The following is a 144179-nucleotide window of genomic DNA, read 5'->3' as shown; positions in this document are numbered from 1 at the left end:
ATGGTTACCTTGTAAATCTCAGTTAGGCAGATTAATTGATTATGGGTTTCGAAAATTAATAAATAAATAGAAAATAAAAAGGGATAGAAATACTTATGTAAAGCATTGGTGGGAATTTCAGATAAGTGTGTGAAGATGCTGTGCTCCTCTCGTATCTCTATTTTCTTATTACATTCATCCAATCCTTCCTACTCCTTTCCATGGCAAGCTGTATGTAGGGCATCACCGTTGTCAATGGCTACATCCCATCCTCTCAGTGAAAACGTTCCTATGCTCTGTCACAGCACGACTAATCATCTGTCGGTTCTCAATCAGGTTGGAATAGAATCCCTTGATTCTTTTGCGTTTGTCATCATGCCCAGCCTTCAGGAGTTTGAAGCTCGTCACAGTCATTCAATCCCAGAATCCTACTCGGAATACCATAGACAAGGTTTAGACTTTCCGGATCCTCATGAATGCTGCCATCTATCTAACTTATACCACGAAGATTCTGTTGGGGAATCTAAGAGATATGCACCCGGCCTAAAGTAGAACGGAAGTGGTTGTCAATCACGCGCGTTCATAGGTGAGAATAATGATGAGTGTCACGGATCATCACATTCATCAAAGTTAAGTATAACGTATATCTTGGAATAAGAATAGAAGAGAATTGAATAGAAAGTAATAATAATTGTATTGAAACTTGAGGTACAGCAGAGCTCCACACCCTTAATCTATGGTGTGTAGAAACTCTACCGTTGAAAATACATAAGTAAAAGGTTCAGGCATGGCCGAATGGCCAGCCCCCTGAATGTGATCAATAGCCTCCTAAGATGAAGAATAAAACAAAACTGAGACCAAAGATGTTACGTGGTCAAAAGACGACTAATACACTAGTAAAAAGTCTTATTTATACTAAACTAGCTACTAGGGTTTACATGAGTAAGTAATTGATGCATAAATCCACTTCCGGGGCCCACTTGGTGTATGTTTGGGCTGAGCTTGATCTATCCACGAGCTGAGACTTTTCTTGGAGTTGAACGCCAAGTTATAACGTGTTTTGGGCGTTCAACTCCGGATCATGACGTGTTTCTGGCGTTTAACTCCAGACAGCAGCATGTACTTGGCGTTCAACGCCAAGTTACGTCGTCAATTTCCGAATAAAGTATGGACTATTATATATTGCTGGAAAGCTCTGAATGTCTACCTTTCAACTCCATTGAGAGCGCGCCATTTGGAGTTCTGTATCTCCAGAAAATTCATTTCGAGTGCAGGGAGGTCAGATTCCAACAGCATCAGCAGTCCTTTTGTCAGCCTTTTGCAGAGTTTTGCTCAAGTCCCTCAATTTCTGCCAGAAATTACCTGAAATCACAGAAAAACACACAAACTCATAGTAAAGTCCAGAAATGTGAATTTAACATAAAAACTAATGAAAACATCCCTAAAAGTAGCTTGAACTTACTAAAAACTACCTAAAAACAATGCCAAAAAGCGTATAAATTATCCGCTCATCACAACACCAAACTTAAATTGTTGCTTGTCCCCAAGCAATTGAAAATCAAATAGGATAAAAAGAAGAGAATATACTATAAATTTCAAAATATCAATGAATATTAATTATAATTAGATGTGTGGGACGTAACTTTTTGCTTCTGAACAGTTTTGGCATTTCACTTTTTCCCTTGAAATTTAGAATGATTGGCTTCTCTAGGAACTTAGAATTTTGGATAGTGTTATTGATTCTCCTAGTTAAGTATGTTGATTCTTGAACACAGCTACTTATGAGTCTTGGCCGTGGCCCTAAGCACTTTGTCTTCCAGTATTACCACCGGATACATAAATGCCACAGACACATGACTGGGTGAACCTTTTCAGATTGTGACTCAGCTTTGCTAGAGTCCCCAGTTAGTGGTGTCTACAGCTCTTAAGCACACTCTTTTTGCCTTGGATGACGACTTTAACCACTCAGTCTCAAGCTTTTCACTTGGACCTTCATGACACAAGCACATGGTTAGGGACAGCTTGATTTAGCCGCTTAGGCCTGGATTTTATTTCCTTGGGCCCTCCTATCCATTGATGCTCAAAGCCTTGGATCCTTTTTACCCTTGCCTTTTAGTTTTAAGGGCTATTGGCTTTTTCTGCTTGCTTTTTCTTTTTCTTTCTATTTTTTTCCCTTTTTTTCACTGCTTTTTCTTGCTTCAAGAATCAATTTTATGATTTTTCAGATTATCAATAACATTTCTCTTTGTTCATAACTCTTTCAAGAGCCAACAATTTTAACATTCATAAATAACAATATCAAAAGACATATGCACTGTTCAATCATTCATTCAGAAAACAAAAAGTATTGTCACCACATCAATATAATTAGACTAAATTCAAGGATAATTTCGAAATTCATGTACTTCTTGTTCTTTTGACTTAAAACATTTTTCATTTAAGAGAGGTGAAGGACTAATGTAATTATTCATAACTTTAAGACATAGTTACTAACTACTAATGATCATGAAGTAGAGACACAAAACATAAATGAACATAACATAAAAACCGAAAAGCAGAAAGAAATAAGAACAAGGAATGAATCCACCTTAGTGGCGTCTTCTTCTTGAAGGACCAACAATGTCCTTAAGCTTTTCTATGTCCCTTCCTTGCCTCTGTTGCTCCTCCCTCGTTGCTCTTTGATCTTCTCTTATTTCATGGAGAATGATGGAGTGCTCATGATGTTCCACCCTTAATTGTTCCACATTGTAGCTCAAATCTTCTAAGGAAGTGTTGAGTTGTTCCCAATAGTTTTTGAGAGGAAAGTGCATCCCTTGAGGCATCTCAGGGATTTCTTGATGATGAGCTTCCTCATGCATCTCTTGAGATCCGTGAAGGGTCTCTCTTGCTTGCTCCATCCTCTTCTTGGTGATGAGCTTATCCTCTTCAATGGAGATGTCTCCTTCTATGATAACTCCAGCTGAGTAACATAGATGGCAAATGAGGTGAGGAAAAGCTAGCCTTGCCATGGTGGAGGGCTTGTCGACTATTTTGTAGATTTCATTGGAGATGACCTCATGAACTTCTACTTCCTCACCAATCATGATGCTATGAATCATGATGGCCCGATCCACAGTAACTTCAGATCGGTTGCTAGTGGGAATGATGGAGCGTTGAATGAACTCCAACCATCCTCTAGCTACAGGCTTGAGGTCCAGTCTTCTTAGTTGAACTGGCTTGCCTTTGGAGTCTCTTTTCCATTGAGCTCCTTCCACACATATGTCCATTAGGACTTAGTCCAACCTTTGATTAAAGTTGACCCTTCTAGTGTAGGGGCGTTCATCTCCTTGCATCATGGGCAAGTGGAATGCCAACCTCACATTTTCTGGACTAAAATCTAAGTATTTCCCCCGAACCATTGTGAGATAATTCTTTGGACTCGGGTTCATACTTTGATCATGGTTCCTAGTGATCCATGCATTGGCATAGAACTCTTGAACCATTAAGATTCCGACTTGTTGCATGGGGTTGGTTAGGACTTCCCAACTTCTTCTTCGGATCTCATGTCGGATCTCCGGATACTCATTTTTCTTGAGCTTGAAAGGGACCTCAGGGATCGCCTTCTTCTTTGCCACAACATTATAGAAGTGGTCTTGATGGCTTTTGGAGATGAATCTTTCCATCTCCCATGACTCGGAGGTGGAAGCTTTTGTCTTCCCTTTTCCTTTTCTAGAGGATTCTCCGGCCTTAGGTGCCATTGATGGTAATGGAAAAACAAAAAGCTTATGCTTTTACCACACCAAACTTAAAATATTGCTCGCCCTCGAGCAAGAGAAGAAAGAAGAGAAGAAGAAGAAGAAGAAAATGGAGGAGAGTGATGGGAGATGGATTCGGCCAAGGTATAGTAGAGGGGATAGTGTTGTGTGAAAATGGAGTGGAATGGAGGGGTTTATATAGGGAGAGGGGAGAGGGTAGGTTCAGCCATTTAGGGTGGGATCGGGGGAGAAATGTTTTTGAATTTTGAAGGTAGGTGGGGTTTATGGGGAAGAGTGGATGGATGTGAGTGGTGAATATGTGATTGGGAAGAGATATTGATGTGATTGGTGAAGGGTTTTTGGGAAGTGTGACATGGGAAAGAGTAAAATAGGATTAGGAGGTAAGGTGGGAATATGTTAGGTGGGGATCCTGTGGGGTCCACAGATCCTGAGGTGATCCTATGGGGTCCACAGATCCAGAGGTGTCAAGGAATTCCATCCCTGCACCAAATAGGCATGTAAAATGCCTTTGCACACCATTCTGGCATTTAAACGCCGAGTGGTGCACGTTCTGGGCGTTCAACGCCCATGTAAAGCATGTTTCTGGCGTTGAACGCCAGTTTCATGCTTGTTACTGGCGTTCAGCGCCAGCTTTTCCTCTAGGCACATTCCTGGTGTTCAGCGCCAGAATGTTGCTTGTTTCTGGCGTTCAGCGCCAGTTTCATGCTCTGTTCTGGCGTTGAACGCCAGCCAGATGCTCCTTACTGGCGTTGAACGCCAGTTTGTGCTTCCTCCATGGTGTGATTTTTCTTCTTCTATTTTTTTGATTTTGTTTTTAATTTTTATATTTTTTTTCGTGACTCCACATGATCATGTACCTAAAAAAAACATAAAATAACAATAGAATAAAATAAAATAAAAATTAGATAAATAAAATTGGGTTGCCTCCCAACAAGCGCTTCTTTAATGTCAATAGCTTGACAGTGGCTCTCATGGAGCCACAAAGGTGATCAGGTCAATGTTGTATAGTCCCAACACCAAACTTAGAGTTTGGATATGGGGTCTTAACACCAACCTTAGAGTTTGGTTGTGGCCTCCCAACACCAAACTTAGAGTTTGACTGTGGGGGGCTCTTCTTGACTCTGAACTGAGAGAAGTTCTTCATGCTTACTCTCTTTTGTCACAGGGGGATGGCCATGTGCTTTAAACACAAGGTAGTCCCCATTCAATTGAAGGAATATTTTTCCTCTGTTGACATCTATCACAGCTCCTGCTGTAGCTAGGAAAGGTGTTCCAAGGATGATGCATTCATCCTCTTCCTTCCTAGTGTCTAAGATTATGAAATCAACAGGGATGTAAAGGCCTTCAACCTTTACTAACACATCCTCTACTATTCCATAAGCTTGTCTCATTGACTTGTCTGCCAATTGTAATGAGAACAAGGCAGGTTGTACCTCAATGATTCCCAGCTTCTCCATTACAGAGAGTGGCATAAGATTTATCCCTGACCCCAGATCACATAGAGCTTTTTCAAAGGTCATGGTGCCTATGGTACAAGGTATTATAAACTTGCCAGGATCTTGTTTCTTTTGAGGTAGAGTTTGCTGAATCCAGGTATCTAGTTCATTAATAAGCAAGGGAGGTTCACTTTCCCAAGTCTCATTACCAAACAACTTGGCATTCAGCTTCATGATAGCTCCTAAATATTGAGCAACTTGCTCTCCAGTCACATCTTCCTCCTCTTCAGAGGAAGAATAGTCTTCAGAGCTCATGAATGGCAGAAGGAGATTTAATGGAATCTCTATGGTCTCTATTTGAGCCTCAGATTCCTTTGGATCCTTAATAGGAAACTCCCTCTTGCTTGAGAGACGTCCCAGGAGGTCCTCCTCACTAGGATTTTTGTCCTCCTCCTCCCTTGTGCATTCGGCTATATTGATTAAATCAATGGCCTTGCACTCTCCTTTTGGATTCTCTTATGTATTGCTTGGGAGAATACTGGGAGGAGTTTCAATGACTTTCTTACTCAGCTGGCCCACTTGTGCCTCCAGATTTCTGATGGAGGATCTTGTTTCACTCATGAAACTAAAAGTGGCCTTTGACAGATCAGAGACTAAATTGGCTAAATTAGAAGTGTTTTGTTCAGAATTCTCTATCTGTTGCTGAGAAGATGATGGAAAAGGCTTGCTATTGCTTAGCCTATTGCGTCCACCATTGTTAAAGCCTTGTTGAGGCTTTTGGTGATCCTTCCATGAGAAATTTGGATGATTTCTCCATGATGAGTTATAGGTGTTTCCATAAGGTTCACTCATGTAATTAACCTCTGCCATGGCAGGGTTCTCAGGATCATAAGCTTCTTTAGAAGCTGCCTCTTTAGTACTGTTGGATGCATGTTGCCATCCATTCAGATTTTGAGAGATCATGTTGACCTGTTGAGTCAACACTTTGTTCTGAGCCAATATGGCATTCAGAGCATCAATTTCAAGAACTCCTTTCTTCTGAGGTATCCCATTATTCACGGAATTCCTCTCAGAAGTGTACATGAATTGGTTGTTTGCAACCATGTCAATAAGTTCTTGAGCCTCTTCAGGCGTTTTCTTTAGGTGAATAGATCCACCTGCAGAATGGTCCAATGATATTTTCGAAAATTCAGATAGACCATAATAGAATATATCTAATATGGTCCATTCTGAAAACATGTCAGATGGGCACCTTTTGGTCAGCTGCTTGTATCTTTCCCAAGCTTCATAGAGGGATTCACCATCTTTTTGTTTGAAGGTCTGAACATCCACTCTAAGCTTGCTCAGCTTTTGAGGAGGAAAGATTTATCTAAGAAGGCAGTGACCAGCTTATCCCATGAATCCAGGCTATCCTTGGGTTGTGAATCCAACCATATTCTAGCTCTGTCTCTTACAGCAAAAGGGAAAAGCATGAGTCTGTAGATTTCAGGATCAACTCCATTCGTCTTTACAGTCTCACAGATCTGCAAGAACTCAGTTAAAAATTGATAAGGATCTTCAGATTGAAGTCCATAAAACTTGCAGTTTTGTTGCATTAAGGCAACTAGCTGAGGTTTCAGCTCAAAGTTATTGGCTCCAATGGCAGGAATGGAGATGCTTCTTCTATCAAATTTGGACGTTGGCTTTGTGAAGTCACCAAGCATTCTCCTTGCATTATTATTATTTTCGGCTGCCATCTCCTTCTCTTGTTCGAAAATTTCTGAAAGGTTGTTTCTGGATTGTTGTAATTTAGTTTCTCTTAGTTTTCTTTTCAGAGTCCTTTCAGGTTTAGGATCAATTTCAACAAGAGTGCCTTTTTCCCTGTTCCTGCTCATATGAAAGAGAAGAAAACAAGAAAAGAAGAGGAATCCTCTATGTCACAGTATAGAGATTCCTTTATGTTAGTAGAAGAAGAAAGGAGATAAGAGTGAAGAAGAATGGGTTCGGATTTTTAGATGAAGAGAGGTGAAGAGAAGTGTTAGTAAATAAATAATTAAATAGAATAAGAAAAGAGATGGAGAATTTCGAAAATAATTTTGAAAAAGTGGTTAGTGATTTTCGAAAATCAGAGATAAGATATAATTAAAATTAAAATTTAAAACAATTAAAAAGAATTTTTGAAAAAGAGAGAAGTATTTTCGAAAGTTAGAGAGGGATAGGTAGTTAGTTGGTTTTGAAAAAGATAGGAAACAAACAAAAAGTTAGTTAGTTGATTGAAAAAGATTTGAAGTTTTTAATTTTAAAAAGATAAGAAGATAGGAAGATAGAAAAGATATTTTAAAATCAAATTTTGAAAAGATAAAATTTTGAAAACGATATGATAAAAGATAAAAAGATTTAATTCAAAAATTTGAAATTACTTACTTCACTAACAAGAAACTACAAGATAAGATTCTAGAACTTAAAGATTGAACCTTTCTTAACAAGAAAGTAACAAACTTCAAATTTTTGAATTAATCACATTAATTGTTAGTGAATTTTTGAAAATATGATATAAAGATAAGAAAAAGATTTTGAAAAAGAATTTTGAAATTTTTGAGAAATAGAAAAAAAATGAAAAAGATATAATTTTTGAAAAAGATTTTGAAAAGATAAGATTTTTAAAATTGAAATTTTGACTTGACTTGTAAGAAACAACTAATTTTTAAAATTTTTGACAAAGTCAACTCAAATTTTCGAAAATTTGGAGAAAAATAAGGAAAAGATATTTTTTATTTTTGAATATTTTAATTATGAGAGAGAAAAACACAAACATGACCCAAAACATGAAAATTTTGGATCAAATCACATGATGCATGCAAGAACACTATGAATGTCAAGATGAACACCAAGAACACTTTGAAGATCATGATGAACATCAAGAACATATTTTTGAAAAATTTTGTATGCAAAGAAAACATGCAAGACACCAAACTTAGAAAACTTTAATGCATGGACTCTAACAAACGAAAAATGCACATGAAAAACAACAAACAACACAAAACAAGAAATCATCAAGATCAAACAAGAAGACTTGTCAAGAACAACTTGAAGATCATGAAGAACACTATGAATGCATGAGATTTTCGAAAAATGCAAGAAAAATTTTTTAAAGCATGCAATTGACACCAAACTTAAAAATTGACTCAAGACTCAAACAAGAAATACAAAATATTTTTGGTTTTTATGATTTTATGAATTTTTTTGTATTTTCTTTAATTTTTTTCGAAAAACATTATTAGAAAAACGAAAAAGAAAAGAAAAATTTTGAAAAAGATTTTTTGAAAAGAAAATTACCTAATCTGAGCAACAAGATGAACCGTCAGTTGTCCATACTCGAACAATTCCCCAGCAACGGCGCCAAAAACTTGGTGGACAAAATTGTGATTCCTTTGTTATTGTATTTTGTAAAATTCATTGCTTTTTCAACTATGTGTGGACACAACTCCGTTCAACTTAACCAGCAAGTGTACTGGGTCATCCAAGTAATACCTTACGTGAGTAAGGGTCGATCCAACAGAGATTGTTGGTATGAAGCAAGCTATGGTCACCTTGTAAATCTCAGTTAGGCAGATTAATTGATTATGGGTTTCAAAAATTAATAAATAAATAGAAAATAAAAAGGGATAGAAATACTTATGTAAAGCAATGGTGGGAATTTCAGATAAGTGTGTGAAGATGCTGTGCTCCTCTCGTATCTCTATTTTCTTTTTACATTCATCCAATCCTTCCTACTCCTTTCCATGGCAAGCTGTATGTAGGGCATCACCGTTGTCAATGGCTACATCCCATCCTCTCAGTGAAAACGTTCCTATGCTCTGTCACAGCACGGCTAATCATCTGTCGGTTCTCAATCAGGTTGGAATAGAATCCCTTGATTCTTTTGTGTTTGTCATCACGCCCAGCCTTCAGGAGTTTGAAGCTCGTCACAGTCATTCAATCCCAGAATCCTACTCGGAATACCATAGACAAGGTTTAGACTTTCCGGATCCTCATGAATGCCGCCATCTATCTAACTTATACCACAAAGATTCTGTTGGGGAATCTAAGAGATATGCACCCGGCCTAAAGTAGAACGGAAGTGGTTGTCAATCACGCGCGTTCATAGGTGAGAATAATGATGAGTGTCACGGATCATCACATTCATCAAAGTTAAGTATAACGTATATCTTGGAATAAGAATAGAAGAGAATTGAATAGAAAGTAATAATAATTGTATTGAAACTTGAGGTACAGCAGAGCTCCACACCCTTAATCTATGGTGTGTAGAAACTCTACCGTTGAAAATACATAAGTAAAAGGTTCAGGCATGGCCGAATGGCCAGCCCCCTGAATGTGATCAATAGCCTCCTAAGATGAAGAATAAAACAAAACTGAGACCAAAGATGTTACGTGGTCAAAAGACGACTAATACACTAGTAAAAAGTCTTATTTATACTAAACTAGCTACTAGGGTTTACATGAGTAAGTAATTGATGCATAAATCCACTTCCGGGGCCCACTTGGTGTATGTTTGGGCTGAGCTTGATCTATCCACGAGCTGAGACTTTTCTTGGAGTTGAACGCCAAGTTATAACGTGTTTTGGGCGTTCAACTCCGGATCATGACGTGTTTCTGGCGTTTAACTCCAGACAGCAGCATGTACTTGGCGTTCAACGCCAAGTTACGTCGTCAATTTCCGAATAAAGTATGGACTATTATATATTGCTGGAAAGCTCTGAATGTCTACCTTTCAACTCCGTTGAGAGCGCGCCATTTGGAGTTCTGTATCTCCAGAAAATTCATTTCGAGTGCAGGGAGGTCAGATTCCAACAGCATCAGCAGTCCTTTTGTCAGCCTTTTGCAGAGTTTTGCTCAAGTCCCTCAATTTCAGCCAAAAATTACCTGAAATCACAGAAAAACACACAAACTCATAGTAAAGTCCAGAAATGTAAATTTAACATAAAAACTAATGAAAACATCCCTAAAAGTAGCTTGAACTTACTAAAAACTACCTAAAAACAATGCCAAAAAGCGTATAAATTATCCGCTCATCATCGTCCCTAAGAAGGGTGGCATGACAGTGGTTCATAATGAAAAAAATGAACTGGTTCCTACAAGAACAGTTACAGGGTGGCGTATGTGTATTGATTATAGAAGGCTCAATACAACTACCAGAAAGGATCATTTTCCTTTACCATTCATAGACCAGATGCTAGAAAGACTAGCAGGTCATGAATACTACTGCTTCCTGGATGGATATTCACATGTCCATCCAGAGTATTTGCATACAGAAGGATGCCATTTGGTATGTGCAATGCACCTGTAACCTTTCAAAGGTGCATGCTCTCTATTTTCTCTGATATGGTGGAAAAATTTCTGGAAGTCTTCATGGATGACTTTTCAGTATTTGGAGACTCATTCAGCTCCTGTCTTGACCATCTAGCACTTGTTCTAAAGAGGTGCCAAGAGACTAACCTAGTTTTAAATTGGGAAAAATGTCACTTTATGGTGACTGAAAGAATTGTCCTTGGGCACAAAATTTCAAACAAGGGAATAGAGGCGGATCAAGCTAAGGTAGAGGTAATTGAAAAATTACCACCACTTGCCAATGTTAAGGCAATCAGAAGCTTTCTAGGGCATGCAGGATTCTATAGGAGGTTTATAAAAGATTTTTCAAAAATTGCCAAACCTCTTAGTAATCTGCTAGCTGCTGACACACCATTTATCTTTGATAAGGAGTGTCTGCAGGCATTTGAGACTCTGAAAGCTAAGCTGGTCACAGCACCAGTCATCTCTGCACCAAACTGGGCATTATCATTTGAACTAATGTGTAATTCCAATGACCATGCCATTGGTGCAGTGTTGGGACAAAGGCATGACAAGCTTCTGCACGTCATTTATTATGCCAGTCGTGTTTTAAATGACGCACAGAAGAACTACACAACTACAGAAAAAGAGTTACTTGCAGTGGTTTACGCCATTGATAAGTTCAGATCTTATCTAGTAGGATCAAAAGTGATTGTGTACACTGACCATGCTGCTCTTAAATATCTACTCACAAAGCAAGATTCAAAACCCAGACTCATAAGATGGGTGTTGCTTCTGCAAGAGTTTGATATAGAAATAAGAGACAGAAAAGGGACAGAGAACCAAGTAGCAGATCACCTGTCCCGAATAGAACTAGTAGAAGGGACGTCCCTCCCTCTTACTGAGATCTCTGAAAACTTTTCAGATGAGTAACTCTTTGCCATCCAGGAAATACCATAGTTTGCAGACATTGCAAATTACAAGGCTGTGAGATTCATACCCAAAGAGTATAGTAGGCAGCAATCAAAGAAATTGATCACGGATGCAAAGTACTATCTTTGGAATGAACCATATCTATTCAAGAGATGTGCAGACGAGGTAATCCGTAGATGTGTGCCTATAGAAGAAGCACAGAAGATCCTCTGGCATTGCCATGAATCACAATATGGAGGACATTTTGGAAGTGAGCGAACAGCCACAAGAGTCCTCTAATGTGGCTTCTATTGGCCTACTCTCTATAAAAACTCCCGAGAGTTTGTACTTAATTGTGACAGTTGCCAAAGATCTGGCAATCTGCCTCACATTTATGCCATGCCTCAACAGGGGATCTTGGAGATTGAGTTGTTTGATGTATGGGGTATTGACTTCATGGGGCCTTTCCCACCATCATACTCAAACACTTATATTCTGTTGGCAGTGGATTATGTATCCAAATGGGTGGAAGCTATTGCAACACCCACTAATGATACTAAGACAGTGCTGAAATTCCTCCAGAAATATATCTTCAGTAGATTTGGTGTCCCTAGAGTATTAATCAGTGATGGAGGCGCCCATTTCTGCAATAAACAGCTTTACTCTGCTATGGTTCGATATGGAGTTAGCCACAGGGTGGCAACTCCATATCATCCACAGACAAATGGGCAAGCTGAAGTCTCTAATAGAGAACTTAAAAGAATCCTGGAATGGACTGTGATTAACCGTAGAAGGGATTAGGCAAGAAGCTTGGATGATACTCTGTGGGCATACAGAACAGCATTCAAGACTCCTATAGGGACCTCTCCATACCAGCTTGTGTATGGAAAAGCCTGTCACTTGCCAGTGAAACTGGAACATAAGGCCTACTGGGCAACCAGATTCTTAAACCTTGATGCCAAGTTAGCTGGAGAAAAACGATTGCTCCAGTTAAATGAGCTAGAGGAATTCAGACTCAATGCTTTCGAAAATACAAAAATTTACAAAGAGAAAGCAAAAAGATGGCATGATAAGAAGCTGTCATCCAGAGTCTTTGAGCCAGGGTAGAAAGTTTTGCTGTTTAATTCTAGGCTCAGATTATTTCCTGGGAAATTGAAATCCCGGTGGAGAGGTCCATATGTGATTACAAGTGTGTCACCATATAGATATGTAGAGCTTCAGGATAATGATTCCAACAAAAAGTTCATTGTTAATGGACAGAGAGTCACATATTATCTTGAAAGCAATTTTGAGCAAGAATGCTCAAAACTGAGACTTGATTAAAGTTCAGTAATAGTCCAGCTAAAGACAATAAAGAAGCGCTTGCTGGGAGGCAACCCAGCCATTAACAAAGCTTATTTGTTAATTAATTGAATTTTACAAGTTTATATTAATTATCTTCAAGGTAAAATAGCAATTGCATGAGTTCACAGAGTTACAGAAGGATTCAGAGGATAAAATAGCAAAAAAGAAGCTCACTGGTGCGAAAACGCCAGTAAGAGCTGTTTTGGGCGTTAAACGTCCAACAGAAGCATCTACTGGGCGTTTAACGCCAGATTTACAGCGTCCTGGGCATTCAGAAAAATGCCCAGTGATAAGGGAGTTTCTGGCGTTTAACGCCAGCCAGAAGCAACAGCTGGGCGTTAAACGCCCATACCAAGCACCAATTGGGCGTTAAACGCCCAAAACATGCAACAGTTGGGCGTTTAACGCCAGGATTGTGGAGGGGAGGAAGTTTTTGTTCCCAACTTGATTTTTTTTCAAATTTTCATGTTTCCATCCATAATTTCTTGCATAAACACATTACAAATCCTAATTTTTCAAATCCTTTTTCAAAGATATCAAATGTATCTTAATTCTTAAACATAAATCCTTTTCAAATCCTCTCCAACTTCTTTTCAAATCTTTTTCAAAACTCAATTATCTTTTTAAATTCTTCTCAAATCTTTTTAAACTCATCATATCTTCTTTTCAAAATTCAGATTTATCTTTTTCAAATATCTTTCATAACTTTCTAATTTTAAATTACATCTTTTTTCTATCATACTTATCTTTTACAAATCATATCTTCTATCTTATCTTTTTCAAAATTTTTGAAAACCCACCCCCTTCCCTTTAAATCCATGTTCGGCCTCCCTCCTCTCCTCCACAATTTGAAATTGGCTCTCCTTCTCTCCCTCTCCTTTCCTTTATTTTGCTTGAGGACAAGCAAACCTCTAAGTTTGGTGTGTTTATCCTGATCACTAAACCAATACCCACTAAGATCATGGCTCCTAAGGGAAAACAAACCACTCCAAGAGGCAAGAAAGAGAATATTCCAAAACCACTTTGGAATCAAGGGAAGTTCTTAACCAAAGAACATTCAGACCATTACTACAAAATAATGGGTCTAAGGTCAGTGATCCCGGAAGTTAAATTTGATCTGAAAGAAGATGAATATCCGGAGATCCAAGAGCAAATTCGAAACATGAGCTGGAAAATCCTAGCTAATCTTGAAACAAAGGTGGGAAGAAACATGGTTCAGGAATTCTACTCTAATCTGTGGCAAACAGACAGGCAGAGAATAGCTGGAACCGCCTTCTATGACTATCGGACTTTGGTCAGAGGGAAGATTGTTCACCTCCGCCCTGACAAAATCAAGGAGATCTTTAAGCTACCTCAGCTGAAAGATCTCCCAGACTCCTTTAATAGGAGAATGATGAGAACAAATAAGGGCTTGGACGAAATTCTAGAGGATATATGCCTCCCTGGAACCAAGTGGACCAACTAAAGGAAGAACAGAAAAATCAAAATAGCATGCTTTGCAAACTGCTTGGGGAACAAGAAGAGCAAAGGCGTGAACTGAGGGAACTGAAGCATCAGAAGCTGTCTCTTGAAGGACCACGCACTCCACAGACTAAGGGAGCATCCACCTCCCAAAATAAAGGTTGTTGAGTCTTAATCTTAGCCTTAACTCTGTGATAATTGTTCTTATTAGGAATTTACCTTAGAAGTTATATATGAGTAGTAGTAATTAGTATATCTATTTTGATTTTATCTCCAATTAAGCTATAATTTATTTTTCTCATCATCATCAAACATAAATAAAATAGCAGATTTTTAGAATAAGGAGGCAATATTTTTTTCGAGTTTTTAATAAGGAAAATTTTAATTATTTATATGTGGTGGCAATACTTTTTATCTTATGAATGAATGTTTGAACAGTGCATATTTTTATATTGAGTTTTATGAATGTTAAAATTGTTGGCTCCTGAAAGAATGATGAACAAGAGAAATGTTATTGATGATCTGAAAAATCATGAAATTGATTCTTGAAGCAAGAAAAAGCAGTGAAAAAAAAAAGCAGAAAAAGCCAATAGCCCTTTAAACCAAAAGGCAAGGGTAAAAAGGATCCAAGGCTTGAGCATCAATGGATAGGAGGGCCAAAGGAAATAAATCCAAGACTAAGCGGCTAAATCAAGCTGTCCCTAACCATGTGCTTGTGGCATGCAGGTCCAAGTGAAAAGCTTGAGACTGAGTGGTTAAAGTCGTGATCCAAAAAAAAAGAGTGTGCTTAAGAACTCTGGACACCTCTAATTGGGGACTTTAGCAAAGCTAAGTCACAATCTGAAAGGGTTCACCCAGTTATGTGTCTGTCGCATTTATGTATCTGGTGGTAAGACTGGAAAACAAAGTGCTTAAGGCCACGACCAAGACTCATAAAATAGCTGTGTTCAAGAATCAACATACTAAACTAGGAGAATCAATAATACTATCTAAATTCTGAGTTCCTATGGATGCCAATCATTCTGAATCTCAAAGGATAACGTGAGATGCCAAAACTGTTCGGAAGCAAAAAGCTACTAGCCCCGCTCATCTAATTAGAATCTGAGCTTCACTTGAAACTCTGAGATATTATTGCTTCTTGATTTCTTTTTATCCTATTTTATTTATCTAGTTGCTTGGGGACAAGCAACAGTTTAAGTTTGGTGTTATGATGAGCGGATACTTTATACGCTTTTTGGGGGTAATTTCATGTAGTTTTTAGTATGTTTTAGTTAGTTTTTAGTATATTTTTATTAGTTTTTAGGCAAAATTCATATTTTTAGACTTTAATATGAGTTTGTGTTTTTTCTGTGATTTCAGGTATTTCTGGATGAAATTGAGGGAGCTGAGCAAAAATCTGATTCAGGCTGAAAAAGGACTACTGATGCTGTTATATTCTGACTTCCCTGCACTCAGAATGGATTTTTTGGAGCTATAAGAGTCCAATTGGCACGCTCTCAATTGGGTTGGAAAGTAGATATCCAGGGCTTTCCAGCAATATATAATAGTCCATACCTTTCTCGAAGATAAATGATGTAAACTAGCGTTTAATGCCAATTCCATGTTGCATTATGGCGTTGAACGCCAGAAACAGGTTGCAAGTTGGAGTTAAACGCCAGAAACAGGTTACAACCTGATGTTTAACTCCAGAAACAGCCCAAACACATGAAAAGCTCAAGCCTCAGCCCCAGCACACACCAAGTGGGCCCCAGAAGTAGATTTCTGCACTATCTATCTTAGTTTACTCATTTTCTGTAAACCTAGGTTACTAGTTTAGTATTTAAACAACTTTTAGAGACTTATTTTGTATCACATGACATTTTTAGATCTGAACTTTGTACTATTTGACAGCATGAGTCTCTAAACTCCATTGTTGGGGGTGAGGAGCTCTGCAGCGTCTCGATGAATTAATGCAACTATTTATGTTTTCTATTCAAGCACGCTTGTTTCTATCTATGATGTTCATTCGCACTTCAATATGAAGAAGGTGATGATCCGTGACACTTATCACCATTCTCAACCTATGAACGCATGCTTGACAACCACCTCCGTTCTACATTAGATTGAATGAGTATCTCTTAGATTCCTTAATCAGAGTCTTCGTGGTATAAGCTAGAATCTATTGGCAGCATTCTTGAGAATCCGGAAAGTCTAAACCTTGTCTGTGGTATTCCGAGTAGGATTCAGGGATTGAATGACTGTGACGAGCTTCAAACTCGCGAGTGTTGGGCGTAGTGACAGACGCAAAAGGATCAATGGATCCTATTCTGACATGATCAAGAACCGACAGATGATTAGTCGTGCGGTGACAGTGCATTTGGACCATTTTCACTGAGAGGATAGATGGTAGCCATTGACAACGGTGATCCACCAACACACAGCTTGCCATAGAAGGAACCTTGCGTGCGTGAAGAAGAAGACAGGGGGAAAACAAAGATTCAGAAGACAAAACATCTCCAAAACTCTAACACATTCTCCATTACTGCGTAACAATTACTCGTTTCATGCTCTTTCACTTTTTACAATTGAAACTAAAGAATCCTATTGGTATCCTGACTAAGAATAATAAGATAACCATAGCTTGCTTCAAGCTGGCAATCTCCGTGGGATCGATCCTTACTCACGTAAGGTATTACTTGGATGACCCAGTGCACTTGCTGGTTAGTTGTGTGGAATTACATAGTGTGAGTGTAATTTTCGTGCACCAGCTACTTGGTTGGACTTGGTTGGTTAAATGACTTGGATGTAGAGATTAATTGGTTTCTAAAAAGCTCCTCCAAAAAACTTCCATAAATAAGTAAAAATTTTGTAGTAAAAAATTTATAAAATATGAATAGATAGATAAATAGATAGATGATGTTTATGCATAAAGGATAAGTATAAATTTTATCCTACCTTCTCTTAGTAAAATTTTATTATCTATCTTGAAATAAAGAAAAATATTACAAATTACTTTGAACTAATAAATCTGTCATCGTTGTGACAAGATATTGTGTATTTAATTGTATATTCATTTTATTTTTAACAATTTTAGTAGGTGTTTAAACTAACAAAAAATTGTGAAGTTATTTATACGTACAAATACAACTATTTTAACTCAAATAGATAAAATATGTTGGTAAGTTTCAATAAGTAACAAAGTTAGTCATATTACTTTTATTTTAAAATTAATATGATACTAATTTAAGGATAAATTTTATCTCATATTAAATTGTATTTGTTTAAATTAGTTTTAATATAAGAGAGTCTATGTCCTATTCAAGAGAGTGTATATTATTTCTTTAGGAATTGAGAGAAAAATCAAATAATAGTAATGTCACTACGAAAAAAAAAAGGTTAAAATGGCATTTTTTTTTGGAAATTATGGCGGTTACAACCGCCATTATTACCAAAAACGACACCTCCCAAAAATGCCGGCATTTTAGGCGTCATTCTGGTTATTACGGCGGTTTTTAAAAAAGCGTTACAATTACCTGTGGATAATACGGCGGTTTGTTGTTGTTTAAAATGACAATTTTTAACCGTTTTTACCAGGATTTAATAGCATCATTCTTGTTTAAAATGGCAGTTTCTAACCGCTATTTTTACTTGGGTTTAATGGCATTCTTTTTGTTTAAAATGGTGTTTCTAACCACCGTTTTTACCTGGGTTTAATGGCACCCTTTTTGTTTAAAATGACATTTTCAACCGCCGTTTTTACCAGGTTTAATGGCATCCCTTTTGTTTAAAATGACATTTTCTAACCGCCGTTTTTATTAGGATATAATGACACCATTTTTGTTTAAAATAGCGATTTTTAACCATCATTTTTACTTAAGTATGATGACAATTTTATACTTTTTAAAATGAGATTGAAACTACCTATTTAAAGTGACATTTTTAAAACTCAAACTTTAAAATCTCATAATGACCAAAAGGTATAACCTTAAATCAAACATCATAACAAGATTTTTAATTCATACATGGTCTCCAAAAATCAAAAGTCATAATCCAAAAACAAAGTATCAAAAATAAACATTTTTCAGTAATTCATCTTAACATATATATATCATCCTTAATACATAAAATCTTTATCATGCAAGATCATGCTTCTTTATTGCTCGCTCCAGAAGACCTACTTTCTAAATCTCTAGTGATGGAATCTCACTTTCTTGATCCAATCCCTACAACAAAAATATAATTATGATCACAATAAAAAAGGATAGAAAACTGAATCTAAAACTATTAATATGAAATTATTCAATCATCAAAGTTTTATATATGCAGATATCAAATATGTATATACATTATCGCTGTAGAAGATAAAACCTATGATATGTTTTGAGTCTGTTTTGGCTAAAAGGTTATGTTGCATAAAAGGTGAAGCAGACAACTTCGTACAAGTATACAACACCTGCACAATATCCTTTATGATTCTTATCAAACTACTTCTTGGAAAGGAATTTCATTAGAAATAAATTTCAAGCACAAAACTAATGAAAGTAGAATGGAAATACTAAGAACATTAATGTCTACAGTACAAAACTATAGATAATACAGATGATAAATATTCGAGATAGATGGAGACTAAGTTGGACATAACATAATAGAAGTTATTACATCTAAATCAATTACAGAAAATAAAGATGCAATAAGGATACAAATGGTGAAATAAAACATGATGCAATAAATTACACACAAAAAAATAGGACCTGAAGTCCTGAACAGCAATCAAAGATATATATTAGACATGAGATGGAGTAAAATGATGTTCAGACAAAATAAAGCGTGGGAACAAGACTAAAGAAAAGAGGAGCTTACTTACAGAACCTTCCTTTAGGCAGAGTTGGAATGAGATACTAAATATTTAACAAATATATATATATATATATAAAGGAAGGAACAGGGTGCACACCCAACATGAATGTAGCACAAAATGAAAATTCCATTATCATGAAATGTACAATGATACCCAATGGGATATAACAGAAGCATGAGTAAATAAAATGACTCTTCTGGGATATGTAAGGAGACATAAAATTAGAGGCTGAAGCTAATGGACTTTCTCTCTTATTTGGAACAAGTATCTGATTTTTCCTAAGGCTATTCTCATCCCAGCAACATTGGTGTAGAGTAGGTCAAGAATGGAAGTCTCATAGATGGCACTCTTAGAACATTGAAATCAATTACCTTGTTAAGCTCAGAATTATTAGAGCCAAGTAATTTTTCCTTCCACTTTTTGACATCAAATTCTCCTAATACAGCACAACATATGCAAAAATTAATGTGTGAAAGGGAGAAGATTCACAAACCAAAATAGTTCACTAAATAATTGGATTAGAAAGATGTATTTCTTAAGGGTTAAAAGTCATAAATTTGAATTTTTGAGTACTAAATATGGAATCAAGATCTGTGTTTAATTACCCAGTTCAATCTTAATCAAATTAATTAAATTGTATTTCATACGAGAATATATGAGAATAATCTAAGTCAAAAATGATGTCCAAACAACATGAGAATTGCCAAAGAAGTGATAGAAACATAATTAAGAGTTGTTAGTTTCACCAGATTATATCCAATTGGAAGACTAAGCACTTTAACTAATTTGGTAATTCCAGTTGTAACATAATGGTAGCTTTCAATACAAACTCATAAAGTAATAATAATTAATAAAGCATGATTCTTACAACCGTCCCCTGATTTTTCAATTTATTTCCAAAAAGGGTGACGTGGCTTTCAAATAATGAAACAATTTGGGGAGAAAAAATAAAAAATAAAAAATACTTAAAAGAATAAAAACTAAAAGAATAAATTATTCTTTGTAACCATGAAAGATACAGACGCTGACAAATGTACCCATATAAGAATAAAACGACAATTGTAACCACGAAAGATGGCTTCCATGTGCCAAGAGTACCCTAACGAATCAATTATGTAACCAACGTCTAGGTACTCTTGGCACACGGAAGTCATTTTTCGTGGTTACAATTGTCGTTTTATTCTTATATGGGTACATTTGTCAGCATCTGTATCTTTTATGGGTATAAATGGTAATTTATTCAAACTAAAAAGGAAAAATGGATGTGGATGCATGGGAAGAATATGAACTACTTCAAGAAAAGTATTAATATTTTTATTTTTGAATATGATTAAGTTATTATTTGAAACGTTGAAAATATATTTAAGAGTTAAGACATTTATTAAATTGTATTTCATGCGCTAAAATATAAAAATTAATCAAAGATTAATAAGTTCATGTATAAAGTACATTGAGGTCATTAACAAAATCTTTCTAGCACCAAATTCAATACTTAGAAGGTGGAACCTACTTAGAAGGTGGTCCGCAGCAACCAGCTTCAATTGGGATCAATTTAGTTAATTTATATTGTTTAAGAGACTGCAAAATATCAACAAAATTATAATACATACGAGATAAGATCCACATGACAAGTACATAATTATTGGAACACAAATACTGTGACCTTTCAGCCCAAGTATAGGCATTGCACGATCAGCTAAGAATGAAACAAGTCCACATACAAAAAGCCAATTCAATACCCAACGAGTGGTAAGTACATAGAATGTGTGGCATGACATTTTTTAATAATTATGCTATTTATATGCACTGTTAAATAGAAACTCAATTCAATAACTGAACCACTGATGATTAAAGAGCACAAAACTAACCAGTTGATCAAATTATGAAACCAAACTTACAAAGAGAATCATTATGAAGAAATACATAATTCATAGAAAAGATAGTTAATTACTCAAAAGGGGAGAACATGAATAGTGTTATTATATATTAGGCTTTAGCCATTAATTAACTACATGCATTTACTATCTCCCTAACTTCCCTTTATATTGGAGCTTGCGTGACATTAACATACTTAGTTACATACACACACATATATTGAAATGAAAATCAAAGTCCATCTCATGAAAACGATATGTGACTGGGGCAAAGTCAAATCACTACGAATATTTCCAAATTTTATTCAAGAGTTGAAACCGAGAGACCGAATTTAACTATGTATCTTGGTTGAAGCTCTCTTGGTTGAACTTCAAAGTGGGGATTGCATCAAGCATAACAGAATGATGTTCTGGCTATCATAAACAATGAAAAAATAAAATCTAAATCACCCACCCTGAACAGATAAACAAGTAAAATAAACAAAACTACCACTTAGGTATAAACTAAACTACTAATTAGGCAAAGAATAATCTCATCAACTTGAATTATATGATATATGCAAATAAAAATTTAATAATAATCAAGATCCTTAGAAACAAACTTTTTGCTTTCTTGTCCTGAAGTGCATTACTCTCAGCCCTTTTTTACCATCTCAAAATAGGTAAAACTATTTTGCCAATGAGATTTTGACACAAGTAAAATACTTCTGATACAAAAATTAATAGCAGAGCATATCCTTCAAGGTGAAATGGACTACATGGATTAGATAATGATATGAAATACGGCTAATAGGCTCCAAATACAATTTATATACAAGGAAAGTGTAATTGGAAGACTAAATTAATGCAATAAGCATTACAAGATATAAGCCCTAATAAATATAAATTTACTCTTCCACGTGTTTCATAAATCATGATTCAGCTACAACAAATAGATTCCATTATAGCATGTAACATACTTTCGAATGGGAAATCAAAGCTAATCACAACATACCTAACATTCATAAGATACTAGAAGAACCATACTTTAAAGTGCTGAATGTCTCGATACCTCTGAATATGATATAAATGATGTTCATAAATAATAAACAAATAATTGAACGTATACCAAGCTCCTTTATTCATGATACAGAACACTATCATCTAAACAATTTAAGTAAGTTTCTCACCAAAGGATGCAGCGGCAGCACATGACAATAGAGCCAAGTTTATATTCAGAACAATAATCTAGGAACCATGAACAAATAATACATAGTATAAAACGGATGAAACTCAAACTCATGTTCACAAATGGATGAAAACTGAAACGGAAAATACAATCCCTAACATAACATAAATGAGACCTTTGGAAGAGCGAGGGACGACGGCAAAGGCACGAAGTAGAAGAATGGATGAACATTGGTGACGACAGCACAACGAGAGCAGCAGAACACAAATTGCAGAGGAACGTTGTCGGTGGCGCAAACTGCGAAACTGACTTATCCACTCGCGATGAATCCTCGCAAACGGCCTAAAAAGAGAGACTCGTCACAGAGGAAGGAAAGGAGAGGAAAGGAAGGAACGAAAGCTGACGTAGATCATCAGAAAGGAAGGCGTTGACGATTTTGGCGAAGAAGACACAAAGGACGGTAATGAGAGGAAGCTGGAGGAGACGTCACCAGAGAAAATCACCGCTGTAGGAGATGTCACCGAAGGAGATCGATGCTGGAGGACGGAGATGTCATTGGAGAAGATTATCGGAGAACGCAAGAGGATCGGAGATCGTCGCACAGGCCATCCAGGAGCAACAGCATCACGACGTAGTGTTTCAAAGAAGTAAGGGTTTCTGAAATTAGGGATTGATAATTCTTCTTTTATTCCTAGGTGATAATGGCGGTTCAAAACCGCCATAATTATCAAAACCGCCACAAATCCAAAAATCAATTATGGCAGCAATGGAAACAGCGTAATATAAATGTCATTTTAACCTTTTTTTTGTAGTGTGTGTTTACTTAAAAAGAAAAAAATAGAAAAGATTGAGAAAAGAACATGTAGCATAAAAGAAAAAAGAGAGAGAAAAAAACTAACATAATAAATGACATAAAAATTCTATAAATATGCTTATTGAAAGCTTCTCTTAGAAATTTAATAATAAAATCAAATCTACAGTTAAAAATAATAATAAATTTATTCTATTTATTTATTATAATTTAAATTATAAATGATTCAAATTCAAATTAAAAGAAGTAATTTTGAAACAACCAATACCTAATATATGTACTCATATTCCTCTTCTTTTTGAAATTTTTAAATACATAAAAATATATAAAATATTTTTTTTAAATGAAATTTTTAAATAAAGATATGTATAGCAATTTTTGTTATAAAATTTTTATAAAGTTAATTAAATTAAATTTTTTTTTATTTTTAATATTAAAATAATAAAAATAAAAAATAATAATTTTATTTATTTTTAAAATATAAAATTATTCATTAATAATAATATATAATTTATAATTAAATTAAAATATTTATATTAAATTTAACTTGGTTAACATGTGGCCATTTGCTAATTTTTTTAATGCACTATCCTAGACATATTTCATAAAAAACAACGATTAATTTTCACTTGCCTTTCAAATGATGTTTTCTTTTTATTAGATACAAGAGTAGCAATAACATCAACAACAATAACAATTGTCCAAGGAAGAAGCTTGGAGCAAAAATTGCAATCATAATTTTTTTAGAGGAATTTTTGAACCAATTAATCATGTTTTTATAGACTAACAAGAAGCCTCATCTTTATTTATAGTAAAGTTTTTCAATTGAGACATGATATTGGAGATGTAGCCATTATAATATAAGATTGCTAGTATGTGGTCATCTTCCTAAAGTTGATATCCTATTCCAAGAAGAGAATTACTAGTTGGCGTATATTTTTTGTTAAATATTCTATGACACTCTTAGTCTTCTTTACGGATCTCAATTGAGATTTTAAATTTTGAGCGCGTGTCTTCGAAGTCACAGCGAAGTAATTGATGATAGTGAACCATGCTTCTGAGAATCTTGAGCAGTGAACAACCTTATTCTTAAAGGTATTGCTCATTGATGCAACTAACCGTGTGGTGAGAGCAAAATCATTTTGATGTCACTCTTTATAATCCTCTGATTCTTGTTGTGAAATCTGAAGCAACGGTGGTCTTTTGAGTTGTTATGATCGTTGTAGGTGAAGGTGTAGGGATAGCAACAATATTTTCTGATAAAGTAGTAGAAGTAATACTTTCAACTGTAGTAGGAGATTTTCATTGCTCTGATTTAACAAATTTTGGTGAAATTTTGGAATCATCAAGCTGATATTCTATTATAATTGTTTGAATTGTAAGCCATGTTCGATGCTGCCACGTATTGAAGTTCTTGTCATCAAGTTTCTCTAAGATTGGAACAAGTGGAGGCTTCGGGGTAGATGATGCATCAACTAAGAATGCCATGATTGAAAGATTGAAGACAGGAATAAAAAAATCAAGAACAAAAACTTGTGACTCTGATACCATATTAGATACAAGGATAGCACAAGAAGCAGAGAACATGACTGTAATTTGCTATTGAAGGAATGAAAGCATATATTAGTATATCAGCATGAGGTGAGGTGCTATAGTTATATGTACTAGTTAGCAAAAACCACCACACTTTAGCAAATAACAAACTCTCTAACAACCTATAACTACCTATTCTCACTATTTATAACATTACCCTTTATAGTTTTCATGCCTGCCTTCATCATCTTCGATACCAAATCCCTTACTTTCAATAATTTTAGTATAAGTCGCTTAGGCAGTTCAACAATGTTCTCACCTATGGTTCATCACAATACTCATGCGGCTACCTATAATTCTACTACTATGTCAAAGTCGATTTTTACAATCCAATCTATCATTGTTACTATTAAGCAACAGATCATATACTCTTCTTAGATACCAAAACATACTCACATTGTAACACTTTAGTATAGATATTATCTTGCTAAGCTTAACATTCCACGCAGAAACTCATTGTTCTCTTTTCTTACCTCCTTAAATATTTTTCTTGTGTAAGCTTTATATGTTGTGTTCTTAATTGCTTCCAAACCTGTTGATAGAATAAGATCCCAATATGTGGAATAACATTCAACTACTATCTCATTGTTTCCTATATTCATGAACTCCATGTCAAGCTTTTGCATATGGCATAGCAAATTAAACCTAGACTTGATAAATCTCTTGATAAAGGAGTTGATGCCTTCGCTCCGTGAAATGGTTCTAAAATCGCACTAAATTTATCTCTCAAACAAGTTTTTTCACTTGTCTTTTTTTTCATAGGTAAATTTTGTACCCAATAATTATCTTAGCTAAAATATCTCAACGATCTTTGCCTAATATTGTTCAAAGTTATCAATATCAAAGTTTTTCATAAATGCATTAACGAAAGCGCTTCAAGAACTCACTATTCTTTATGTTTGTTACAACATGCTTTTGCAAATACCAAGCACAAATAAAGCTGATGGGTGACTCCAAAAATTTCAATCTTGAAAGCCTCCTTCAAAGAATCATTACCATCCATCACCACAAACATTGAGCACCTTCTTCTCCGTTACATCCAAAAAATTCTTTAATATCAAGAATCAATCTTCTCATCAACAGGTAAAACCAAATCCAAAGATATAAATTTGTCAATGATGATTATAGCATCGCTTTTTCATGACACCAAAACCATTATACCTCCCATACATGACATAAAACTTGTATGGCTTCACCTCACAATTAAACTCCAATTTCATAATATCTTCCTTAGTCAATTAAGATATGAGTAACGGATGTGGAAGGGCATCTCCCATCAAAGGTTTCAACCTCATTATCAACTTTTGGTATCAACTTTTGCAACCTTGTCTTCTTCATTCTCTTCTCTTAAACTTTCAATGACAACCTTGTCCACGAAATACTTGATTATATTGTTAATAATGTCATATGTGTTTATTGAGGGCTAAGGTTTGGTTTAGTAAAACTTTTTAAAAAAGTGTTTGTATTTTCGAAATCATAAGCTATTTATTTTGTGTCTGGTAAATAAAAAGGACTATGTGTATTTGTTCTTGAAACTTTTAAAAGATAGGATACTTTTAGGGGTACCTTTGAAAATATCTAAGGTAAAACTGGTGCACGAAATTGTAATCTCAAATAATGGCATTCAACTTGGTATGTGCATTTACTAACTCAGCACTTTCTTCACAACTTCGCACAACTAACCAGTAAGTGTACTGGGTCGTCCAAGTAATAAACCTTACGTGAGTAAGGGTCGATCCCACGGAGATTGTTGGTATGAAGCAAGCTATGGTCATCTTGTAAATCTCAGTTAGGCAGATAATAAATGGTTACGGAGTTTTTGAATAATAATAATAAATAAAGAGAAAATAAAAATAGAAATACTCATGTAAATCATTGGTAAGAATTTCAGATAAGTGTATGGAGATGCTGTGTTCCTTTTGGATCTCTGCAACATACTGCTTTCATACTTTCAATCCTTCTTACACCTTTCCATGGCAAGTTGTATATAGGTCAGCACCGTTGTCAATGGCTACATCCCATCCTCTCAGTGAAAAAGGTCCAAATGCTCTATCACGGCACGGCTAATCATCTGTCGATTCTTGATCATGTCGGAATAGAATCCATTGATTCTTTTGCGTTTGTCATCACGCCCAACAATCGCGAGTTTGAAGCTCGTCACAATCATTCAATACCTGAATCCTACTCGGAATACCACAGACAAGGTTTAGACTTTCCAGATTCTCATGAATGCTGGTGCACGAAATTGTGATCAATACTTTTCACAACTTCAAATAATCCCCGGTGATGAATCCAAAAACTTGGTGTTCAATACCATGGCATAAACACAACTTCGCACAACTAACTAGCAAGTGTACTGGGTCGTCCAAGTAATAAACCTTACGCGAGTAAGGGTCGATCCCACAGAGATTGTTGGTATGAAGCAAGCTATGGTCACCTTGTAAATCTTAGTCAGGCAAACTCAAAGGGTTATGAATGATGAATAAAACATAAAGATAAAGATAGAGATACTTATGTAATTCATTGGTGGGAATTTCAGATAAGCATATGAAGATGCTTGGTCCCTTCCGTCTCTCTGCTTTCCTACTGTCTTCATCCAATCCTTCTTACTCCTTTCCATGGCAAGCTGTATGCAAGGGTTTCACCGTTGTCAGTGGCTACCTCCCATCCTCTCAGTGGAAATGTTCAACGCACCCTGTCACGGCACGGCTATCCAGCTGTCGGTTCTCGATCATGTCATAATAGAATCCAGTGATTCTTTTGCGTCTGTCACCAACGCCCCACAATCGCGAGTTTGAAGCTCGTCACAGTCATTCAATCATTAAATCCTACTCAGAATACCACAGACAAGGTTTAGACCTTCCGGATTCTCTTGAATGCCGCCATCAGTTCTAGCTTATACCACGAAGATTCCGGTTAAAGAATCCAAGAGATATCTACCCAATCTAAGGTAGAATGGAGGTGGTTGTCAGGCACACGTTCATAGGTGAGAATGATGATGAGTGTCACGGATCATCACATTCATCAAGTTGAAGAACAAGTGATATCTTAGAACAAGAACAAGCGGAATTGAATAGAAGAACAATAGTAATTGCATTAATACTCGAGGTACAGCAGAGCTCCACACCTTAATCTATGGTGTGTAGAAACTCCACCGTTGAAAATACATAAGAACAAGGTCTAGGCATGGCCGAATGGCCAGCCTCCCAATGATCTAAGAACTAGATGTCCAAAGATGATCTAGAGATCTAAAGTGATCAAAAGATTCCAAAGATCAAAAGATGAAAATACAATAGTAAAAGGTCCTACTTATAGAGAACTAGTAGCCTAGGGTTTACAGAGATGAGTAAATGACATAAAAATCCACTTCCGAGCCCACTTGGTGTGTGCTTGGGCTGAGCATTGAAGCATTTTTGTGTAGAGACTCTTCTTGGAGTTAAACGCTAGCTTTTGTGCCAGTTTGAGCGTTTAACTCCCACTTTGGTGCCAGTTCCGGCGTTTAACGCTGGGAATTCTGAGGGTGACTTTGAACGCCGGTTTGGGCCATCAAATCTTGGGCAAAGTATGGACTATCATATATTGCCGGAAAGCCCAGGATGTCTACTTTCCAACGCCGTTGAGAGCGCGCCAATTGGACTTTTGTAGCTCCAGAAAATCCACTTCGAGTGCAGGGAGGTCAGAATCCAACAGCATCTGCAGTCCTTTTTAGTCTCTGAATCAGATTTTTGCTCAAGTCCCTCAATTTCAGCCAGAAAATACCTGAAATCACAGAAAAATACACAAACTCATAGTAAAGTCCAGAAAAGTGAATTTTAACTAAAAACTAATAAAAATATACTAAAAACTAACTAGATCATACTAAAAACATACTAAAAACAATGCCAAAAAGCGTACAAATTATCCGCTCATCACAACACCAAACTTAAATTGTTGCTTGTCCTCAAGCAACTGAAAATCAAATAAGATAAAAAGAAGAGAATATGCAATGAATTCCAAGAACATCTATGAAGATCAGTATTAATTAGATGAGCGGGACTTTTAGCTTTTTGCTTCTGAATAGTTTTGGCATCTCACTCTATCCTTTGAAATTCAGAATGATTGGCTTCTTTAGGAACTCAGAATCCAGATAGTGTCATTGATTCTCCTAGTTAAGTATGATGATTCTTGAACACAGCTACTTATTGAGTCTTGGCCGTGGCCCAAAGCACTATGTCTTCCAGTATTACCACCGGATACATACATGCCACAGACACATAATTGGGTGAACCTTTTCAGATTGTGACTCAGCTTTGCTAGAGTCCCCAACTAGAGGTGTCCAGGGTTCTTAAGCACACTCTTTTTGCCTTGGATCTCACTTTTATTTCTTTCTTTTTCTTTCTTTTTCTTTCTTTTTCTCTTTCTTTTTCTTTCTTTTTTTTCGAATTTTTTTTTGTATTCACTGCTTTTTCTTGCTTCAAGAATCATTTTTATGATTTTTTAGATCCTCAGTAACATGTCTCCTTTTTCATCATTCTTTCAAGAGCCAACATTCATGAACCACAAATTCAAAAGACATATGCACTGTTTAAGCATACATTCAGAGAACAAAAGTATTGCCACCACATCAAAATAATTAAACTGTTATAAAATTCAAAATTCATGCAATTCTTCTCTTTTTCAATTAAGAACATTTTTCATTTAAGAAAGGTGATGGATTCATAGGACATTCATAACTTTAAGGCATAGACACTAAGACACTAATGATCACAAGACACAAACATAGATAAACACAAGCATAATTTTCGAAAAACAGAAAATAAAGAACAAGGAAATTAAAGAACGGGTCCACCTTAGTGATGGCGGCTTGTTCTTCCTCTTGAAGATCCTATGGAGTGCTTGAGCTCCTCAATGTCTCTTCCTTGTCTTTGTTGCTCCTCTCTCATGATTCTTTGATCTTCTCTAATTTCATGGAGGAGAATGGAATGTTCTTGGTGCTCCACCCTTAGTTGTCCCATGTTGGAACTCAACTCTCCTAGGGGGGTGTTTAGTTGCTCCCAATAGTTTTGTGGAGGAAAGTGCATCCCTTGAGGCATCTCAGGGATTTGATGATGAGAGGGGTCTCTTGTTTGCTCCATCCTCTTCTTAGTGATGGGCTTGTCCTCATCAATGGGGATGTCTCCCTCTATGTCAACTCCAACTGAATAACAGAGGTGACAAATGAGATGAGGAAAGGCTAACCTTGCCAAGGTAGAGGACTTGTCCGCCACCTTATAAAGTTCTTGGGATATAACCTCATGAACTTCCATTTCTTCTCCAATCATGATGCTATGAATCATGAGAACCCGGTCTATAGTAACTTCGGACCGGTTGCTAGTGGGAATGATTGAGCGTTGGATAAACTCCAACCATCCCCTAGCCACGGGCTTGAGGTCATGCCTTCTCAATTAAACCGGCTTTCCTCTTGAATCTCTCTTCCATTGGGCGCCCTCTTCACAAATGTCTATGAGGACTTGGTCCAACCTTTGATCAAAGTTGACCTTTCTAGTGTAAGGGTGTTCATCTCTTTGCATCATGGGCAAGTTGAATGCCAACCTTACATTTTCCGGACTAAAATCCAAGTATTTCCCCCGAACCATAGTAAGCCAATTCTTTGGATCCGGGTTCACACTTTGATCATGGTTCTTGGTGATCCATGCATTGGCATAGAACTCTTGAACCATTAAGATTCTGACTTGTTGAATGGGGTTGGTAAGAACTTCCCAACCTCTCTTTCGGATCTCATGTCGGATCTCCGGATATTCACTCTTTTTGAGTTTGAAAGGGACCTCGGGGATCACCTTCTTCAAGGCCACAACTTCATAGAAGTGGTCTTGATGCACCCTTGAGATGAATCTTTCCATCTCCCATGACTCAGAGGTGGAGGCTTTTGCCTCCCCTTTCCTCTTTCTAGAGGTTTCTCCAGCCTTAGATGCCATAAATGGTTATGGAAAAACAAAAAGCAATGCTTTTACCACACCAAACTTAAAAGGTTTGCTCGTCCTCGAGCAAAAGAAGAAAGAAGAGAGTAGAAGAAGAAGAAATGAAGGAGATGGAGGAGGCTTTGTGGTTCGGCCAAAAAGGGGAGAAGTAGTGTTTAGGTTGTGTGAAAATGAAGGAGTGAAGATGGGTTTATATAGGGGTGGGGGGAGGGGTAGGGTTTGGTCATGTATGGGTGGGTTTGGGAGGGAAAGTGGTTTGAATTTGAATGGTGGGGTAGGTGGAGTTTTATGAAGGATGGATGTGAGGGGTGAAGAGAAAGATGGGATTTGATAGGAGAAGGGTTTTTGGGAAAGAGGTGTTGAGGTGATTGGTGAATGGGTGAAGAAGAGAGAGAGTGGTAGGGTCGGTAGGGATCATGTGGGGTCCACAGATCCTGAGGTGTCAAGGAAAAGTCATCCCTGCACCAAGTGGCGAGCAAAATTGCTTTTCATGCCAATTCTGGCGTTAAACGCCGGGCTGGTGCCCATTTCTGGCGTTTAACGCCAAGTTCTTGCCCTTTACTGGCGTTTAACACCAGTCTGGTGCCCCTTTCTGGCGTCAAACGCCCAGAATGGTGCCAGACTGGGCGTTAAACGCCCATCTGCTAGCCTTACTGGCGTTTAAACGCCAGCAGGTTCTTCCTCCAGGGTGTGCTATTTTTCTTTCTATTTTTCATTCTGTTTTTGCTTTTTCATTTGATTTTGTGCCTTCTCATGATCATCAACCTACAGAAAACATAAAATAACAAGGAAAAATAGATAAAATATAACATTGGGTTGCCTCCCAACAAGCGCTTCTTTAATGTCAGTAGCTTGACAGAGGGCTCTCATGGAGCCTCACAGATGCTCAGAGCAATGTTGGAACCTCCCAACACCAAACTTAGAGTTTGAATGTGGGGGTTCAACACCAAACTTAGAAGTTGGTTGTGGCCTCCAAACACCAAACTTAGAGTTTGACTGTGGGGGCTCTGTTTGGCTCTGTTTTGAGAGAAGCTCTTCATGCTTCCTCTCCATGGTGACAGAGGGATATCCTTGAGCCTTAAACACAAAGGATTCTTCATTCACTTGAATGATCAATTCTCCTCTATCAACATCAATCACAGCCTTTGCTGTGGCTAGGAAGGGTCTGCCAAGGATGATAGATTCATCCATGCACTTCCCAGTCTCTAGGACTATGAAATCAGCAGGGATGTAATGGTCTTCAACTTTTACTAGAACATCCTCTACAAGTCCATAAGCTTGTTTTCTTGAATTGTCTGCCATCTCTAGTGAGATTTTTGCAGCTTGCACCTCAAAGATCCCTAGCTTCTCCATTACAGAGAGATGCATGAGGTTTACACTTGACCCTAGGTCACACAAGGCCTTCTTGAATGTCATGGTGCCTATGGTACAAGGTATTGAGAACTTCCCAGGATCCTGTCTCTTTTGAGGCAGTTTCTTCCTAGACAAGTCATCCAGTTCTTTGGTGAGCAAAGGGAGTTCATCATCCCAAGTCTCATTTCCAAATAACTTGTCATTTAGCTTCATGATTGCTCCAAGGTATTTAGCAACTTGCTCTTCAGTGACATACTCATCCTCTTCAGAGGAAGAACACTCATCAAAGCTCATGAATGGCAGAAGTAAGTCCAATGGAATCTCTATGGTCTCATTTTGAGCCTCAGATTCCCATGGTTCCTCATTGGGGAACTCATTGGAGGCCAGTGGACGTCCATTGAGGTCTTCCTCAGTGGCGTTCACTGCCTCTTCCTCCTCTCCAAATTCGGCCATGTTGATGGCTTTGCACTCTCCTTTTGGATTTTCTTCTGTATTGCTTGGAAGAGTACTAGGAGGGAGTTCAGTAATTTTCTTGCTCAGCTGACCCACTTGTCCCTCCAAATTTCTAATGGAGGATCTTGTTTCAGTCATAAAACTTTGAGTGGTTTTGATTAGATCAGAGACCATGGTTGCTAAGTCAGATGTATTCTGCTTAGAACTCTCTGTCTGTTGCTGAGAAGATGATGGAAAAGGCTTGCTATTGCTAAACCTGTTTCTTCTACCATTATTGTTGTTGAAACCTTGTTGAGGTATCTGTTGATCCTTCCATGAGAGATTTGGGTGATTTCTCCATGAAGGATTATAGGTGTTTCCATAGGGTTCTCCCATGTAATTCACCTCTTCCATTGAAGGGTTCTCAGGATCATAAGCTTCTTCTTCAGATGAAGCTTCCTTAGTACTTCCTGGTGTATTTTGCATTCCAGACAGACTTTGAGAAATCATATTGACTTGCTGAGTCAATATTTTGTTCTGAGCCAATATGGCATTCAGAGTGTCAATCTCAAGAACTCCTTTCTTCTGATTAGTCCCATTGTTCACAGGATTCCTTTCAGAGGTGTGCATGAATTGGTTATTTGCAACCATTTCAATTAATTCTTGAGCTTCTGTAGGCATCTTCATCAGATGAAGAGATCCTCCAGCAGAGCTATCCAAAGACATCTTGGACAGTTCAGACAGACCATCATAGAAAATACCTATGATGCTCCATTCAGAAAGCATGTCAGAGGGACACTTTCTGATTAATTGTTTGTATCTTTCCCAAGCTTCATAGAGGGACTCCCCTTCCTTCTGTCTGAAGGTTTGGACTTCCACTCTAAGCTTACTCAATTTTTGAGGTGGAAAGAACTTTGCCAAGAAGGCATTGACTAGCTTTTCCCAAGAGTTCAGGCTTTCTTTAGGTTGTGAGTCTAACCATATTCTAGCTCTGTCTCTTACAGCAAAAGGGAATAGCATAAGTCTGTAGACCTCAGGGTCAACCCCATTAGTCTTGACAGTGTCACAGATTTGCAAGAATTCAGCTAAAAAATGATGAGGATCTTCCAATGGAAGTCCATGGAACTTGCAATTCTGTTGCATTTGAGGCTTAAGCTCAAAGTTGTTTGCTCCAATGGCAGGGATAGAGATGCTTCTCCCATAGAAGTTGGGAGTAGGTGCAGTAAAGTCACCCAGCACCTTCCTTGCATTGTTGGCATTGTTGTTGTTTTCGGCTGCCATGTGTTCTTCTTCTTTGAAGATTTCTGTTAGGTCCTCTACAGAGAATTGTGCCTTAGCTTCTCTTAGCTTTCGCTTCAAGGTCCTTTCAGGTTCAGGGTCAGCCTCAACAAGTATACTTTTGTCTTTGCTCCTGCTCATATGAAAGAGAAGAGAACAAGAAAATATGGAATCCTCTATGTCACAGTATAGAGATTCCTTGAGGTGTCAGAGGAAAAGAAAAATAGAAGGCGGAAGTAGAAAATTCGAACTTATCAAAGAAGATGGAGTTCGAATTGTGCATTAAGGAATAGTGTTAGTCCATAAATAGAAGGATGTGAGAAGAGGAGAAGTAATTTTCGAAAATTAAGTAAAAGATTTTGAAAACATTTTGAAAAACTTTAATTGATTTTCGAAAACCATGATTGAGAAAGAAGTGAAGTGATTTTTGAAAAAGATTTTGAAATAAGAAATCAAAAAGATTTGATTGAAAACTCTTTTGAAAAAGATATGTTTAAAAAGATATGATTGGTTTTAAAAAGATGTGATTGAGAAGATATGATTTGAAAAACATTTTTTAAAAAGATTTGATTTTAAAAATTAATAACTTGGCTAACAAGAAAAGATATGATTCAAACATTAAACCTTTCTCAACAGAAAAGGCAACATACTTGAAATGTTGAATCAAATCATTAATTGCTAGCAAGTATCTTTGAAAATAGAAAGAAATTGATTTTGAAAGAGATTTGATTGAAAAGATTTGATTTGAAAAAGATTTGATTTTGAAAAGATTTTGAAAACTAAAAAAAATTTGATTTGAAAACAAAATCTTCCCTCTTGTGCCATCCTGGCGTTAAACGCCCAGAATGGTGCACATTCTGGCGTTTAACGCCCAAACTACTACTCTTTTGGGCGTTAAACGCCCAGCCAGGCACCCTGGCTGGCATTTAAACGCCAGTTTGCCCTTCTTCACTGGGCGTTTTGAACGCCCAGCTTTTTCTGTATAGTTCCTCTGCAGCATGTTCTGAATCTTCAATTCTCTGTGTTATTGACTTGAAACGACACAAATTAAAAATATTTTTGGATTTTTAATAACAAGGGATAATCAAAATGCAACTAAAATCAAATAACAATGCATGCAAGACACCAAACTTAGCAGTTTGTATACTGCTGACACTAACAAAATGAGAATGCATATGAGACACAACAAAACACTCAAGTCAAGAGAATTCAAAGATCAGAGCAAGAAAATCATCAAGAATTACTTGAAAATCCTTAAGACACATGAATGAATGCAAGAAGAACAGAAACATGCAATTGACACCAAACTTAAAATGAAACACTAGACTCAAACAAGAAATATTTTTGGATTTTATGATTTTGTAAATTTTTTTGTGCTTTTTCGAAAATTAAGTGATAAAGGTGAGAAAAATAGAGATATCAAAATTCTTAATGAGAATTCCAGGAATCATGTAATGTTAGTCTAAAGCTTCAGTCTAAAAGAATTAGACATGGCTAGCCAAGCTTCAGCAGAACATTGCATTCAAGAGCTAAATTGATGAAGATCAATCAGCTTTGGTGACGATAAGAACATCACCTTGAAACACTAGAATTCATTCTTAAGAACTCTGAAGAAAAATACCTAATCTAAGCAACAAGATGAACCGTCAGTTGTCCAAACTCAACAATCCCCGGCAACGGCGCCAAAAACTTGGTGCACGAAATTGTGATCAATACTTTTCACAACTTCAAATAATCCCCGGTGATGAATCCAAAAACTTGGTATTCAATACCATGGCATAAACACAACTTCGCACAACTAACCAGCAAGTGTACTGGGTCGTCTAAGTAATAAACCTTACGCGAGTAAGGGTCGATCCCACAGAGATTGTTGGTATGAAGCAAGCTATGGTCACCTTGTAAATCTTAGTCAGACAAACTCAAAGGGTTATGAATGATGAATAAAACATAAAGATAAAGATAGAGATACTTATGTAATTCATTGGTGGGAATTTCAGATAAGCGTATGAAGATGCTTGGTCCCTTCCGTCTCTCTGCTTTCCTACTGTCTTCATCCAATCCTTCTTACTCCTTTCCATGGCAAGCTGTATGCAAGGGTTTCACCATTGTCAATGGCTACCTCCCATCCTCTCAGTGGAAATGTTCAACGCACCCTGTCACGGCACGGCTATCCAGCTGTCGGTTCTCGATCATGTCGGAATAGAATCCAGTGATTCTTTTGCGTCTGTCACCAACGCCCCACAATCGCGAGTTTGAAGCTCGTCAAAGTCATTCAATCATTGAATCCTACTCAGAATACCACAGACAAGGTTTAGACCTTCCGGATTCTCTTGAATGCCGCCATCAGTTCTAGCTTATACCACGAAGATTCCGGTTAAAGAATCCAAGAGATATCTACCCAATCTAAGGTAGAACGGAGGTGGTTGTCAGGCACACGTTCATAGGTGAGAATGATGATGAGTGTCACGGATCATCACATTCATCAAGTTGAAGAACAAGTGATATCTTAGAACAAGAACAAGCGGAATTGAATAGAAGAACAATAGTAATTGCATTAATACTCGAGGTACAGCAGAGCTCCACACCTTAATCTATGGTGTGTAGAAACTCCACCGTTGAAAATACATAAGAACAAGGTCTAGGCATGGCCGAATGGCCAGCCTCCCAATGATCTAAGAACTAGATGTCCAAAGATGATCTAGAGATCTAAAGTGATCAAAAGATTCCAAAGATCAAAAGATGAAAATACAATAGTAAAAGGTCCTACTTATAGAGAACTAGTAGCCTAGGGTTTACAGAGATGAGTAAATGACATAAAAATCCACTTCCGGGCCCACTTGGTGTGTGCTTGGGCTGAGCATTGAAGTATTTTCGTGTAGAGACTCTTCTTGGAGTTAAACGCCAGCTTTTGTGCCAGTTTGGGCGTTTAACTCCCACTTTGGTGCCAGTTCCGGCGTTTAACGCTGGGAATTCTGAGGGTGACTTTGAACGCCGGTTTGGGCCATCAAATCTTGGGCAAAGTATGGACTATCATATATTGCTGGAAAGCCCAGGATGTCTACTTTCCAACGCCGTTAAGAGCGCGCCAATTGGATTTCTGTAGCTCCAGAAAATCCACTTCGAGTTCAGGGAGGTCAGAATCCAACAGCATCTGCAGTCCTTTTTAGTCTCTGAATCAGATTTTTGCTCAGGTCCCTCAATTTCAGCCAGAAAATACCTGAAATCACAAAAAAACACACAAACTCATAGTAAAGTCCAGAAAAGTGAATTTTAACTAAAAACTAACTAGATCATACTAAAAACATACTAAAAACAATGCCAAAAAGCGTACAAATTATCCGCTCATCAAATGCCGCCATCAATTCTAGCTTATACCACAAAGATTCTGATTAAGAAATCCAAGAGATATGCGCTCGGTCTAAGATAGAACGGAGGTGGTTGTAAGTCACGCATTCATAGGTGAGAATGATGATAAGTGTCACGGATCATCACATTCATCATGGTGAAGTACAATGAATATCTTAGAAAAGGAATAAACTGAATTGAATAGAAAATAGTAGTGATTGCATTGAAACTCGAGGTACAGCAGAGCTCCACACCCTTAATCTATGGTGTGCAGAAACTCCACCGTTGAAAATAAATAAGTGATGGTCCAGGCATGGCCAAATGGCCAGCCCTCATGGTCTAAGAACTAAACGTCCAAAGATGTGGTCAAAGACTATACTGTCAAAAAAAAAGACGTCTAATACAATAGTAAAATGTCCTATTTATACTAGACTAGCTACTAGGATTTACAGAAGTAAGTAATTAATGCAGAAATCCACTTCCGGGACCCACTTGGTGTGTGCTTGGACTGAGCTTGAGCTTTACACGTGCAGAGGCTTCTTTCAACTCTGGTTCATGACGTGTTTCTGGCGTTTGACTCCAGAATGTAGCATGGAATTGGCGTTGAGCGCCAATTTACATCATCTAATCTCGAATAAGGTATGGACTATTATATATTTCTGGAATGCTCTAGATGTCTACTTTCCAACGCCGTTAAGAGCACTCCATTTGGAGTTCTTCAGCTCTAGAAAATCCATTTCGAGTGCAGGGAGGTCAGAATCCAACAACATCAGCAGTCCTTTGTCAGCCTTTTATCAGAGTTTTGCTCAAGTCCTTCAATTTCAGCCAAAAATTACCTAAAATCACAGAAAAACACACAAACTCATAGTAAAGTCCAGAAATGTGAATTTAGCATAAAAACTAATGAAAACATCCCTAAAAGTAGTTAGATCCTACTAAAAACTACCTAAAAATAATGCCAAAAAGCGTATAAATTATCTGCTCATCACAACACGAAACTTAAATTGTTGCTTGTCCCCAAGCAACTAAAAATCAAATAGGATAAAAAGAAGAGAACATACTATAAATCTCAGAATATCAATGAATATTAGTTCTAATTAGATGAGCGGGACTTGTAGCTTTTTGCTTCTGAACTGTTTTGGCATCTCACTTTATCCTTTGAAGTTTATAATGATTGGCATCTATAGGAACTTAGAATTTCAGATAGTGTTATTGATTATCCTAGTTAAGTATGTTGATTCTTGAACACAACTACTTTTATGAGTCTTGGCTGTGGCCCTAAGCATTTTGTTTTCCAGTATTACCACCGGATACATAAATGTCACAGACACATGACTGGGTGAACCTTTTCAGATTGTGACTCAGCTTTGCTAAAGTCCCCAGTTAGAAGTGTCCAAAGCTCTTAAGCACACTCTTTTTGCTTTGGATCATGAATTTAACCACTCAGTCTCAAGCTTTTCACTTGGACCTGCATGCCACAAGCACATGTTTAGGGGTAGCTTGATTTAGCCGCTTAGGCCTGGATTTATTTCCTTGGGCCCTCCTATCCATTGATGCTCAAAGCCTTTGATCCTTTTTACCCTTGCCTTTTGGTTTTAAGGGCTATTGGCTTTTTCTGCTTGCTTTTTCTTTTTCTTTCTGTATTTCTTTTCGCTACTTTTTTTTCGCAGGCTTTTGGTATTCACTGCTTTTTCTTGCTTCAAGAATCAAATTTATGATTTTTCAGATCATCAGTAACATTTCTCTTTGTTCATCATTCTTTCAAGAGCCAACAATTTTAACATTCATAAACAGCAAGATAAAAAATATGCACTGTTCAAGCATTCATTCAAAAAACAAAAAGTATTGTCACCACATCAATATAATTAAACTGAATTCAAGGATAAATTCGAAACTCATATACTTCTTGTTCTTTTTGTATTAAATTATTTTTCATTTAAGAGAGATGAAAGATTTATGGAATTATTCATAGCCTTAAGACATAGTTACTAAATACTAATGATCATGTAGGAAAGACACAAACATAAATAAACATTAAGCAAAAAAAAAAACGAAAAACAGAGAAATAAGAGCAAGGAATGAGTCCACCTCAGTGATGGTGGCACTTTCTTCTTGAAGAACCAATGATGTCCTTGAGCTCTTCTATGTCTCTTCCTTGCCTTTGTTGCTCCTCCCTCATTGCTCTTTGATCTTCTCTAATTTCATGGAGAATGATGGAGTGCACTTGATGTTCCACCCTTAATTGATCCATGTTGTAACTCAAGTCTTCTAGAGAAGTGTTGAGTTGTTCCCAATAATTGTTGGGAGGAAAGTGCATCCCTTGAGGCATCTCCGGGATTCCTTGGTGATGAGCTTCCTCATGCGTCTCTTGGGATCCATGAGTGGGCTCTCTTATTTGCTCCATCCTCTTCTTTGTGATGGGCTTGTCCTCCTCAATGAGGATATCTCCTTCTATGATAACTCCAGCTGAGTAGCATAGATGGCAAATAAGATGAGGAAAAGCTAGCCTTGCCAAGATAGAGGGCTTTTCGGCTATTTTGTAGAATTCAAGGGAGATGCCTTCATAAACTTCTACTTCCTCTCCAATTATGATGCTATGGATCATGATGGCCTGATCCACAGTAACTTTGAATCGGTTGCTAGTGGGGATGATGGAGCGTTGGATGAACTCCAACCATCCTTTAGCCACAGGCTTGAGGTCCAGTCTTCTTAATTAAACCGGCTTGCCTTTGGAGTCTCTTTTTCATTGAGCTCCTTCCACACATATGTCCATAAGGACTTGGTCCAACCTTTGATCAAAATTGACCCTTCTAGTGTAAGGGCGTGCATCTCCTTGCATTATGGGCAAGTTGAATACCAACCTCACATTTTCCAGACTAAAATCTAAGTATTTCCCCCGAACCATTGTAAGATAATTCTTTGGATTCAGGTTCAGACTTTGATCATGGTTCCTAGTGATCCATGCATTGGCATAGAACTCTTGAACCATTAAGATTTTGACTTGTTGAATGGGGTTGGTCAGAACTTTCCAACCTCTTCTTTGGATCTCATGTCGGATCTCCGGGTACTCATTTTTCTTGAGTTTGAAAGGGACCTCGGGGATCACCTTCTTCTTGGCCACAACTTCATAGAAGTGGTCTTGATGGGCTTTGGAGATGAATCTCTCCATCTCCCATGACTCGGAGGTGGAAGCTTTTGTCTTCCCTTTCCCTTTTCTAGAGGTTTCTCTGGCCTTAGGTGCCATCAATGGTTATGGAAAAACAAAAAAAAAGCTATGCTTTTACCACACCAAACTTAGAGTATTGCTCGCCCTCGAGCAAAAGAAGAAAGAATAGATGAAGAAGAAGAAGAAGATATGGAGGAGAGAAAGAGAGGGTTGTATTTCGGCCAAGGAGGAGAAGAGAAGGTTGTGTTGCGTGAAAATGAAGAAGAATGGAGGGGTTTATATAGTAGAGGGAGAGGGGTTAAGGTTCGGCCATATTGGATGGGTTGGGTGGGAAAAGGGATTTTGAATTTTGAAGGTAGGTGGGGTTTATGGGGAAGAGTGGATGGATGTAAGTGGTGAAGAGGTGATGGGGAAGAGTGTTATTGGATTGTGTGAAGATGAGAGAAGATGAGTTGAGGTAGGTGGGGATCCTGTGGGGTCCATAGATCTTGAGATGATCCTGTGGGGTCCACAGATCCTGAGGTGTCAAGGATTATCATCCCTACACCAATGAGGCATGTAAAACGCCCTCTGCATGCAATCCTGGCGTTCAATGCTAGATTGATGCTTGTTTCTGGCATTGAACGCCAGCTTCATGCTTGTTTTGGGCGTTCAACGCCCATTTGCAGCATGTTTCTGACGTTGAACGCCAGTTCCATGCTTGTTTCTGGCGTTCAGCACAGCTTTACTCAGGGTGTATTCCTAGCGTTTAAACGCCAGGATGCTGCTTGTTTCTGGCATTCAACGCCAAATCCATGCTCTGTTCTGGCGTTGAACGCCAGCCAGATGCTTCTTACTAACGTTTAAACGCCAGTAAGCCCTTCCTCCAGGTGTGCTTTTTCTTCTGTTGTTTTTTATTCTGTTTTTAATTTTAGTAATTATTTTGCGACTCCACATGATCATGATCCTAATAAAACACAAAAGAACAATAAAATAAAAAATACAATTAGAAATAAAAATTGGGTTGCCTCCCAATAAGCGCTTCTTTAATGTCAATAGTTTGACAGTGGGCTCTCATGGAGCCTCACAGGTGATCAGGTCAATGTTGTAGACTCCCAACACCAAACTTAGAGTTTGAATGTGGGGATTCAACACCAAACTTAGAGTTTAGTTGTTGCCTCCTAACACCAAACTTAGAGTTTGATTGTGGGGGCTTTGTTTGACTCTGTATTGAGAGAAGCTTTTTATGCTTCCTCTCCATGGTTGCAGAAGAGTATCCTTGAGCTTTAAACACAAGGTAGTCCCCATTCAATTGAAGGACTAGCTTTCCTCTATCAACATCAATCACAGCTCCTGATGTGGCTAGGAAGGGTCTTCCAAGGATGATGCATTCATCCTCCTCCTTCCTAGTGTCTAAGATTATAAAATCAACAGGGATATAAAGGCCTTTAACCTTTACTAACACGTCCTCTACTAATCCATAAGCTTGTCTTTGTGATCCGTCTACCATCTCTAATGAGAATATGGCAGGCTGTACCTCAATGATCCCCAGCTTCTCCATTACAGAGAGTGGCATAAGATTTATGCCTAACCCTAGGTCACACAGAGCCTTCTTAAAGGTCATGGTGCCTATGGTATAGGGTATTAAGAATTTGCCAGGATCTTGTTTCTTTTGAGGTAAAGTTTGCTAAATCCAAGTATCTAGTTCATTAATGAGCAAGGGAGGTTCACCTTCCCAAGTCTCATTGCCAAACAATTTGGCATTCAGCTTCATGATGACTCCTAGGTATTGAGCAACTTGCTCTCCAGTTATATCTTCATCCTCTTCAGAGGAAGAATAGTTTTCAGAGCTCATGAATGGTAGAAGGAGGTTTGATGGAATCTCTATGGTCTCTATATGACCTTCAGATTCCTTTGGGTCCTCAATAGGGATCTCCTTCTTGCTTGAGAGACGTCCCATGAGGTCTTCCTCATTAGGATTCACATCCTCTCCTTCCTCTCTAGGTTCGGCCATGTTGATTATGTCAATGGCCTTGTACTCTCTTTTTGGATTCTCTTCACTATTGCTTGGAAGAGTACTGGGAGGAGTTTCAGTGACTTTCTTACTCAGCTGGCCCACTTGTGCCTCCAAATTTCTAATGGAGGACCTTGTTTCACTCATGAAACTTAAAGTGGCCTTAGACAGATCAGAGACTATGTTTGCTAAGCTAGAGGTACTCTACTCAGAATTTTCTGTCTGTTGCTGAGAAGATGATGGAAAAGGCTTGCTATGCTGAGCCTGTTTCTTCCACCATTATTAAAGCCTTGTTAGGGCTTTTGTTGATCCTTCCATGAGAAATTTGGATGATTTCTCCATGAGGAATTATAGGTGTTTCCATAAGGTTCACCCATATAATTTACCTCTGCTATTGCAGGGTTCTCAGGATCATAAGCTTCTTCTTCAGAAGATGCCTCTTTAGTACTGTTGGATGCATTTTGTCATCCATTCAGACTTTGAGAAATCATGTTGACTTGCTGAGTTAACATTTTGTTCTGAGCCAATATTGCATTCAGAGATCAATTTCAAGAACTCCCTTTCTCTGAGGCATCCCATTATTCACAGAATTCCTCTCAGAAGTGTACATGAACTGGTTATTTGCAACCATGTCAATGAGTTCTTGAGCTTCTGCAAGCGTTTTCTTTAGGTGAATGGATCCACCTGCAGAATGGTCCAGTGACATCTTAGAGAATTCAGATAGACCATAATAGAATATATCCAAAATGGTCCACTCTGAAAGCATGTCAGAAGGACACCTTTTGGTCATCTGCTTGTATCTTTCCCAAGCTTCATAGAGGGATTCACCATCTTTTTGTTTGAAGGTATGAACATCCACTCTAAGCTTGCTCAACTTTTGAGGAGGAAAGAACTTAGCCAAGAAGGCCGTGACCAGCTTATCCCAGGAGTCCAGGCTATCTTTAGGTTGTGAGTCCAACCATGTTCTAGCTCTGTCTCTTACAGCAAAAGGGAAAAGCATGAGCCTGTAGACTTCAGGATCTACTCCATTAGTCTTAACAGTCTCACAGATCTGCAAGAACTCAGTTAAAAACTGATAGGGATCTTCTGATGGAAGTCCATGGAACTTGCAGTTCTGTTGCATTAGAGTAACTAGTTAAGGTTTCAGCTCAAAATTGTTTGCTCCAATGGTAGAGATTGAGATGTTTCTTCCATCAAACTTGGAAGTAGGTATAGTATAGTCACCAAGCATCCTCCTTGCATTATTGTTGTTAGGTTCGGCTGCCATATCCTTTTCTTGTTCGAAAATTTCTATAAGGTTGTCTCTGGACTGTTATAATTTAGCTTCTCTTAGTTTCCTCTTCAGAGTCCTTTCAGGTTCAGGATCTGCCTCAACAAAAATATTCTTGTCCTTGCTCCTGCTCATATGAAAAAGAAGGGAACGGAAAATAATAATAGGGATCCTCTTTACCACAGTAGAGAGATTCCTTTATATTAGTAGAAGAAGAAAGGAATAGAAGAAGGAAAAGGTAAGAATCCAAACACAAGGGTGAAGATAGGTTCAGATTCTTGAGATGAAGAGAAGTGTTAGTAAGTAAATAAATAAATAGAAAGAGATCAGAGAGGGAGAAATTCGAAAATGAATTTTGAAAAAGAGTTAGTGATTTTCGAAAATAAAAGGGAGAAATAAAATTAAAATTAAAATTTAAAACAATTAATTAATTAAAAAGTATTTTAAAAAGGGGTGAGGAATTTTCAAAAATTAGAGAGGGAAAAGTAGTTAGGTGATTTTGAAAAAGATGAAAAATAAACAAAAAGTCAATTAGTTAGTTGAAAAAGATTTGAAAATCAATTTTGAAAAGATAAGAAGATAAGAAGTTATAAGGGATATTTTGAAATCAAATTTTTGAAAAAGATATGATTTAAAAAGATATGATAAAAAGATATGATTAAAAAGGCATGGTTGAAAAAGATTTAATTTTTAAAATTTAAAATTAATTACTTGACTAACAAGAAACTAAAAGATATAATTCTAGAATTTAAAGATTGAACCTTTCTTAACAAGAAAGTAACAAACTTCAAATTTTTGAATCAATCACATTACTTGTTAGTTAAGTTTCGAAAATTTGAAATAACATTAAGAAGAAGATTTTGAAAAATATTTTTAAATTTTCGAGAAATAGTAAAAAAATGAAAAAGAATTGATTTTTGAAAAAGTTTTGAAAAAGATAAGATTTTTAAAATCGAAATTTTGACTTGACTAACAAGAATTAACTAATTTTAAAAAATATTTGATTAAGTCAACCCAAAATTTTGAAATTTTGAGAGAAATAAGGAAAATATATTTTTTATTTTTTGAATTTTTAATTATGAGAGAGAAAAACATAAAAATGACTCACAATATGAAAATTATGAATCAAAACACATGACGCATGCAAGAACACTATGAATGTCAAGATGAACACCAAGAACACTTTGAAGATCATGATGAACATTAAGAACATATTTTTGAAAAAAAAAATTATGCAAAGAAAACATGCAAGACACCAAACTTTAGAAATCTTTAATGCTTAGACACTATGAATGCAAAAATGCACATGAAAAACAACAACAAACACAAAACAAGAAAATTTAAAGATCAAACAAGAAGACTTGTCAAGTACAACTTGAAGATCATGAAGAACACATGCATGAATTTTCAAAAAATGCATAAACTTTTAAAACATGCAATTGACACCAAACTTAAAAATTGACACTAGACTCAAACAAGAAACACAAAATTTTTTTTATTATTTTATTAATTTTTTGGATTTTTTTTCGAAAACATATTTTGGAAAAAGGAAGTAATGAATCCAAAGTCCTCAATCAGAATCCCAGGAATCATGTAATGTTAGTCTAAAGCTCTGGTTCAGAAATTAGACATGGCTTTACAGCCAACCAGGCTTCAACATGTTATATGAAACTCTAGAATTCATTCTTAAAAACTCTGAAAATTTTTGAAAACAGGTGATAAATTTTTGAAAGATTTTTGAAAAAAAAAAATTTTGACAATAAAACAAAAAAGAAAATTACCTAATCTAAGCAACAAGATGAACCGTCAGTTGTTCAAACTCAAACAATCCCCGGCAAAGGCGCCAAAAACTTGGTGCACGAAATTGTGATCTCTAATAATAGCATTTAACTTGGTATGCGCATTTACTAACTCATCACTTTTTTCACAACTCCGCATAACTAACCAGCAAGTGCATTGGGTCGTCCAAGTAATAAACCTTACGTGAGTAAGGGTCGATCCCACGGAGATTGTTGGTATGAAGCAAGCTATGGACATCTTGTAAATCTCAGTTAGGCTGATAATAAATGGTTATGGAGTTTTCGAATAATAATAATAAATAAACGGAAAATAAAGATAGAAATACTTATGTAAATCATTGGTAAGAATTTCAGATAAGTGTATGGAGATGGTGTTCCTTTTGGATCTCTGCAACATATTGCCTTCATACTTTCAATCCTTCTTACTCCTTTCCATGGCAAGCTGTATGTAGGGCATCACCGTTGTCAATGGCTATATCCCATCCTCTCAATGAAAAAGGTTCAAATGCTCTGTCACGGCACGGCTAATCATCTGTCGGTTCTCGATCATGTCGGAATAGAATCCATTGATTCTTTTGCGTTTGTCATCACGCCCAACAATCGCGAGTTTGAAGCTCGTCACAGTCATTCAATCCATGAATCCTACTCGGAATACCACAGACAAGGTTTAGACTTTCCGGATTCTCATTTATGCCGCCATCAATTCTAGCTTATACCACGAAGATTCTGATTAATGAATCCAAGAGATATGCGCTCGGTCTAAGGTAGAACGGAGGTGGTTGTCAGTCACGCGTTCATAGGTGAGAATGATGATGAGTGTCACGGATCATCACATTCATCATGGTGAAGTACAACGAATATCTTAGAAAATGAATAAACTGAATTGAATAGAAAATAGTAGTGATTGCATTGAAACTCGAGGTACAGCAGAGCTCCACACCCTTAATCTATGGTGTGCAGAAACTCCATCATTGAAAATACATAAGTGATGGTCTAGGCATGGCCAAATGGCCAGCCCTCATAGTCTAAGAACTAAACATCCAAAGATGTGGTCAAAGACTATACTGTCAAAAAAAGACGTCTAATACAATAGTAAAATGTCCTATTTATACTAGACTAGTTACTAGGGTTTACAGAAGTAAGTAATTGATGCAAAAATCCACTTTCGGGGCCCACTTGGTGTGTGCTTGGGCTGAGCTTGAGCTTTACACGTGCAGAGACTTCTTTTGGAGTTGAACGCCAAGTTGTAACGTGTTTTTGGCATTCAACTCTGGTTCGTGACGTGTTTCTGGCGTTTGACTCCAGAATGCAGCATAGAACTAGCGTTGAGCGCCAGTTTAAGTTGTCTAATCTCAAATAAAGTATAGACTATTATATATTTCTGGAAAGTTATGGATGTCTACTTTCCAACGCTGTTGAGAGCGTGCCATTTGGAGTTCTGTAACTCCAGAAAATCCATTTCGAGTGCAGAGAGGTCAGAATCTAATAGCATCAGCAGTCCTTTGTCAGCCTTTTATCAGAGTTTTGCTCAGGTCCCTCAATTTCAGCCAGAAATTACCTGAAATCATAGAAAAACACATAAACTCATAGTAAAGTCCAGAAATGTGAATTTAGCATAAAAACTAAAGAAAACATCCCTAAAAGTAGTTAGATCCTACTAAAAACTACCTAAAAACAATGCCAGAAAGCGTATAAATTATCCGCTCATCAAAAACTTTTTAAAGATGACTTGTAACTATCAAAATTAAAAAGTCTAATATAATTTTATACATTAATTCTCAAATTTAATTCTTATATTTATGTCTATTTTAGTATTTTTAAAATTTTAATAGTTATTTACTAAACATATTTGTTGTTAGTTATGCTTATTGAAAACTATTTTTATTTTTTAATGTGATTTACTAAATATAGATATTACAACTTTTAAAAAGTAAAAATTTTACCAAAGCAAGCCTAACTATAGTAATAGCCAATGATCAAACCTATTAAAACAAACACTCAACTTGAAAAAAAAAAAGTCAATTAGAAAGGTGGTAAATTAAATTTTAAAAATAATACTAGTGTAATTATACTAAGAAGATAATAATTCAAAGTTACCTCATTTAACTTAACATTTATAATTTCATGTATATGACATTAAAATTACATACATATTAAACCTAATATTATGTAATTATTTTAGAAATAATTAATAAAATAAAATAAGATAACTTTAAGCTGATTTAAACTGATTTTTATTATCTCCCAGGTATTTTTATTCGTCATCTATGTATTGTGAAAAAAAACCATGAATTGGTCAAGGCAATACAACAAAAATTACAAAATAAAATAAATGATTTTGTTAATACAAAACAAACCACAAGTTTGGAAGTTTTAGAAAATAACCATCGCACATTTTGGATTTCAAACAAAATCATCATATTTATGGAAAAAGTTTTTGGAATCTTCTTCATACTAACAGATTGTATCCCTACATGTAAAGAGAGATGACATACTCATATCCTTTGAACAAATTCAAATCAAAGCTAATTTTTTTGTGTATTCTCTGTACGTCTATTTATCTGTTTATTTATAATATACAAAAGTTGATATTAATTTTTTTATAATGAGTTTAATAGAAGATTTTTAAAAAATTAAACTTTTTTTAACTATTATTATTCAATTAAAACGTAAAGTATCAATTACATTAAAAGTATCATAATAGTAATAATTATAAAAAATTTCAGGAGTGAAATCTTACCTCGGTCCTTGACAATTTCACGAAATTCCTTTCCGTCCCTTAAGAAAAGTATAATGACATCGCAACCCCTATCCATCACTTCTGTTAGACATTATGGCCCTTTTGTCAAAGTTTTTGTCAACAGCAGGCGGAGCCAATTCTACGTGTAAGGTTACGTTTCTACGTGTAAGATAATGATCTTACGTGTCATTGGCCAATTTTCGTTTGGGACAAATCGGTCCCTGATACAGTAATCAAAACGTTAGCATTTTGATGAGACCAAAATACTGCACTTCACAACAGCTACGTTATATAAGCAAACTCTTTCCTTCTCACAACAGCAGGCATTATATAGACAAACTCTTCCCTTATTGACACCAACAATTATAGAAAATCCTAACCAACTAGAGACATCATGACGAAGGACTAACAGTGCAATGACATCTTGTTCGAGGAACACAAGGTAGGCTCTTTGCTTTGTTTTCTAGCATTTTTATCTGTTTGGTTATGGTCCTGAGTGTGGTCCTACTAGGCGGTCCTCCTTTGTAAATCCATTGCATGCAATTTGGAGTTAGTGACTTGTCTAGTTGTTAGTGCGACAAATCTTTTTTGTTTTAAGGTTAAGTAAAGAAATCAAGTATTGAAAATAAATTATTAAGAAAAAAGGTCACTATTACAAAACATGCAAAGGAGCTCCAAGGGATTCCAAATGGCAATAAAAGAGAAAGAAGTAAAGAACTACTGAGGCTACTGACAATCCATCAGGACAGCAGCAACTAGTCCAGCCAGCTGAGCAGTAGGTATTATGCATACCTAAGTTTATAGTGTTCGTGATTTTAAGTGTCTTTATATAAAATTGACAGGGGTTTAAGAGTACTGTATAAAAATCTCTAAGAGTTTAGTTGTCTGACAAAAAAAAGTCGATTAGGGAGCAAACTTCCCAAAGAAACTGTAATTGGCATGTAGGAACATCGTCGCTGATAAACCACTATTTTATGATTTATATTATGCTCAATTGAGTGATTTCTATCAAGTCTTTGCTCACTTATTCATACAAATTGTATGGTTTTATAATTCCTTCCTTACTCCTTAATATATGTAAAAATATGTTTTCTAGACCATAAAATTATTAATTTTAATTATCCTTTATTACCATTCGATGTCGTGATCCGTGTGTTGAGTATTTTCAGGCTTTATAGGGCAGGAATGGCTCAGAGAATAGAAAGGAAACATGCAAAAGTGGAAGGAACGCGCGAAAATGAAGTCTTGAAGGAAATGGCAGCGACGCGCACGCATGGATGACGCGGACGCGTGACTCGCGCAAAACCCAAGCGACGCGCACGCGTGGACGACGCGAACGCATGCCTAGCGCAAAGCACAAGCGACGCATACGCGTGACTGACGCGTACGCGTGACAAGAAAAACTTCCAAATGATGCGCAGGCGTGACCCACACGCATGCGTGATGGACGCCACGTGCAGAAAATTGCAGAAAACGTCCCCAGCAATTTCTGGACTCCTTTTCAGCCCAAATCCAAGCCTAGAAAACACATATTAGAGGCTATAAAGTGGGGGAATGCATCCATTCATAAACACAACATTCATAATTCACAATTTTAGGGTTTAGATGTAGTTTTCTAGAGAGAGAGAGGCTCTCTCCTCTCTCTCTCTTAGGTTTTAGGATTTAGGATTTAGAATTTCTCTTAATTTTAGGATTGCTTCTTCTCAATTCCAAGTTCAATGTTCCTTTAATTTAGTTTCTCTTCTACTTTTATTTATTCTATTACTTTAATTATTTATTTTTCCAATTTGGTTTATGAACTCTCCATGTTAGATTTGATTTCTTTATTTAATGCAATTTGAGGTATTTCATATTTATGATTGCTTTCTTCTATTTATGATATAAATAATTTGGATTTTTCCCCTCTTGGCTTTGGTTGAGTAATTGGTGACACTTGAGTTATCAAACTCCTTTGTGATTGATAATTGGAATTTGCTAATTGGTTTGGGTCCCTCTAAAGCTAGTCTTTTCTTAGGAGTTGACTAGCACTTGAGGAATCAAATTGATTAGTCCACTTGGCTTTCCTTTATTTAGTAAGGGTTAATTAAGTGGGAGCAGTAAACAATTCTCATCACGAGTGATAAGGATAACTAGGACAGGATTTCCAGTTCTCATACCTTGCCAAGAGTTTTTATAATTAGTTTGTTTCCATTGCCATTTACTATTGCTACTTCTTATCTTAAAAAACCCAAAAAGATACCTTTTCCATAACCAATAATAAATCATACTTCTCTGCAATTCCTTGAGAGACAACCCGAGGTTTCAATACTTCGGTTATAAATTTTATTGGGTTTGCTTAAGTGACAACCAAGACTTTTGTGCGAAAGAACTCTTTGTTGGTTTAGAAGCTATACTTACAACGCGATTATTTTTATGAAATTCTTTACTAGCAAAAGTCCTCTCGTCAAAATGGCGTCGTTGCCGGGGAATTGCAAACGTGTGCCTTATTATTGGTTATTGTAAAATATTTACTTTTTACTTGCTTATTTGTTTTCATTTTTAATTTTTATTAACTACTATGAATTCTCACCCCTCTGGTTTTAAGTTTGGTTCTAATATTGTTGTAAGGAATGGAAGCTATAATGAGAACAGGCATCAAGGTTGGAACAATCAAAGATGGAGGAGCCACAAGGATTTGATCCACCCTCTTGGCAACAACTCCCTCCAATGCGCTATAACCAACAACCATTCCATGATGCATACCAAGACAATAGTTATGGTGGACCCTTTCGTGACAACCAACCTCCACCAAATTATTATGGTCAAGAGCCATTCCAAGGTGCGTACCAAGATGATAGATATGGTGGATCCCCTTGTAGTTACCAACAAGACCCACCATATGCCTATGAACCCCCTCCTCAACATAACTGTGAACTACCATACTCACAAGCCCCTTTCCACCATTCACCTTCATATGACCCTAACCCATATCTACCATACCAACCACCTTATGAGCCAAATGAACCATACATAGAACCACCCCCATTCCAACACAATTACTCTCATGAGCCACCACCTTCATGTTCATCATCTCCATATCCTTATCAAGAAGAACCACTTCTGTGTTATGAGTCCTTTCTCCCAACAAATGAACCCTCCTATCCACCCCGAACCTCCATGAAAAACACACTTAACTCTCTCATTGGTCTCACCTCTAAACTCCAAAATATTATATCCCACATGGACCACTCCTCTACCTCCAATATTCAACCCTCAAGCTCTAGTGTACTTCCATTTTAACCACATAATGACCCACCCATCCCATCACCACCCTCCATGGAAGAGCACCCACATCCATCAACCCAAGAACAACATGATCCCAATGGTGTTATTGACATGGAACAAGAGAAAAAGGATCATCTTAGGGATGCAATGGATCGATTACACGCAGCCTTATTTCCAGAGGAGCAAGAGGAGACCCAAAAGGTAGAGATAGTGAAGACCCTTGAAGATGAAGGAGTAGATGAAGGGAGTTGTCATAGAAAGGTAATCATCAAGGAGGAATACGATTTTATGCTAAAACAACTGGACAAAGCCGCAATAGTTAAAGAGGAAGTGGTTGAAGACTTAGGAGATGTGGAACCTCCATGGGAAAGTTAAGTCATAGAGCCTCCTTCCAAGGCAATTAAAATTGATGCTGAGGAGGGTGTACAACCTCCAAGGCATATCCTGGTTGAAGACTTGGAAGAGATTGATCAAGAGATAGAGATTAAAGAAGACGAAGCACAACCCCTCATGCCCTTGGTAAGTAATAAAGAAAAGATTGATTTGGAAGAAAGCTACCAAAAGGAAGAGATTGAAATTGAAGAAGCTTGCAAAGAGGTGGAAGTTATCAAGGAAGAGCACAAGGGAATAGAGCTTGAAACCACCTTGCCAAAGCTGTTGGAGACCTTCCCCCCAAAGCCATTACCATCCAACACAACATTCAAGTGGGTAACATACTTATCCTTAACCTTTACTTTCCCACTTGAATATGGGCTACTCGAGACGAATGGTCAACTTAGAGCTCTTTGTGGTTTTAAGAGTACGAGGAAACTGGTTAGTGGTTGGCGACACAATCCTAGGTTCGTTGTGGTTGGGAGCTCAAAATCTAAATGCAAGGGTTGGTGTAGAGCTCGAATGAATGGGTCTATGAAGCTATTTGGATGCCTTAGTGAGAAGTTGGATCGCTTACCACCCAGATGGAATCATGATGATCAACTTGAAGACGGGTGTAGAATCAAGATTTGGGATCCGGGAATATATGAGGATCACTTTTGGGAGCTCAAAGCTTGTGAAGAACTCCATCAAGGCTTGAGAAATTTACCTAGTATTGATAGAGCTTACTAGAAGTCCAAGCATTGGTGGAAGTTTCAAGACGAGTTCAAGCACAAGCCACCATAACAAGGGGCTCACCGAATGTCCAATTTAAGGACTATAACTAAAAGTGCCAGGTGGGAGACAACCCACCATCGTATAATCATTCCTTTTTATTCTTAATCTTATTTTATTTTATTTTTACTAGTGTTCATTCATAATTTCTGCATATTCACCTGCATTCTGCATTTGCATCTGCATATTGCATAAAAAAGTGGCAGAGAGTTGCGTGGGAGCAATGCAAAAAGTGTGCCAATCGCACAAGCATCACCACGCGCACGGGTCCCTCACGCGTGCGCCTCATTTTGAACATTTGGCACTTCACGCGTACGCATCAATGACGCGCACGCGTGACCTAGGAAAATCGGCGTAAAGAGGTGTCAAGCCAAAAGTTGTGCTGGCGTGGTGCGGGCACTGTGCCCAAGGCACAAATTCATCCACACGTACGCGTCCCTGACGCGTACGCGCCATTTTCAAATTCTGACCACTCACGCGTATGCGTCAATGATGCGCATGCGTCATATACTATTTTGGCACACATCCCGATACAAACAGAGAGTTGTGCGCGCGCAGGGCTGCCTTCGCGCGAGTAGCACAAGCTCGGTCACGCGTACGTGTGACCGACGCCGACGCGTCGTCTCCCCATTTGCGCGACCCATGCGTACGCGTGGGTTACGCGAGCGCGTCACTCACGCAACACCACCAGATCCCTACGCTGCCACTTATCTTTTCTTTTCTTTCTAATCCTAATTTCTTCTATCTTTTCTTCTTTCTTCTTTCTTTCTTACTTCATCTCTTTAACTTCTCATCCTTCTTCACTTTCATCCTATTTTACTTAATTTATTTGTATACCTTCATTCATTATATTTTAATTTTGTGCATATTTTTATTTTCTTCGCTGAATTTATTATTTTTTTATTGGTGTTAAATTTTCTTATTCAACTGTTGCATCTTTTCTTGCATTATTTCGGTGCTTCATGACTTGTTTTATTCTGATTGGGTATTATTATTCATAAGTCAATGCTCATTTTTATAATACGGGTATTCCTTTTGTATTGATATGCACTTATACTATCTTGCATTATCCACACTCTCTTCCCCATTGTTGCAATTCTTGCACTATTGATATGCCATATGCTTCTACTATTTTCTCACTGCATGTTGTAGCTACCATGTAATTGAGACCCTTATTATTTGGCATTACCCACTCATATTTTATTTATTTTCTATCATTATTTTTGGGTTCCTGTTCTTCTTTTTCTCTTCTTTCAAGCTGGCCACCGAAGAAGGAAAAAGAGGAAAAACTTCTTAATGGGGAGACAAACAAGTCCATCTACACAATCTTTGGAGAAAAGCGTCAGTTGGAGAAACCCGTCCACTTGCACATCTTAGCATGCACCGAGGACGGTGCAACCTTTAAGTGTGGGGAGGTCGATACCGACTTTTGTGGGTTAGTTATTTTCTTCTCAACACCAATGTTTTATTTTATTTGTTAGTTCATTGTTGCATTTGCATGTTTCATTGCATGTTTGCTTGATTTTGTGCATATTCTACCACTACTTGGTTGAAATGATAAGTTTCTTTTCAAGATCCTATTTTATAGTATTTCACTAATTTAAATTGAAAATTTGTGATAAACTTGTTGGAAGTTGTATTTGGAACATGGTTGATAGCTAAGAACACACAACCCATGAGATTTGAGCTTAATTACATGGTTACATTATTTAACCATAATATTTTATTCTTGTGTGTTTTCTTCTCTATGATTGTAATCTTTATTTTGTTCCATCCTATATGTCCAATAGTTAATGTGTTATATGTATGCATATGATTGAGGCCATTAATTGTTTTAGCTCACTTATCCCAAAATAGCCTACTCTTTCAATTACCCTTGTTAGCCACTTTGAGCCTTTTAAATCCCCATTTATTCTATATTTTACCACATCACTAGCCTTAAGCGAAACAACAATTAAATACCCCAATTGAATCTTTGGTTAGCTTAAAGTTAGAGATTGTATATCAATTGAGTATGGGAAGATCGTGGGAACATGGGTTAATAAAGGAATATGTCATGATAAAATAAAGGAATTTGGGTACCTACTCATGTAAGACCAGAAAAATTAAAAATCCATGTGCATTGATAATGTTATGTTTATTTTTATGCATAAAAAAGAAAAAGAAAAAGAAAAAGAAAAAATATATATATAATAAATAAATAAATAGGGGACAAAATTACCCCAATGTTAAGTTTAATGAAAGGTCAATGCATATGTGATAAAATCAAAAGAAATATTTGGTACATGAGTATGTGATACAAAAGTGGAAATTATGGGTAGCTAGGCATGATTTTAGAGTTACATAGAGTGTGTATGTGTGTTAGGTGAAAGCTTAGGTTACTCAAAGATTCAATTTATAGCTCACTTGGCCATACATATATCCTCACCCTTACCTTAACCCCATTACAACCTTGAAAATACCTCATGATGTTTGCATTAGTACATTAAATATTTGTTGATTGGTTAGATGAAGAACAAAGTTTTAGAAAGCATGACTAGAGAAGAGTAGAGTGATCAACCCTAGACACTTGAGAGATTAGAGTGCATATACACTACCAGTGAGGGTTCAATGCTTGGTTCTATGTTTCCTGCTTTCATGAGCTGTCTTCTCACAAGTTTACCTGTCTTGACTGTATGATTTTAATTAGTGGAATTTGATTTATGTTTGTCTTGGAGAACTTATTTACTTTTAACCAAGTAGATAGAAATATCTCAGCATATAGTTGCGTTCATATACATAGGTTGCATTTCATTTCATAAGTCTTACCATTCCGTTTCACTCTTTTAGTTCTCTTGAGCTTAGCATGAGGACATGCTAATGTTTAAGTGCGGAGAAGTTGATAAACCACTATTTTATGATTTATATTATGCTCAATTGAGTGGTTTCTATCAAGTCTTTGCTCACTTATTCATATAAATTACATGGTTTTATAATTCCTTTCTTACTCCTTAATATATGTGAAAATATGTTTCCTAGACCATAAAATTATTAATTTTAATTATCCTTTATTATCATTCAATGTTGTGATCCGTGTGTTGAGTATTTTCAGGCTTTATACGGCAGGAATGGCTTAGAGAACAGAAAGGAAACATGCAAAAGAGGAAGGAACGCGCGAAAATGAAGTTTTGAAGGAAATGGCAGCGATGCGCACGCATGGACGACGCGGACGCGTGACTCGCGCAGAACCCAAGCAACGCACACACATGGACGACGCGAACGCATGCCTAGTGCAAAGCACAAGCGACACATATACATGACTGACGCGTACGCGTGACAAGGAAAACTTCCAAATGACGCGCACGCATGACCCACGCGCACGCGTGATGGACGCCACGTGCAGAAAATTGCAGAAAATGTCCCCAGTGATTTCTGGACTCTTTTTCGGCCCAAATCCAAGCTCAGAAAACATATATTAGAGGCTATAAAGTGGGGGAATGCATCCATTCATAAACACAACATTTATAATTCACAATTTTAGGTTTTAGATGTAGTTTTCTAGAGAGAGAGGCTCTCTCCTCTCTCTCTTAGGTTTTAGGATTTAGGATTTATGATTTCTCTTAATTTTAGGATTGCTTCTTCTCAATTCCAGGTTCAATGTTCCTTTAATTTAGTTTCTCTTCTACTTTTATTTATTCTATTACTTTAATTGTTTATTTTCCTAATTTGGTTTGTGAACTCTTCATGTTAGATTTGATTTCTTTATTTAATGCAATTTGAGGTATTTCGGATTTATGATTGCTTTCTTCTATTTATGATATAAATAATTTAGATTTTTTCCCTCTTGGCTTTGGTTGAGTAATTGGTGACACTTGAGTTATCAAATTCCTTTGTGATTGATAATTGGAATTTGCTGATTGGTTTGGATCCCTCTAAAGCTAGTCTTTCCTTAGGAGTTAACTAGGACTTGAGAAATCAAATTGATTAGTCCACTTGACTTTCCTTTATTTAGTAAGAGTTAACTAAGTGGGAGCAGTGAACAATTCTCATCACCAGTGATAAGGATAACTATGACAGGATTTTCAGTTCTCATACCTTGCCAAGAGTTTTTATAATTAGTTTGTTTCCATTGCCATTTACTATTGTTGCTTCTTATCTTAAAAAACCCAAAAAGATACCTTTTCCATAACCAATAATAAATCATACTTTCCTGCAATTTCTTGAGAGACAACCCGAGGTTTCAATACTTCGGTTTTAAATTTTATTGGGTTTACTTAAGTGACAACCAAGACTTTTGTGCAAAAGGACTCTTTGTTGGTTTAGAAGCTATACTTACAACGCGATTATTTTTATGAAATTCTTTACTAGCAAAAGTCCTCTCGTCAGTCGCCTCCTCTTGCCGGAGAGTTTCACACAAGGGCTAGAATGTCCAACAGATGTGATGGTAGACATCGCGATGACATTATATTTTCTTTAAAGGGCGGATAGGGGGTTTCGGAAAATTGTCAAGGATCGGAGTGAGATTTTACTCAAAATTTTAGTTGCGAATATTCAAATTCTACAACTTATATATGTTAAAACTCTTACTATTATACTATTTGATATATTTATTCATGTTGCATAAGACTCTTATTACTATTTATTTCTTAATATCTCATACAAAATGTCAAAAACTCCTCTTAATAAGTTCAAATTTAACACATTTTTATATTAGATACATTCAAATATATCATGATTATATTCATAATTTTATATTATACTTTTGATATTTTCATTCTCATTCATTCATTTTTCTGTAATTATTTGCAAACTAAAGAATATTGCATAAGAAGATAAAGTATCGTAACTAAAGCAAATATAAAAATAGAAACAACAAATGAAGATGTAACTTTGTATAACTCTAGTATAAAAATTTTATGTCTTTTTTAAAAATAAATGAATTCAAATTCTTAAAACAATAAACTAAATTTCAATTTGTATTATGTTTTAGTGAATAATTATATAGAATGATATAAAAATTGTCAAATGAATTTTCTGTAAAATATTTTTAATATAAAATAATTTAAATTTAATATTATTTTACATATTATCTAATCAATTTTTAAATAATATAACACTTAAAAAATATATCATATAGTTAAATAATTTGTCTCTATGCATGTCATCGCGTACGTCTTACTTTAATTTTATTCTATATCGGAATAGTCGTCTTTCAACATAGAGTGCATCAACCCACTTAGCTTCAATATCTTGTAAATACATGAATTGATTGGTAAAGTTCTCAATCACCCGTGTATATCTGGAGTTCTTTTTAGAGCAAGCAGTTATTGACTTGTTGGCGCAAATTTATTTGAAAGCTTGAATGTGAGATGCTATAGAAACAGTTTTGGAAAAAAATAGATTGAAAAAATACAAAGAGGGATTAATTTAAAAATAGATGAAATACTTAAAAAAAATAAGTACTTATCCCTAAAATTTAGAATCAAAATTAAAATCGTCTGTAAATTTATTTTTTTTTTGAAATGATCCTTAACATTCTATTTAGTATTAAAATCGTCCTTTTGAAGATAATATTTTTTAAATAACAAAAATACTTCTACTACTGTATCAGTTCCCATCCTATATCTACTAGCACTACCTTCTTATCCATAGTCACCACTAACAACACTACCTGAGAAACTGAAAAATTTATAGAATTATTGAAACAAGATGAAGAAGAGATTGAGGAGTACTTGTTTGTGAGCCCAAGCTTTAACACTTACTCTTCTCACAAACTTGCACACATCGCTGATCAAGTTACACGAGAGCACTACTCTCTTCCTTGAAAAGACACAGATCTTTACCCAAACAACAACCAGCAAGATCATCTCCAAAACGACAATACTAATTTTTGGGTTCATAGCGTTTCAAAAGGTTGCTAATGACATTTTCTTTAATCGCTACAATGGTCTTCTTTCCCAATCTTCAACCAAGTCTTTGCTAGAACTTCACCAGAGTGCGGCGGTGGATCTAACGGCAATGGCGTCTGCATTTGACTTTCGATGGAAGAGTTATTAATCGACAAAGATGTGGAGAATCGCTGGAGTAGCCACGATCCTCCAACGTCGTCATTGTCTTCGTCGAAGGTAGACGACGATTTGGATGGAATTTCACTAGAGAAGTACTTTGTGTGGACTCCGAATCTAGTTCAGGCTTTGCCAAATAGATGTAAGAAGAGCAATTCGACAGGATCGAATGTTATTGCTATTGCAGGCAAAGAAGTGAAAAATTCTAGATTTGCTTCAGCAGAACAAAAATGATAAAAAAATATGCTTTTGTCGTTGTCGTCATTTTCTTTGTCATGATGGAGGATGATGACTGATGAGAGGTAAAGAGAATTTTTTCAATTATCAAATTTTATAAAAGATTAAAATTGTCAAAAATATTATTTTAATATTAAATAAAATATTGATGATCATTTTGAACTAAAAAAATTAAAAAAAAAATTAAATTTGACCGTAAATTTCAATGACTAAAACAATACTTATTTCTAAAAAAAATATTATAATATGAAAAGCACATTTGATTATTTGACCAGAATAAATCATCAAAAATTTAACATGTATGTAAAATTACCAAGAAAATCATTATTATTGCAAACATAATCAATTTTTCTCTTTTCCCCAATATAATCAAACTTGGTGAAGCATTCATTATGGTTGCTCAACAGAAAATTAAAGTTGGATTCACATGTAACTGCTTATTATCAACGGCCAATTGTGTTGCCCTTTAGCTTTTGTTGTGGCCCAATGGTGGTTGGTGTTTTTGAACAAACACATGTGAATACAACTAAAATTAATAAACTATATTATGGACACACCAGCCTGCCAACATTGAAAGACCCCCAACTTTCTCACCTTTGCTACACATTTTAATCATGTGAAATACATATGTTTCTTAACCATGTTGCATACAATATTGTTAGAAACCTTTTTTTTTTGGAAGGAATGTTGCTAGAAACCTTAAATATACTAATCTAAGACGAACTTGAAAATACTTAAAAAGATATGGTTAAAATTAATGTCAAAATTTTCATTTTTTTATAATATATTTTAAATTAAAAAATATTTTTAAATATCAAAAAACATTATTTTAATATTTTTAAATATTACTAAAATGGTACGATAACCATTATCATCACTATATAATAGTAGTTAGTTAGTCATCATATAAACATGTCTCATGTATATATTTTAATATTTTTTAAATATTATTAAAATTGTACAATAATCAAAACTACCATAATAATAGTCAATTACTCAATTAGTCATCACAAACAAAACCTTTTAATTCATTTTAGATCTAATAAAAAATTTGTTCTAAATAATCAAGTAGACTATCAATGTGAATCTTCTGTTTCAAATTTAGTGACATGACAGTGAAAATATATTAAGAAAAGCAACATCAACACTGGTTTTTTGGCATCTTAAGCTTCGATTTGGTCTTACTTTATTTTTAAGTAATCTGCATTTTTTTTACGTACATTGCTCATTCTCCATCCCAAATCCCACCAACTATTAATTAATCATTTTTTTTTTTAAGTAGATATGCCTCTAACATTAATCAATAGAATAAAACCTGGTCTCTTAAACTATTTCTCTTGTGACATTTATTCAGTTATTTATGAGTTTAATTTGATATACTAGAGTTTAAAATATTCTGTACTGTCATTTAATTAAAATGTTTTTTTTATAAAACCATAAATTACTACTAGAGCTTTATCCAATTTTTGTCCTTAGCTTAAGTTACATAAACGATTCTCAATATATATTTAATATATAATTAAGATAAATTAATTTCTTAATTTGTGTATTAATGACACACATGATCACAGAGAGTTAGTTACTGTTCTTCTGTTTATAAATTGTTTCTTTAAAAAATGAAATGTTGTATACTTGTATCATTTGTTAAATTTTAAATTTTTTTTTTGTATAATTAAAATGATTAAAAATCAACTTTTAAAAACCATATCATTTCCCCAATTTATGATAAAAGATTATGCTTTAAATAATTTTAATATTTTATTTTATTAACCACTATTTTTTTCTTTAATTAGATAAATTATTATTATTATTAAGAAATAAGAACCCTAATTTCTCTTGCCCATTAGAGAGAGGGGTTATTTTTCTACACTCTTAACACCCTCTCCCATCTGTATTACGGGGTGTGGAGATTCTAGATGTACAAATAACGATACTCAAAACTTTTTTTTTTCTTTCTAATCTGTTTTATTACCAGAAGTAACAATTTCACCTGAATTAATAAGTAGTTTGTTCATCAATAACCTATTAATTATTTATTTATTGTTTATTTTCTTTTTGGTTTTTTCCCCTTTTTTTTTTTGGTTTTTGGTTTCTGTTTCTGTTTTTATGTGTCAACAAAAACAAGTAAACAAACGTCAATTTAATTCACGCCAGCACATGACTCTTGCTCCTTATCTTCTCCGAAAAGTAGTGATAGTTTCTCAAATTCCCCTTTAAATATTCAATTTGCTGTTCTTAACCCTTTCAGTGTTTCTATCTGCAGCAATTCAACTATCTCAGACTTAGACCCTTCAATTGTTTCAGGTAATTTAATTGTCCCTTTTCTCTATTTTTTTTTCTGATTGCAGAAATAAACCCTTGTTTTCTCTTCATTTATTGTTTCTTTTAATGCATGATTTTCGTGGGGTTCTCTTTATTATGTGCAAATTTATGGAAAGCTTGCAACTTTAAATTCCAGATATAGAAAGTCTGTTCTGTAATCACAGAGTTCTGAGCAACCTATGCAATTTAAAAGAGAAAAAGAAACTGTGCTTTGCATATTGGGAACACTTAATAGAGTTCTTAATGCGTTAGAATTTTAGAATTGGACCATGTGCATATCTATTTGGGGCAAGAAATGCTGAAACAAAAAAGAGCATAGCAAACCAAATCAGCCTTAAGAATCTTAAAGGAGGGGGTGGGTGGGTGAGAGTAGAACTCAGAGGATTTGAGGAAGGAAAAAGGCCTGGGGCTGGGAGAATGTTTGGGAGAGAAAGAGTGAGGGTGGAGTCGATTTCGGTTGAGAGCTTTGGAGCACTTCTTGGTATGAAGGAATTTTTATTGCTGTGGTGCTATTCTTGTTCGCACTGTTGTAGTTGTTGTTTTGCTCTTTCAGCTTGGAGACATCATTTGCCACAGCTTGGAGTCAAGAGATATCAGTTGCTCCTGTGTGAGCCATGTAGGCAGCAACCATATTGGTGCTAAGCAATAAATGTTGCCCGGACTCATTCTAGAGGTTTTTCACTTGATTTTGACATCGGGATCAAGCGCAACCTTCAGGATGGTTGAACAAGTGAACCATGCGCAGCCACAGCCTGACATGCATACCCAAGCTCCCATGCTAGTTCAAGACCATGCTTTCGACCTTCAAGTTTGAGGAAACCATGTCATGGTTGTTGCTATATGCCCGGCCTAAAATAGAAAAGGAGACCTTCTGAATGACCTACAATGGAGTCTAATACACTAGACAAGAATGAGAGAAACTGGGCTGACGAAGGAATACCGCCTGTCCGATTGGGTCTGCGGGAGAAGGTTCTGATCGACAACATTAAGTTGGGTGTGTGTGACAGTTTGTACTGTTTATGAAACCCCAGCTGCCACTAGTCCATAGATGATGGGGAATCCCTTGTGCACATTGTTTTTATATTTATTTTGGTTTAGCTCCATTCCTTCACTTGATTTTTGCTCCTGCTTAGTCATCCAATAATATAAGTTTTCTGTTTCTTGCACCTGTGTTTTTAATGTATCCTTCTTCAGATGTGTGCTAATTCCTGATATTCTTTTTAAGTGAACACTTATAGACTACTAATTTATTTTCTTATGTTGCTTGAATTTTGCTTTCACTATGGCCTTGGGGTAACTCACCGGTTCGAAGCCAACCAATAAAGTGTTACATTCATTTGAGTTGGCTATTGTTCTCCGTACCTCTCTTACTCCCTTTTTATTTTTTTGGCCTTGCAGAAATTTGTTCTGCAGAACTTGGTGGTATTTCCTCTCAAACTTCAGAATTTGTGGCTTTTGAACAATTATATGGGGAACTGTTTGGATAAGGTAAGAATATTAGGGTAAATCAATGAGATTCTTCATTGCTATGCTGATTAAAAGTTGAAAAGCCTGAAACTTTTCTCCTGTTTTCTGTGATGAACTGTTTCCTTCAATATATATAGCATATTCTTACAAAAAGTTCTAACTATGCTGTGCTTGTAACTTTAAAGTGTTAGTGTTTGATTATGGTTTTTTAGTGTCCAAGACCTACTTATTTGCCAGCTGCATTGAGATATTAACTCTCGAATATTCGTCCTGCTTGTATATGATCTGTAGCTGTTAGGTTAGACGGGTAATAAGCAAGAATGGGGACAAAAAATAGTAGGATGCAACAACTGATGAAAAATTATGTAAGAATTAGAAAAGGGCAATATATTACTTTTTCTCAACTGTTCAAAAAGATCTAAATATTAGAAATGATCAATGGTTCCGATTACACTGCCTAGGCAACTAACGAAAACAAATTTCTTGTTGTAGCTTGTAGATAGCTAACAGTTAGGTCAGGAAGATATGTTAATAACCAATTTTAGTTTTTACTTTTATTTTCTCAGTGGTGAATGGTTGATAACCTATAACATTGTATTTTATGTGGTGGTGATGTGTTTATACTTATTTTATGCCAGATATTTCTAAATCTAGCTCATTTCCTCAACATTATTCTTCCTCTTCTATTATCAGCTACTCCAGCTGCAAGCCTCTTGATGTTTCCCTTCCTCCACATTAATAGCGGCTAGAAAGGAAAAATAGAGAAATATAAGTGATAAGTCTGCAAATTATGTTGGTGATAGAAAGCCAACATTAATATAAGCTTAATGTTGTGTTGGATAAGAGGATGTTTTGATGGATGAGCAGACACACTAAACCAAATAGGATTAGGAATTATTGCATGAAAGAGGGATTTTCAGTAGCATTGATTATAGGGATAGTAGGATTTTCCTGGTCTTAGTTGGTATTTGCATAGTAGAAGAAGGTTTGTTGAGGCTTTAGTTAGAAGTGTGGATCCGATCATGGGTAGTCATGTAGCCAGAGACAGAAGGAAACCTAAAAAAGACTTTAGAGGAAACTATTAAAATTTAAAAGAGATTTAAATACAAATGGTTTAAACACAATATACACAATTATGACTTATGATAGGGAACTTAGTTTGGTGGTGTTTGATCCATATTGACCGCAATTAATGGGATGAGGATCAATTGTTGTAGACTTCTTTGCAAATTTTGTGGTTCTTTATGCTGCTAGAGCTTACTAGTGTATCATTTAACTTCATTTATTGATCAGTCAATTAACAAAAAAGATCTCATGTTTCTGATATTTGGAGGATGAATCTACGGATACACATTCTGATCAACACGTGGAGTTAGCTTCTGGAAATGTGAAACTTATTAGCAGCTCCGAAGCTTGGGAGCAAAAGTTGGAAGAAGCAACAAGAGATGGCAAAACTGTAAGTTTTCGTTCTTATTTACTTTGTTGTAACATAGGTATCTTTTGCACTTGATTCTAAATGGTGTTTCTAATGCTTTTAGAAATGTTGAGTTGTAATAACTAAATAACTTTGGAAAGAGCTCTTAAGCTCGCTCCATATTAATGAGACACACTACACTTTGTGTTTTGTTTATTGTAATGCATGTAGTTTATTATCAAGCAAATTTTTTCTATTCTGTTGCAATTATGTGTCACAAGCTAATCGAGATGGTAGTGTCTAATTTCAAATTTGATAGCGAGTTTTATCATTGATTCCCTGCTGTTTAATTTCATCAAGAATTTGGAAGGGCTTTACATGTTAATCGGAAGCCTTCTGCGGCCTTGTGCCCAAGATTCTATTTTCGATATTAGGGTAGGAGATCTAAGGATCCATTTTTGCACCTTGCTAAAGATACCTTCTCTCTTTTCGAACTTAAATTTGCGCTGGCCAGTTTGGTAGTGGCGTAGAATTTGTCCCTAATTTCCATTAATGTCTCTTTGACACGCATGCACATAAAATGCACTTTGAAGTTGGGATATAGTTCCTTGAAACTTATCTTATCTCTAAAGTTAAAGGCATCAATTCCATGAGGGTAAAAATGGGTTTTTATTTTTGGTATTAGATTTATTTGGAAAACATTATGAAAACTGATATATGAAATTTTATTTCCATTTTCATCCCCATAAGGATAGGTGTACACACTTATTTTCTTACTTTAAAGGCAACTCACTCCCATTTCTGATACAATAGATATGATGAAATTGTTTGCAGATATTTCAGCATATTTTCTCACTCTTTTCAATTTTTGAAGTATATAATTTATTTTCTCTTGGTTCAAAGTTAATACTGAAGCTCAATGTTCAACAGGTGATCCTGAATTTCAGTGCTACTTGGTGTGGTCCTTGTAAAATGATTGCGCCGTATTACTGCGAGTTATCTGAGAAATTCACATCGATAGTGTTCTTAATAGTCGATGTGGATGAACTAAGCGTAAGTGACAAAGGCACTAAACATTATTATTTCATATTATCAATTTGAAATTAAAGTTTAGCAAATACATCAATTTCAGTTAGTTTCACTACTGAAACATGGTTTTCGTTGTTGCAGGACTTCGCCGCTACATGGGACATCAAAGCCACGCCAACTTTCTTCTTTTTTCAAAACGGACAACAAGTTGACAAACTTGTAGGAGCAAACAAGCCAGAGCTGCAGAAGAAGATTGCTGCCATTACCGACTCGGTTCCAAAGTGGCAGTAACTGTTGTTTTGTTCATCGATTCTTGTACGAAACAAGCCGTGTGCATTCTCCTTTTTGCAAGTCACAACTTCGAGGTCAAGGCTGAGTGTGATCTAGGTGTTTTTTCCAGTGACTGAATGTTTCTACATGTTCTGCAGTGACTTGAATGTCTTCAAATTTTTTCTCCTTGGGTGTAAATAGAAGATGTTTCATTTGAATTGTCTCTGATTCAAAGTAATGTGGCTGTATTGTAACAAGCTTGTTTTGCTAATTGGTAATGCCAAAATTTGTTGTGACTTTGTTGTCAAATTTAAATGAAATGTGATTCCCTTTCTATTGGATTGATTGGTGGCATTTGGTTTTGTCTGCAATAAACCTCATTTCTTGTGTGGTTTTAGTCTTGGGGCAAGAAACTTGTGTTTTTCACTATTTGTCACATTAGTAAACACATATTATCTTTATTTTTTGGGTAATGCAATATATAAAATTACATTCACTTGTAAGCATAGTTACTAGAACCGTTGTAAGCATAGTTATTAGAATCGAATTGTCGAATCGATAATTAACCTGATCATACGACTGGGTTACTGGGTCAATTGATGAGTTATTGATTCACCTGGTTGATTTGGTCATAATTAAATAAAAATATAAAATTATAAAAATAAAATTAAAATTTAAAATTTAAAATACATGTTTTTACAAATATATTAAGGTTTAATTACTCTATTGATCTCTATAGTTTTGCGAAATTTTCAATTAGATTCCTATATTTTTTTCTTTCAATTGAGTCTCTATACGTTAATTTTTTTTCAATTTAGTCCTTGTCGTGACAAAATCGTTTGAGATAACAGAATATTCTGTTCGAAAATAGAATATTCTCCTAATTAGATTAGAATTACTAATTAAATTCAACTCCATCTTTTTAAAATACCAAAACTAACCCTAGCATTTTGTACTAAAAATGGAGAACCCTAGCGTCTACTCTACTCTGCTCTGCTTCGCGTCGGTGGTGTGTCGCTTCCGTTGCGTTCCCTCGCCGTGGATCGCCGTGCCGCGCATCGCGTCATCACACTACGCCTCGCCTAACCGCACCTCACCTTGCTGCTCTGCTCTTCGGGTGTCGATGCTGACGGTAGAATCTTCAAGAAACGCCCTGTTCTAATCTCAGGTTCAGTGGGGAGCTATGGAGCTTATTTGGCTGTGTTGGGAATAAGACACAATTCCCCCTTGAGAAAACACCTTTGACAGAGAAATAAAATAGACACAATCACAACACAAGAATTTAACGTGGAAACTCCAATTACCGGAGAAAAAACCACGGCCGTTGTCAAATGACAACCAGAGAATATCACTATGTGAAAATTGTTACAACACATAGACTTCTTTCTCTCACCGGCACCCCAGTACACCCACACTCTTTCAAAGCAAATATCTAACTACACCTCACAACACTCTCTAATCAAAGAGTACAGAGGAAAAGAAAAATCAGATACAAGCTTAAAGTGTTTCTGACTGGTGCAAAAACAAATGGAGAACTTAGCCTCATATTTATAGCCTAGGCCACCCACTCCATTTGCTATCCTAAGCAATGTGGGACTAATTCAACCAAATCCTAACAATCTCCACCTTGATTGAAATAGTCACACATCTTCAGCTTCCATTGTCAACACCGACAATTCTTTGCTGCCATTGTCTATACCGACAATCATAGTTCAGAGAACTATCATACTCCACCATGAAAGTATACTCACTTGGAATTAGACCACTCCAAGCATTTCGCCTTGGTACAGATCGAAACCTTGCTGAAAATTCATGGTGCAACTTCCAAATTGGCTTTTCCTGGAAGTTCTTCAGCCATCGACCTAACTCCGCCACACACCTTGCATCTCAACGCCAACCAATGCCCGTGTGCAATTGTGGACCTGATTGCCACAACTCATCCTTATCCATGGCAGTGCGGTAATACCATGAGGATACTTCTTGTCTTCTAGAGAACATCATCTTCTCTCATAGAGAGAGCAACCAGAGATCTTCTCCTTCAACGCCTTGTGCAAACCTGATTGTATCAACACATCCTTGACTTGTACTTGCCACAAGCCAAAATTGATTCTTCCATCAAAATTTTCTATTTCAAGCTTCACAGCACTTGAATATCCTGACATTGTTGCAACCGTATACTGGAATATTATAACTCAACTGTAGACCGTGCACTAGGAAGGGTCCCCAGGAAAGAGAGGTGGGTCACAATGGACACACTTAAATACCAAGTTTTTCCTTAGCCAGAACCTTTTCCAAACTGCACTCTCACAGAGTCACACTGCCTTCCAGCAACAACAACAGCAACCAAAGATCAACCTCAAGCCACAGGGCAAAATTCTTTTCTGATGTGGAAGGTCAGACTAGGCTGCAACCACAGAGCATACTAAGAATAAATCCCACCGAACCGAAGCTCTGATACCACTTGTTGGGAATAAGACACAATTCCCCCTTGAGAAAACACCTTTGACAGAGAAATAAAATAGACACAATCACAACACAAGAATTTAACGTGGAAACTCCAATTACCGGAGAAAAAACCACGGCCGTTGTCAAATGACAACCAGAGAATATCACTATGTGAAAATTGTTACAACACATAGACTTCTTTCTCTCACCGGCACCCCAGTACACCCACACTCTTTCAAAGCAAATATCTAACTACACCTCACAACACTCTCTAATCAAAGAGTACAGAGGAAAAGAAAAATCAGATACAAGCTTAAAGTGTTTCTGACTGGTGCAAAAACAAATGGAGAACTTAGCCTCATATTTATAGCCTAGGCCACCCACTCCATTTGCTATCCTAAGCAATGTGGGACTAATTCAACCAAATCCTAACAGGCTGATGGGTCAGAGAACAGAGAACAGGTGAGATCTTCAAAGGACTAATATCAAGTATTTAAGAATTAGCTGTGATAGCTCTTTACTTGTGGTGTTTGTTATATTTTCTTATCTTCTGTGTAGCCAATTAATTCATCAACATAGTTAATGATATTTTAGATATGATGATATTCCAACCTTTCTTCTTCATCTTGGTGTCCCATTTTAATCTCTTGGTTTTTAAGGAAGAATTGATTGACTGAGATTGGGAATAAGGAGAAGCTGAATGTTTTAGGGGTGTTCTATTCATATTGTGTTGTTTTCTTTTTCAATTTTTTTAGTTATTTTCAGTTTCTGTCTCTCAAGCTGTGAATTCTTAAGTTGTGTGAATTTGTAGTTTAGTTTCAGTTTTACTTAATTGTTTGCAACTTCTGTTTGTTTCTCAAATTATATTCTAAATTTATATTCTAAATTTTGTTGATGGCTATGATCCATGGATTCTTCAAAATTAAGGATGTATTGTATTGTACCGTATCTTTCAAAGAGTATTTGAGCCAAGAAAATTGGAGTTCTTGGGTTTACACATTTTCATTTTAGAAATCTTAACTAGTGTCAGTGTCCATGGATCTTGATAGCAACATCTTATTTATTTATTTTTTGAGTTTGATCGGTTGCTTACAAGTAACTAATTTGGTTGATCATTTGATCCCTCTTATTCTTGCTCGGATTTATTACTGTGTTGGGCCACGGTAGTTAATTAAGGTCTGTATTTGAAATTATTATTGCTTTGGCTGCTGATAATTTGCAATCATTTGTACTAATTATAATCCATTTAAACCTGCACCATATAATACTTTGATATGTTCTTCAGCTTCATCTTTTTCAGTCTTGAAAACACTATCCAATTCTACTTTCAATGTAGTTAGTGTGTATGATTATTATTCATAATTGGAGGTATGACATGTGCAGCTGTGGAAGGCATTTTGAGAGATCTTCCAGGAGTCAAGAGGGTTGTAGTGGCTTTTGCTATTTTGTTGATTGGAATATTGTCTTTAATCCTGAAGTTCCTAGATACTTAGTTGATGGGATTGAAGGGGGAAGCAATGGAAAATTTAAATTACGTGTTAGAAACCCTTATACAAGTATGGCTTCTAAAGATGTTGAGGATAGCTCAACTATGTTTTGACTCTTCATATATAGCTTGCTTCTTTGTGTGAGTATTTTTAATTCTTTCTTTGATAATTTGTGTGTATGCTTCCAATAGTTACACTCTACTTACATTTTCTTTATTTCTTTGAATCCAATATGAATTCACTTGTTAGATCATGGCAATGCTTATTGGATAGCTACTCATTTTAAGTGTAAACAGTTTTTTCTTTTTTATTTTTCAAAGAAAACAAGTCAGGTTATCTTTGTGAAAATACATATAAAGATTCAAACCAAGATTTGATATTATTTCTCAAACAAAAAAATCTTGATTTTCTTAAAAAGTGTATGTTATTTTATAGATTATAATGTTGCACAGCACAATACGAAGGCACATGTAATTGCAAGTTGTTACTATCAATTGAAGTGGTGTATTGATTATTGTTCATAGCAAACTTTTTCAAGTTGAAAATGAGGGTAATGTGTTGTGTCTGCAGGAACAATAACTGACATTTCGATTGCTGGGGCATTTGGAATTGGAGCAGGTATCTGGTACTTGAAGAAAGTGAGAGCTAAAGCATCAGTAACATGTGGAGTCCAAAACAATGAGAACATACTCTTCTGTCTGATATATAATTCTTTCTTTAGAAAAAATTACGTTAATAAATTCTTTATCTTGTTGTATTGTATAAAATTTGATTTGTTATATTTTTGGGGATAATTTTGACAATTCATTTTATATATATTTATTACTATTATTTCTGTTTTATTTTATCCAATCATTTTTTTAGTATGTTTTTAAGATAAGATATTTTGAAAGTTAAAAAAAAAAGAGAAAATATTTTTGGTATAATTTATATATAAATAAGCAAAAAAATGATAGTGACAAAATAAAAAGGATTATAGGAATATCTTTTTTGTTGTAGAATCATTGAATAGGGATTATAGGAATATCTTTCATTGAATATTTATAGTTGTAGCGAAATTTTCAATTAGGTCCCTATACTTTTTTTCTTTTCAATTGAGTCCCTAAGGGTATACAAGTAATTTTATAATTCACTAACATTTTTTTGACGTTTAACGTTAATAAGGACTAAATTGAAAAAAAAATTAACGTATATGGATCCAATTGAAAGGAAAAAAAGTATAGGGACCTAATTGAAAATTTCGCAAAACTATAGGGACTAACAGAGTAATTAAACCATATATTAATAACAATTAAGTATTAAGTATCAATTCTTAGATATAATTTATGACGCAAAAGAGATAATAAATTAGTTACTAATATAAAAATTTTTCTTAATTTAAATGAACAAGAGAGAGAAAAATATAACACAATTTATATATCAAATTTGATATTTATGTGAATCCATATTTTAAAAAAAAAAGTAAAAATAAAATTTATTCAAAATTACTATATAATTATTTTTTGTCATATATAATAATAAAGGTCCCTGTTCCGCTGTTCAAGCCTTCTATTACACATTTATTAGTTTAATTTTTGGACATCCAGAGCTCCTTCAGTGGTTTGCGGCACACGAGTGCATTGTGGACCTGCGCGGATCAACAGCGGTTTCAAGCACGAATTAACCAGTTTTTAACGAATTTGATCATCAATTTATTGGTTTTTTAATTGAACCGACCGGTCCAATCCGATTCTAATAACTATGCTTGTAAGAAATCTAATGTCTAAGTCAATAGAGAAAAAGAGCTTATTATTTTTTCTTGGTTACATAGGCATGTGTATCACAAAATTGTGTGGAAAAGAGAAGTGATTTATTCTTGTGTGGGTTACATAAATCTGTGCCTCTAATTTCTTTGTATTGTTTAGCTTTTTTTTATAAACGATCACAAATCGGACGATCCAATTTATGTTTTTAAAAATTAAAAAATTTTGATATTAAAATTGGACTATCCAATTTTTGTTTTCAAAATAAAAAAATTAAAAGTACAAATCGGACCCTCCGATTTGTGGTTTATTTTTCTTGTTCAAATAAATTAGAAGGTCTGATTTGATTAATATCAATTAAAAAAATAACATCATATCAAAGAGAAACATCTAATTCTTCAATAACAAGGTATTATACATATATTTAATCAATATAAAAAAAAATAGAAAACAAGTGTGAGATGAAACTTAGAAAGTGACTCTTGGATCCTTATTGGGCCATATGCCTCTTTTGGGGCTAATGGGCCTATCTCATTGCCATAACAACAATTACAAAGGATAATAATATCAATTGTTTGATATTTTAACTAAGTTAAGTTAGTCGATTAGTTAGCAGGCCTAAAAAAAATTATAAAGGATAATATTGTTGGATAATAAAAATAATATATATACGTGACCTTAAAAATAATATATATACACTAAAAATTAAGTATTAAATTAGTCACTATATATTTATATATTTATATTTTATTGGTGACTTTTTTTGCATACATGTAGTATTGTTAATTTTCTAATTCACTTTTTATTTTATAATTGAATTATCTTCTAAAAGCAAGTGAATAACTAAAAATGGGCACTAATAAAATCCGAAGAGCATATTTTAATTTTCAGAAGCTAATTTGTCGTCAGATTTTAGATACTAAAGTTAATATTATACTTAAATCTTTCTATTAAAATAAAACATATATGTACTCAAATAGCAATATTATTGTTCCAAAAATCATAATCAACTAACCATATACAGCTTTTTTCCGCGTATCACCCCAAATTTAAGGGGACATAAATAGGCCTACCACTACACTAGCTATCAACCAAATCAATCATATTCATGCAAAATTCAAAAATTATTTCTTCTTGTCAAATGCTTGATGCTTGATGCTTTGTTCATACTTGTGTCATAATCAACCTAGAAACAACAATTAATATACGGTATGAATACTGGAAAAAGACACACACGTTAATAAGCTGTTTATGTCAATTATATATATTCTACTACATATTATATAGTCCACTAAATTAATAAACAAATATGGTAGTGGGAGTTCGGTGCTAATAAGTGTCACATTCAAAAATGTAATCATGGAATTTGATCCCTTCTTTTTCATTATTTGTACACCACAATACAGCTGTTCACCTAACACTAGCCAGATATGACATGGTGACATACAAATATAAGTTGGAAAATTTTGAAAAAAAAAATAATAAATAATAATTCCTCCTATCTAACTCTTACACACGTTCTCCACTTGCTTGCTCATCCTCCTATTTCCAATATTGTATTTTATTTAATATAAAATCACTTTTAAAATTTAATTTACAATATAAGATTTAATTGTCATACACTATGAATTCGCACATACACATTTAGCTAATTTATATTTGTATGAATAAGATAGTTCTTACAAATATATATAACAAATTAGACAATGTGTTAATATTTTTGGTATTATATGACACTAATTGTCTTCAACACAAATTTTATGGTTTCCTATAACATCAGAAAATGATCTCATGTAGGGAATAATAGGAATGATCTTCTAAAAGTTATTGATAATAACAACCTCGTTACAACATGTTTGCTCGTTAATCTTTGATGCAGTGGCAGCATTACAACTTACATAAACATATAATAATAAATAATAAATCAGATACAACAGTACAAAGGAATAGTAGTAATATTAGGAAAATTAATAACATGAAAAAAAAAAAAAAGAAAAGAGAAAAGCCCTTCAAATTTGAACTCATTGTGTAATTAACAGATGAGAAAGCAACACATTAAAACTACTAAACTTGAGTAGTTTTTTGTGCCTGGAATTTAAACTTCAATTTCAGTTTCTTGATTTGGACTTAACGACCCTTTGGATTCATGATCTGAGAGAAAACAGCACTTGGTGTTAATCCATCAGAGTCTTCACTTGCTAAGCTTCTACCACCAATGCTCATGCTCATGCCACTGCTTCTTGAATCAGTATTGCCATCATACATTGGCAATGCATCAGAGTCCTTCTTCCCTTTAGGATCTGCGCATAGCGGCTCCTCCTCGTTGAGTATTCCGGCGAATCCCTTGCCACTCTCCTCGGCGCTTTCTTGCAGCTGCAAAGCAAACTCGAGGTTCCACAAGACATCGCCCATGGATGGCCGCTCGATACCTTGGTCGGCCACACACTTCATCGCAGTCTCGGCAAACTTCTTGAAGCATTCAAAAGCTATCTTGCCCTTGAGGTAAGGATCCACAATTTGGTCAAGATTGCCTTTTCTGTAGCAGTGAGCCGCCCACTCGGCTAGACTCACTTGCTCCTTGGCAAGGGTCGGATTTAGAGCCGGACGAGCACAGAGTATCTCAAAGAGAACCACCCCAAATGAGTAAACATCGGATTTGTCAGTGAGTTGCTGCCTCCTGAAGTATTCTGGATCCAAGTATCCGAAACTACCCTTTACGACAGTGCTTACGTGTGTGTTATCCAATGTTGGGCCGGTTTTTGACAAGCCGAAATCAGAGACCTTGGCCACCCACTTCTCATCAAGTAAGATGTTTGTTGTCTTCACATCACGGTGGATGATAGTGTGTTTGGCACCAGTGTGAAGATAGTGTAAACCCCGAGCAGCTCCAATGCATATCTCAAGCCTTTGTTTCCAAGGCAATGGAGGTTTCTGTGTCTTGTATAGATGCTCCCTGAGTGTTCCATGGGCCATGTAATCATAGACAAGAATCATTTCAGTGTTTTCTTCACAATAACCAATCAATGAGACAAGGTGGCGGTGGCGGAGTTTAGAGAGCATTTCAATCTCGGTTTGGAACTCGTGCACTCCTTGCTCAGACAATGGATTCCCACGCTTGATTGCTACTTTGGTTGACCCGCCATCGATTTCACCTTTGTAAACCTTACCAAATCCTCCCACACCAAGAAGCAAAGCCTCATCAAAGTTGTTCGTGGCGGCCTTGATTTCAGCAAATGAGAAGTGACGACAAAGGTTCGATGGCAGAGAGGACGCATAACTTCCTGTTGTGTTGGTCTTGGCCGAAGCTGCAGAGTGCGAATTGCCGTACAGAGAAAGTGGAAGCCATCCGGATGGCCCTTCACTTGAACTAGGCTCCTTTCCTTGCCTGCGACGACGGGATACAATGAAAGCAAATAATCCAATGACAAGTGCTACAACAATTCCTCCAGCAACACCTCCTGCAATTATTCCTGTATGATTCTTCGATGTAGCATGATGACTCCTAACCAAAGCGAGGTCAATGTTGTCTTGCAGTGGAGGAGGAATAGGATTTGTCCCAGCCAGATTACCATTAGCATCACTAATTTTGAATATCTCCACTCCATTCAAGATTGCATCATAATAGTTGGGCTTCATAGTTTTATCAGGATGTAATGAAAGCCACAGATCTTGGCGTGGCTCTCCATTGGGAACAAACACAGCGTAATCTTTATGAATTGCAACTCCATTTGTATATGAAGTTCCGTATTCTGCTTGTGCCATCGCAATAACATCAGCCGCGGGATCAGCAGTTTGATTATTGAGGAATATATCAAATACTCTCTGATTGACCTTGTTTATAACTGATGTTCCCTCACAAAAATGGAGTCTCACAAGATACGTAAACCCAGAGTCAATAGAGAAAACCCAAGTCAAGTTGTATTGAATGGTGATGTTCGGAGTTGGCCCCATTGATCTGGCTGTACTGTAGACATCAAGTGGAGCAATATAACTTGGTGTGCCTGGAGGATACCGAATCTTGACCGACGAATCAGCAGGCTCGGTCACACCAAACCCTGCCCCAAATAGGTAGGGCACATCATCAGACCAAGACCTAAACAGACCAGTATCTTGGGAAGGCGAGATATCATTTCCACCCACATTCAACCTATAGAGAGTCTCAAGTGCAGTGCTGTTGTCAACAGTGATAGGAGAATTCATACCCACCATCATGGTAGAACCATCAGTTTCAGTATAAATATCAGGCATGGACACAACCTCAATCCCATTAACAAACGCATAAGCGTTCGACTTGTTGGTCGATGGAGTGAAAGTCACATTCAAGGTATCCCCATCAACATTGATGCAGTACTCCTTCACAATGTAGACATAATTCAGAGCCAGTGTGGTTTGCGCCACACTGAAGTTCCTGAGCAAGGTATAGGACGGCGAAGTCACCGAGAACAGCGCGTCGCTGGCATTGAGTCCATTGTAGGACGCCGAGTAGAAGTACAGCCGGAGGAACTTCCAACCGGACGCCACCGGAAAGGAGTATGTATAAGGCGAATGGAACACCCTGGCATTCATGTATGGCACAGTAGGGACAGCAGGGTCCTGAGTCGCCGCTGGCGAGGTGCTGGTGTTTCCCTTGGATGATGCAAACTTGGAACCAACATCACTATGCCATACCCTTCCATCAGAATCTTTACTAGTTTGAGGACCACCACAGCTCAATAGAATGTTATCTGCAGGCTTATAATTTTGTCCTAGGACAACCTTAGTATCTAAGAATCCTAACAACAACAAGCAAACAAACAATGGAACATAGCAATTGATGCTCCTCATGACCCTTAAGCCTGAAACTAAGACAACCCTTTTTTTTTTCCTTTTTTGTCCCTTCTTGTAGCAATTTCTATTGGATTATGATCTAGCACGCACACCCAGAAGTGGAAATCAAACAAAGACACTAAATTTGCACAAAAGATCTAATTTTTATGGGAAAAGTTCAAGTTTTAACAGCACCCAGATCAGGAAAGGAAAATGGGGGGTTGTGGTTGGAAATGATAAGCTTGAAAACCACAAGATTACAAAGTCAGCAGAGTATGATCCAAGAAAGAGAGAGAGAGAAAAAAAATGGAATTTCGATTACATGAGCTAGGATTAATGAACAGTGGGGTAAACGAATCAGAGGGTGTGAGATAATCAAGAAATGATGGTGTTAATGAAGAGAATTGAATGGGGAAAGAAAAGTGTGGAAAGTTTTGTTTACCTTAAGCCATGAGAAGTGAGAAGAGAGCTTGAAGAGGCAACTCGGTGAGTCAAAACGGAACGATTCCGGGTATATAGGGAAGTTGGATTTGATTTGGAGTTGCGAGTTTTGAGCTGCAGTTGGAATTAGAGCTCAGAGAAAGAGAAAGAGGAAGGGAAAGGGAAAGAAAGGGAAATGAGAAAGAAAAATACATGAAACAGAAAACTGCATTAAATATGGGAACTAAGATTCTTTTTTCCTGAAAATAATTATTTATTTTTATTTTTATTATTTTTATCTTTTGGTGCGGTGAGTGAACAACAAAAGTTTAAATAGTTTGTTTGAGTAATATACAAAGCATGTTATGTGTTTTAATTTCGGGCTTGTAAGAAAATATATGTAATTTATTTGAAAATTAATAGAGAAATAGTCATAGTTAATAAATTGTCTTTTTAAATTTTTTTCTAACAATTTTATAAAAAATAATAAAACAAAAATTTAAGATTTGTCTAATTAATAAAAAAGTGGATCATACATTACTTGATAAAAGGTCTTAAATTTGGACGGAGAGATATTAAAAAAATTATTTTATGCTACAATTTATATTACTACTTGAATGCATGAGAAATAAAAACTAACAAAAGAAAAAAAATCTATTATTATTTATTTATGTTTTGTATTCATATTTTAATTTGATATTTTCATATTGTTACTTTTATTAATAAGCTTAATATTTATGTAATTATTGATCAAAATAAATACTAAAAATATAATAATAATAATAATATAAATTTAAATGCTAATATCCTTTCAAAATTAATATCAATATGATCATTTAACATAATCATTGAATATTACTTGACTTATAAATGCCAAATTAGCATTTTATTATTTATATAGTTATTATAAAATATAATTATTTTTATTGATTTCACACGCATAATTAAATATAATTTTTTTCCTGAACCATTGATTTAATTCCACATTTATGTGTGTGTGTGAACACTAGTGTCTATACAATTGGTTGTTACTGTTGCAAGTTATTCCAGCACTTTCACCACTTACTTCCACTATATTTGACTTTTTGTGGGTATGGTTAGTTGCGACCACCATTTATAATCCTTCTTGGTTCTTGCATATATATTAAATGATACTGATGATAATTAAATACTACTATTAATAATAATAACTAAGATTTAACTAACCTGTGTCTTAAAGATACCTTTTAAAAATATAATAATAATTTTTTTATATTTTTAATATATTCAATACGTTAAAAAAAGAAAAAAAATTACAATAATTTTTATAAAATATTTTTTTTATAATAGACTTAACTTATGTTTTTAAGTTAATAAAACTTCAATAATTAATAACGATAATATTAGAAAGACAAAAAAAATTAAAAATTTATCTTATTTAATATTTATTAATTTTAACAATAATTAATAAATATTAAATAAAATAAATTTTGAATATTTTTAACTAATTTTTTAGTTACTAAATATTTTTAAAATAATAATGTATTTTAATTGTCTGTTAAGCTTAGTTGAATTGAAGTGGTCACCACTCACCACCAACAAATTGAAATGACAATTTTGACCCATGGGATGATTCATGATTGGATGACAAATCAGTTTTTGGATGAACAACTAAAAAGCAGTATCTAAAACAGCGGAGGACATGACATTTGACGCGTTTATGTTTTGTTTTTGTTTATTTAATATCAAACGCGCTTTTCCTGATTCTGCTGAGCCAAACTATAGAGTGTGAAATAAACCAATCATTATCATGATTTAAACATAGGCAAATGCTATAGTGTAGAATGAGCTTCTCTATGCCTATATTTTCCACCAATGACCAAAAATTGATTATAGAAATTTGGAATATGCAATGTCAATATGGTCATTAGAGTTTTACTTAGAAATTTGGAATATGCAATGGCAATATGGTCATTAGAGTTTTACTTTTTACTTTTTTATTTTTACCCCCTCTCTAATTGGTTTTGAGGAGAGTATAAGTGTAAAGCATATTGCCTCTCCTAATCCTCAAAATATCAGACGTGCTAGTGATTCTTTATATTTTGTCTTTGTTTCTGATTTTGTGTTATATATTAAAGCCAATTTGAATAAGGGTCCATCCAGTGTAAAGATGGATATGTACAGATTTTTGTCTTTTTGTGGCTGAAAAAACGTGTCATTAAAAGTGTTGTTTAAAGAAAAAGTGTTACCCTTAATCGTTAACTTTGGCTCTGATACCAATTTTTAAAAGTTGATCGATTTTTCCTGTAATTTCTTTTTCGAAATTTCTATTAACTCTTCGTATTTTGCTTCGAATAAGTTTGTAGTTTGTATAGATTCGGTTGGTGGTGCCTTATAATTTGCAATTTCATAATCGAAAGTATTGACCATTTCTACTAATTCTGATTTAATCTTGTTTTAGTTTATAATATTCTTTTTTGCATGGATTATTGTATATAAAATCTTTTATCTGTTTGTCTTTTTCTTTAATATAATTTTTCAAATCCTCAAAAACTTCTTTTATTTCTACACTTTTTGTTGTTTCTAAATATCTTTTTAATTTTTCAACTTCATTCTCTATTTTTTCTTTCAACAGCTTTAATTCTTTTAAGTCATAGTATGGTTTTCCAAGCATTTATAAATTTTTTAAGTTTAGCTCCAACTTGTTTATATTTGTTCTTATTTCTATCCTTTTTATTATAAGGTCATTAATTTCGAACTGAAGATTATTTAATTCCCTTTTATATTCCTTTATTTTACTTTTTAATTTTTTCGCCCTTTTTCTTTTTATTTTGTTTTCTGGTCTTTCAATCTTTGTATGCTTCATTATTTATCTTAGAATTTCTGCAAATTCTATCATCGATTCATCACTATTTTCTAGAGATTCTATTAATTTTTCTAACTCTTCAACTTCTCTTTTTAACTTGTCATAAATTATTTTTAGAGCTTCAAATGCTCTTTGATTTATTTCAGAAAACTGTAAATAATTCAACCGATTTTCTCTTTCAAAGAGCTCTTGTTTCTTGTCTTGATAAGTTACATATATTTTTTCTTTATTTATTGTCATAATTTAATATTTAGGGTTTCATTTAATTTTTCGACCTTTTTTGTTAATTCTTTTATTTCAGAATTTTCTTCTTTAATCTTTAACTTGGATAAACTTAAAGGGCTATTAATTTTAGATTCTCTTATTAGAAAATTCGATGAAACTAATTTTTCTGATGGTTCTTTTAATAATAGAACTGAGTTTTCAATAGCTTTATATTTTGGTATTTCTGTTTTTACAATTTTCTGAAATAATTCATCAACATAAATTCTTTCTTTGTTTTTAAATATTATTCTATGATGGCTGTTTGTTAAAGCATAATTTATTGCATATGTAATTGAAAAAGGTTCATCGTCTTGTTCCATTAGATTCTTTCTATGAAATTTATAAGCTAAACTTATAGATCTTCCAAGGTTTTCAGTTGATAAAGGTATAGCATATCCAAGATGGGCATTGAATTTAACATTTACATTTGCCAAGTTTCCATGAACAATTCCAATTATTTGGTCTATTGGGTCATCAGTAATTCTTTTGTCACAGATTGCTAAGCTTATTGGTGAATTAATTCCTTTCATATATGTAGATTTGATTAAGACTTGTATAGTACTAATATGAATCCATCCAATTTTAGATCTTTTTTGTTGATCCTTAATTTTCTCAATCTGTTTACTCAATTCTTCATCATTTATCAAAGCTATTTCAAGTTCTCCATTGGCGGATTTTATCTTTATAGGGGCTTCAAGTTGAATTTTTCCATAGTATATTATATTTTTTCTATTAAAAACTTCTTTTAAAAGATTTTGTTTATTAAAATTTTCATTTGATTTGAGATTTAATTCTGTTTTTAGAACAGCCTATTTTTCATTATCTAATAAAGCAGTTAATCTATAATAATCAGATTCTTCTGTTAATTCTAAACTTTCTAAATAATTCATAACTAAGAGATTAGGATAAAGGCGTACCTTTCTGGAGAAAAACTTCCTTTATTTAGAATATTTTACATAAGATGTTTTTATCTCCAGAGGGGAGATTGTAGATACTAACTCCAGAGGGGAGTTTAGAATTGGTTTTTCCTAAGGGAATTCTTCTTTAAACTATAGAATCGCCTCGGCAGCTTCCTCTTTGCTCTCCTAGCATATGAGTACTCTTAGCCTCCTGCTTTCTATGGTTTGATGCCTTCTATAATTGCCTAAGCAACCTATTTATAATGGTTGGGTCTGATGAACAATTCCCATCCTTACCCTTCTTATGACGTCATTGCTTACGTCATTGTTTATTATCTTGCACCAGCTACATTGTTGGTGCTCTATGACCTAAGCGCTTACGTCACTATGCAATAATGTTGAGAGATGCTTCAGATGTGCTGTCCTCCTCTTTCATCATGTGACCTTCAGATGTGTTGTCTTCTTCCTTTATCATGTGGGTTGATTCCGTTTTATTATTGCTTTCTTCAGATAACTCTGAGACACATAGCTGGCACTTGTGGTCTTCTCTGCCTTTTATCAAATAGTAGAGATTCCTCTTTATCCCTTCGGGGAGCTTTTCTAAGAGTCCAGATAAGTTGTAGAATGCTGATTCAAATTCCACTAAGAGTCTCATCTCTCTTTCTTCAATTTCATTCCTTTATTGGACACAAGCAAAGTATTTCTGCTTTTATAATTGATTCTTGTGTGAGATTCCCTTGTTATCTTTTGAGTTCTTTCGAAGACCCTTGCTAGTGTGCTGGCTAGTCTTCCTTCATGACTGTAGATTGTTAAATCTTGAACTTGATCAATTGGTTGAAAATTTCCTGGGAAGACGGACATGAAGATCACTTGATGTGCTGGAACCAAGCATTCTTCTTCTTCATTAAAAATAGGTTGACTATTCGTAAATTTTAGGGATATATCCCTTGGATTTACGTTGTCAATCATATTTTTAAATCTTTTTACTGCATCAATAAATCCTGCAGGAAACTCACTAATAATTTTCAAATCATTAAAAATTAAGATTGTATCAATTAATCCATACTGGAAAAACTGATAGGTGTCAGATAGGGAAGCCTCTGGAAATATAACCAGCTTTGTTAGCTGTTCTTTGGCAATAGGATAATATCCCAAGATCGCCCTCTTTTCTGCAGTCCAATTCAAGACTATGTTAAGGGTTTCTCTGAGTTTGCTCTACAAACCCTTTTCTTTTCCTTGATTTCAGCCCTTGTAGGAATGTTTCTTATTATCCCTGTTCTCTGGGTTTGAATTGGAGCTTTATCTGCTCTTTTTAGAGTTTGTTCTAGATGAAGAGCTTCATATTCTCTAAAAGATTCCTTTGCCTCTTCCAGTGTTAAAAACCCTCCTTTATGAATTATCCTTGATTGCTGTGTAAATGGTGCTGCTTTTTCCCAGGCATCATATACTCCTTTCATGGGGCCATTATAAATTACATAATATTTTTTATCTTGGGTGGATTTTTTGATAATTTCAGCAATTGTTTTATTTTCTGGAATTTTTTCCTCACCTGATTTGTCCACCACGCTTAGCTGGCTGAACTCTGATGGTTTTGGTTGTTGTGTTGATTTCATTGCTTCGATGGCCTTCTTGAGGGATTGGATCTGTGTCCTTATTTGCTGACAATGCTTGCATTTTTCGAGTTCTTGTTCGTATTTTTGAATTTCTTGATTTAATGCGTTGTAGACGAACTCCATTCTCTTGTTAATGTATCTGCAATAACATTTTTGTCACCCTTAATATATTCAATTTTTATTGGATATTGTAACAAAAATAATTGCCATCTTACCAATCGTCCATGATTATAATCAACTTTCAAATTATATCGTATGAAACCTGTTAAGTAACTTGAATCTGTCCTTAATGTAAATTCTTTGGGTAGTAAATCAATTTTCCATTTTTTAAGAGATTTAATTGCTGCTAGAGTTTTCCTTTCATGAGTAGTATATCTCTGTTCTGTTGGAGTAAAAGTCCCTGAAATATACCTGCAAAGTAATTCCTTTGGGGGATATTTAGAATCTAGTGATTCTTTTTCTTGTTCCAAACTTTTTATAGCTTTCTTAGCTTTTAGACATCCTGACTAGGTTATGTCTGAAGCATCTGTTTCTACTATTAAGTAGTCATTTTCTTCTGGAATATAAAGTTCTGGAAGTTTTTCACATAATTGTTTAATCCTTTGAATTTGCATACTGTCTTTTTCATCCCATTTCCATTCTTTTTTAGTACTTATTTTTGGAAATAAGCTTTTAGTGTATTCTGTTATATTCTTTAAAAATCCTTGATCAGAAACATAATTTATACATCCTAAAAATCTTTGTAATTGTTTTCTATCTTCTATTTTATTAGGGAATAAATTTACCTTTTCTAGGACATTTGGCTGAAGTTTTAGCTTTCCTTGAGTGGATAGAATTAATCCAAGAAACTCTATTTCTTGTTTTGCTATTCTTGCTTTCTTTTTGCTAAGAACTAGTCCTTTCTCCTTGCATCTTTCTAAAACTATTAATAATTTTTGAAGATGATCTTCTTTATCCTGTTTTGTAAAAATTAGTATATCATCAATGTACACTAAAACAAATTCATTTAACTCTTTTAGATTTTCTTCCATAAATCTTTGATAAATACCTGGAGCTTGTTTTAATCCGAATGGTAATACATTCCATTCGTAGAGTAACACACTTGTTGATTCTTTTGTTGGGCAAGTAAAAGCAGTTAATTTCTTTGTTTCTTCGTCTAAACGAAGTTGCCAATATCCTGATTTTGCATCAAGAGATGAAAACCAAGTCGCTCCTTTTATTTTTTCTAAAATAGAATCTTTTCTTGGAAGTTTATGAGCATCACCAATAGTTGCTTCATTCATCTTCTTATAGTTAATAACCATTCTTCGTTTTCCCCTTTTAATTTCATTATTGTTTTCGACATAAAAGGCTGGAGCTGCATGAGGACTTTTACTTAATCTTATAATTCCTTTTTCCAAAAGATCTCTACATTCTAAAGAGAACTCTTCTCTATCTCTTGCAGAATAAGGAATTTTATTTGGAATATTTATCTCTTTTATAGGATCTTTTAATTTAATGCTTACTAATTCGTTATTTGTATTTTTAATATCTAACGGATTTTCAGCACAAATTTCATCCAAAAGTTCCTCTATCTTTATTTCAAGATTATTTTTTGGAATGTTTATCTGAAAGTATAAATTTAAATAACATGTTTCTAATATAGAAAATATTTTAAATTTTAAGATCTTATCTATAGTAGTAGTTGGTATTTTTATACGTTTTGATTTTTGATTTATTGAAGAATCATGTGGAGCTTTTAAAACTATATATGTTAATTCTTGAATGAATAGATGATATAATTTTAAAAAGTTATTTCCTATGATAAAATCCATTCCAGAATCTAACATATATATAGATGGAACAATGAACCTATAATTTTGAATAAAAATTTCAGTCATCTCTGTTTTTTGGTCAATTTTATGTATTGATTTGTCAGCTATTCTAACTCTTAATGGTTTCTTTAATTTTTTCCAATCAAGTTTTATGTTTGAACTAGCAAAGCATTGTGTTGCTCCACAATCTATAAAAGCATTTATAAATTTTTCTGTTATTTTTATAGTAATAAATGTGGCATTATTACTCAGTCTCTGAGTCTGTTTCTGAGACATATTAAAAAATATAGTCTAGGTTATCATCAGATTCCTCTAAAGGTTCCATAAAACAAGACTTAGCAATTTCTATTTGTTTAGTAAGATCTTTTTTATCCTTCTTTTTCGGACATTCATTTGCATAATGTCCTTCTTCTTGGCAATACCAGCACTTACAGTTTTCTTTTTTATTTGGGCAATAGTCACTTTTTTGCCTTTTGTTTTTATTGTTGTTTCTTGTTCTAAAATACCTCTTTTTTCTCCAGTTTGGATAGTATTTTCTTTTTCTAAATTGATATTTTCTCTTTCTCTGAAAATTTTTATTAAGCCCATATTTTTGGGGTATCTCTTCGTTATCCTGACAGCAGATTCTAATTATATTTGCAAATCTTTTTTGAGTTGCTTCTTGCATACAACGCTCTTTTATTTCCTCTCTTATTGCAGCGGTTGCTCCACCAAAATTATTTTCAATTGTCCCTCTATTTATTTCTCTTATAAATCTTCCCATTATAAATTCATTAGCAGGATATGGAAGTTTTGTTATATACATACTAAGATAATGATTTTTATCTTCTTCTTTTAATTTGTAATAATGTATTCTATATTCACATATATAAGATTCCACATTACATAGATCATATATCTGGATATTAGCTAAATGATTTTTTGCTTCTTGATATTCTTTATTATAGACTTCTTGTTTATGATCTATAATATTTTTTCCAAAAAATTCTTTATATAGAATCATCATTATATATAATATCTTATCATAAGCTGTTATTTTTGTTGCTAAATCTTCTATTATTTAGTTTTCTATTGATGTCATATAATCTCTTATGGTTCCTTTAGTATGAAATCCTATGTAATTCCAAATATCTCTTCCAGACAATTCACTAAGCTTTGGATTAGTAAAAGCTTCTAATAAAAAGGAATTCAACCAATTTTCAAAAATTTCTTTTTCATTCTTTTTACAGTCTAAATCAAGCATTCTTTCTCCTTCCATTTCTTGGATTTTAGGAACGTACTTTGATGGTATTTTTGTATATTTTGAATCTTTATTTATAAACCCTTTTTTAAAAGCATAATTATCAAAACCTGTTTCCCATTTATATTGAGATTGGTTATCTTTAGATGTTCCAACTTCATTTTTTACTTGTATTGGAATTGCTGGTTCTTCGTCACTTGAATAATCTAGGATGTGTTCTTCATTTTCTATATTTTCAGAATTTACTAATTCTTCTTCTATTTGAAATCCTTGTTCCATAATATTATTTTCTTGAGCCATTTTTAATTGTTTAAAAAGCATTGTAACTTCTTCTAACTTTTCTTCAATATTCATAATTTTAGTGGTGGTTTTACTTTTAAATCTGTTATGTTGATTATATTTTGAAATTTTTCTTCTTTGGGATTCTCTTTTTCTTTATTTCTTTGAAATTTTATGGATACTAATATTTCTTCAAGCATATCTACTATAGAATTTAATTGTGGGTTAAAAGTATGATAAAGATGTGGGGAATCATTTCCATGATAACATTTCTTAGAAATTTCGTGTGAAAAATAAGTTTTTTCAGGTTTTTGAAGTCCTTCAATAAAACTTACAGTAAAATAAAGATTTTGAGAAAAATCATTTTGTATTGATTTTAAGAATTCGGTGTCATTACAGTTAACATTAGTTAAAATCATTAATTTTTGGTCTATTAATTTTGATAACTTGATTATTTCTTCTCTTAAATCTTCTAATTTACTTTTTTCCATTAGGTGACGCTTTTCTTTGTGAAGAGTTATGGTTTAAAGTGTGGCTTTAGAAAGTGTAGTGTAGACAAATCTTTAAATCTGTACCAACTTTGATCTGTATACTAAAATTCTCCTTTGAATAAATATCTTAATTAAATTTTGTTTAAAAAAATATTTAAATAATAAATATTTATATTTAATTTTTTAATTTTAAAAGTATTTATTTTAAAAAAAATATGATAAAAAAATTTATTATGAGAAAAGTCATTTTTTTATTTATTCATAGCATTTAAATAATATTTTAGAAAGCTATAATTTGATTTTGAAAATTGTATCCGATATTAATATTACTACTTTTTATAAATAAAAAATTCAAAAAAATAACTTTTAAAATTTTTTAAACGGACCTAAGTTTCTTTCCTTGGAATAAGCATGACAATATGACATTACCTTGTTTGCTGCATGGAAAAGCAAAGCATGTTTTAACCATTAGTTGACATAAAAAATATGCAAGTGGCCAAGGAAAAATAGTAATTGAATTGCTAAGCTTTTGATTAATTGATTATTTGTTCTATGTTCGAGTGAAACAATCCATAAGGACACTGACAAGTGACAACTTAATTCAGTGACCACTAGCTGACTCTTGGTATCTTTACTCTTTAGACAGATATATAATCTTAGAGTGACTGCCAAATAGCAAATCTAAGGTTATGAAATTACCAAATTGACTGCTAAGAAATTGAAAATAGCAAACAATATGATTAAGACTAATTATTCACTGACCTTTCAGTTTATTGTGGTTCATCTGCATGGTACTACTGGTGTCCGTGGTGCCATTTAGTTTGGTTTTGGTAGGAAAAACAACCTGATCCAATCGTACAGAATTCAATTGGTTCGGTTTTTTTGTCTGAAGCCAACCAAACCGAACCGTATTGAAATGGATTGGTTTGGTTTTTTGGTTTTTAAACTAGTTAAAAAACCAACCTATCCTAGTCATAATCCGTTTACTAAAAAGGTTCTATCTTATTTAAACCAGTAATATGCACTAAAATACCAAAACAAGTTTAATTTCACAAATTCACACACTAAAGTCATACAACACAATAACTAACATAATTGAAAGTTCAACAAATCATCATAGGTCAACAACAAGAAAGCAAATATCATCAATTTGTGTTGAAAGTCAACTACAGTGTAGCAAATACAATGTCACTTGCATTACAAAAATAAAAGCATTGTCATTGATTAAACCTGCATCAGAAATGGAAGAGCAGAGCAAACTAGGCACTTAGGCAGTGTCTGTTGCTGGTTGAGTCACCCCAAACTTCACCAATAGTTTATTCAATGCCTCTGGGGAGCAAACTTCATACTTGACGTTTCCAGAAGGTGAGAGGAAAACCTCTGCTAATTCTATCTTCTCTGAGGTCAAGCTTGTGCTGTCCATAGTCTTGCTTAATACCTTCAATGCAAGTTGCACGGCTTCTTCCCTCGTAATGTCATCCTTGTAGTCCTGTTTCAGTATTGACTGAGCCGCCTGGTTGTTTGCACCAATAGCTCCTGCTTTCCAACCGCCATAGTTTCCACTAGGATCACTCATGTAGAGTTGAAAGCCAAAGTTTTTGTCCCAACCTGCAAACAGGAATGAGACCCCAAATGGTCGAAGACCACCGAATTGGGTGTATCCTTGCTTAGTATCACAAAGAGACTGAACCAACTGTTCAACAGGCATGGGCTCTTGGTAGGCATATGTGTAGCGTTGTGCTTGGACCCTAGCTGTATTGATGAGGATGTTGGCATCCGACATTATCCCGGCAACAGCACATGCAACATGATCATCAATCTTGTACATTTTCTCAGTGGATGAAGAGGTTTGCAGCAGCTTGGATGTTACCTTCTTTTTGCCAACCAACACAACACCATCTTTTGATAAGATCCCTATGGCAGAACCAGCATTTCCAATAGCCTCCATTGCATACTCCACTTGATAAAGACGTCCTTCAGGGGAGAAGATTGTTGTACGGCTATCATATCTTCGCGACATTTTGATTCCCTGACTTCTAGTTTAAAGGAAACACTAAAGAAGAGAGGAATCAATAATGTATTTCTTAGTAACAGAAAAATAAAAAATCAAAAGATCTAAGCTTTTGATACTTTTCTCTATGCAAACCTATAAGATCTGCTAAAAGCAAAGACTACACAAAGATAGCAAACCATATGCAAAACATGAGTGCAGTGACAATGAACTGAATACCAATTTTTATTATGATGAAGCATTAATAAAATATCAAGGTTTTTGAAAGAGAAAAAAATTACAAGGGGTATTTTTATCCAATCAACATTACTACAGACAAGTGTTCCATTGACATTAAAAGAGAACCCTGAAATCTTGAAATTTTAGAGTATAGGTATGTATTTTAGTGAAGGACTCTACCCAAGATAAATGTGATCTATGTTAGAACAGTCGTTCAAGCTTCCCTCAACCAGAAACTAACTTCCCGCCATTTCCATTCTCCCTAACTATAAAATAACATTATTAAAAATTGAATATATAATTTCAAATACTTCAAATTTGAGACAAATTTAAGACAAAAAATACTTCAAATTTGGATGATTGCACCTACTAACCAAAATCATAAAAGTTTAATGAATTAGGGGGATAATAACTATAACCGAAAGAAGAGTTGTTTACTTAAACGGCTCAAATTATAAACGTGAATGATCTTCAGGAATAAGTTTTGAGTATTTGTTTTCAAATCAGCATTTGTTTTTTTGTTTTAGAGACACAAAGTACCATGAACGATGTTTTCTTTGTATGCAGATAGCCGAAGCAAAGAGAGCGTCAATTAATCAGCAAAGAAAAATCGAAGAGCTTGAAGCGCAATTGAATGAGGCAGAGGATGTTATAACAGATCTTAGGATAGAGTTGAAACAAATATACCATGAGTTGGAGAAGACAAATAATAGTCAGAAAATTAATAATAATCAACTCTATTAACTTGGAACAAAAACAGATCCCTGTTTACTCAAAACAAAAACACAGGCCCTTGCTAATTCAGAAAATTAACAACAATCAACTCTATTAACCCAGAAAATTAACAGAGAGCAGAGAGCAGGTGCTGACCCAAAAAAAAGAGAGCGCATGAAAAAAATAAAAAAAAACGAAGAACAGAGAGCAGTGAGCAGGTGCTGACCTTTGGCAACCAAACTAAGATGACGACGCGAGCAGAAGACAGGCGAAGACGACAGTGAGTGAGATGAAGATGAAGCTGTTCGGCGAAGGGGCTAGGGCTTAGTGTGTGAAGGCTTCCATGGTTTGAAGAGGAGAAAGTGAAGGACTGAGCTGCTTTTTTCTTTATTTCAACCCTAAGCATACACGACACCGTTTATTTGTTTGACTGAAGGTTGCCCTTTCTTTTGAATTCATTGTTCTTTTTTTTGTGAATTTTTGATAAATTTAATAAGTAAAATTTACAAATTTGTAAAGTTGGTTCAGTGGCCAAGGGCTTTTTGCACAAACTTAAGGTCCTTGGTTCAACTCCCATATATAACATTTTTAAACATATATATAATACATATTATGAAGGGTGCGGGTAGGGTTGAGGCTCAACCCGCACCCTACCCGCTCCGCGCTCAACCCTACCCGCAGCGGATCGGGTTGGCAACCCTATCCGACCAGGTTGGGTACCCGCGGATAGGGTCCATGCTGCCAGGCCTACTCATGGGGGAGTGACAGGGGACATTTCTGTTCCAAAAATTGAAACGGCGCCGTTTTGGGAGAGAGGTATTCTTTTAGAATTCGAACCGGTGACCCTCTAAAACCGGGCTGGTCCGGTTCGGTTCTCCTCCTCTTTCTTATTATTTTATTTAAAAATTTATATAAGTAAAAAGTTATTTGATAAACAAGTAAAACACTTTTTTAAAACCAATAAAGAATTTTTAAGAAACTAGCATGATTTTTTACTGTTATAATATTATTTTTGTATATATAATTATTTATAAGTTCTTATGTTATTTTCATAATTAAATAATATTAACACTTAAAAAATAATATAAACTGTTATATGAGTTTAATTTTGGATGCATTAAAATATTTTTAATTTTGTCTTTTTTATTCTACAAAATGATTTGAGACAATATCAAAATTGAGAATAAAAAGACAATCTTAATTTTTAAACAATGATTAAGATATGGTGGAATCTTATTGTTAGGATTTTGTTTTCTTAATCTTTCAGACAGAATGGCTGAATTTATTTGATAATATTGCTTGCATTATCAAATAATTATGGTAGTTGATTTTATTGTACATATAATATTATTCATCAAATAATTATGAGGTTAGAATAAGAGGAGTGCTACACATACAAGTTTTTTTGACTTACAAGTCTTACAAGTTACTAGGCCTTTTAATGCGTTATTCAACGTTTCCTGTTTTTAAAGCGCTACACTCAGAACGGTTCTTCTTCTTCTTCTTCCTCTTCCTCTTCCTCTTCTTCTTCTTCTTCTTTTTCGTTTTTTTTTTTCGATTTTCATGGTTTCTGAAATCAAGCTTTGAAATCGTTTTGAAGAAGAAGAAGCAGCAGAAGATGAGGAGAAAGAGAAAGAGTTCTGAATTATGCAACGAATTTTGGGTGTATTTCTTAAATACTTTGGGTGTATTTTTTGTAATCCTTTTGAAGATAATGGAACTTCAGAAATACACCCAAACGATTACAGAAGTACACCCAAAATGATTACAGAAATACACCCAAAGGATTACAGAAATACACCCAAATGGTTACAGGAATTCACCCAAACGATTATAGAAAATACACCCAAAGGATTACAGAAAATACACCCAAAGGATTTAAAGAAATACACCCAAAATTCGTTAAAATACATCTTATGCATAATTCAGAACTTTTTCTCTTTCTCCTCCTCATCTTCTACTGTTTCTTCTTCTTCAAAAACGATTTCACCATGAAAAATTGAAAAAAAAAAAGATAAAACAGAGAGAAAAGAACGTAAATGAAGAAGAAGAACGTGCAGAAACGAAAGAAAAGGAGAAGAAGAAGAGTAAGAGGAAGAAGAACGTGCAGCAAGAAGAAGAAGAAGAAGAAGAAGAAGGAGAAAGAGAATGCAAGAAACGAAAGAAAAGAAGAAGGAGAAGACGAAGGGGAAGAAAAATGGTTGGAAGCGTGTTTTGAGCGTTAGTTTTAATTGAACTTGTAAGGCTTACAAGCCTTAATCGCTTGTATGCGAAGAATTACTCTTAGAATAAATAGTAAATATAATTACATTTAATTTGCATCAACATGATAATGATATCTTGCCGAAATCAAAATGAAGATGAGAAGGTCTTATATAAGTAAATGAATCTTTTGCTAACATTTATTTATTATCTCAACAAATATTTAGAAAATTAATTTGATCAAGGGTAAATTATATTTTTTATTCTTGAAGTATGATAAAAATTTTAAAAATACTCATAAATTTTATTTTGTTTCAGTTTTGTTCCAAAAATTTTCGATTTGTATCAAATATACTCCTGACGGCTAATTTTTCAAAGCTTTTAAGACAAATTCAACAACAATTTCATAAAAACAACCATCAACACAAGCAAATCAAACATAATTTTCATACATTATTATTAGATTGGTCTTAAATTTTTTGAAAATTTAGCCATCGAGGATATATTTGATGCAAATCGAAAACTTTTGGGACAAAATTAAAACAAAATAAAATTTAAGAATATTTTTAAAACTTTTACCAAATTTCAGAGATAAAAAGTATACTTATATTTGGTTTGTTTAAAGGATTTGACATTTATAACATTAAACAATGTGTTGGGTGCTTTTCTTTTTAAACTAAAAAAAAAATCATGATTAATATTTCTCATTATTTAACTTACCATCTAACTAATTATTCATACTAAATTATCAATAATTCACAATACCAATTAATTTCATTCAATATTATTGTAAGATATTTAATCTAATTTTTCACATAACCTTATATAGTGTTTACCTAATATTACAATTCGTATTTTATTGATAGCGATTTTCTAATTCTTAAATTTTGAATTTTCTCTTTAAATGGATCCAAGCTTCAATTAGCACCACCAAACTTCTACCAAGTGCTCCACAAACAATCCAAGCGTCAAACTCGCACAATTAACTCAACTCAAGCAAGCCAATATCCTTAATCAATCTAATTAAATAATTTAAATACTTTCAAGTTAGGATTTCTGCATGTAATTAAGAAAAGCAAAGGAAAAGAGTTCCATTACCTTGTACTACTTAACCTTGGATCAAAATTTCGTTGTGTTTGAACTTTTTCTAAAGTATCAAAATCGCAAAATTTTAACACTAAACCTCCTTTCCCAAAACACAATAAAAAAAAAAAACAAAAAATGGGGCAAGAATTTCAAAATTTCTTACCACAAAAGTTAGATGAAAACAAAGAGGAAGCAAAAACGAATGTGTAACCACAAACGAATTGTTAATTGGAGCTCCGAATTGAAAAAAAAAAAGTTTATTTGAATGAATGAACTGAATAGTAAATTAGGACTCTCCTTCTCTTCCTCTCTTCTTTTGTATCTCTTAAAATGGGGGAAGGAGGGAGGGGGAGGGGGGAGGGGAGAGAATGAATGATTTAGGTGCATTAGGTAGCGTTTGGTAGTGAGATGAGACTGAAAGACTGAGAGACAAAGATTAAGAGACAGAGACCGAAATAAATTTCAGTATTCTGTTTGGTGCAAAGTGAGAGACAGAAATTGAAATAAGAATAAAACTCTAATTTAATTTGCAAAAAGGATAAAATTGAAATTAATTAATTGAAATGAGGGTATTTTAGGTATAAAATGTTATTAAAATTTCAGTCTCCGTCTCTAAAAGTTTTAGTCCCTTGTGTCCCTACTTTTTGAAAGTACTGAAATACTACAAACGCTAGAGTTTACATATCATGGACTTGGACTTTGGTGAGTCCTGTTGTAATGTTTAGCTCGCTGGTCCTACCTTGAGCCAAAATTTTTAAGATAAGTGTTTGGATTTTTATCCTAAATATTTTTCTCGTTATTTTTACAGTTTTAGTTTTCACACACAATACTGAACAGACTTGAGATGGTACAATTAATTTTAACGCCGGTACATATTTTTTCGCAATTAAATTATATTTTTACGCTCAATTTATTTTCTAAGTTAAATTTTCACCAATAATTTTTCAAACTAAAGATTTTAAATTTCTAACCCCCATAGCTCACTTTTAATTTATTAAATAATTATTTATTATTTATTCATATCTTACATCTTACCTACCTTAAAAAATATTTTCCTTCAAAATTTTGATCACTAAAAAGAAAACAGGTGAGAGTAGCTTTTCTTTGCCTCAACTCCTAGTTCATTAATTATCCGCTGATCTTGGAAGGCAGCAAACTGCAACGTAAGCATATCGAAAGAAGAAAACGAAGAAGATGAGCACGACCAGAAGAGAACGACGAAGCTTATTACGTTGAAAGCAATGCAGATCAATAAGGAAGAACGCGAGCAGAGAAGAACTAGGAGAGCAAAAGGTTTAGGTTGCAGCAGAAGGTTTACGTTGAGCAAAGGTTTAGGTTGTCGCAGAGAAGGTTTATGTTATATGTAGCGTGTGTATCACAAACGAGTGAGGGGGTGGGGGAGGCGCGTCTGTCAAAAAATACTTGGATAACTTGGAAAAAAGATCCTTTCCAGTTTTTTTAACACTTGAGAAAATGAAGTGTGATCTCTCACCTTTAATTCTATAAGTGAGACCAAAAATAAATATGAGAGAGAGCAATAAAGGGTTAGATTTAACACTGGATACCATCTAGTTTTTTTTTTTTTTTTACTAGAGATGATCCACTCCCGGATAACTTGGATACATTTTGTACATGGATGTAGAGCATTATTGTATTATTATATAACTTGATGATAATTTAAAATGGAAATAACTTGTATGTAAAAAAAACACATTAAATTATCAATTAATGATCTTCGTTTAGTGGCTAAGAATTTTTGCATTTAACGAGAAATCTTTGGTTCAACATAAGTGATCTGCATGCTGCAGTTTCAAGTTACACAATACAAAGTATAAATATGTTTTTATAACATTTAGTAAGTTTTTCTTCTAAAAAAAATTATTTTTAATAAAATAAAATAAATTTTAAAATATTCACTTTTTTACTATTTTAAGAAAAATTATTTTTTTTAAAGAGTGAAAATAATAATTTCCTCATATAGCGCCAATTTCATAAAATCCATGTAACTTAATTGTAGGACACAAAACTGTATCATTTTTCTAAAATGTGTTAACATATTTTGCAGGAATTAAAAAACGGCCGCTAATTAGAAAAAAAAAAAAAAACTTCGCAATTTATCATTATTTGTGATGTTAACATACAATTTATCAGTGATGGTGCTAATTCAAAAGCATATTAATGAATGTTTTAACCATCCATGTGTGGATAAAAATTTGAATTAAGTTCTGAACAGCTGTATCTTAACACGATGCTACTAAAAATGATGTGAGATTGATGTCACTGAATAAAAACATCATAGTATTGGACCACAGAAATCATATATGTAGGTGTGGAAGTAGAATATTACCATATTTATTATTGTATTTCATTTATTGCTATAATAACATTATATACATTATTACTTTTTATAATTCATTACTCACTTGATACTCATAAATAAAATGCACTAAATTCAGACTCTTCAAATCTAAAAATGGCTAAATTTTAATTTTTGAATATCGATTATGTAGATATATTTGAGATAACAACATTATAAATTGCTTTTCTCACTCATTATTATTTTACTTTATTTGTTTGTAGCCTTTCAACTTAAGGTGAGACAGGTCAATCAAGAGTAGTAATAATTCAAATATGAAAAAAGGAAAAATTATAAAGAACATTTAAGAGTAAAGTTAAAACTCAATTCTAATTAAATTCTTGGATGGATCCAGAAAAGAATAGGACATGATGAAAAACAAAAGAAAAAAAAAACACAAGTAATTCCTCCTATGTGATGGTATTGTGACACGATGATATGAACGTAGTACAAAAGTATGAAAGTGTATGATATATAACTTGTGATATTGAGTTGGTTTAGATGATTCTCGAAGAAATATATATGTATAAACTTATTATTTGTCATAAACTTATTTTAGAGTTGAATCCCACATGTTTAAAAATTCGAAAAATTTACGAGCCTATTCAAAAGGTTGTACGAGTTATAACTCAAAACCATAACTTTAAAAATTCATATTGACATGTATATTAAAATTAAAATAAAGTGACAAATAAATTTATAAAATTTTACGCTTTGAACAGATTAATTTCTCAAAAAAAATCCAATAAAATCCGCTACAATAATAGATATAAACAAACTTCGTTTAAATTAAGCCATTTTATCTTAATCATAAGGGCTAATCTAAAAGTAATGTTTCCATGTCTACTATTATAGAAGACTTCATTGATACTTTTTTTTTTTTAGAACTAATATGTCCAAAATATAAATCTTTAATACTTATTTATCACGTTACTCTAAAATTTATAGTTCATAATTCACACTTAAACGTACTACTCTGATAGAGGTTCATTGTTTCACATATAGTTTATCTTTACAAATAACTTTCTTTTTCTTTTTATTTGGAAGAAAAGAAAGTTATTCAAATAAGGTAAACTCCAGAAGGTGCAGTCCTTAGCTTTATTTGTGGGTGGTTGGAGAAGTCAAGCTACTAGCTTCAAGACATACATTTTACAAGAATGTGGATCCACTGTAGCACTCAATTTATTCACGAATAGTTTCTTCAATGTCTGGTGCTGCATTCATTCAAAACCATACCTTACAACATCAGTAATTCCCAAATAGTTTTAAAATTCACCTATAGTTGTATTCATGTAAAATTGATAATTAAAAATTATTAGAGAGTAATTTGGTCAAATATTCAAATCATCTAATGATTCTCAACTAAGACAACTGATTTGAATTTCTACCTAGCCGATAATGTATCCATGTTTAACCTTTTTCTTCTTTTAAATTTTGGGATTTGGGTCTAATCCCGGTTAAATTTACTATTTCATTTCGATCTTCATTTTCTAAACATATAAGCATAACTCTTTCATTTTGATTTTCATTTTCTAAAATTATAAGCATAAATGACCCTCAAAAACTTTCAAAAATGTGTTTCCACAGAAAACAAGTTTTATAGAGATCAAAACTAAAACATAATATACACTAAGAGTAATGATTAAAAAAAATCCTAATATATTCTCCTAATTATCCTCTTAATATTAAAATAGTAAAAAGATAACAATAACTATCTTCTTATTTTTTTTTTAAAAACAAATAACATATATATTTGAATTTTTACTTATGTAAGAGGATAAATATGAAGATGAATTAAGACTTCGAATCATTACTCATATACAATAAATCCATATATTAAGTAGGGAAAAAAAGGTGAAAATTCACATGCATTTGTTTTCACGTGACGTTGACAGTTGAAAAATGTTATATAGCAATTTAATCAAACATGTCAAATCATCTATTAATTTTCAACTATCAACTTTACATAAAAACAACTGCATCCAAGTCTCCACAAAAAAAGAACATACCTCCCAAAGGTCTCTTGCTTGAACAACACTGTTTTGGGGAATGCCAATGTCATCCCAATTGGCTGTGATGGCATTGCGCAGAGGCCCTCTATTAAGCAACACAACAGCTACCCTATACCCTGAAAGAGGACCTGCCCATATCTGCACCCAAAAACATGCATATCAACCCTTCTTGCTAATTTCAGACTAGACACACACAATCATATTTGTTTGTTTTAATTACCTCTTGATCACCTTCCATCCTAACCTTCTTGGCTTGTACACCAAGCGAATCTAACACGGTACGAATTTAACATTGTTAGTGACAGAATAACAAGTTAACGACGACTACTAAGCCTTTTCCCACTAGATAGGATCAGAATAACAATGTTAATGCGATGATCGCATCAAATCACCTTGGTTAACTGCAATAACTTCTTTGTTTGTGATTATCTCCACAATCTCTTTAGACATGTTTCGAACGTCGCAACCGAGAAGAAGAGGAGCCTGCACTAAAACTTATAATGAGAAACAAGAATGCTCCCAATGAACATTACTAACTATGACATGAACTGGGATACAAGCATGCATCTTCATACCTTGGAAATGGCCCATAAACTGAAATGAACAATGTATTCATCTTTTGTCATTCCTCCATTTCCCACCTCAAGCATATCAGGATCTGTTCATTTGATGAAATCCAACAGAAAACTTATTCAATTTCAGAATTCAGACAAAGCTACTGATAAGTGAAATCTAAATTTCTAAATTTCTAACCATTCCAACCGCCCGGTTTTGCAAGATCAGCATAAACTTCATTCATATCAGCCCTTGAAATCATACTGTTGTAAAAAGAGGCTAGTTACATAAAATTCCAAATTCAATTACAAAACTTCTAGAATTAGAAAAAATTGAATCCATATTTTCGCACCTTTCCCATGAATCATTGATGTCATTTGTAGTTCTCCAGCTATTTCCGATTCGAGCGCCCCATAAAGCCGGATGCATGTCGCCCCTAAACAAACAAAGCAATTACAATTAGAAGGAAGAAACTAAAATTAGAAGAACACAAAATTGTGGAACATATAAGAGTTTTACCATTCACATAGAGAGAAGAAGATTGGACGACCAGCGTTCATTAATGCTCGAGTCATAACAGGATATCTGGGAATAAGAAAGTAGAGCAAAGTTTTCAAACTCATGAATGATGATCAAAGGAAAACATAAGGGGTAAAGTGAAAATATACTTTCAACTACCTATCAGTTGGTTTTGATCCATCATGGTTACAATTGTCATACTTCAAATAATCAATACCCTGCAAAATAAGGCATCATTACAACTTATTTAATAGCGATCGATTGATATGTATGTATGTTCCTTAAAAAATAAAGATAATGTTTGCTACCCATGATGCAAAAGTCTTGGCATCTTGAAACTCATGACCAAGTGAACCAGGCATCTTTTTGCTACAAGTGAAATACCTGCAAAATCGCGGAACGAAACCTTAGTTTAAAGAATCAATGGTTGAATGAGAAAATTGGACTAGTTTGTTTAGGAATTCGGCCAAGTCTATGTACCCTGCATCTGAATAAATTCCGAGCTTAAGACCCTTGCTATGAACATAATCTGCAAGAGCTTTGATTCCAGAAGGGAATGTAGATTTCTTTGCTACCAAATTGCCCTGCAAGATTATTTGGAACAAATAGTTTTTTGACACAATGCAATAACTTTGAAGGATAAAAAGAATAGGAGGAAGAAAATCAAAGAAAAACCATAGGTATAAGACCTTATCGTCACGGTGTAGCTCAGCCCAGCAATCATCTGCATGAATGGTATGATTATAGTTACAGCATTTTGCTTTGATAATCAAAATACAAGAACTGAAAATTTAGTTGCTTTCATATGTACCTATGTTTACAAAAGTGTATCCAAGCTTTGAAAGACCAGTCGAAACAAGCGCATCGGCTGCAATCGAAAATCTATAAATCAGACCATTGCCTTAACAATTCTTGATTGTATACAAATAAAGACTAAATTGAAATGCAAACAATGATAGGTTTGATACCCAATTTGAAGAAGAACTGCAAAATTGAATACAGAACTAACAGAACAGTGCCTTCTATGAAACATTAATTCACAATTTCAAATGCCAAGTACTTATAAAATTCACATGGAACAAATTAAAGATATGGATGACCAAATACCAGTTTCCCGGATGATTTTTTCATTAATTTGACAGTTGAAGTGATTCCAACTGTTCCATCTGCACAAAGAGTTTTCACAAATCAATCAGCATCATCAATCATTTAATGCATATATCCAAAACAGTTGAACATGAAAGGGTCCAATCATATATACCAATGACAATAATTGATAAAAAAAAATAATTATAAAAGAGAATGAAACAAAAGAAAGTATATAACAAAGTAACAGAATTGCAATGAAAAGAAGAAGAAAACAAAGATTTAAGATTATACATACCCCATAGGAGGAGTTGTTCCAAGGCCATTAGCAAGAAGGCTTCTTCTGTGTTGGTCCACCACATTACCAAAGTTGGCTGAAGCATGAACACAACTCAATGAGAGATTCAAAAGGGTCACCAAAACCACCACCACCAAGATCTCATAACCAACCCTTCTCTCCATTGTTGCTTACTTCAGCAACTACTCTATGTTACTATGTTACTACTTACTACTGCTACCCTTTACTTCCTGAACTAGTGTGTGTTTTCTTTATCTATTTATATTATTGATTTATTGTAGATCAAGAGGGTACAATAACGTGTTCCTTTGTCAGAGGTTAGTGTTTTATGTAATCATTATCATTCTGGAAGATATATATAATAAATTTGTCATTATCTAAATTTAAATTTCAAATTTAAATTGATTTGTTTATTTTTAGGATTAGATTTAGATTTAAATTTAATATTTGTTATTTTGTTATTTAGTTAATTATGATTATAATCACTTTTTAATAAAATAAAATTGTAATCCATTTATTTAAATAAATTTTGTATAAGAGTTAATAATTTTTTTCTTTTTTTAATAGTATTTTCTAACCCAACAAAGTAAGAATTGATCTGTCGTAGATCGAAATTTTATTTAAGAGTTTATTATTAGTCAATAAATTAGTATATATATAAAATAAGATTCGAATATCCAACACCTATTTATATTCATAAAAAAAAATCATTTATCATCATTGAATAATGAATATTGATTATTAACATGAGTCTGTATAACATAATCATTATTTATTTAATGAGAATAATGTAAGATTAAATGATTAATGTTAAATACAAATTTAAAATTATCACGAGCATATTATTTATGATTTTTTAAATAAATAAGGGTGATAACGAGGCGGATAAGAATAGAATTTTGTGTTATTTAATCCCGCCATATCTTACAATAATCTATTTAAAATTCACTTCACTCTTATCTGCGGGTAATACAAAATTAAATCTTAACTTATTTTCATAGATATTTTATCCGATATCTACCTCTAAAATAAGTGCTCATTGAAAATGATAAATCAATAAAAATTACAACATTCAAGAGAAAATATATAAATTAAAACAAAATTATTTAAAACCAAAATAAGATTTGGCCCTAGTTAAGATATGTGTAATCTCTTAAAAGATGAGTTTGAATTTATTCTATTTTTTTAATTATTTTTTATTTGGAAAGAAAATTTTGAATTTAAAAATAAACAATTAATTTGAAAATAAACAATTAAAAATAAATAATTAATTTAAAAAATAAACAATTAATTAAATTTTCTTTTTTGAAAAGGGACGTATTGCTTACTTAAAATAATTTTTTTTTAATAAAATTCAAACGGGCACTGAATATCCATGTTTCCTATTGTCCTTTTGAAACACAACCATGTTTTCCACTTAACTCCTTAGTTAGAACTATAGAGATAATTGTGATGGAATTAACTTAACTATTTTAAGAAATTTCCATCATTAATTAATTAATTAATTAATTGCAGGTTATGAAGATGACAAAACAAAGTCATGTGTGACTTTTGTGTTTTTTTTTATTCTACATGTTTGGTTGAAATATACTTGATAAGGACATCGGAATTAGGGGTGGCAAACGGGTCTAAATCCGTCGGGCCGGCCCGCGTAACCCGCCAAAAAAGGCGGGCTGGGCTGGAAAATCGGGACCGCCAAATAGTAAAAGTCCGCCTAACCCGCACCGCTTAAACCGCGGGTTTTGGCGGGCTTTGGCGGGGCGGGGCGGGCTTCTCCGCCGGGCTAAGGTTTTTATTAGTGAGGGGGTATTTTTGTAATTTTTTTGTCAATACCTAACTTTCCCAACCTAACTTACAAGAGTATGAAGATAAAAATTGAGTGTTTTGAATTATGTTTATGTTATTTTGGAGACAATATTTATAATTATGTTTTGGATTATATTTATTTTGCTTTGGAGAGAATATTTATACTTATATTTTGAATGAAAATTTGATTTATAATTATATTTATTAGATATTTATAATTACAAAAACTTTAATGTTTGTGAATATAAAAAATATAATTTTTTTATGCCATTAGAAATTATAAATTTATTAATATGATTGTGAAATTATATATATTACTTAGTAGTTAATAGTAAAAAAAAAAAAGGAGCTTTGGCGGGCTTAGCCCGCCAGCCCGCAGTTAGGCGGGGCGGGTTAGAATTCTAGAACCGCCTCACTAGGCGGGACGGGGCGGGCTTCTAGCGGGGCGGGGCGGGCTTCCCCGCTTGCCACCCCTAATCGGAATATTTTGATAGACCAAAAGCGACTGTTTTCCCTTTTTGGCTTACAAAGGAAGAAAGATTGGTGGTGTTAACAAAATCCAAAGATTATGGCAAGGAATTTTCCTATGCTTTTAAGTTTTACCAACCTTATGAGTTATGAAGACCGCAACTTTTTACTTGTGTTTTTATCTTTTTAACCGTTTCCTTTTCTTTTATTTGATGTGATAGTGAATTTCATATAAACAGCTAAATGTCTTTTGAAATCAAACAAAAAAATTTTTTTTTATCTATCATTTAAATTCATCTTTTGTATATGGATATGGACATTACAAATTCTCTTTTTTTTTATTACCTTTTATCATTTTATTTTAGAGTTTAACTACACATATTCAAGTATTTTTGCACTTAAATCTAACTAAATTGACCAAAACTCAATAAAAATCATTTTCATTACACCAGCATGTATACACGCGCGTTTCAATAACACTTTGAAGGTTGTAGAAAGTTTAGAAAAGGGGGGTTGACTCTATGACCTTCTTTTAATTTAATGAACATACCCTTTAAACAAACTTGCCGTATGAATCTGTTTGAACTTAGCAGCGAAAAATTTATAAGACAATTTTATTTTATCTCATGAATATCAGAAAACATGACAGAACAGAGAAGAGAAAAGCTAAAACCATCATGTATCCTAGTTTGGTTGCCTTGTGCTATACAACCTACGTTCAGTCTCCACCACAACAGTGGTGAAATTTCCATTATAGTTAAAGTATTACATACACCAATTCCACAGGATTGACACAATCCTTTCACACTCAAGTTCTAACCTAACTTGACATTGGCGATGCTAATACCTAACTCTTTACTCTTAGTGCTAACCCAACTAAGAAAGGGATACCTCACAGGTACAATATACAAGACACATACTTGCCTAAAAAAATCTGAAATAACTCTAGCCTTTTCACTCAAGTGTATCACTCAACCTTTTTTCATTCATTGACTTTTACTTGAGCTCTTTCAATATGCCTTTTCACTCAAGAAATTACATAAAGATAAACATTGAAAAGTAAAGTGCAATTTGTAAAACATGAAGGAGATTGACTCTTCAACAGCTTCTTTGCTATGTGATAAACCAGATTTGCATGTCTCTAATTCAGTTCTTCGTTTTTGGCAGAATGCTTCTTTGAAAGAAAGCATTATCCAAGTAGATGAACTTCTTCAGGGAACTCTTCTCAGAACACAACTCACCAAATTCTGGTTATCTCTCATTGGTTTTAAATGATAAAAAAATCTTCTTTTATTTCCTTGCATGTTGCTGGGTTGCTCACCCCTAGGTCAACTTCTTGAGCTGTATAACCAACTTACCATTTCACTTTTTCTAAGTTAATCCCCAAATTGAAACTTTGGTTCTGACCCTTCTTTGTTGACCAAAAGCCATAGGGCCGCAAACACAGATTTTCAATGGTAAACCCATATTTTGGCCATTGAAAAATAACTTGATTCCCAAGACGCACTTATGACCGTAGATGCACAGCAGTGTAGAACAGAGAATATTTTTTTTCATTTATCCAAAAATGGTAAAGCAGAAGATTTGAGATGAAGTGAAGAAAGTAAGTTGCATGCAAATGAAAATAAATCACCTTTAATTTATGACTCAGATTACTATGGATTGATGTGGGTGATTAGATCTTTGCTTTATGATTAAGCTTTCTCTTTTTTTCTTCCTTGATAAAATGTCCAGGAGGAACAAATCTCTCTTTCTTTTGTTTTGTTGCTGACCGAAACAATAAAAGAGAGTGAAGACTTCAATCTTGTATGAGAAGTTTGGTGGGATCAACTTGGGTGAGCAACTTAGGCTTGGGTTGGCTTTTTTCATATTCAGCCCAAGCGATTTCTTTACTTAGCAATTTTGGACTTTTAGTGTTTTATAACCCACTTTATTTCTGGTTTGATTTCCATTATTTTGGGCTGTTGCAACTATATTTCTTTGTTCTAAATTAATTTGGGCTTTATTTGAAAGTCTATGAAAGTTTCAGATTTTTGTTCCATTTATTTTGGCTGTTGCATTATTGAAATTTAGCCTGCATCACTTAGAACAAATTCATCAAAACTAATTGGGTAGTTGGCCCAATAAAGTTAATGTTTGTCATCATCAATTATGTTAGTTAATTTCTTAACTCAACACGCTTCTTCATTTTTATCTTAGCATTCGTTCTTCTTCGTGTTCTTCTTTTTTCTTCTTCGTTTTCTTCCTTATTCGTCTTCGTATTCCTTCTTCTTCTTCGCGTTCTTCCTTTTTCTTCTTCTTCTTCTTCGCCTTTCTCCTTCGTCTTCTTCGCATTTCTTCTTCTTCTTCGCATGTTTTCTCTCAATCGTCATTCTTTTATTGCTGCATTTTTTCTTTTCCCCCCTTTTAATTGAGGTTTATTTGATTGTATCTTTGTTGATGATTAAATCTTTTTGATAGCTTGTTCAAAATTGAACTAATTTCGGTTTATTTGTAAATTAATTAAGGTTCACTTGATACTACTAATAAGCATTGACCAAATTTTATATTTCTTAAGTAATTTTCCTTCATTTCTTAGTTTAATTGAGGTTCATTTGGATCCAGAATAAATTATATGTGTTTTTGTTGATGATTAAGTCATTTTTAATGCTTGTTTAAAACTGAATTAATTTCGGTTCATTTGTGTGTTAATTAAGGTTCAGTTGATGCTGCTGTTAAGTTTTGACCAAGTTTTTTATTCCTTAAGTAATTTCGGTTTATTTATTAGTTTATTTGAAGTTCATTTGGATCCAGAAATGAATTCGATGTATTTTTATTGATGATTGAGTCTTTTTGATTGCTTGTTCAAAACTAAACTAATTGAATGGAATCGAATGCCATTGAATAAAGTGATAATGAATAATTTCATTTTTATTTGTTAAAAAAAATTTGTCAATACTTATCAATAGCAACAAGTGAACCTCAATTAGTACATAAATGTACCGAAATTAGTTTATATTTGAACAAATAATAAAAAAACCCAATCATTAACAAAAACACATCGAATTCATTTCTGAATATAAATGAATCTCAATTAAACTAAGAAATGAATCGAAATTATTTAAGGAATAAAAAATTTGGTATGCACATATATTAGAGGGTATGAAACTGTATTTATGATTTTTTTTTAGCCTCTAATATCATTCTTTAGTATTGAAGTCAGTGATCTTTTGGAAACACTTGGTGTAAAGTTTGATAACAAATTTGTAAATTATTGATTTGGAAGATATTTTAAGATTTATATTAGATTATAATTATATTTTAGGATGTTTATTTATAATTTATTTATTATTTTATTTTAAAACGGTTTTTTCGGTTGAACCACGGTTGGACCGGTTAGACTAGTGAACCAGTGACTAGAGCGGTTCGATGACCGGTCCGGTTCTCAGAACCTTTGATTTTTGCCTCTCTTTATGAGGTGAAAACACTGTCTAATTAAGCTTGATTAAATTCAGCTGGAGCTCTTTAATCTTTGTGATATCGTCTGCTTAGATAGATCCTTAATTTGTTTGATTTGCTTGTGTATGATTAAACCTTGTTACTTTAACTAATTAACATTCTGGAGCCTTAATTTGCTTGTTTTGCCTGTCATTTGAATTTAATTAAAGATAAATGGAAGGAGATAGGCCTTAATTTGCTTCTGTTTTGCTTGCCATTTAGGTTCACTAATGCATATTCATTAAACACTATGTAATAAGTGCCTTGCATGTAACTGTTTGCAGTTCTTGATTTATCTTTTGTTCCTTTTTGGATCTTGGACATATAACATTTTAAATGCCTAACGACTTGTAATATGTGTGCTGTGCAAAAGGAGTTGCTGCATCTTTACGGGTTATTTCACTTGAGATTGCTTGCTTTCCTTTGATCAGCTGTTGTACTAAATTTGGGTCTTAATCAGAATTCAGAATTGTCAATATTTGAAGAAAATTGTCAAGTCTTATTTCTCCATATCCGGACAACACAATCAACATAAACTTTTGAATTGATTTGAGGAATGAGTAAAATAGACTCGTGGTATTTAAGTATTGAATTGATTTGATTTGATTTTCTACATATAACAAGGACTGAGATTAATCATCTTCGACCTCTATCCTACTCTTTCCGCAATTGAATAAGCTTTTTTCTTGAAATTAAATTTGACACATTCTTCCCTTGTTAATGCTGAGCAAAGCCATGGGATTTAGAAACTTGGGGCTACTTGGATCATTTGCCAAAGAGGGGTTGGAAAAAGCATTCTCTCTTGGAAAGTTCTTCTGTTTTCTACATGTCACCGACACCTATTTGGTCACCTTTGTTGTGGTAAGCATGTGGTATCTATTTGCTTTTTCTTAAAATTCTATTCCTTTTTCAAGAAACTCGCAAATTGATCATGACAAACTTCCATCATATGATTCTTTGAAATTATAAATCAAAAGGAAAAAAAAAGGTGATTAACTGTATTCCTTCACTTTAAAATGGATCTCCACAAATACACTTAGCTATTACAATAATCTGACTGTATTAATTTAATTAAGATATTGTAACAATCAGGAATCTGTTAAGTGCCCAAGTGAAGAAAAACAAGGAGGGAAGGGAAGCAGTTAAGTCAGTTATAGAGGATGGTGGTAAAATAGCACCTTTACCTTTTATTTACAATAGAAAAGTGAAAGAAAAGTGAGTTGAAAATGAAAATAGGGCCAACTAATGTAACAAATAGGACAGCTGGAAAGGTTGGTGGAGAAGAGGTAATTCTGTTATAGAGAGAGGACCAAAGTTGGGATTTTAGACCGGGCAGGATCTTAGGAGAGTGGTAGGCTGGTAGCTGCTCGAATGCTACCTTGTTATCTACTTTCCGTAATTGGTTCTTCAATGGATTCATCAAAGACCGAGAGAGTATCACTTTTATACCTTCCAACTTCTATGTTTCTCATTCCCTTCTATTCTCTTCCTACTCTCCCTTCCGTAATTCTGCTTTTCATATTCTAATCTGACTCTTCCTCTATTGCCTAGACTTATAATTACTGCCTACTCTTACAAAATTTCAGAGAATTTTTTAAGTTGAGTTAATTGGAGAGTAATGTGGGCATCACTTGTTTCTTATGAAAAGCAACTAATCAGCTCCAATGCATCAGACATCTGGTCCCAGCATGCTTCCCACAATAGATTTGATCCCAACAATGTTTTTGGGTGAAAGGATCTCAACTAGATTTGGTAAAGTTACTCGTGGAGATATTGTGATTATTCGCTCCCCTCAAAACCCTAGGAAGCTTATTGCTAAACGATTGGCTGGAATGGAGGATGATACTGTTACATACATTTCTAACCCTGATGAGCCTGATAAGCAGGAAACTATTGTGGTATGATTGATTTCTTATTTTTCTAGTGTTTTTCGTTCTATGGTTTTAATTAGGATTTAATTTCTATGCACCAAAACAACTTTACATTGTCAATGTATCATAGATTTTATTCTCTTTTGATTTTGAGTTTTGGTTTTGGTTTGGTAGTGTATGAGTTTGCCTTTTCTTCTGAATAATTGGTTTAAGGCATGGTTCATTTTGGTTCATCATTTTAATTGCCGGCTTGGTATTTGCTTATTTATAGCTTCTTTTTTTTTTTTTTATATATATATCTTTCAGTCAGATGAGTTGGATAGCCCCAACTTAACATCACAAACTCATGCACACTTACACACTCACACACACTTTTAAGGGTTCCTATCCACTACTTGGTCTCAACCAAGTTTTAGACCCGGGTGTGGTTGCTCACGAGGCAAATGAGGCCTCGACCACCTTATTTATAGCTTCTTGTGTTGATTTGTTCCCCACCCTTACAAAATGGATATATAGATTATGTTGTCTATGTCTGTGTTATTTAGGTTCCAAAGGGTCACGTTTGGATACAGGGTGATAATGCATATAAATCCAATGATTCAAGGAATTTTGGTGCTGTTCCTTATGGACTTATTCAGCACAGGCTATTTTGGAGGGTAATATTTGTTTACGTAAAAAATTGTTGTCCCCTTTCTTTGTCTTTTCATCTAATCTTTTGATGTTTCTACTCTGTAGGTATGGCCAATCAAAGGTTTTGGACCTTTCTGGAAACACTGATGTGAGTGTACTCTATGATTCTCAAGTGAAGTTCAATGAAATTCAGCTTCACAAATCCCCTTTTCGTCGTTTCCCTCTCTCTCTCCTCTCTCTCTTCTCTTTCGATCTCATACCGTACAATTTATTCAAGTTCACTAGCTTTTGTATCCTAATTCCATTGATTCCAATATTATGTTTCTAAGTTGCACATTTGGAGCCTTAGGTGGCAAAAAAATAATACAAAATATACTATCTTGTCAAAAGATAACAATGAGATAAATAGTTTAAAATTTAACACTCCGGTAAATAGATCTATGATACTTGGGTTAAAAAAAATCTCATTGTCTATGAGCATACTGTAAGTTAAAATGCATAATTAATAATTAATTTATAACTTTTATAGTTAGAATTATAAGCTCAAATTTTTCGTAGTTACAAATAGCAATTTACTGAAATATTGACTATAATAAGTTTAAATTTAAAATTTCATGCTCAGTATTAGATTCTTTAGTTACCACACTATGTCACTCATAGTTCTTTACTTATCACATCTATATTATTTGTCTTCGTGTGACTTCAATATTATGGGTTTAAACCGTTGAAATAACCACTAATATAATTATCAGGTTAAGCTGTGTATATTACACTCTTTAGATATGGTTCTTTTCCAGATTCTACGTTAATGTGAAATGTTTATGTATCGGGATGTTTTTTTTTTTCTATTTTTAATTCGAACTTTTAGTTTGATTTTAAAAGAATGTTAATTATGAATTGTTTGTATCTTCTGAATCGGATATTGGAACCAGACCTGTTCATACATTTGTGATTCAGTGTATTTGCTGATTATTCACACTTGTTTTTGTTCCATTTGGAAGCCAAATCGAATTGAATATTACAGTTTGAATTTTCTAACAAGTGTGATTGTAATGACATTGATTGTGCTAGCCCATGTTAATATATTCAGATTATATCATTCTTACAATAGTAATTCGAGCTAGTTGCAAATTTAGAAAGCTTCTTTGTATCGAATAGTTTGGTATATTGGAACCCACTATAGCATCTATTTTAGGGGGGATCCATCAAGTTAAATTTCTGCAACTTTACTTCTACCCTTCATTTGTCTATACATTTTGCTCAATAATGTAGTTAAACTTTGCTTTAAAGCTAGAGTTAAAAACATGATCTCCACTTGTACACTACTCATGTCTATTAAACTATTAAGATATTCGCATATATAATGTAGTGCAAAAAGAGCACGAGTATTGTGGCTACCTAGGCAACCAATCACAATGAAGAGATTGCAACTAGGCACAATTTCTTTGGTCCTTCTTCTGATTATTCTTACAAAATCTTCAACTACCAATGCAGTAGAAGATGACAGTGTTAAGAATGAAGAATCTGACAAGGAAGAGCAAAATCATGTTCCAAATTCTACCTCAAGTTATGGGTATGAATTAGAAATTAATTATTTTCTATCAAATTAATCTTATGATGAATTGTTTTTCTTTTGGAGAAAGATGCCAAACTAAAAGGAAGATAATTTTTATTAATTACTTCCTTTTATATTATGGTGTATGGTATCTGTTATTACGGTAGTTATACTGGTTATGTAATTTTAATAATATTTTTATTTAAAAAATTTATTAAAATTAAAATAATTTTTTAATTATGTGATAATTTTTTTATTTTAAAAAATAAAATAAAAATTATTATTAAAATATAAAACAGTATGATTTTAATTTTAATATTTTTTAAATATTACTAAAATGATGTAACTACTATGACTATTATAATAATAGTCATCTTAGGTTCCACTCTATATTATCAACGAAAATGTTTAATAATAAAAAAGAATTAGTCAAAAATAGTTAGTTATTTAAATTCTGGCTTTTTTTTTTCATCCTAACATTACCGATATTATAATATTGGAGTTCCCTACCTACGTATACTAGAAATAAGGTAATCCTTAAAATGTCACTCACATACAATGATCCATTATGTGATCTAAATGCTTGATGTTATTAGTGCATGACTCTTCAAGAAAATGACACATAATACCATAGTGCCCATAATAGCAAGGAGGTTAGCACAAGTGGTAATAACAACTTTGTAACATATCTCTAAGATGTAAATTCAATAAATCTTCATTCCTACAAGATTCTTTCAGTAAAAAGTTCATTTATAAACATTTTCCTGAGCGTTCATTGAGTCTGAAGTAGACATATCTTAACTTTGGTGAAATAATTTATGTCGAACTCATACCTTAAAAAGATATTTCTTTATTGGAAAGAGTAGTGACCATAGTGGCTAATTATGCTACAATTACTCTAGAATTTTCTATTGTTGTTTCTAACATGTTAATTAATAATTAACTATTACATATGTATATTGAATAATTTGTACTATTAATAATTAAGGATTGAAATAGTGGGGGAGATGGAAGAAGATGAATGGGAAATGGTGCAAAAGAGAGGGAACCAATTTGTGCTGAATGAGAAACCATTTTACATAAATGGATTCAACACATACTGGCTGATGGTGTTTGCTGTGGATGAGTCAACTAGAGGGAAGGTCACTGAGGTGTTCCAACAAGCTTCCTCAGTTGGCATGACCGTTTGTAGGACTTGGGCCTTCAATGATGCCCAATGGAGGGCCCTACAAAAATCTCCATCCGTTTATGATGAAGATGTCTTCAAGGTGCATGCTCCTTAATTAATTAAGGTGGTTACTTTAATAAAGATATTTTTATGTAAAGATGATATTATAAATTGTTAGATGTGTTTAATTGAATATTATTTGATTGATCCATCTAAATGTTTAGAATGTCATCTTTATATAAAAAATATTTAGTTAAAGTAGTATTTTTATAAAGACATCTTTATGTGAAGATAATATTATAAAGTATGGACGGTTAAATGTGTTTGATAGAACATATTTGACTAATCCATTTAACTATTTGCAATATCATCTTTATATAAAGATGTCTTTGTAAAAATAATTAATATTAATTAATTATCATATTCTTTTAACTAGTGAACCAATGAGAAATAATGTTCTTTTTTTTCTGGGGTATAATATTTATGATAAAGATGTCTTCAAGAAACATGTTCTTTAATTAATTAAGGTGATAAATTTTACAAAACATTTTCATGTGAAGATAATATAATAAACTATCAAATGGGTTTGATTGAATATATTTGACTGAAGCATCTAATCATTTGTAATGTTGTATCTTCACATGAATATTATTTTATAGAAAAAAACACTATTGATTAGTTACCATATTCTTTTGACTAGTGAGCCAATGGGAAATTATGTTTCTTTTTTTTTTTTTGTTACAATGTTCCATTTCTAATGGAATCAAAGGCACTGGATTTTGTGGTAAGTGAAGCAAAGAAATCCAAGATCAGGTTGATATTATCACTGGCAAACAATTGGGAAGCATATGGTGGAAAAGCACAGTATGTGAAATGGGGAAAAGATGCTGGCCTCAATGTCTCTTCTGATGACGACTTCTTCTCACATCCAACTCTTAGAACCTACTACAAGAACCATGTTAAGGCAAGTTCTATTCCTCTAATTAATAATAAAGTACCACTTAGTCTTTTAACATTTGACATAGATAAATTTCATTAGTATCATTTAAAATGCCTTATTTTATTTTAATTTTCTAATCAAATGTTGATGATGAATGTATATATAATGTTACCTAGCAAATACTCCCACTAGAATTTAAAAGAGTTGTGAATAATACATAGTAATAATATTTATTTGTCTTTATTATATTATTAAATTTGATCGATCTCACTATATTAAATTATTATAAAAATAACTTTTTTGTTATATTATATATATTTTGGTCCTATTGTCAAATTTTTTTAAATTTGTCAATGTAAATGCTGACGTGATAAGTTAAAATATTATCTTTTAACCTTATTATTACATTAACATTTAAGGAAACAATGCAACAGTAGAATTAATAATTTTGAATATTTCTATAGACGGTGTTGAATAGAGTGAACACATTGACAAATATAACATACAAGGAAGATCCAACCATATTTGCATGGGAATTGATGAATGAACCTCGATGCACCTCAGATCCCACTGGTGATAAGCTTCAGGATTGGATACAAGAAATGGCATTCCATGTGAAGAAGATTGATGCAAAGCACCTAGTAGAAATTGGAGTTGAAGGATTTTATGGGCCCTCAACCCCTCACAGAACTCAGTTCAATCCAAATTCATATGCAACACAAGTTGGAACTGATTTCATTAGGAACCACCAGGTTCTTGGTGTTGACTTTGCTTCTGCTCACATATATGCTGACTCTTGGTATGTTATCTCCCAATTTGCTCTGCAAAACATTTTCTGAATCATGATTATATTTTAGTCTTGATTTTTTTTTATTAACCGTTAGTTATTCTAAATCTTTAAATTACAAGACAAATCAATCTCTTTGTAAATTTTAGAAGTTTAAAGTGAATACAAAAAAAAATTATCTAAAATTAATATATAAAATATCAAAAGTCTTTAATTTAAGTGAGATTGACATTTTAAAACTTATTGCTAAAGGAAAAGTATAGGGTACCAACATATTATATGCCAACTTATTGCCAACAATGATTAATTATTATATTTTAAACACATATATAAAGAGATACATCCAAAAAATATATTTATAAAGATATTTTTATTAAACACAGTTTATAAAAAGACATTTTTATTAGACACATCCACAAAGACACTTCTATTAAACACAATTATAAATAAGAGTTGGCAGATGTTGGCAGAAATGGTATTGGTAACGTAGCAGAGTTGATTACTAAAATATCATTATTTTTAAATTATTTACTCGTCTGACACTATTTTATCATAATAATAACTATTTTTTTTTTGTGTGATGATTGAGAAACGCTAAATTAGTATGTACCTCTTGTGAAATCACCAAACCAACTAGTGCAGATGTTCTAGTTGGTTTAGCTATTTTATCAGATGTTCTAGTTGGTTTAGCTATTTTATCAGAAAAACAAATGCCGATCTAATGCATTTAGTCAATTCACGAAAAAAAATTTAGCTGTCACCATGTCAAAACAGTGATATTTAAATAAATAATTTGAAAAAAAAATAGTATTTTGATAATAAATTTTAGAAAGACAACAGATTGGTAAAAAAACCAAGGTCCTTATCCTTATGTCAAAAAATTTATCTTTGTGTTTATATATTTATAAAACCATTAATAGTATATCTTGTAATAACTCCTTAATTATGAATTACAAAAATTGAAGGATCTCACAGCAAATTTCCGAAAGCCATCTGGAATTCATAACATCATGGATGAAATCCCACATAGAAGACGCAGAAAAGCATCTGGGAATGCCAATAATCTTTGCAGAATTCGGTGTATCATCAAAGGACCCTGGCTACAATGCAACATACAGAGACAACCTTATAACAAGTGTGTACAAAACAATCTTAAACTCCACAAAGAAAGGAGGAAGTGGCGGCGGAACACTCTTGTGGCAGGTGTTTCCTGAAGGAACTGATAACATGGATGATGGTTATGCTATTGTGCTCTCTAAGTCTCCTTCTACTTCTGCTGTTGTGTCACTTCAGTCCTCAAGGCTTGCTTTGTTCAATTCAATGTGTTCTTCTAAATTCCAGTGGAGTTGTAAGAAGAAGAAAGTCATCTATGATCCTCATGATGAATTCTAGATTCTGATCCATGTATTAATATGTCTCATACAATATATTTCACTGTATCAAATTAAAACAAGAATAAATAATTTATATGTACATTCGTATATATCATGTGGTATTTAATGAATTAAATAATGTAACACTATGTTTGCATGCATTGGAGCACTCCAAGAGAATGTTATGTAAAAATATTGTATTGATTTATGGTTTATATTTATAGAAAAAAAATATTATTATCATACTAAACATTATTTTATATTTTAACATATATTTTATGCGGATAATTAATTTTTTATGTACAATTAGTATAATAAATTTATTAAATACAACCTGAATCTCACTTTAATTGAATGGAATATTCTTTTGTACTTTTTTTATCGACTTAATTGTTGATAATAATTGCTTATCATTACTATCATTTGTTCCAAATTTTATAAAACTTGAACATCATCATTATTCTAACAAATATTATGTAGATTTTAAACTTTTTTATTATCTATTAAATGAACTAATACTCATATTATCCCAAGAGCTACATTCACGATTCAATTTGATCTCTAAAATTTCAATTTACTCAATTTGATTCTCCAACTTCATATCCGTGACTCACGTTAGTCCTTAACCTAAAATAGTTTGACGACGACCAAGTTAAACTGCCTAACAGTTACTTGATATAATAATTGAAATTTTTTACTTTAATTTACTCAATTTACTCCCTAAGAAGCCTTTAAAACCTTAAGTGAAATTAGCATTAAAAATTTAAAGGCTTTAATTTACAAACATGAAGAAGAGTTTTCATATCAAATTTAATTAGTAATTAATTCAGCGTATAATAACTCTGAATACAATTAGCATCCAACAAGGATAACAACAATAGGAAGGAAAATATGGAATTCAGCTAAACTCTACAAAATTCAGAATATATGAATCATATTTCCTTAAAAATAAAGGAATAAAAAACAAAATTATTTGATAAATATACTACTTACAATAATTGACAATGCTAATCAAATCACTTTATGCTCAAGCTTAATTTTGAAAGGACTAAAGCTGCCTGATCACCACCAAGAAGAAAATAAGGATGCCTCAAAGTAGCCGCGGCCGATAAGCATCCACTCGCCGGGGAATCCCTCTTTGAGATAAGCTTGGTTGCTAAGTCCCAACCTCTACCGGAATCCCCGTCAAGGATTCGAAAATCAAACCGGCTACGAGTAAAGCTCCGACATTTCTTCAGGTCGAATCCACAGTTCCTTAATTCCAAATTGAAATTCTTCAGAGCAGATTTAGACCTTAAGGTTGGTATTGCCATTTGCAAGAGTATAATCCCAGCAGAATACATGTCAAATAGATCAGGACTTTTTAACTGCAATAGTAATGATCATCATCATAGAGGTTCATCTTAGCACCTTTCATGTGTATCTAGAAACAGTAGGTAAAGAAGGAAAAAGCACAATGCATGCATATTTTAAACTGTATTAAGTAAATGGTGCTAGAATTTTAAAATTATAGCTTATTCAAAAACTATAGGAAAATGAGGAATTCAGACTTAGTGTGGTTTACAATCCTAGTGAAAATATTTCTAGTATAGCAACATTAACCAAAGAAATTAATTGAGTTCATGTATTGTTATTAAACTCATTAACATTATAGTTGTTAGAAACAAGAAAGGTGAAATAGAGGAAAAGGTTTTATCCTGAATTCTATAGAATACGATATAATGTACAAATATACAAAATATTTATAGGTAAAGAACAAATGAAAATAATAAATTCATAATATCCTATAACTAATAACAAAAATGATATGTACACACTAAAATTTAATTACCATATATTTGTGTATAAATATGTCTTCAAGGTTCAATTTATATCTTGTATTTTAACATATATCTTATACGTGTGATTAATTAAGTTGCACGGTTGAATTAACAATAATATCATATTAATAAGTACACAGATATGCTAATGATTCTAATACTAGTATGTATGATTCTTTAAACATATCTCTTCCGACAAACTTCTTTAGTTAATAATTTTTGTATAAATACAAATTTAAACACATCATTTTTAGACACACTTGGATAAAAGTTGTCAAGGTCCACTTTGTTTGCCGTATTACCTAAAAAATGAAGTGTTAAACTTGTGTCTATGCAAAAACTTCGGCTAATTTTATATGACTATTGAACCTACTATAATTTTGTGTTTCAAAATTGAAACCCCTACAGAAGGAACTTAAAAAATATTGAGTGCATAAATAGGACAAAGCAACAAAACCTGCCACAATATTGGTGAACGAAAAGATGCAACTGGCTCTGGAGGAAGACTGGTTGTTTCTTCAGGCAGCACATACAATTCTGGGGGACAATAGTCAGGATCCAAAGGGGTAAAATTGGGAACATAATTATTTCCGATTCGCAGATCAGTAGCTGAACCAAAATCAATGAGTTTGATCTGTCCCTGCTTGGTAACCACCAAGTTGGCAGGCTTTATATCCCTGTGAACAATGCCCGAGTCATGAATCTTCTTAAGCGAAATAATCATTTGGCGCATTATTTGCTTGATGATCAAGGCATCTCTTTTCGACGAGTCTATCCCTTGCAAGACTCGTCCAAACATGACAGATTCCAAGTTTGAAGAGAAGTTTCGATCCGTCATGTAGTCGGTAAGAGAACGGCCACTCTGTGACATCATAACTAGTGGCGGAACTTGAAACAAAATTTTGGGGGCAGATAGAAGATAATTATCAAAAATATTTTGATATGGACTAAGCTCATCTAATCTGATTTTTTTGAATTTGGGCGACATTGCCAAATTTAAAGCCGTTTTTCAGGTTTCGTTCCAAAAAATTAAGGTCAAACTCATCAGATGTAACTTTTTGAGCTTTTGAAGGTTGCATCTCACTTTCTTCGTGATTCATTAAGGTAGAAGAACTATCTGCAATGTTGATATTGTAAAAGTTATATGTTCTCCTTCTTAAATATTAGTCTTCCTCTTAAAAAATACATCAATTCTTTGATTTTTCATTATTATTTTATATAAAAATTTGAATATATATCATATAGAATAAGTAAAGAAGAAGTTAGAAGGACAAATATTAAAATTTATAATATTTATTGAATTTTTTTATCAATTTATAAAAATACAATAATATTAATACTTATTGAAGATTCTATTATTTTTTATTATATAAAAAATTAAATTAAATAAATAGTAACATATAAAATAATATTAAATTAAATAAATAAAAAATATCTAATTTTTTATATTTGAACTTAAAAATAGAGAGAGTGTTGCTTATTGAATTTATTAGGTACTTTAAATCATAATAAAGTATTTAAACTAATTAAACTATTTTTTATCTTTTAAAAAAAATACTACTAATTTTTTTTTATAAAAAATTTGGGGGGTCATAGCCCCCCTTGTCTAAACTAAACTCCACCACTGATCATAACCCTGTAATTAGTGTATAGAATAGTTGGTACCTAAGTTGCATGAATACGGGTACAGAGTACAAAAAATTTCGAAAAAAAATAGTATATATATATATATATAAATTTCATGAATAAACTGCATGCGCCTATAGTTTATCAAAAATCAAATTACTCCATTAGTTCTTGTAATTTTCTCAAATTGTGATTAGATTTCTGCATTTTAAAAATTTTTAATTGAATCCTTCCGTCCTTGTTAGATTTGTAATTAAATCCTTTTTAACAATAAACGTTGCAAAATCATTTTCATTCATCTCACACCACCGTTAAGTTAAATGGTTTTAGAACGACGAAGATTTGATTACAAATTTAAAATCGAATTAGGACCTAACTAAAAAACCTTTAAAGTGTAGCGACTCAATTTCAAATTTGGTAAAACTAAATAGATTAAGAGCAAAATTTTAACCTTTATCAAACAGAAACATAAATAAAAAACACCTCAAACTTCCAAACAAAGCCATTTTCCGCCTTTTGTGAAAAGTGACTTGCTTTTATCAGCAACAAAACTTCCAAGAAACCTAGCACACGTTTCTGGAGCTGCTCTGCAGAGTCTGTAATTGAACCACTCCTCACATTCACCAAATTCTTCTGCTCCTTCAATTCCAACTTTCACCTGCATACACACCTAGAGGAATCAAACTATACCAGAGTACTCTATCAAAACTAGGGATACCTTTTTAAGAATGACTTTGTCCTTAGATTTTGTATCCAACTTTGTTATCACATTCCTCCCCTTATTGCCACTCTTCTTTATCCTCTCTTGTTCTACATTATTTACATTCCTTGGGACCAAAACATCTGAATAAGCAACACCAAATGACCCTTCTCCTAATTTATCTCCAATCACAAGATCACTCCTTTGGAGACTTCTCCTTCCAAATAAACTATCCAAAACCATTTGAATTGGAGCCATAAGATATGCATCAATGGCTCCAACAAGAAGACAAGGCCTTGCAGTTAAGTAAATCCCTGACAAACAAGCAAAAGCAAGAAACCCCCCATTTTTGTAAAACCTAATAAGTCTTCAGTTACATTCTGGAACTTTCCTAGTGTTGTCCAACTCCAACAATAACTCTTTTGGGATGATGTTATCCAAGAATGCATTGCACTTTATGGAGTTAATGTAGTTACTCATGAAACGCTGTCTTAAGAAGGAAATTGTATATGGGGTGGTGGATTTCAGAGGAGAAAAACATATTTTGATGATTGTGATGAAGTGTAGTTGAAGTTGTGCTGATAAGAGAAACCATGATATGTTGTTACTTGTTACATACAATGACTTTGGTTTTATTTTCTTTTAGATAAATAATAAATATACACATTAATGTCAGCATTCAGCAGAGACAGCACTTTTGCCACCTGTTCATCCTTACTTTATCCACATGTTCTATGTATTTTTCTTGGTTCAAAATTACATAAAACTTCATCCAAGAAATCATAAGTCCAAACAATTTGGTTGTTCAAAATATTTAATAAAAAATAAGTAAATAGATAATGGAAACTGAGTGTTTCTCATAACCCCTTTATTCTTTTTGTTGTTTTGAGTATTCAATTTTGACGGGTATTAGTATTTTTTATTTTCAAATAAAAAAATATATAATCATTTTCTTAACTTTATGCAAATTGCTAAATTTAATTTCATATAAGAGCATAAACTCTGAAAATAGTTCGGACTAATTATTTTTAAAAGATTTAGATAATTTTTAGAGTAGAATAATAAATAAATTTTTGAAAATTTATATTTTGAATAAATTAATCTCTAAAAAAAATACCAAAAAAATCTTTTAAGATAACAAACATCAACAAAATACTTCAAATTGTGTAAATTTTAAAGTTTGTTTATCACTTTACTCTAACTTTTACATTGGCATAGATGATTAAAGATTAAATAAACTCTTTATCATTATATATGATAAAATTTAATGACATCTAATCCATATATCTGAAGACTTTGTTGTTGTTAGAATAAAACAAAGGATACAAAATTAAACAATTTTATTTTCTGCATAACACAAATTATAAGTCAACTCAACACAAATGAACCACAATTCACACAAATAACATAACCTAGAAAGTTCACACAACTCCTAAAAGCCAAAATAGAAACCTAAGAAAAAGTTTCTGTTGGCAATTTATGTGCCAGTGAAACACCTTAACCCAACCAAATAAAAAAATTACTAAAAATACCAAAGAAAAAAAAAGGTGTGGATTTAAGAGCCAAGACCAATTGCAAGCTACAGCAATTTTAACAAGCAGGGCTATTCCTTTGAAGGAAGGAGACCGCAGGCCTCACATAAGAGAAGTCTTTGAAGGGGTTGGCACCATTCGGGCTGGCAGCTGGTGAATCGACCACAGGCATATCAGTCCATCGCTTCTCAAAGTTCGCAACGCAATGCTTCCCGGCTACATCCGGCCTAAAATTCGGCTGGATTTCTCTTGCTTCCAACTTCCTCCAGTTGATTTGTTTAAACCACTTGTGGCCTTTAATCTCCACTATCCCCTTAGGTCCACAACCTAAGCGCTTTCCCGCCTCCTTCTGTAGAAGCTGTAACAGACACAAATTATCTTTATCTCAAAGTGAAGAACAAAGGTTTGAATACAACAGTAAGAAAGCAGAAAGCTCAACAAGAAAGGGGAGAAGGAAAGGAACCAAAGGTTCTAAGCAGATAAAAATGGATGCAAATAACATCTGAAATACTAATTTCAGTACAAGCTTAAAATGAAATTACAAAATAACCAACAATGTAAACTGATTTACTTACAGCATTGCGAGAATTACTATCTAAATTTTTTGAAAACAAATGCCAACGAACTTATAATTCAATTAACGAATTAGTATTATGTATCAAAAACAAAAACAGTTATTACCATGATAATGAAACAAAGAGTGGAACAGAAGGAACAATTTTTCTAACATGCATCTACAATTCCAAATTAGAAACAAACACGGACAGTGGATAAATCAGTGAACAGATTGTGATGGTATAATCATGAGATATTGAACCAGAACCAGAGGTCTCGGCACAGCTGCACTGCTGCTGCACCAGGAGAACATTGGAACAGGTCAAACCATCAGAAGTACCTGCTTTATTCATCATCTTTTCACACTGGGACACTATTTTACACAAATATGAATACATGTATTAGATACAGTACGGTAAGTAAATATGATAAATTACCCCTTTCAACAGAGAATGCGCCTCACTAGACAAAAATGCTGGCAGCTTAATCTTGTCTTTAATTATCTTCTGCTGAATTTTCTCACGGTTCCCACCACAAAAAGGTGGCTGCGGAGGAGAAATGACAAAAAAAACAAAAACTTAGCAACTACAAAAAAAAATGGCAGTTATGACCATTTAGATTAAAACTATTTATTACTTATATAATCACGCTTACACATAGTAATTTGTATCATTGAATAACAGTATGTAGATCCAAATGAACAGCAAAGACATAAATTTACAAGAAACAAGATGCAAACCTTTCCAGTAAGCATCTCAAACAGAAGGATGCCTACACTCCACCAATCAGCAGCCTTATCATGGCCCTTGCCAAGAATAATTTCAGGTGCCATGTACTCTAATGTTCCACACATAGAATTTGATCTTGTACTATCCTCGAATTGCTTTGCTAAACCAAAATCAGTCAACATAACCTAGTAGACCAACAAATAAATCTCAGTACAGTTATTACACATAGAAAGCATGGTTGAATAAAATCATGAAGAAGGAAAAATTACGTGGCCATCAGCATCCAGCAAGATATTTTCAGGTTTTAGATCCCTGTGCATTATTCCATTCGAATGGAGATGTGAAACTGCAGATATGATCTCGGCAGCATATATGCGTGCTAGATCCTCTCTGGATATTCAAAGAACAATAGAGCACGAGTGTTATCCTGTGAACTAATGCAAGAAGCAGAAGAAAAAACCAACACTCGACCAAACTTACCTGAACAAGCCCTGGTGATAAAGTTGAAAGAAAAGATGTCCCCCATTCACGAAATCCAGCACAAGATACAATCTATATTTTGTCTGAAACAGAATAGAACACATCCATTTTCAATTTCTGAATATTATTAGAGACAGTCTTATAATACAAGCCATTTAACAAAAGAAACCAATTTATGAGCAGAGAGCATGATTCCCGACGTAGTTATGATTAGAATTGCAACCACTTTATGAGCAGAGAGCATGATTCCCGACGTAGTTATGATTAGAACTGCACATCAATGCCTCAAACTAACACTTTCTTCATTTAGATTTTGGCCTTTTGGGCAACATACTCAATGACAAAAGGCACTAAAAGAAGACAGAATCTAAGAAAAGTACCATACCATTTTGATAAATTATGTCACTAGTGATATATCACCACGATAGCACAAAAGAAGCTACAACATTATCACAATTTGAAAATCAGTACCTGAAATGAGTATCTGAGTTGTACAACAAAAGGATGCTCTATTTGTGTCAAAATATCCCTCTCAGCTTTCATGTACTCAGCATGGTTCTTTTCCAGAATTTTGTCCTTCCTCATAACCTTCATAGCATATATTTCAGAAGTTCCCTTTTTCTTTACCTGATATACTTTTGCAAATGCTCCCTGCCCCACAACCTTCAAAATCTCAAAATCATCAAGGCTAACTCTGTGAATCTTCATGAGACTCCCGCCGTCTTGCAACGATTCCTTGGTGATAACATTGTGAAAGGAAGATTCTTTGATGTCTTTGACCTTCTCTCCAGTCACATCCTCCTCTAGGACCTCTAGTTCCAATGAATCTTCAGTTTCTTGTATGGTGAGCTTTCCAAGCTTCAATGATTGGCTAACACAAGGAGAAGGGCCAACCAAAGAATGTGAACGAGTGTAAATGATTTCAGGCTCATTATAAACCAGCTCACTAGATTCTTCGAAATACTCTGCAGCAGCAGATTCAATATTATTTACTTCTACTGAGGGTGGAACTGTAACCGGACCAAAGACATCTGAGAAATCTAGCTCAATGTGATCTATGATTACGTTTTCAGGAAGACTTGTAGGAAAGAGCAACTGAGCCTGTTTAGGCTTATATGTGCCAGCCGTAGTCAAACCAGAAAGCTGAGAGGAAACCATTTCTTTGTCCCACTAATTAAAATGGGATCTAAATATGCTGATGGCCAAACTAATAAAGACTATAGATTAATCACTCCAAAGTTCCCCAAGAACCCAACCGCCGATTCTTTCCTGTCAACAGCCTGAATTAGGAGGAAATTGATGTATGCAAATGGTGTTCCCAAGAATTTTGGCAGCAAGGAGAGCAAAATCCAGCAGAAGAGGAGGCTGCTGTTGTTTCCCGAGTCACAGGAAACGAAGAATGCTCCAGTGGTTGTTGAACTCATGAAGATCCAATTCACAATCTGTTCAAACTCATCCAACAAAGAAAAGGAGGAATCAAAATCAGAGAGACATGGCATACACAAAAGCAACTTCCTTTGTTACCATAATGTAATCCCACAAAGTATAAACAAAGCACAACTTAAGCTGACAACAAAAATAGAAATCCAATAATATGGATCTCAACCACCAATCTTAAATAAATAGAATCATTTTAGACAAAAAAAAAATACCAACAACTACTAAAAAGGGTGAATAATTAAAAAATTATCAAACATGGATGCTTCCTAGTCCAAGAAAGTAATCCGTCATTGAACATCGGTATCAAAGATATGATAAAACAACAATCTATACTTCAATGGACATCAAGATCAAACTCATGACAAAATGTCAAAATTCCCAAAACACCAAATCACGGATCCAAAAGTCCCCAAAAAACCCAGAACTAGGGTCAAAACCCCAAAGGACAAAAGCACACAATTCACAAGCTACAAACATCAACTCATCATCTTCATATAAAGATAAACAAAAGCATTATCAAACAAGCCAACCCACCAGAACAAACAGAACTAAACAATTAATTAATTAATTAAACGCTACAAGCTAACCTACAAGACGGGATTTGAAAAATAATAAAAGATGATGGTTTGAAAGCAAAGGAAGACAAAAAATCGAAACTTTGGAAACGGATATAAGAAATTTGAGTTGGTTTTCTTACCTGAGAAGGTTGCGGGGGAAGGGAATTGGGGGAAAAAGGCGTTGTTTTCACAGAAAAATAGAGGAAAGGAAAAGAGGGATTCCGATTTCAATTAAACATGTGGAAGAGCACTCGCGTCGCCGCTTAAACATGTTAATTAGGTGCTACGTGGCTTCATGTGATTAGTTATTGGTGCCAATTGAGTGATTGACCAAGTGTATATTGGGTCCCACTTGTTTTCTTTCCTTTTTTTTGTGTAATGGGTTTTTCTTTTCATGTTTTGTACTTGTTGGAATGTGAGGATGGGGAATATGCTTCCGAAATTTGGTTCCTCCACTTGCGTGTGCTAATTTTGCGGTGCTCATTTGGATTAGAGGAATTTCTTCTTTTATCTCAAAGCATATTTAATGATAACGATAATGTCCAGCAACACGCATTATGCGTTTTTTGTACCACGAAAAAGGCCACGTAGACATGGCAATGGGTCCCAGGGGCGGAGACATGCTCCCATCTCCCGTCACTTGGACAATTTTTAGTAGAAAATTTTTTCGATTTTTATTTATGATCTACCTATCATAAAAAATAACTCTACAATAGTTATTATCTCATAAATAATAAATAAAAATTTAAAATATTTTTCTCTTTTTTATTAAAAAAAATTAATTTTAATTTTCATTATGATCTTACTTAATTAATTAATTAAAAAAATTAAAATTAATATAATTATTATTTTTTTATAATAATATTTTTTAAATTCATAAATTCAAAAACTATTAAAAAATATTAATATTAAAAATTATTTTGTAAAGTATAAAAATTAAATTTATTATTTTATGTAAATAAATTTAATTAATTATAATTTAACAACATAAATAATATTTAATATTAATTTAATATAATTATTTATATTAATTATGATTTAAATAATTAATATGCATTATTAATATAAATTATTAATTAAATAAAAAATAATTATTTAAATAATTATTTTTATTCTTTTTATTAGCCACATGTCAAAAAATTATTGAAAGGGAAAAACCCTTCTTCAGAGGGCACATACAATAATAGGACCTCCAAAATTTAGCCGTTGGAGTTGCTCTTATAATTTGTTTTGTCTCGTTCCCGGGACAGATGACAAGGACCCTGTATCCGTCGAAAATTGGGGTCTCTACAGATATTTACGAATTTTTAAAAAAAATTCAAAACATTTAAAAAATAGAAAAATAAAAAACTAAAAGATAATTAACTTTTAACATAGTTTAAATTCTAAACTCAGTATTATAATTTAATGTCCCAATTTTTCAGTAAAAATTCAAACTCTAAACCCTAAATTCAATTTCACAATAACAAAATTTATCTCTAAATCTAAATTTATCAATTAACAAAATTCAAATCCTAAACCTAAATCCAATTTCACATTAATAGAATTCAAACCATAGCAATTTCATCAATTAAAAATCAAAACATATATATATAATTAGTGAGTGACGGCAGGGCAGAGGCGGATCAGAGACAGGGACGGTGAATCTTTGAGCAGGAAGCAGTGAGTGATGCAGTGAGAGGAAGAAGGTAAGCAGTAGTGGATCTCCTCTGACGACAATGAAGGATGGCTCTTCTCTGACAGCAACGAAGGCAGCTCTCCTATGAACAGTGACGATGAAGACAACTTTCCTTTAGACGGTGACGAAAACTGCGATGGTTCTCCTCAACCACGCGGCGTGAAGACAGCTCTCCTATCCTCTGGATGGCGACGAAGTGGCGACGATTTTCTTCTCCTCAGGCGCGTGGCATGAAGACGGCTCTCCTCTCCTCTGGACGGCGACAAAGCGGCGATAGTTCTCTTCTCCTCAGACACGCGACGCAATGACTGCTATGGTGCTAGTGGCTTTGAGAGTGAGAAGAAGAAGCAATGTGAAGGGAAAGCACGGTGGTGAAGGGGGAAGAGGATGGCGGACAGCAATGGAAGAAACGGGAGAGTGAATCTCCTCTGATAGAGTTTGTGATGGACTGCTGAGAAAAGGGAGAATGTGGTTGTTAGGATTTTGTGAATTGTGAAACTTATATGTATTAAGGACAGTTTAGTCATTTTTTTACACGGTATTATACGGGTCTTCACGAGACGGAAATTTCTATCCCTGTCTCCGTGCGTCCTGTTTATTATATAGGTCTCCATCTTCGATCTCCGCAGAAAAAAATTATCCCCAAATCCGTTTTTTAACGGATAAATTTCTATGAATATCCACCTACCGAAAAAAATTACCATTCCTAAAAAAAAGATATTTTTTAATTTAAATTAAATAATATTATATTTATTAATATGCATAATTTGTGAAATATTTGTCATTTTAAATAATTATTTTATATTTTGGATATAAAAGTTAAAAAAATTATATTCAAATTTCAAGTATTCTACACTCGAGATGTGTCATATTTTTTTAAAATATCTTGGATGCACATGAGATTAATTATATTTATATAAATTGTATATCTTGGATGCACCTGAGATCAATTATATTTATGTAAATTGTACATATTTAAAATACTGTGCATTCAAGATAAGGCAATAATTTTTTAAACTCAATACATGTGAGATCTGTGTAAAAGTAAATTAGATATTTTGTATTTTAAATAGTTATGTAAAAAAAAATCACCTATATAAAAGTTTGAACCTCAAAAATCATTATAATTCATCCAACACACTACATTCTCTTTTTTTTTTTAATTCACATATATGACTATTAATGAGTTTTTCTTTATGATTATTTACTCAAATGCGGTCATAAAAAATTATGAAGAAAGAGTGATATTTTAGTGTAATTTTCCTTTAATATTGTGCATATTTGTCGACTTTATTCTCTATATATGCTGAAAAATGTCATTTTGATCAATATAGAGACAATAGGTTCCAAGAAAGTTAGAAGAGTCGGTTATAAATTCTTATAGCGTTGTCGAATGGAGAGTTTCAAACCAAGATATTTTAGGTCGAAGTTGATGACCATGTGAGAGTAATGTTCGAGGTGCATGTGAGGTTAATATGATGCCACAACATGTGATAGAATGGTATGTTGTAGTTCATGATGTAGGTGGTGGTGGTGGTGGTGGTCGTGGGCATTTCTCTTCGATCCCACAAGCAGTCTTGGTAGTAGCAATATTTATTCACCGTGTTAAACTGAGTGATCACATAGAAAAAGAGGAGAGTGAGTCTCATTCAGCTTACGTTGCTGAAACCAGGTCATCTAACGAGAATAATTTCTTCGATGAGTATATGCCGGAGACTCTAGCTGGTGGGGATGCTCGGTTTCTTCTTCCTCCACCTTTAGCTATAGTGAGGTTGACGCCTATCATCGAACAGGACCTCAACCCGCTGTCACGTGGGATGGCTATGAAATTGTAAAAAATCTCTAGTGCACGTCCCAATCAGCTTACCACCTATTCGCAAACTAAGATGGTACGCCATATTTTGGAGTGTAATATGCACTCACCACATAGAAGATAAAAATTATGGGTTTCGAACCTCCACTATTTAACAAAAATAGAGAATAAATAATTATCTAACATGAAATTCTTTAACTCAATTGGGTAGCTGAACTCAATCTCCCTAATATAAAGTAACAGAATGTTAGACAATAGAATCGACACACTTATACAATATAGTAAGAACATCCGAAGTGTTTGTAAAAAGACGTTTGATTAATTTTTTTCATTACGTATTACATTACTCAAAATTACTAAATTAAAAAAATGCACTTCATATAATTTATAAATATAATCAGATAAAATAATTAATTTAGCCGTCCTTGACAAAAAAAATTAATTTAATGGTATTTTGTAATAAATAATTAATTATATTCTAATGTTGTCTTCTAAATAATTTAATCTACTAGTCTCATAAATAAATTTATTAATAGATTTCATTTAATGTACAATAAAATATAATTGGATACATTTATCCGTTTATGAAAAAATTTAATTTAACCGTCTTGTAAACAATATTTCAAAAGTATTCTAATATGTCTTTTAACTAATTAAATCAAAATATTCTAAAATATCTTTTAAACAAATTTATTTAACATTATACTTCATAAAATATAACTACATCTAACTAAACAATTTAATAATCTCTACATAATATATATATATAAAAAAGAAACCAATCTTAAAACCTAATGCTCTAACTATGTGCCACATCGCATTTAAAAGGTTGATGTTTCCAAAATGCATGTATTGTTGGCCCATTATATGCTTCCAAAATTTGAGAGAATTTTAAAAATGTGCAAAAAAAAAACTCCAAACCTTCGAAATAACAGAGACATCTCAGCTGCACCCTATATATAAGTACACACGTGCGAATCTCGGGTGCAATGGATAGAGAAACTCTTTCTCATATCTCAAATGCTCATCACCCGGGTATGCTTTTAATATATATCCTAGATGCACCTAAGATCTTATCATCAACATTTCTATCACAACCCAAAATGAGCTATGACTGAGATACAGGATAACCTTTTTTTGAAGATGATTGGTCATGCTAGACAAAGAGGTGGGTTGTATATCTTCAATACAGATGCAACTTATGTCAACTTAGGAGCAAATAATGCAAAAACTAGTCAACACCAGCAATTCAGTTAGTGTTACTGTTATCACAGACACTAAAGATCATGAAATTTGGCATTGTAGGTTAGGACATGTCTCAATTGATAGGTTACAACAAATAAAAAAGAGTTATCATTTTATTGTATGTCCATTAAAAGATGAACCTTGTGAACCATGTCATTATGCAAAACAAAAAAGATTGCCTTTCAGAACTGCAGCGCCCAGTCTCCTTTGTGTGCCTCTACCGTCACTGGCAGCAACTGCTCCGTCCATCAGCGTCATCCCGAACTACAGGTCGTGGAAGTGATGGATATGACTGAGCTAGAAACTGATGAGACAGAACGTGGTCATATTGTTGTATTGGATTTAGTTTACCATTCACTAAATTCATGTATGCTTGGAGTTGTTGCAGTTAGATATAAGTTATTAAGTTATAATAGACAAAAAGTGAATATGTGATTAAGGAGAAATTTAACTCGAAAAGTGTTATAAGCTGTGGTAAATGGCGAATATTGAAGATGTTCATTTCACTATATTGACAGAAGGTTATTTTTATTCATACGTGGATGGTTATTTACGTAATCACAAGTTAAATATACGAAATGCTCAATTTACTAGATGTGCAGATGGTTGTTTTAATTAGTAATTGGATGGTGTATGTTGAAACTAGCAAGCTATAAACTGGTTTCGATCCACTAACATAAAGTAAATTACAAATTTAAAAAATTAAGATCGAAATTATGAAAAGAACATGCAGAAACTCACCAACAAACTGTTGGCATGAACATCGAATTACAATCAAACCCGAATTCATCTGGTACTCTCTATTATTTATAGAAATGTTTATTGGACTGAATAATTCAATTTCTTTTATCGTTCCTACTTATATTTCGATATTTATATAATAATTAATATACTTAATTATACGAAATCAACATTAAATATTTTTGTCAATGTTAGGTTAAATTATAATTAATTAAAATTATTTGCGTAAGAAAATTAATTTAATTTTTAGCACTTACAAAATAATCTAACAATTTTTTTCCTATATTAAATAATTTTATAATTTAGTATAATGTAGAATTATATATTGTGTATTATTTTTTATATATTATCTTTTTAACATTAAATTGGTGTAACAGTAAATTATTTATAAAGTTTAGTCAAACTGGCATTAAGTATTAAAGTTATTAATACTTAATGAGATAATTAAATTTTTATTTAATTATTAACTAATTAAGTAGTATAATGAAATTAATTACGACCATTTTTTGATATCATTTACGTGTTATCTTGTATTTTTATAATAAATAAAATTTAACAATATCATTATTATTAAATGTTAAGTTTAAGAAAATAATTTTTTTTTACATGAAACACCAAAAATATAATTTTATTTTAAATTAGATACAGGTAATATAATAAAAGTCATATATATAATATATTTATATATAGGTACGTATTAATTTTGAGTAAACTACACCATTATTATTGCTAATATTTGACTGGGGACATAGATTAATACAGGTGGATATGAATGACTGCACAGCACGAATACTTAACTAGTTGTAACCCATTATAATAAGAGAACTTTAAGTTCCAACAAATTATATGCATTGATGGAAATTGATTGCAGTTAGTATGATAATGAATGGTTGGACTGGAGGGACTTTGACGGTTCACTAGCTTGGGAGATTCACTTGGCTTCCTTTATAAGTACGTTCCTTTGACGTCTGGACTGCCTGAAAAGAAACCCACTTAAGGTGCTGCATAAGAATGGATACTGATCGGAAGCGTTACTACGTTGTGAAGAAGGACGAAAGCTAGGCATTTATACCTCCTGGGAAGAATGCAATGAACAAATGGACGGCTTCAAGGGGAGCCAGTTCAAACGCTTCATGGTAAGGCGCGAGGCGGAGGAGTGGCCGAGTTTGCCAAGATAAGACCCCGTTGGTGAAGATACTGTACCGGAGGCTCAAGATTTGGCGCTAAGCTTCGGAGATCTGACCGTCGGAGGGCATGGTAGCGTTACGGGAGACAAGAGCAGCGGATTTGTGACCGCCGGATTGGACTTTCTGACTCATGAGCCAGGTACGTATATGTTGTGTATCTATTTTGTTTATTTATTTATTTTGTGTAAGGTAACCATCAGACTTGACGTCGACATTATATGTTTTGCAAATCTGGTCATAGATATGGTTCCGAAGTTTGACCCTAAGGCGTTCGTCATAATGGAAGACATGGAGCAACTGCTGTTACGGGTATGTGTTCGGCTTCAAGTTAGTTTGCCAGTCTTTTTCCTGCATGATGCCTTCCGCAGTGAAGGAAAGAAGTATCATGGGTTTGGGGTTTCCCTGCAAAGCAACGCGAAGGGGATCAACTTCTTCATTTCTGGGAGGTTGTTGACTGACGAGCGAATGGCAAGACAGGATGCCGCCTTCATCACTTTGAAGAGGCTCCTGGAGGAGGCAGAGGTGAATATATTTGACTTCAACTTCCAAGTAGTTCTGCGTTACAAGGAGGAGCTTGCTGAGGCACACCGTGTGGCAAGGTTGTCAGTCACAGAGCATGTAATGATGCTGGAGAAAGAGAATGCTGAGCTGAAGCAAAAGTTGAGACTCTACAACCAGATGTTCATGTAGGCAGGTAGGATGGCTTTCGTTGTGTCTTGTTTGTAATGTTCGTTTTAACTAGTTTTGTCTTTTACGATTTAGTAACATGAAGAAGTTTAAATTTCCCAGTTATTATATGTATGTCAGATTCAATGTGGATTCTATAGCAGAGAATGTGTTTTTCTTGTTTAGGATGTATTTATGCCTTAAAACCTACCTTATACGAGGTTGGCGAGGTTCTTCGTTCCATGAGTTTGCTTCTATTCGGTTCTTATTTACTGGTATTCATTGTCATGAAGAAGATTGGTTCACTGTTTCAATGTTAGGGTTTTTTTCATCCCGATGAAGCAAAGTCCGAGTTAAATGGTAATATTCCAGTGGCACAAGGCTTTACTAGTTATTAAGTCATAAATATCACAGTGTTTTTAAGGTCTGTAAATAAAAAAAAATTAATTACTATTAAAGTGTATCTCTGGGAGGAGGCGTGTTGAAGGGGATTAAGGTCACGTAGCCATCTTTTCAGAACTCAGATGAGGATCAATCCTAAAGGCCCCAGTCCTGCTAACAGTTACATCCAACGAAATCAGTGGTCTATGTGTTCCTTCCATCAGGTGTTACAGCGGATTCTAATTATAACTCTAAAAGATTTTAAACTAGCAAAGCTTCCGCCGAAGGTTGGTGCCGAAGTTAGTCGTTTTGGTTTGATTTGGACTAGCCTATTCCGTTGCAACAGAACATAATATTAGAAAAGAGTCGGTGAGAAGCCAATAGGATGGTGTTATTGTATCATTCGGCGGCTATAGGGTGCATGGTTCAACAACAAAGGGGGTAACTGTGTTTTAAATGTAACTAATTTTTTAAATTTAATTTTTAGGTACAAGTGCTTTTGTGGCAACAAGATTTGAATTTGATCTTTTTGACTGAATTAAAATAAGCTGATGGGAATATTCTTTGAATAATATTAATAAAAATTACTATTACAAAAAAAATTAATTATTAAAACAGTATAATACCATAGTATACTATTGATATTTTAGCTACATTTAAGATTTGCTTGTATACTATTTAATAATAGTTTTGGATGTTAGTATCTGTTACATTTTTACTATTATAATAATAAAACTTTATTATGGATTATTACCATTCAAACAACATATGGAAATTGTGATTTTTTGGAGGACATTTTTTATTTTGAAAATATAATTTATGTAATAAATTAAGAATTACTTTATTAAACCCTACTTCATCTAAACACATCCTATTAGCATGATTACCCTAAATTCGTAGAGCAAGCACGTCAAATCCAACGTCACCCCCGATTAGACATGGAGCATGCTGTTGCAGGTTTCTTGCTCTCTAAGTTTGTATTGACAAATTTTTGGGGTCTGGAGAAGTTAATTTGCTGTAACATTTGTTCTAATAAAAAGTTGCCTTCATGATCAAAGCCCATTTTTTATGATATTTAAACGGTGTTAACTTTATGAGGGATTTAATTTATCTTTGGGTTCCGAGCATACAATAAACACGTTTGGAAGTCACCGGGTATTGATGATGGTTCTTTATATATTGGGCCTACCTATACCCAATGGGTTCCACTTTGACCCAACTATGTGTAACTTAAGCAAAATATAAACCCAACATCCTTTCCTTGTTATCATAGCTAAAGTAGTTCTTTCTGATATAGAAGAAATGAAGTATCCAACTTCAGAGGAGAAGCAAATCAGCGCCATGAAGGATAAGAGTACTGTTCTCAACAAAGCGGGGGACGCCACAGACGTCGACGTCTCTCTTGCAAGGTATGAGTTGAGCCTTTCATATTTTAACGTAAGAGGATGAAGTTAGGGCCTCTCCCGCCTGTAACAGAGTTTCTATTCATTTTTTAATGCTTAGCAGCGTCGTTGCAAAAGGGGCAGAGGATGGGGGGAGGTCACTTGAGGAGAAGATGATGAACGTTTTGAATACGGTTCAGGAGGTAAAGATAAAATATTCTTCAGGTTATGTTTTTCATGGTTCAGACTTTAACGGTGGGCCTTTGACATGGCAAATATTATAAATGTTTGAACGCATCATGTTTTGGAGGACAGGGATGTGACGAAGTCGATTCTGAAGACTCACAATGACCAGTTGCGGACCATTACGGAGCTACTGGCTGACCATGGTAAGGCCATTCAGTTGTTGATATCCATTGTTAATACGACGAAGGCTGACCATGTTGGGGAGGAACACTACAAAACAAGGGTTGGTAGCACTATCAGGACTGGGAGAAGAAAGGCAGGTAATGTACAACAAAGACAGAAAGATCCACGGGAAAAGATTTCCTCGACGGGCCAAAAGGTGCATCCTCAAAGGATGCGTGTGAAGGAGTCCTTGGCTTCCTCTTCCACAAGGAAGTCTTGACGCTGTACCGTTAAGCGTGAGGATCCACCCAGTGAAGCAGCAACAAAAGAGATGAAAGTCATGTCGATGAAGGTAACAGTTTATTTTTTTACCAATACGCTACAAAATATGCGTCCGCGGGGAGTTGGGTATCTACATGTATGAAAATATATTAAATATATTTGTTGGTTTCCTCTGCAGCGGAAGCTAACCTTTGAGGATTTGGATTCCACATCCTCCGCTGGATCCGATCTGAGGCAAACTGAGCCGGGGACTCCCTTCACCTATCACACTCACGACGGTCACCACATCGCTGAAGACATGCTTTGGGTAAGAATAAGGTCGATAAAATTCTTGTTTTTAACTCAACTTACCTTTGGTGGAGTACTGCTTTGTTTTGCTGATGGTCCTATATTTCCTTTCACCAGTGCCTCAACCCGTCCTTCCGTCCCCCGCAAGGAATGCACTTCCTCGGGAAGGAACTCGCCGTTGCAGCATACATTTTCTCGTCGGATCTGGACAACAGGTGCTTCTGTGGATTAGGCTAAGTAAATAATGTGCAACTATTATCCTCTTGAATCAATTCATTACTTAACATTCCACACTCTTCGGTACAGAGAGGTCCTTGTCAAAGACGAAAACTCCCGTGGAGACCGAGATGCATTGCTGACACTCCGGCCGGGTCATTTAATCGTTGACGATGTAAGTATGACATTGCCTGTGTGAAAACCATCTTCCTTGGATTGGCATAACTGAACCTCGACTAATGATATATATAAGATTGTCATGTTTATGCAGGTTATAAACCTTGTTTGCACTATGTTAACTCATGAAAACAGGAAGGAGTCCTGGTTTCTCCCAACGACCTTTTCGGTACCTATAACCACAACACCTATATTTTGATTCACTCCCCCTCGAGTCACTTGTATGTTACATTTTTATTTTGTTCCTACTCCTCTTGCAGCAAGTTGCTTTGAGCTCAGTAAACCACAGCATCAACACCTTCGAGTTTATCCGCAACAGGTTCATGGGATATGCAGATGATTTGTTGATGGTGAGTTATTGATCGCGCTATTGTTTTGTGTGGTTGGTGTTTATGTTGATTTTATTCCTATAATTTTCGTGAGTGTTGCGCCGTAGATATATGTACCCATGCACAGAGACAACCATTGGTTTCTGATGGTGGTAGACCTTGTCAACTGCAACTTGCTTTATCTCGACTCCGCCAAGAATATCAACCGTCAGGAGGCAAGAATCTCACAAATGAAGTTTGTGGTAAGAGTTACTGAACTTCAAATGTTGGCTTTTTCCTTATGTTGCACTTGAATTTTAATGTTAACATTATTTCGATATGGTGCTGTGTGTGTATAACTTCTATGACCTATTCATGGTGTTAGGCTTTCTTTTTGGAAAACATGCTAGAGGAAAAGAGATTTTGGAAGAAGGAAGACCATTACAAACCACACCCATCCACTTTTGATGTTACAGAGCCCCTAGTTGGCCAGCAAGCGGACCAATCGTAAGCATCACTATCTCTCATGCCCGTTACAAGGCATTTGCAGCAACTGAGGTTTCTGCATTGTCTATTCAAATTTGGGCAGTTCACCAATTGCTCATTAAGTTATCCTTAAATAACGTGAAGGAATGACTATGGGGTTTGGGTTTGCCAATGGATGATGTTGAATTGGATTTGGGAGAACGTGGAGTTGGAGGTATATTATGGAAGCACTCACTCGCATAATCCCATTGATACCAACACATCCACATCCCTAATTAATTGTTCTTGTTCTATAGGATGTCAATGATCACACAAGGATGAGGCTTGCACTGGAGTTGGTAATGGGACCTTACAATCCCATTGCTCGTGACGTAGGTCGTAGAGCAGTTCGTTACTGGGACAATCAGATGCAAATGTCTACTAAGAAGGAAAAAAAAGGTCGGAAGAAAATTGCTACGGCAATAGATTCTCCTAGCCAGAGCATCACAATTTGACAAGTGCTATTTTCGCCTAGTGTCATTTGTCTTCCTTAGGAACGACTTCTACATCCATGAAGCTGGTTTTATTTTGACAGCGTATTAGGACACCTAATATGCAACTAGTATGTTATATTAGGCACCAAAATATGCTTATTTTGTAAAAACCCTTTGAGGAATATATTTTGCTATATGTCTAAGAAAGTAATGCTTATTTTGTAAAAACCATTTGAGGAATATAAATTGCTATCTGTATAAGAATGTAATGGTTGAAACAAGTAACCATTGGGATGTAAACTCGTATCGTGTTACTTGAGTGGTTCCTGTGTAAAGTGGCCTTTATATTTTCAATGCCTGGTTATCCAAAACTTGACGCTCATATTGGTTTCATTTTCATGGACTCTTGTTACAAGAAATTTCTTTTCTGACAAAAAAAATTTTGAAAACTTAACATGCAACCACACCCAAACATAGCCTCATCTACATTGCTGGGCTTTCAAGTGGGATCCTTATAGTTGGTCCTCATCGTAACATATATAAGATGAAAACAAACAACGCCAAACCACAGGGGAGTAAACAGGAATGAATTTTCTGTAAAAAAAAAAAACTAAAAATATAAACAATCACACATTACAAGATTGAATCAGTAATAAATAAGGGCTCCAAGGACTATTTTTTGTTGCCCATATACAAAGAAATATTAGCAGAAGGGTCGTTCTCAAACCCGACATCCTGGCCGCCCAACCTACTTTGAAACTTTGCAAGTGGTTAAATGATTCCTCCAGTCCACTGTCGACTCCCACACCTCATCTGCAAGGGAATAAATGTCTGCTCATACACAAAATCATTTAATTTGATAAGAATATTAACAGTGTCATGCGATGAAGACTTTATGATCTATCAAGGTTTACGTTTCATGATGCATGAAACACGTAATGGAAACTTAACTAGTTTCCTACAATGCCACCTACAATTGAGCACAATTAACCCACGAAGGACTGAAAGTACCATTCAAACAACACATCCATAACTGAGTTTACACTATACTTATGTTTTTTTTAACCATTATTGCAGCCAGCGGACAGCACACTATATTTGGCCTTACTCCAGTTTCTCATTCTATATTCGTTTTTATAATTTTTCATTTGTTATAAAATCATACCTCTACATCAGAATTAAATCGAAACCCTTGCAACTAGTCCGCATTGTGTTTGCCCCCAGGTTCAACACATAGATTTTCACCGATGATAGATTCCCAGTCATTGTTGGACATTAAGCCGGGACCATTAATTCCCCTACATTCGTCGGCCTGTAACAAAGAAAAAATACTAAACATAGGCATGCTACAACTGTAGACATTGTTGAATTAAGATTAGAAATTAAATAAGAAACCTGATTGAGATTTTGTCTATTGTCACCCTTCTCTGGGCAGTTTCTCTTATTGTGTCCAATCCCCTTGCAGCCAGTGCAACGCCTCCTTTTACCAAGATGCTTTTTCGTTGGAAGTTTCGGGGCACCCTTTGCCTTAGCAACAACAGGATCTCTTACCACCGGATTGCCTTCACCAACATTTTCTTCGTTCCATCGCATGCTACTACCAAATGCCCTACAGTCCATCTCCAGCTTTTTACACAAACTTTCAATTCCACGCATAGTCTTCTGGAACATGGACAACCTTTGTGCCCCTAGGAAAAACAGCCATTGCGAGGCAGAATGGAGTGCCCCATGACGCATTATGACACCACGCTCGCTATAGTCCCCCCAATTTTCTGTGTACTGCTCAGCGGACTTTGCATCAGTTCTCCACCTACGCAGAACTATCTCCTCGGGTATCTCCTTTAGGTGCTCTGCCTTCATGACGAAGAACATATGCTTTGCAGGAATAACCTTGCTTCTTCCAGAAATTACACTGGTAACTTAACTTCCGGATTGACCGTCCAAATGAGGACATTATGTGGACATCAGGATCTTTGTACTCCTCTAAGGTGTATATCATTGTATTCATGATCCTCCTTGTGCTAATCAGGATCAACGCACTAACCCCCTCGATCTCCTTCCTAACATCACCAAAAACTTCTCTGGTGTACACTGAAGCGACATGTCGTTCAAGACTTCTGAGGCATGTTGTCATGACCGGAACCGAGTTTATGGATTTAAACTAGAGAAGCATTTCCTTATTTCGATATTCACGGGCAACCATATCTAAGCATTGCACCAGCTCCAAAATTGTGTGGCTGAATTTGGAAAACTTGATTACATATGCGTTAATTCCTTCACAGCGGGATGTGGTTCGGTACCCCGCGCAGAACTTGTCACGGAGATAAGCACTTGCCCACATCTCCTTTTTCTCATACATCTGGCACCACCACTGCTTCTGGCAGAGGCCATAGTCCTCGGCAGCCTGCTCCCATTCCGACTTAAATACATCTGTCGTCATGTCCACGTACAACCACCTTATGAACAGCCCACGTAAATCATCATCCTGGACATTCGATGTGACATTCTTCTCCACATGCCATGCACACAACAGATGCATCGACTCGGGGAGGACTTCAGACACAGCTTTTATCATAGCTTTGTCCCCATCGGTAACCACTACAGATGGCTTCTTGCGACACATGATCTCCATCAAATTCTCCAGCATCCACCGATAGGATGCTAGACTTTCATCATGCAACAACCCAAACCCGAATATGGTGGTCTGCTTATGATTGTTTGATCCAGAGAAAATCACAATAGGTCTCTTGTATTTATTTTTCCTGTAGGTTGAATCGAACGCCAACACATCGCCAAAGTATTGATAATCGACTCTGCTAGATCCGTCGACCCAAATCAGATTCGCTAGCCTATTGTCAGTAGTCACATTATATTTTGCGATTGCCATGGAGTCTGATTCGGCTTTTCCCTATAGATATACTAATGCAGAATTCGCATCGCCATTAGATATTTTAATGCGCCGCATTTTGTCAGCATAGTTATAGACATCCTTCATCAGGAACCCCAACAACAAATATCCCCCGGCCATACCAGCCATGTACCCTACAATCTTAAAGGTCGCAATACCATGTGCTTGCATCCCAACTATCTGACTCTTTGCAACTTCCGTTAACCGACGATGATTGGCAATCAAGTGCACCATTCCTGTCGGTGTCAGGTCGTGATTGTGTTCGGTTACTAACTTCCTAACCTTCCAATACTTATCATTTTTGTCTAAATAAACCGATAACATTGCTTTGCAGTTAGTTATTATTTCTGGTTTGTGTACCCTCATTCTGTCAACCCTGTCGTAGTGTTTACGCTCCCTGGAGCCTTCCTTGTTACAAAAAAACCTGTACCTTACAAGATTCCCCTCACGGTCTTTTTCGGAGTCACCCTTTCGCACACCGAATCCATGCAATTTTCCGAAACCCCGATAGAACTCATATGCATTATCAATGTTGTCCCATACCTTCTTAAGGATGTCATTCACGCTTAGTCCGGCAAGGTCTTCCAACTCAGAATTTTCTACATCGTAAGCATCACCATCACTCCCTCCACGATCAGCATCCTCCTGGCTCAAAGACACCTCCATTGAAATAGTTTACCTAATTCATTATTACATACCGTAAGGAAATTCCCACACGATGAAAAGTTAAACCAACAAACAGCCTTACAACAAAAATAATATTTCACTAAGCATTGAATCACCAATTCCAAGCACAGTCTTACAATAAAACAACATATGTTTGACCAACTAGCATTGATGACAAAATTTACATCCAGAAAATCAAAAACAGTTTTGACAAGGTTTGATATTGGAGCTTTCGTTAGAACAACTGCGAGATCCGGAGCAAAACAAAAATAAGCATACCCACAGCCAGAGTTTCAGCACTGAGCGCAAACAAACCTGAATTCCGGAAGAAAATAACCCCAACAATCACAACAGAACAGCATTCACATTTTGAATATGCCAACACAAAAACATTGACTTCCAAAAGAAAACAAACCCTAGATAAAATACTGTTCTGCAGATTTTGTTTTCCCATTTAGAGGTAGAAACTATTCGGGTTACAAGAAACAAATCATCACCAATTTCCAACAATAATATCCCAGACACTGGTAAATACAATAACACAATGTACCAAGTAATTAATCAAGTACGTGACCTAAATGCATGGTCCAAGAAATAAGTTCGCACCGCCCGAACAACTTGTCAACTTACATCATCATCATCCCAACAATTTAGCAAAGTTTCAACTTAACAACTTCACGGACAGAAAATCAAAACAAAAGATAACAAAATCGAAATTAACCGACTAAGAATAACAAAATAACAACTAACGTATTAAATTCTTTGTAAGCATGCTATTTGTGCAGGTAAACATTCCTAACTACTAACATCCAATTATTTTAATTTCTCACGCAATTAACATACTAACTTTCCAAATGCTAGCAATTATAAAGCCATCCAGTCACATGGTAAAACCACTTCATCATGCATGTCAAGTGCAGTGAAATTATAAATATAATAAGATACTTCACACCTAAACAAACGACGTCATACATAAGAGAATATATCTGCGGTATACTTTAATTCAGTCTATTCAAAATATCCAACCTACTATTGATTCAAAAACTTACTTATTTTAACAGAAGGCAAGAAGTGGCAGACTCTGAAGCAGACTACTCTTCTGGTCTGGGTGTATTGTCTTCTGGCAAGCTGTGGGAAACTCACCCAGCCGACACATTACTGCAGTTTCTCGGCCGGGTGTGGCTCTCGCTTTGGCCCCAGCCTTGGCAGGCGACAGACAGGGGTGGCTACAGAACGACCGGGAATGCGAACTCGAAGAAGAAATGGGGACCGAACGTCACCGGACGAAACGGGCACGACGCAGAACTCTGACTAAAGATGCAACGAAGAAGGGCAAACACACTACGGCTACAACGCGCCTGACGAGACAAGGACACCGGAGCCCGAGCCACAACTCGAAGTTGCGATCGGTGACGTTCAAGAGACTTCGATCACCACCGAAGCTACATATGTAGAGCGCCGGTGCACTATAACCTCGACAAGAGCTATGGCTAGGGTTTTAATTTTGTTAGAACTGTCATTAGCTTCAGACAGAACGGTCGGGGACACTTCACAGGTGACGGAGAAGTGGGGTAAAGGCCATGGGTTGGGCCATTTTCTTTTTTGTTCCTTTGGGTATTATATTTTTCCCAGGCCCATCAATTCTTTCATCTAACTGAGGCCTGAGACTTAACAAAAAAACCCAATTACACTACGTTAGATTTAATCTCCAATTAACTACCATACTGTTACTTCTAATCTATCTCATTATCAACCTCGATTCCTGCACTATCACTGATTGTGGGACCTTTTACTGCACCAGATTCCTTCCACTGCAACACATGCAAAACCAGTAACTGTGTCAACGGGACACGTGTTTCCACCACCTTGAGACAAGCAACACCCACACCTGTTGAAGAATCTTTCTTTCAGCACACTAGCACCTCCCAATATTTTTAATAAATTATAAGTACTAAGGTGAATAAGTTACACGATATTTTTAACAAAAACATAAAATAAATTGACAAAGTTGAATTCTACCTATGACATATGGAGCATATAATATTTAGAAATCATCAAAGAATAAGTACTTAATACAGACAATTACCCTTGAATTGAAAAACTCATTCGAGTATCTATTTTCGAGAAATTTTTAAGAAAACGAAATGAGTTTTATAACTCAGTGACTAGACAATATATCTATAATTCAAATGAGATCATATAGATAATATTATCAAATATACTCTATTTATAAAATAATAATTTATACAAATAAGTGAATTAATAAAGGAGTTCTCAATACAAAAATCAAATAAAATAATCCACACTTGGGTGGCTTCACCTCTAAAAGTAGTCCTTTCCCCTCATATGTCTATACAGAATAACAGATCCAACGTGTGACCTACACGTTAAGCTAGTAATGCCCTTGTTAGCTGAAATTTGAACCAGATGCATCTAAATTTACGTCATTATCATTGTTAACTATGATTTTCTAATATGAGTCTCCCCAAACTAATTCAAAATATAATGAACTATTTATTCTTTCAAATACATAAGGTCTCAAATCATATAAACCAATACTTTCTCATACAAATGATTTTGGATCTTACTTATTAAATCATAAAGGATTTCACCATATTTTACAATTTAAGAATAGCAAGTATCAATAATTAGTTTTAAAATTATATAATCTCATAAAAATATATAGTTTGGTGTGCAGGTAAAAATGAATTTTACAAAAATAAATATTTAGTTCTATTAAATAGATTATTCAAGTCCAATTAAAATCTTTTGATAGTAATTTTGATAGTAACCTTTGTAAGTATATTTCTAACTTTAAAATGTAAAGCCGAACAATTATAAATATAAAGCCTACTTACAAGTTGGTCCTAAGAGACCGAAGACCAACACTATATATAAGACCATCAAATTAGAGATTAGAGGTTGAAATCCAAATAGTTGAGAAGGGTTGAAGGCAAGGTAAAGTTGACGAGTGTTTTGAGTAGCTCCGACATATAGTAACGACAGAGAGATTCAGCGGCGGCGGTAGTGACGTCTGCTACCAGGGACGGACCCAAGCACAGCAATGAGGGGGCACTTGCCCCCACGGTGTTATTAATTTTTGTTTTAAAAATATAGTTATATATAATATGTCCCTACTTTAAATTTTAAATGACCCAACTACAAATAAAATAAATTAAATTAGCTAAAGTTTTAAATTTATTTTTTTATTTTTCTATCATTTTAATTATTATTTAACCTAATCAAATTTAATTATTGTACCGTTACTCCTTTATTCTCTTAAACCCTTTTCTTATTTTTATATTTTCAACCTTCTTTTTCTATTCCTTATTTAGTGGTCATCTTCTTTTCATCAAAAAATAAATTTTAAATTCTCCAATTTTTTTATATAGCTCTCCATGACTTTATGTATCTTTTAGTTTTATTATTTCTCTTTTTTATATTTTTAATTATAATTTTTAATTCAAACAATTATAGTTTAGGTATTAATTTAATATTTTATTTTTTTCGTAACTTTATATATTTTATTTTATTCTCGATCTATTCATCCTTATTACTTATTTTTTTTATCTTTTGTTCTATTATATGTATCTATGTTGCATATAAAATTTTAAAATAAACTGATTAATTTACCAAATTAAAATATTTTTTATTTTTAAAAATAATGATAAAAAATATTTTAATTATAATATATAACTAAACAGATGTATAAAATCTTTCATCTAATATTGTATCAAAATTAAATTAAAAAATATATAACAAATTTAATTATTTTAAAAAGAAATAAAAAAATTATAAATTATGTTTCTATTATTTTATATAAACATACTTTTTATATAAAGATTTAATTTTTCTAGTATTTATATATAATTCTAATTTCAAATTATAAATACTAATGTATCATTAAGCGTTAATATGCCAGTTAATTGACTTAATTCAGTCTTTTTTTATTAAATGTGTATAAAAAATTTAGTTAGAATAATAAATTATCTATAGTTTAATAAAAATATTTTAATTTTAAGTTTTAGAAATAAAAAAATATTTTTTATAAATTATATATAATGAATAGTATTTTAAGAATAAAAGTATTCCCTAACTCTTTTTAATTTTTATATCTCCGTATAATTAATAATATTTAATAAAACTTATTTAATATATATATATATATATATATATATATATATATATATATATATATATATATATATATATATATATGGTGTTGTCTCTAGTGCCCACATTAGTGTGGTGACTATGGTGACTAAGGTCTATCAATCAATCCAAACTTGAAACGTGTGGCATGTTTGAAGTTATGAGAAGAAAAGTTTGATAAGATGTAATGATCATAAATGTACTAACGAAACACGGTAATAATTATAAATCAATAAACAACTATTAGTTAATCTTTTTATGAAATCAATAAATTATTGTGAAATTTCAAAAATCAAAATTACAAAATTTGGGTAAAGTGGATCGAAAATTTGAAAAATTCTCAATTGCAATAGCAGAGGGTGTGATTCTCTTCAAGTTATAAAAAACCCTGCAATTACTAGACTAAATTTATTTTTTTGTAATATATTGTGTTTTTTATAAATATATTATTAACTATTAGACATATCCCTATTAATAATTTTATGTAATAACTTTTTTAGTCATGCAATTTTAAGATATTTTTTATTTTTTTATTCTAATAAATAATATTTATATTAATTTAATTTTTTTATTTTATATTTATTTTTTTAAAATTAATTATTTTTTAATTATATATAATTATTTAAAAATAAATAAAATTTTTTTGTTAATCATAACATATTTTTGTTGTTAATAATTATATGACATTTATTAATATTAATATTTCTTAACATATATTTAAATAATATAATAGATATTAATTGATTAATAAATTAGAAAAAAATTAATTTAATATAAAAAATTAAATTTTATATAATTATTTAATTATGACCGAATTAACCAATTTAACTTATGACTTACTAGTTGAATCAATAACTTAATGATCTAATAATTTAGTTGGATCGATTGTTTGTTCGATTTTTATAACTATAATTTCGGTCCTTCAAATTTTAAAGCCATTAAAACAAATTAACATTTTTAACTTTCATAGATCATCAATTTATTTGCAATGCTATATGCATATTAACAAAAGAAAACATTACCGTATTTAATGAGAATAAAATAAAATCTATTTATCATTTTTTTATTAGAGGTGTATCTCATAGTCACCACTAACTATCATAAATACGGCTACCATAGACTTAGCCTATATATATTTGTCCCCACTCCTAAAATTTTCTGAATCCATCACTGTCTGCTACCTTCAGTCCTCCGCCATGTCTCCTTCGTCATCTTTTATTTTTTGGCGCTCTCTCTCTCTCAAGAATAGAGTTCCACACATTTTTTTAATTTACTTACCTTCTATTTTATGTAATTGTTTTTGTTATTACAACTTATTTATTTCAGGTGCACACCACTCTAAATATGGTTGAAATTACAATGAATACTCAGTATCCAAGATGTGGCATGTTGCATATAACAGTAAATATTTCTCGTATATAAAATATTTAATTAATTTAAATAAAAAATCCAAAAAATGAAGGTTTGTTTTAATTAAACAAAAGTTTTACTATTTACGTGAATATATATATATTTGAGTTGATCAAGTGTTGATTTGATTGATTCACATGATAAATGTTAGAATTTGAATCTTACTTTTATATACAATAATTTATTGATCAACAAGTAAACTCTTATATTAAACTTAAATTTTTGACGAATTATTCTTTTATCTACTAAATTAAGCGATACCTTAAAAAATATGAATTCATTTTTTTATCTACTCTAAAAAAGTCAATTGTTTTTTATTTAAAAATAATTTTTATGCCATATTTTAACATCAACTTTACTATTAAATTTTAAAGGCAAAGTTATAAAAAAAGTATACCTATATTTTAATATTTTAAGGCTTAAAATTTAGAATTTTATGAAATTCATCATAATTCATCATCTAACTTTATATATATACAGTTTAAGTATATTAAGGGCAACCTCAATGTTAGTTTTTATTTCAATTTCATTTTGGGTCTTATAAAATGCTATATTATTATTTATTGAATCATATGTTATAAATAGTTATTTGAGACTAAATATGATATTTGACACCTCAATACTTAGTCTCAATTAAATTGAACGTTATATTACTTTTAATAAATTTAAATCCTCTAAAATGAGAAAGTTAATAAAATAATAAAGTGAGAAGTTAATCATGATTGATTTGCAATTTTCATAAAATACGCATTTACTGTCTTAATTTAAGAGTAATCAACTCGTTATTTTACTACTTTACCAATTTTTTTACTTTAAAAAATCTTGAATTCTTGATTCATTTTTCATTATTCTATTGAAATAATTATAAAAAGTTAAAATTTTATTGGTTTTTCACTAAATTGATACTAGTTTTCTAAATTGAAACCATTTTAGTTTATCTATCAATTTTAATATAAATTTTAATTTCAAATTAGTTTGCTTTTTCCAAAAATATCTTATTGGAGTATAGAGAAAAATTGTGTGTATATTTTTGTAAAATAAACTTAATTTTGTTATGAAATAATAGTAAACATAGATGCCTTTACATACGTTAATGGAGCATTATCAATGTTCCATAAAATATGTCTTTATTGAATGGTAAGTAGGCTAGCTAATTAATAATTTATTATTATTTGATCCCAATATTTCTTCTAAAGAAGAATTTCAGTAGCTACATTATTTTGCTAGTGAGTTCTTGTGCAATACAAAAAGTATCATAGTATCGAAAAATTGTATATAAAGTGTTGTGTGAAATTTTACGTTGGTTGGAGAGTGAATGAAACATGCTTTATAAACATCTCTTTGTGGATGTGTTTCGATGGATGAGTGTTAGAAGTTCTGACATCATTCCTAATATCTAGAATAAAATTGTAAAAGCTAAAGTGTTAAAGTAGTCAATATTCACAAATAAATG

The 144179-nt window shown here is 33.9% G+C and overlaps 9 protein-coding genes, 1 long non-coding RNA gene and 2 other non-coding genes across 19 annotated transcripts; 5 read left to right on the top strand and 7 right to left on the bottom strand.

Moving 5' to 3' along the window:
* The first annotated feature begins 6407 nt into the window (after nt 1-6407).
* On the top strand, nt 6408-6511 carry LOC112798754 (small nucleolar RNA R71). The gene has a single exon (XR_003200351.1). It is a non-coding gene; the product is annotated as a small nucleolar RNA R71 (small nucleolar RNA).
* Nucleotides 6512-18140: 11629 nt separating this feature from the next.
* On the bottom strand, nt 18141-22869 carry LOC112797241 (uncharacterized). Its single transcript, XR_003199691.3, has 2 exons — nt 22249-22869; nt 18141-18396 (listed from the first exon to the last, which is right to left on the bottom strand). It is a non-coding gene; the product is annotated as an uncharacterized lncRNA (long non-coding RNA).
* A 19892-nt stretch (nt 22870-42761) lies between these two features.
* On the top strand, nt 42762-42869 carry LOC112799148 (small nucleolar RNA R71). The gene has a single exon (XR_003200728.1). It is a non-coding gene; the product is annotated as a small nucleolar RNA R71 (small nucleolar RNA).
* A 17446-nt stretch (nt 42870-60315) lies between these two features.
* LOC112797240 (thioredoxin H-type) lies at nt 60316-65337 on the top strand. 8 transcript variants are annotated; one of them, XM_029297940.2, is made up of 7 exons: nt 60352-60419; nt 60765-60805; nt 61377-61792; nt 62222-62311; nt 63624-63746; nt 64635-64757; nt 64875-65337. In XM_029297940.2, the coding sequence occupies exons 3-7, from the start codon at nt 61709-61711 to the stop codon at nt 65022-65024; spliced, it is 570 nt and encodes a 189-aa protein (XP_029153773.1). In that variant the 5' UTR covers nt 60352-60419; nt 60765-60805; nt 61377-61708; the 3' UTR covers nt 65025-65337. The 8 variants fall into 8 exon arrangements, with proteins under 8 accessions (XP_025695848.1, XP_029153773.1, XP_025695849.1 ...); XM_072235947.1 differs by lacking the exon at nt 60352-60419 and adding an exon at nt 60629-60688; XM_025840063.3 differs by lacking the exon at nt 61377-61792 and having other exon boundaries at nt 60316-60419.
* Nucleotides 65338-72478: 7141 nt separating this feature from the next.
* Nucleotides 72479-76137, bottom strand: LOC112797239 (receptor-like protein kinase FERONIA). Its single transcript, XM_025840060.3, has one exon. The coding sequence runs from the start codon at nt 75499-75501 to the stop codon at nt 72805-72807; it is 2697 nt and encodes an 898-aa protein (XP_025695845.1). The 5' UTR covers nt 75502-76137; the 3' UTR covers nt 72479-72804.
* A 10328-nt stretch (nt 76138-86465) lies between these two features.
* On the bottom strand, nt 86466-88756 carry LOC112797238 (proteasome subunit alpha type-4). The gene is made up of 2 exons (XM_025840059.2): nt 88519-88756; nt 86466-87401 (listed from the first exon to the last, which is right to left on the bottom strand). Exon 2 carries the CDS (start codon nt 87366-87368, stop codon nt 86616-86618), a length of 753 nt encoding a protein of 250 aa, XP_025695844.1. The 5' UTR covers nt 87369-87401; nt 88519-88756; the 3' UTR covers nt 86466-86615.
* A 6073-nt stretch (nt 88757-94829) lies between these two features.
* Nucleotides 94830-98778, bottom strand: LOC112797237 (alpha-galactosidase 1). The gene is made up of 15 exons (XM_025840057.3): nt 98407-98778; nt 98130-98188; nt 97834-97890; nt 97712-97746; nt 97503-97606; nt 97331-97406; nt 97182-97240; nt 97023-97088; nt 96856-96939; nt 96702-96766; nt 96524-96606; nt 96341-96431; nt 96169-96218; nt 95946-96086; nt 94830-95150 (listed from the first exon to the last, which is right to left on the bottom strand). Exons 1-15 carry the CDS (start codon nt 98568-98570, stop codon nt 95058-95060), a joined length of 1227 nt encoding a protein of 408 aa, XP_025695842.1. The 5' UTR covers nt 98571-98778; the 3' UTR covers nt 94830-95057.
* A 5961-nt stretch (nt 98779-104739) lies between these two features.
* Nucleotides 104740-107047, top strand: LOC112797236 (mitochondrial ATP-independent inner membrane protease subunit 1b). Its single transcript, XM_025840055.3, has 4 exons — nt 104740-105018; nt 105831-106055; nt 106574-106684; nt 106764-107047. Exons 1-4 carry the CDS (start codon nt 104878-104880, stop codon nt 106803-106805), a joined length of 519 nt encoding a protein of 172 aa, XP_025695840.1. The 5' UTR covers nt 104740-104877; the 3' UTR covers nt 106806-107047.
* A 986-nt stretch (nt 107048-108033) lies between these two features.
* On the top strand, nt 108034-112731 carry LOC112797234 (mannan endo-1,4-beta-mannosidase 6). The gene is made up of 5 exons (XM_025840054.3): nt 108034-108231; nt 109202-109481; nt 110151-110345; nt 110786-111120; nt 112074-112731. The coding sequence occupies exons 1-5, from the start codon at nt 108074-108076 to the stop codon at nt 112498-112500; spliced, it is 1395 nt and encodes a 464-aa protein (XP_025695839.1). The 5' UTR covers nt 108034-108073; the 3' UTR covers nt 112501-112731.
* Nucleotides 112732-113393: 662 nt separating this feature from the next.
* LOC112794393 (serine/threonine-protein kinase STN8, chloroplastic-like) lies at nt 113394-115307 on the bottom strand. The gene is made up of 2 exons (XM_029297620.2): nt 114759-115307; nt 113394-113848 (listed from the first exon to the last, which is right to left on the bottom strand). Exons 1-2 carry the CDS (start codon nt 115287-115289, stop codon nt 113498-113500), a joined length of 882 nt encoding a protein of 293 aa, XP_029153453.2. The 5' UTR covers nt 115290-115307; the 3' UTR covers nt 113394-113497.
* Nucleotides 115308-117950: 2643 nt separating this feature from the next.
* On the bottom strand, nt 117951-122410 carry LOC112797233 (serine/threonine-protein kinase AtPK2/AtPK19). The gene is made up of 7 exons (XM_025840053.3): nt 122060-122410; nt 120394-121364; nt 119923-120005; nt 119712-119832; nt 119454-119627; nt 119152-119259; nt 117951-118517 (listed from the first exon to the last, which is right to left on the bottom strand). Exons 2-7 carry the CDS (start codon nt 121078-121080, stop codon nt 118218-118220), a joined length of 1473 nt encoding a protein of 490 aa, XP_025695838.1. The 5' UTR covers nt 121081-121364; nt 122060-122410; the 3' UTR covers nt 117951-118217.
* A 13341-nt stretch (nt 122411-135751) lies between these two features.
* Nucleotides 135752-136477, bottom strand: LOC140184207 (protein FAR-RED ELONGATED HYPOCOTYL 3-like). Its single transcript, XM_072234514.1, has one exon. It carries the CDS (start codon nt 136475-136477, stop codon nt 135752-135754), a length of 726 nt encoding a protein of 241 aa, XP_072090615.1.
* Nucleotides 136478-144179: the final 7702 nt, after the last annotated feature.

This window comes from Arachis hypogaea, chromosome 4 (genome assembly GCF_003086295.3).
Source record: "Arachis hypogaea cultivar Tifrunner chromosome 4, arahy.Tifrunner.gnm2.J5K5, whole genome shotgun sequence".
NCBI lineage: Eukaryota > Viridiplantae > Streptophyta > Magnoliopsida > Fabales > Fabaceae > Arachis > Arachis hypogaea.
Note: the sequence above shows the minus strand (reverse complement) of the source record. Positions and strands in the feature narration are given on the sequence as shown.

What these genes read in the sequence shown, in the direction of transcription:
- LOC112797237 (XM_025840057.3), bottom strand. Translation starts at nt 98,570, where the DNA reads ATGGAGAGAAGGGTTGGTTATGAGATCTTGGTGGTGGTGGTTTTGGTG. An exon ending in ATCAATGATTCATGGGAAAG is followed by an intron (nt 96,767 to 96,855) that starts GTGCGAAAATAT and finishes TTTTTACAACAG; the next exon opens with TATGATTTCAAGGGCTGATA. An exon ending in GGATGGAAGGTGATCAAGAG is followed by an intron (nt 96,087 to 96,168) that starts GTAATTAAAACA and finishes TTTTGGGTGCAG; the next exon opens with ATATGGGCAGGTCCTCTTTC.
- LOC140184207 (XM_072234514.1), bottom strand. Translation starts at nt 136,477, where the DNA reads ATGGCAATCGCAAAATATAATGTGACTACTGACAATAGGCTAGCGAAT.
- LOC112794393 (XM_029297620.2), bottom strand. Translation starts at nt 115,289, where the DNA reads ATGTCGCCCAAATTCAAAAAAATCAGATTAGATGAGCTTAGTCCATAT. An exon ending in GTTCACCAATATTGTGGCAG is followed by an intron (nt 113,849 to 114,758) that starts GTTTTGTTGCTT and finishes TTACTATTGCAG; the next exon opens with TTAAAAAGTCCTGATCTATT.
- LOC112797240 (XM_029297940.2), top strand. Translation starts at nt 61,709, where the DNA reads ATGGAGTCTAATACACTAGACAAGAATGAGAGAAACTGGGCTGACGAA. An exon ending in TGGGGAACTGTTTGGATAAG is followed by an intron (nt 62,312 to 63,623) that starts GTAAGAATATTA and finishes TGATATTTGGAG; the next exon opens with GATGAATCTACGGATACACA. An exon ending in CAACAAGAGATGGCAAAACT is followed by an intron (nt 63,747 to 64,634) that starts GTAAGTTTTCGT and finishes AATGTTCAACAG; the next exon opens with GTGATCCTGAATTTCAGTGC.
- LOC112797234 (XM_025840054.3), top strand. Translation starts at nt 108,074, where the DNA reads ATGAAGAGATTGCAACTAGGCACAATTTCTTTGGTCCTTCTTCTGATT. An exon ending in AATTCTACCTCAAGTTATGG is followed by an intron (nt 108,232 to 109,201) that starts GTATGAATTAGA and finishes TTAATAATTAAG; the next exon opens with GATTGAAATAGTGGGGGAGA. An exon ending in ACTACAAGAACCATGTTAAG is followed by an intron (nt 110,346 to 110,785) that starts GCAAGTTCTATT and finishes ATATTTCTATAG; the next exon opens with ACGGTGTTGAATAGAGTGAA.
- LOC112797236 (XM_025840055.3), top strand. Translation starts at nt 104,878, where the DNA reads ATGCTGAGCAAAGCCATGGGATTTAGAAACTTGGGGCTACTTGGATCA. An exon ending in ATTTGGTCACCTTTGTTGTG is followed by an intron (nt 105,019 to 105,830) that starts GTAAGCATGTGG and finishes CCAATGCATCAG; the next exon opens with ACATCTGGTCCCAGCATGCT. An exon ending in AGCACAGGCTATTTTGGAGG is followed by an intron (nt 106,685 to 106,763) that starts GTAATATTTGTT and finishes TCTACTCTGTAG; the next exon opens with GTATGGCCAATCAAAGGTTT.
- LOC112797239 (XM_025840060.3), bottom strand. Translation starts at nt 75,501, where the DNA reads ATGAGGAGCATCAATTGCTATGTTCCATTGTTTGTTTGCTTGTTGTTG.
- LOC112797233 (XM_025840053.3), bottom strand. Translation starts at nt 121,080, where the DNA reads ATGGTTTCCTCTCAGCTTTCTGGTTTGACTACGGCTGGCACATATAAG. An exon ending in TATCACCAGGGCTTGTTCAG is followed by an intron (nt 119,833 to 119,922) that starts GTAAGTTTGGTC and finishes TTGAATATCCAG; the next exon opens with AGAGGATCTAGCACGCATAT. An exon ending in TTGAGATGCTTACTGGAAAG is followed by an intron (nt 119,260 to 119,453) that starts GTTTGCATCTTG and finishes TCTCCTCCGCAG; the next exon opens with CCACCTTTTTGTGGTGGGAA.
- LOC112797238 (XM_025840059.2), bottom strand. Translation starts at nt 87,368, where the DNA reads ATGTCGCGAAGATATGATAGCCGTACAACAATCTTCTCCCCTGAAGGA.